At 43.1% G+C, this 144,179-nt stretch overlaps 1 protein-coding gene across 1 annotated transcript; it reads left to right on the top strand.

The window, feature by feature from the left end:
• The first annotated feature begins 73,066 nt into the window (after window positions 1-73,066).
• On the top strand, window positions 73,067-140,574 carry LOC144691517 (solute carrier family 22 member 15-like). Its single transcript, XM_078559669.1, has 12 exons — window positions 73,067-73,309; window positions 76,959-77,171; window positions 77,845-77,977; window positions 82,758-82,922; window positions 84,032-84,161; window positions 97,176-97,391; window positions 98,116-98,256; window positions 99,488-99,573; window positions 120,323-120,443; window positions 121,380-121,452; window positions 131,240-131,428; window positions 138,616-140,574. Exons 1-12 carry the CDS (start codon window positions 73,226-73,228, stop codon window positions 138,700-138,702), a joined length of 1,638 nt encoding a protein of 545 aa, XP_078415795.1. The 5' UTR covers window positions 73,067-73,225; the 3' UTR covers window positions 138,703-140,574.
• The last annotated feature ends 3,605 nt before the right edge of the window (window positions 140,575-144,179 follow it).

The following is a 144,179-nucleotide window of genomic DNA, read 5'->3' as shown; positions in this document are numbered from 1 at the left end:
GGAGATTGTGGCTTGATGGTAGCCATTGATCCCTGTGAACTAAGATTGCACACTAAATCTCGGAATCCTTTATTAGAGTTTTGAAACTGGCTTTAGGCTGTCTTGAACTCTAGACCTTAATGCCTCAGAATCATCAATGGGAGCATTCCTGAAAAATGCTTTAATTCAGACATGTAAAGTAATACATGCTCCCGAGGTGGCACTTGCTAATAAAGGTGTGTGCTGTTAAGTGGCAGTCCGTGGAGCAGACAGCTATTTTTGTTCAACCGCATTGTGGAATCCACAGCAATGGCAAACTCAGTGTTTTAGCAGAGATTGCATGGAGGCAAGTGACTGGAGTATCTGCTCATGGTCATGAATTATATACTCTGCCAAAGATAGCCTCATAGGCAGAATTATGACAGCATTTATGCTATGCACCCCCTCAGAAGTGGCTACATCTCCTCCTTCCACCAATGAAAAGTGACATGCACTGCTTTTACTATTCTAAGTCATTAATACCATTCTGGTACGGTGCCTGCTTCAAGTTGTGATGGCAGCACTGAGTACTGTAGTGAAGCTTAATGTTCAGAGAGATCATCTTGCTGCTTCTGGATTTTTTTAAATTTGTTCATGAGATGTGGGCGTCGCTGGCTGGGCCAGCATTTATTGCCCATCCCTAACTGCCCTTGAGAAGGTGGGGTTGAGCTGCCTTCTTGAACCGCTGCAGTCCATGTGGTGTAGGTACATCCACAGTGCTGTTAGGAAGGGAGTTCCAGGATTTTGACCCAGTGACAGTGAAGGAACGGCGATATATTTCCAAGTCAGGATGGTGAGTGGCTTGGAGGGGAACTTCCAGGTGGTGGCAGTCCCACCTATCTGCTGCCCTTGCCCTTCTAGATGGTAGTGGTTGTGGGTTTGGAAGGTGCTGTGAAAGAAGCCTTGGTGAGTTCCTGCAGTGCATCTTGTAGATGGTACATACTGCTGCTATTGTGCGTTGGTGATGGAGGGAGTGAATGTTTATGGATGTGGTGCCAATCAAGCGAGCTGCTTTGTCCTGGACAGTGTCAAGCTTCTTGAGTGTTGTGGGAGCTGCGCTCATCCAGGCAAGTGGGGAGTATTCCATCATACTCCTGACTTGTGCCTTGTAGATGGTGGACAGGCTTTGGGGAGTCAGGAGGTGAGTTACTCGTCGCACAATTCCTAGCCTCTGACCTGCTCTTGTAGCCACAGTATTTATATGTCTATTCCAGTATTTTAGGCATATCTATCAAAAGAAGAAAACAATACATAATGAGGCATGTTTTTTCTGCACTGCCAATTCGTAGGCCTGGATTTTCATCCTCAAGGCAGGAGTTGGGAAAAATCCCAGCTCGGCTCGCCCGCCTGGGGAGAAAGTGGCCACAAAGGTGGGATTCTTTTTTGCCGGGCGATGGCTGTGGGGTGGAGTTGGGTCAGCTGATCTGGGAAGAGTTTTGGAGGCTTGAATTTTGGGGTTGCCAGGTGTGGAGGTGGGCTGTTTAAAAGGCCTGCCTTGGAGCTGTGGGACTTTGTCCTAGTTAAAATAAAACAAAAGGGCCTTACAGCCCTCACAACTTACACCACATCACCCTCCAACCACTCCCCATGCCCCATCCATGCCACCTCATGATCCCACCCAACCCCTATGGTCCCTTATGACCCCTATGCCAAGCTCAACCCTTCCACCCACCCCCACCATAGCCCCTCATGCTTCCCATGCCAAGCTCTTCCCTTCACCCATGGCTCTGCCCTTCCACCCACCCGCTATGTGTTTTTTGTTATTGATAACTTTAAACAGTCCGGATGATTGACACTTTTATTAGCTTGTAGTGAAATTACTTTTTTTTCCCAACGTAGGAGAAAGTTATGAATGAATTACTTTTTTTTTAAGCCATTTTTTCAGATATCCTACTGTCACTACAGGGTCATTGGTTCTAGACAGTGTATAGTTGGTCAATGGGCATGGAAGTGCCATAGCTTGGCATGGGGGGGGCATGAGGGGTCATGGGGGCGGGTGAAAGGCCAGAACTTGACATAGGGGGCATGAGGAGGACCTTTTGAACTTAATTATCATAAGGTCCCCTCACACAGACTCAGGTTCACGACTCCTCTTTGGGGCTGTGAACCACGACTCTTTAAAAACCTGACCTATCTCCGCAATGGAGGTGGCCAGGTCAGGAGTGCCGGATGCAGGCCTTTGACAGTAACCAGCCTGCACCCTTTAAAGGCACTTCCAAAAATCCACAATAGGGTCAGGAATCCTGGAATTGGGACCCACCCACTTTTTTTAAAGGGCTCCCGAGTCATTCTGACTCGGTGAAAATCCAGGCCATAGTACCTTTTGCAGCACACCACAATCACTGCCTTACACCTGGATATAGTTACAGAATAAGGGGACACTCATTGAAAACTGAGATGTGAAGGAATTTCTTCTCTCAAAGGGTAGTGAATGTCTGGAATTCTTTACCCCAGAGAGTTGTGGAGATTAGATCACTGAAAGTATTTAAAGAGGAGTTAAATAAATTTTTGAAATATCGGGGAGTTGAGGACTATGAGGAACTGGCACGAAAGAGGAGTTGAGGCCTGGGGCAGATCAGCCATGATCTTATTGAATGGTGGAGCAGGCTTGAGGGGCCGAATGGCCTACTCTTGCTCCTATTTCTAACGTTCTTATGTTCACCTGCTGAAATATATTTGCATGGTTAAGTTATACATTTATACTTGTAGAACCAAGAGTTTGGTCTTCTACTCCAGCTTGCATGCCACCCACACAAGAGTTGCTGTTTCATGACCTAATTACCTTTCCACAGCTGGTAAAACATTTTATATCCTGTATCCCACTGTCAGTTTGGATTAAGTACCTTCTGTTTATTGTAGTCTTCTTCTACAACAAGAAGAACAATATGCACTGAATTAAGAGATATTTTCTACTGTCTGGTTTAGGCTGTTGTGCCATTACGCACAGCTTACCTGAATTTAAAAAAGAATTAGCTACAGAATTTGAAGGAAATGCCTGAGTGTATTGGAACTGACAGGTGTGTAACTGAATAATGGCAGTCAATCATTAATCCCGCTCACTTACATCTTTCTAGCTTTCTACTGGCCTTCTCTAATAGTTATCAATAATCCTCATTAGTTCTTCAAAGTGTATCAATTGCAGTATCAATTTATGTCAAGCATCCCAAGCTATTTAAATAAGTGCACTTTACCATCTGAAACTTATTTTGATTGTCATAAATGTTTCCAAGTCTTCAACCAGCCCTTGAGGAGCTTCTTACGGGAACCATTCCCCACACCGGCTCAGGGCAGTAACTTACATTTATGTTTCATCCCGAATGAAGGAAAACATCCCAAGACAATTCACAGAAGCCTAGGGGGAAAGAAACAGTTGCCAAACTAAAGGTGGAAGTGAGAGGGATGAGCAAAAGCTCCTTTAAAATTAACAAGTGAACTTAAAGTTTGGTCCATGGTGCAGTTTATATCTGTTAAGTGGCTAATTATGAGGTAAAGTATCATTACTGCAGGTGCATAACACTGACCATTCAGAGAGTTATAACACACTGGATACTGTTGCGATTACAAAGATCGAATCTGTGCACTCTGAAGTGTTTAAAAAAGGAACAATGAGTCATTTCATGCAATTTCTTGACAGTAAAGTTTACCCTGCATTATGCAAATTGACTTGAACTTAATTTATGACCACGTGGATTAGTGATTTGCCCCTAAGAATCAGGCTTGCACGGGATGATTTTTTTTTTTTGTAAAAATATACTTTATTCATAAAAATCTTCAATCACATTCAAAACCATTTCAAAAACAACATTACAAGGGTACAATCCAGGTTAAACTTTTACAAAATGTATCACCAGGTGCATCAGTACAAACAATATTACAGTCATTTACAGCCTTTCATTTTGATCTGTACAGCCCGAGGGGCTCTAAACAGTTCCCAGTCTCTCGGTGCGCTGTGGTAGAAAGGTCTTAGACAGCGACCCTTCCCCATTGCGCCTTTGCGGCAGCTGCCCCAAGCTTTAGTGCGTCCCTCAGCACGTAGTCCTGGACTTTGGATTGTGCCAGTCCGCAACAATCGGTCGGGGACAACTCTTTGTGCTGGAAGACCAACAAGTTTCGGGCAGACCAAAGCGCGTCTTTCACCGAGTTGATGATCCTCCAGCTGCAGTTGATGTTTGTCTCGGTGTGTGTCCCTGGGAACAGCCCGTAGAGCACAGAGTCCTGTGTCACAGAACTGCTCGGGATGAACCTCGACAGCAACCACTGCATCTCTCTCCAGACTTTCTTTGCAAAGGCACAATCCACCAGGAGGTGAACAACGGTCTCTTCCCCACCACAGCCACCTCGAGGGCATCGTGCAGAGGGGGTGAGACTCCTGGCGTGTAGGAAGGATCTGACGGGGAGGGCCTTTCTCACCACCAGCCAAGCTACGTCTTGGTGCTTGTTGGAAAGTTCTGGCGATGAGGCATTCTGCCAAATGACTTTGACAGTCTGCTCGGGGAACCATCCCACAGGGTCCACCCTCTCCTTATCCCTCAGGGCCTCTAGGACGTTACGTGCTGACCACTGCCTGATGGACTTGTGGTCAAAGGTGTTTTTCTGCATAAATTTTTCCACCAGGGACAGGTGGTACGGTACGGTCCAACTACTTGGAGCGTTCCGCGGCAGCGTGGCCAGACCCATCCTTCGCAACACCGGGGACAGGTAGAACCTCAGCACGTAGTGACACTTGGTGTTTGCGTACTGAGGGTCTACGCACCGCTTGATGCAGCCGCACACAAAGGTGGCCATCAGTATGAGGGCGATGTTGGGCACGTTTTTTCCCCCTTTATCTAGAGGCTTGTACATCGCGTCCCTGCAGACACGATCCATTTTCGACCTCCAGATAAAGCGGAAGATGGCTCGAGTGATCGCCATCGCGCAGGAGTGTGGAATGGGCCAGACCTGCGCCACGTACAGCAACAGCGAGAGTACCTCACACCTGATGACCAGGTTCTTACCCGCAATGGAGAGGGAGCGTCGCTCCCACATGCCCAGTTTCCTTTTCACCATAGCCACTCGCTCCTTCCAGTTTCTAACGCATGCCCCGGTCCCTCCGAACCATATCCCCAGCACCTTCAGGCCGTCAGCCCTGACAGTGAAGGGGACAAAGGATCGGTCAGCCCAGTTCCCAAAGAACATGGCCTCGCTCTTCCCACGATTTACCTTGGCTCCCGAGGCCAGTTCGAACTGGTCGCAGACGTGCATCAGTCTGCGCACCGACAGCGGATCCGAGCAGAAGACGACGACGTCGTCCATGTACAGGGAGGCTTTTACCTGAGTGCCTCCACTGCCTGGGATCGTCACTCCTCTTATGCCCGGATCCTTCCTGATGGACTCGGCAAAGGGTTCTATGCAGCACACAAAAAGGACAGGCGAGAGAGGGCAGCCCTGCCTGACTCCAGATTTAATCGGAAAGCTATCTGTTTCCCACCCATTGATTGAGACTGCGCTACTGATGTTAGTGTAGAGCAGTTGGATCCAATTTCGAATTCCCTCCCCAAAGCCCATTTTGGAGAGCACATCCCCCATGTAGGTGTGCGATATTCTGTCAAAGGCCTTCTCCTGATCCAAGCTGATGAGGCAGGTATCCACACCCCTGTCCTGTACATAGGCAATCGTATCCCTGAGCAGCGCCAGGCTGTCAGAGATCTTCCTGCCTGGCACAGAGCAGGTCTGGTCAGGGTGAATCACCAATTCCAGAGCGGATTTGACCCGGTTGGCGATGACCTTGGACAGAATCTTATAGTCCATATTCAACAGTGAAATGGGTCGCCAATTTCTAATTTCCTCCCTTTCCCCCTTGTGCTTGTAGATGAGGGTGATGATGCCTTTCCTCATGGATTCTGACATGCTGCCGGCCAGGAGCATACTCTCGTACACTTCTAGCAGGTCTGGGCCGATCAAGTCCCACAGAGCCGAATACAACTCCGCCGGCAGGCCGTCGCTTCCGGGGGTTTTACTCTTCTCGAAGGACTCGAGGGCCTTAGTCAGTTCGTCAGGAGTTAGCGGTTTGTCTAGGCTCTCCCGCGTACTGTGGTCTAGGACCTCCGTGATAGAGGACAGGAAGGACTGGGAGGCCGTGCTGTCCGTGGGCTTCACGTCATACAGTCCGGCATAAAAGGATTTGCTGATCCTCAGAATGTCGGACCGTGATGACTTTACTGAGCCGTCTTCTTCCTTCAGGCTGCTGATCACAGAGCGCTCTCTGTGTACCTTTTGGAAGAAGAAACGTGAGCACGTCTCATCCTGCTCCACGGAGCGGACTCTGGAACGGAAGATGATCTTGGAGGCCTCCGAGGCAAAGTGCGAGGCTTGCTGGCCCTTCACCTCTTGGAGCTCCTCCTTGACATCGACCCCCATCGACTGCAGCCGGAGCAGATTCTGCATCTTTTCCTGGAGTCGGGACATTTCCCTCTGTTCCTTTCTAGCTTTCTGGGTGCCTTTGAGGATGAAAAACCTCTTGATGCTTCCCTTGATCACTTCCCACCAGTGTGTCAGGGACTCAAAGAGGGGTTTCACGGTTCTCCAACCTTTGTAATCCCTCTTGAGCTCCTCAATGTTCTCTGGGGTCAGCAGTTGCACATTTAGCTTCCATGCCCCCCTGCCCACCCTCAGGTCTTCCTCCAAGTGGCAGTCCGCCAGTAGGAGGCAGTGGTCAGAGAAGAACACCGGCTTGACCTCGGTGGATCTGACTGTGAATGCACGGGACACAAACAGGAAGTCTATCCTGGAACGAATGGACCCGTCTGGCCGCGACCAGGTGTATCTACGCTGCGCTCCGTCTGCAGGGTTGCTGAAGACGTCGTGCAGCTTGGCATCCTTAACTGTTTCCATCAGGGATCTGGACGTAGCGTCCAATCTGCTTCCGGCCCTGCCGGATCGTCCAGCCGCATCGATGATGCAGTTGAAGTCCCCGCCCAGAATGACCGGCCTGGAGGTCGCCAGCAGCAGTGGGAGCTGCTGAAAAACCTCCAGCCGCTCAGCCCCTTGTGCCGGGCCGTACACGTTAATTAACCGGAGTGGAGCGTTCTTGTACATTACGTCTGCTACCAGGAGTCGCCCGCCCACCACCTCCTTGACCTCGGAGACGGTGAAGTTGCCTCCCCGCAGCAGAATACCCAGGCCGGAGGAACGAGAGTCGTTTCCGCCCGACCAGATCGATGGCCCGTGGGACCACCATCGTGACCATTGCCTGTAGGAGCTGAGGTGCGGTATCGCACACTCCTGCAGAAACAACAGGTCAGCTTTGACCTTGGCTAGGTAGTCCAAGGTCGCAACACATCGCGTAGTAGATTTAATGCTACGCACATTTATGGATACAATCTTTAAACCCATATTAAAGCATTTATTCTCCTACCAAACCCACTGTCTCTGAGAGTCCCAGACCTTTAGTCTGCTCCTTCATACCCGTAGTGAGCTCAAATTCCTTCACTTTGGATGGGCTGAGGTAGATCTCCTTGGCCGTGTTCTGCTCCAGTGGCATCTGGAGGTTCACGTAGTGAGCGGATTTTGAGATGACCTTTGCTGGAGAAGCTTCTCCAAAACTCACCCCCTCTGGGGGGTTGCTGTTCCCGGCTTCCTGGAGCTGGGGTGCGATGATTGCCTCACTGCTCCCAGATTCCAGGGGCTGTGGTGCACTGGCCTCCTCAGGTTGCAGGCAAAGTTGGGGTGCGTTGGTCTCCTTGTTGTCTCCAATTTTCTGGAGCTCGGGTGTCTCGTCCTCCAACGCCCTGGAGCTTTGCCGCCTCTTCTGTCGGTGCCGCTCTGGCACTTCCTCATCCGAAGAGCTGCTGCCCTTGTCATCCGTGTCGGATGGGAGACGCCTCTTGCCGCTTCTCTGGGAAACGCCTTTGCTTCTTCTTCGCTCCCTCTTACTTTTCTTGTTCTTCACCGTCCGCCACTCCCCCTGCTGCTTTTCCACTGCTGCCTCCTCCTCCATTGATTCGCTGTCCTGAGGACTGGAAGGTTCATGATACCGAGCTCCACTTGTAAGCCCTGATTTTCCTCACTGGTATGATTGCCAATAGGTGTGTAATGGGGCAGGCTTTCCATCCACCTAACACAGTCATGCTAACTTTGGCAAAGTCGTATTTTAGCACCATTCCAGTATTACCGCCTGTGCTTGAGTTTTGGATCCTTGCAGTAGCTTCAAGGATCAGGATGTCTCCCAAGAAGACCTTCTAAAATGTTCAAACCAAATTTCCAGTTTTTTTTTTCATTTTTTTGTGACCCATTAATGAAATTCCAGGTGAAGATGTCATTCCTGAGAGTGCAATTTGATTAGCAGGAATGGAAAAAAAATCAACCAATCACAAGGTTAGAAATTCTCAAATTGTATGGAAGCCAGGTACTTATGATAGTAAAGAAGAAACTCCCAAAATGAACGGGCTTGAACCCACCCTTTCTAATTTCAGTAGAGGATGGGTGATGAGGATGCCTCCCTGGAGGCATTTATGTATTTTAATGAGACTGCATGCTTTAGATTTTACCTCTCTTGCAGTTTTAACACTGGCCAGCCATGTTTCCCATGCCTCAGGAAACCCGGCAGCTAAAGGAAAGTGAGTACCGCTGCATGGAAGAGGTAAGAGCTTTTCCAGCACTGCTGGTGGGCCAGTAGGAGCAAGGTGTTGTCCCCAGGTCCCGTGAGCTAACCAGCTTCCTTTCCTGTGATCAGACATCCCCTGTAATCCGAGCCCCTCTGCAATCTCTGACCTCCATGTGATCAGGCTCTTACCCTCCCCACCTCTCCCTGGATCCCCACAGTCACCAAACACTCCTCTGATCACTAATTCCCTGACCTCCTATCTCCACCCTGATCACTCTCCGACGTCCATGATCACCCCTAACCCTCCAAACATGTGGTTAAAACTCCACAGCATTTGGGATCCTGACATATATATAATTCCAATATCCCACATGACTGATTCTTAATACACTCAAACAACTATGAATGAACAATAAATACTGCTTCACCCATGTTGCCCATTCCCTGAGGCCAAAAAAAAATTGTTAGAAAGTTTGTTAATCCAGTTTTGAAAAGTACATTTTTGTGCCAAATTGTTCAATAAAGTTGATAAAGTTCTAATTTGCTTGCAGGAACCTGCATATTAAAAGCATTGAAAAAGAAATAATAAGCACTTACAGTTACATTCACACCACATCAGGATTTGAACATATAATCTGGGCTGATACTTCACTGAGTGTTGTGTACTGCACTGAGTAAGACTAGTACATGTTCAGCTGTAGGCAGCCATTATTGAACTAACTTTATTGACACCTTCCCAACAGAGAGGGCAGTATAACAAAATGCTTCGATCTTGCAATATGCTACTGTACATGGAGTATTTATTGTTGGTGGTGTTGCCCTCCAAATGAGATGTTAAACTGAGGTGATCCCTTTTGGTTCAAGTGGCCAGCAAAGATCCCATGACTAGTTGCAAAAGAGCTTGATGTTCTAGGTGGTATTCCTCCTTCAGTTAGTATTAATTTATGATTGACTGTGGACATTTATTTTGTTGTCAATTGTGGGAGTTTTGTATAAAAAGTTTGCAGAACAACAGTCACTGAGTTCAAGAAAAAGTAAATCATTTTATGGGAAGCACTTTGAGACGCTCCTAAGGAATGTAATAAGGCAATAAAATCTTTCTTTCAACTCTAACACTGAACAAATTAAAATTAATTTACTTTTATTATGCTTTGTTAATTAGCCATTCTTTCATTGTTGCAGAAAATGTAAGTGTTAGCTGCCAAAACAAACAAGCGGCAACAGCAAGGATGGCAATTGCCAGTTCCGTGATTGTAACCTTGTCCAAAGAAAATAATATTGGTACAGAGAGTTCTCCAGTGTCCGTACCAATGTTCTTCCCTCAACTCATCCCATGAAAAAGAAACTGATTAGCTATTTAATTTTCTCATGGTTAATTAATGTAACAATTGGCTGGCCAACAACGATGACTAAATATAAAAACAAAAAACTGCGGATGCTGGAAATCCAAAACAAAAACAGAATTACCTGGAAAAACTCAGCAGGTCTGGCAGCATCAGCGGAGAAGAAAAGAGTTGACGTTTCGAGTCATCATGACCCTTCAACAGAACTGAGTAATATTAGGAGAGGGGTGAAATATAAGCTAGTTTAAGGTGGGGTGGGGAGGGGGGGGGCGCGGTGGGGGGAGAGAAGTTGGGGGGTGGGGGAGTGGTTGTAGGGACAAGCAAGCAATGATAGGAGCAGATAATCAAAAGATGTCACAGACAAAGGAACAAAGAGGCGTTGAAGGTGGTGATATTATCTAAACGTATGTGCTAATTAAGAATGGATGGCAGGACACTCAAGGTACAGCTCTAGTGGGGGTGGGGTGGAAAGACTAACAGGGCATTAAAGGTATAGATTTAAAAATAATGGAAATAGGTGGGAGAAGAAAAATCTATATAAATTATTGGAAAAAACAAAAGGGAGGGGGAAGAAACGGAAAGGGGGTGGGGATGGAGGAGGGGGGTGGGGTTCAAGATCTAAAGTTGTTGAATTCAATATTCAGTCCGGAAGGCTGTAAAGTGCCTAGTCGGAAGATGAGGTGCTGTTCCTCCAGTTTGCGTTGAGCTTCACTGGAACAGTTCTTCCTTGAACAGAGGCCCGAACAATCCCCATCCACCACTACTCTCCTCAGTCTGGCTGAACTTGTTCTCACACTGAACAATTTCTCCTTTAACTCCTCTCACTTCCTCCAAATAAAAGGTGTGGCTATGGGTACCCGCATGGGCCCCAGCTATGCCTGTCTCTTTATGGGGTATGTGGAACATTCCTTGTTCCAGTCCTACTCCGGCCCCCTTACACAACTCTTTCCCCGGTACATCGATGATTACTTCAGTGCTGCTTCATGCTCTCGTCGGGACCTGGAAAAATTTATTAATTTTGCTTCCAATCTCCACCCCTCCATCATTTTCACATGGTCCATCTCTGACACTTCCCTTCCCTTTCTTGACCTCTCTGTCTCAATTTCTGGTGATAGACTGTCCACCAATATCCATTACAAGCCTACCGACTCCCACAGCTACCTCGACTACTGCTCCTCACACCCCACTTCCTGTAAGGACTCCATCCCATTCTCTCAGTTCCTTCGCCTCCGTCGCATCTATTCTGATGATGCTACCTTCAAAAACTGTTCCTCTGACATGTCCTCCTTCTTCCTTAACCAAGGTTTTCCATCCACGGTCGTTGACAGGGCCCTCAACCGTGTCCGGCCCATATCCCACGCATCCGCCCTCACGCCTTCTCCTCCCTCCCAGAAACATGATAGGGTCCCCCTTGTCCTCACTTATCACCCCACCAGCCTCCGCATTCAAATGATCGTCCTCTGCCATTTCCGCCAACTCCAGCATGATGCCACCACCAAACACATCTTCCCTTCACCCCCCCTGGCGGCATTCCGTAGGGATCGTTCCCTCCGGGACACCCTGGTCCACTCCTCCATCACCCCCTACTCCTCAACCCCCACCTATGGCACCTCCCCATGCCCACGCAAAAGATGCAACACCTGCCCCTTCACTTCCTCTCTCCTCACCGTCCAAGGGCCCAAACGCTCCTTTCAAGTGAAGCAGCATTTCACTTGCACTTCCCTCAATTTAGTCTACTGCATTCGTTGCTCCCAATGCGGTCTCCTCTACATTGGAGAGACCAAACGCAAACTGGGCGACCGCTTTGCAGAACACCTGCGGTCTGTCCGCAAGAAAGACCCAAACCTCCCTGTCGCTTGCCATTTTAACACTCCACCCTGCTCTCTTGCCCACATGTCTGTCCTTGGCTTGCTGCATCGTTCCAGTGAAGCCCAACGCAAACTGGAGGAACAGCACCTCATCTTCCGACTAGGCACTTTACAGCCTTCCGGACTGAATATTGAATTCAACAACTTTAGATCTTGAACCCCACCCCCCTCCTCCATCCCCACCCCCTTTCCGTTTCTTCCCCCTCCCTTTTGTTTTTTCCAATAATTTATATAGATTTTTCTTTTCCCACCTATTTCCATTATTTTTAAATCTATACCTTTAATGCCCTGTTAGTCTTTCCACCCCACCCCCACTAGAGCTGTACCTTGAGTGTCCTGCCATCCATTCTTAATTAGCACATACGTTTAGATAATATCACCACCTTCAACGCCTCTTTGTTCCTTTGTCTGTGACATCTTTTGATTATCTGCTCCTATCACTGCTTGCTTGTCCCTACAATCACTCCCCCCGCCCAACTTCTCTCCCCCCACCCCCCCACCTTAAACCAGCTTATATTTCACCCCTCCCCTAATATTACTCAGTTCTGTTGAAGGGTCATGATGACTCGAAACGTCAACTCTTTTCTTCTCCGCCGATGCTGCCAGACCTGCTGAGTTTTTCCAGGTAATTCTGTTTTTGTTTTAACTATGACTAAATAATTGGGATCGCCCATTTGCAATTCTGGAGAGACGCTTGTCTAAATATCTGCTGAAATGACACTGTATTCTAAACTTCCAGGTTCGACTACTTGTTTTTTTGGTAACAGGCATCAGCTTTGATCAGGAATTCTCAAGAATTTCTATGTGCTTAAGATGAATGATTGGTCAGAAGAAACAGTTCAATGGTTGATGGTCTAAAGTAACTTGTCAATAGTTGTGATGAGAAAAGCAAGTTTTCCTGTTTAGTAGTTAGAAGCAATGGAATAAACCTGATACTTCCTGAGATCAGTAAGTTATTTTGCCTACAGTTTAAATTGGTTACACTGGAGTTGTGATGACTATAATGCACTTACTAGGTAAAATGATTAAGTTTCAAAAATGTTGAATTCCTGATGATTTAGTGCAGCGAGGCTGTAAGACTTGGTCATATAGACAAGAAGGTTCCAGCTTTAATTCCCAGTTTATATGGAGTTAGCTGATCTCACCTGAAGTAACATTAGAGGTACTATAATTAGTTTTAGTGTCAATGGGCCAGAGAAGAGAAAGTTCAGCCAGTATTCCAGTAACCTCTACTAGAATATATGCATGTCAGGTTAGGACAGGGTGAGGCCATCTTGGCTGCAAAGGCAGCTGAAACTATGGTATTGGGAACAAAATAATATTGATAGGGCAGTTTTTCCTAAGACTGGACTTTGACAGATCTATTTTCCTACCATTCATATAGCTTCAATAGCTGTTTGATAAGTTTCAGATAGCAATGCGTACAACTCTTTAAACCCTTTGTAAAGCTCAGATTCACTGGGGTTGATTTCTACCTCCTCATTAAATTATCTGGTGGTTACTGTCCAGTGCTTTAAGTACACTGATGTCACAATTGCTAGTGACACTAAAACAGACCTGTACTCAGGGGTGCACAAGAAATGAAATATCTGATAGAAAATAACTTATAATTTGGTTACTGATTTATACTGAATGTTAATTATATCTGACATTGGTTCGAGTATTGTTATCGGCACAACAGTGATATAATGCACCCTGAGGGAGACAAATAGTCACTGACAACTAGGAAGTGGGCTGTTGTAAATATCAACTGCAACACAAGAAGTCAAAGGCTTGAATTTTGGCAATTGGCGGGCAGCCCAACATCAGGAAATGCGTCACACTGGCACCCATGTGGGGCCTGCGGGACTTTCCTCTGAATTTTATTGGCAGCAGCTGATTAAGTGCCAGCCCAATCAGAAGGCCGGCAATCTAGCGGCCTCAGCAGTGCCAACAGGACCGGTGGCCACTGCTGAGGCAGGCAGGCGCCCTACTACAGAAGGTAGGCAAAGAAAATCTTTTTAAAAATCCAGGTCAGGTGCTGGAGGAGAAACCCTTCCAGGGAAATCTCTGGGTTTGTGAGGAATACCTTCCCTGCCTGCGACCCCCGCTTTGCTTTAAAAAACCATCACCCCCATCCCTTTCGCTACTGGGAGGCTGCCTCCATTTCGCTGTCTCCTTACATGGCGGGGTGTCAATCAGGAAAATGCCAACAGCTCCATTAAATAGCCTCGAATTGGGCCTTTATTTATGGAAATTGTTTGCCCACCTTCTTGGGCAGAAAGCCTGTCTGATTTCGGCCTCACCATCGGTGAAATTAACCGACAAGGGAACAAGGTCATCCAGCCAATCCAACAAAGCTCCCTGCAATTCTACTGACCTCCCCACCTTCCTCCACACCTCCTGGGGTCCAGTGAAATTCAGTCCAATGTTTCTTCCTGATTACTTAAGCAGGCTAAAATAACCTGGAAGATGAGTTTTAAAGAACAGCACTCATTCTTGTCGAAGTTGATGTAACAATACTTGAAGCCCTTTTATCATCCAAAATGCAGTAAACGTTACAAAGAATTATATAGATTATACAATCAAATATAACAGTATCTGCTTATTGGTAGAGTGGTCACAGAAAGGTCGGGATTTTCTATGCCCACCAGCGTCGGGCGTGTTCGGTAACGTGCGCAGACAATATGACGTGATCGGTTTCACGACAGCGTGAAACCAGTTTCCAATCATCCATTTAGCCCTCTGGTGGCGGGCCGCGTTTCCCAACATCGGACGTTGGGAACTCCATTGTAATACATCTAAATATCATTTTAAGGCTAGCCTGCTGGATTCATTCCCCTCGCACATAAGCGACGTGCACCTGGCGAGCTGCACTTCACTCGGGGCTTCAAGGTTTGGTTGCCTACCTTGCTTTGGTCAGCACTTGCAGTCATCAGCGCCATGCTTCACAGACAGCACCACATCGCTTTTAGGGGGGGGCTCACGGGCAGGTCTCTACCTACCAGATCAGCCAGATGTGGGTGGCTTTTCAATGGCTGCTGGGCTAGGGCTTGTTTGGGGAGGAGGGAGGAGTGGCCTCAGGCAAGGGAAGAGGCTGCAGGATGAGAGCTATACTGGGAAAGGAGGGTATCCCAGGGTGTGTGTGGGGGCACATGTTAATCTGTGCTACTGGCCTCAAGATGGTGAGGGCTGAGGAGGCAGTCTCCAGAGGAGATGAGGCTAAATGGACATGTGAGGATATGTGTGTGAGAATGCATGGTGATGTCCCTTGAGCTGGTAGTGAGTGAGATGCCAGTGAATGTGTGATGGGCTTGAGTGTGTGAGTTTAGAGTGATGAGATGGTTGCCTTACCCTTGCTGCCTGGATGAGATTATTCATCTTCTATCTGCATTGGATGGCCAACCTCTTCTATGCAGCATTGGCACTGACCATTGTTGCCACTGCCTGCCATGCTGGATTGGTGATGCTGCTGCCCATCCTGTGGCCAGAGCGGGGGTAGAGGACATCACGGTGGGCCTCCACGGCGTCCAAATGACATTCCACTGACATGTCATTTAAAGAACATGTCTTTATATCTCTGTTGGACTGTTGTAAAGAACATATCTTTTTATTTTCTGTTGGACTGTGGATTAAAATTATGATGGCTGCAGGTTGAAAGACATGTCCACTGGAACAAGATGAGAGATATATACAATATTGCAGTTCTGGAACAGAGTATGCCATGAAAGACAAGATGGTGCCAGAAAGGAGTCCTGGACCAAGGGAGCTGCCTGGCAACAACGTTTTAATTGGCTCCTGACCAGGTTTTGTGTGAGGGCAGTGTAGAGAATAGCTCCTAGCCTAAAAGGAACAAGACCAAAACACTCTTTCTCCTGTGTGTGGAATATTCCAGTAATTCCACAATAATAGCTAGCTGTTTTTTTCTCCTCATATCTCTATAACCTGTTCTCTCTCTGGAAACCCCTGTCAAGAGGCAAAGGGGAAAATCACTGTTATAGACATCGAAAAGCAAGTGCTCAACCAGTGAACTAAATGCTGAAAGTGCTGGAAGACCACCTCGTGTCATCAACAAGAGCTGAAAGGAATTTGGAAGACATCGATCAAAATCAACCCATTGAATCCTGTACTCCGGGTTGGTGCTATTGAACTTTTTTATCCCACCCTTAAAAATCCATGTTTTTGTGTGTCTAATGTGTCTTGTATGTGTGCGTATAGGGATTTAATAAGAAATAGAGTTAGAAGTTAGCAGTTCATATTTCTTTTTTTTGCCACTGGTTAATGACATTTTGTTCAATAAACAGTTATTTACTTATTAAGTTTACAAATCTGGTGCTCGTATTCTGTAACCTAAATTAAACAGTTCGGTAGAATTGGGGCAATCTGATGGTTTGATCAGACTTGTTCACATTTGTCGCGGCTCGGGGAGCAGTGGAGCTTGATATTACAGCGCACTATCCTCAGTGAGTTGTGGCAGTCATTAAACCTGGGGGCTGCAGTTTTTTTGCCTTTCGTGGACATCTTCCCTGCAGTAGTCGTGGGCTGGAAGCATTGAGAGGTGTGCACGCAGCTGGACTTCAAATATGGCGCCGGCGTGATGAAGCGGCAAGGTGATGGCAGGCGGGTGAATGACAGCTCATCTGCTATAGAAATGGCGTGTTTCCTGGGAATGCATAAGTAATGCGACGGGTTTGGGATGATACGGGATGAAAACCCGCCATTGCGGCCGACGAATTAAAACATCGTTTTACCTGCCTGCACCCGCACTTAGTGCAAATCTGGGACGATTCCACCCAGGGTCTTGGTGAAAACATAAATGAAGTGTAAAAATAGGGAGCAGAGGGGGACGGAAGTGCTGCTTTTTTTGCCCCCAATATTTGTAATGGTTCACTGACACAATAATTATTTACATTTTTTGCCCAGTGCTTTGTGCAAATTAGTATGTAAAAAGGAGAAAAAACGTGAACAAACTAAAAGGTAGTTATAAATAACGTAGCATAAAATGTGGAAAAGCAGGTTGTGGGCTGCAGTATGTGGGAGTTTGTGGACAATGTAACTGTTGGGAGTGAACTCATCTGCAATAGGTACCTCTGTCACACGGCTGAGACCTATTGAGTTAGAGGGCAAGTTGGAGATATTCCGGCAGGTAAAGGTGGGGAGCAGTATCCAGACAGTTTGTTCCGGACTACGGCCACACTTTATAGTGAGCTGCAGGTTCAGAACAGGGGTAGTGATTGCTATCTGAAAAGAAAGAATGTGCAAGGTTACGGGGATAAGGCAGGGGAGTGGGACTAGGTAGAATGCTCTTTCAGAGAGCCAGTGCAGACTTGATGGGCCAAATGGCCTCCTTCTACACTGTAAAGATTCGATGATTCTGTGTAACTGATGGTGTAAAGAACTACAATCGTAAGAAACTGTCCATCAATGACGTGTGAGGTTAAGAATAATGACTGTCAGAAGGACAGCCAGAATGCAGACTGTGGCAAACATATTGGAGAAGGTAACTGTCCAAAGTGGGGAGAAGGAAGGGAACAGTAATGTAGCTGTATCCCACCCTCAGTTGTAGCAGGGGAGAGATAGCATCCTCTGCAGGATCGAGAATTCCACATGGTAAGTTGACTATATGCTGCCAGGTTGAGGGATATCCCAAACTGGTTTGAAAGCATAAGGAGAGGGAGGAAAAGGATGTGATCCATTTTGGAACTAACAAGATTGGGAAGAGTAGGCAAGAGGTCCTGTTTTTAGATTACCAGGAACTAGGAGTTAAATTAAAGAAAAGAACCTCAAAAGTCTTCACTTAATTATCCGAACTACGTGCAAATTGCTGAAGGGTTGAGCAGATTTGAGGTGAACACATGGCTGGAGGAGTGGTGTGAGAAAGAGAGATAGTATTTCATAGGATACTGGCACCAGGATTGGAACAGAAGGAATTGTACTTTTGGCATGACTCCACCTGAACTCGGCTAGAACTGGGTCCTAGCGGAAAGGATAAATAGGACAATCACAAGGACTTTAATCTAGTAAGCGGGAAGGTGGCAGGGTCAGATGGAAAAGGAAGTATAGATAAGAGCTTGAAAAGAGATGAAAAGGAAGAGATAAGGATGAGAAATTGTGCTTTAGGCATTACAATTGAAAGAAAAATTAAAAGACATAGGGGAAGATTTTTACTGTGTTGGCGGCATGGCTGGTGGGCCTGGGAGCGGCCGTGAAACCAACCACCGCCTGCGATCAGGCTCCGACCGCGATTTCAGGCTGGCTGGCCAATTAACAGCCAGCCAGCGTGAATCGTGCGCTGAAACGCTCAGTGCTGTCTGGGTGGGGAGGTGGGGTAGGAGGGCGAGCATGGAAGTCAGCTCAGGTGCTGGGGAACGCACAATGAAAGCCTCTGAAGGCAGAGCGCTGCCTCAGGGAGCTGAAGATTTCTAAGATCCAAAATAAAGATTTTAACATTAAGGTAAACGTGTCCCACCATGTGACTCTGTTACAAGAGCAGGGGCATGTTAAAAATGAGACATAAAAATGTTTATTTTACTTTTAATTAACTTTGGAAACCTTATCCTGCCCGTGGATGAGGTTTCCTCAAAAATCCAAAGGCCACTTGGCCTTTTCGCCCACCCACCAAGCGTAAGGTTGGACTGGCAGGGAAAAATTCAGTTTATTTAATTTATTAATGGGCTTAACAGCCCTCTTAATTGTCGGCAGGCGGGCTGCTGACTCCCACGTGCGCCTGCTGACCAGAATATTGTGTGAGTGCGCAATGACGTCGGGATGCTCACCCAATGTCATCGCGGGCTATTTCACGCTCATGCGTGTCGGGCCCGCGCCCGCACACTGAACTGAAAATCCAGCCCATAAAGTGATTAAACCAGGAGAGAACAGTAAGAAATTTATGAGTAAATTATTACATCAGAAGGACAGGTTAGGTGGTGTGGCCCAAATAAACATTCTTTATGCAAACACTTGAGTACAAGGAAAAATTTGAATGAATTGCAGCCACAAATTCAACATGGAGATTACGACATGTTAGTCGTTACTGAGATCCAGCTGCAGGATGGTCAGGACTAGGAAATAAATATATCTGTTGAAGAGTCATACGGACTCGAAACGTTAACTGTGTTCCTCTCCGCAGATGCTGTCAGACCTGCTGAGTTTTTCCAGGTATTTTTATTTTTGTTTTGTAATAAATATATCATGTTATAAGCTCTACAGGAAAGAGTGGGAGAAGTAGTTTTCGTGATTAAGGGTGAAATCACTTCATTAATAAGAGAGGATATAACAAGGTGCAAACATGCAGTGGAAACTTTTTAGCTAGAATTAAGAATAGAATAGAAAAGGATTGAAGACTGTAGTGGGAATTTTGAATAGGCCCCTTGGTAGTAGCTGTGAAATAATAGATTGTACAGATGCAGAGATTAGACAAGCATGCAGCAAAAGCAGAGTGGTTTTAATGGGAAATTTTAACTTTCCTTTGTTGGATAAGCAGACTAGCGCATCTCAAAAAGATAGTGAATTTATTGAGTGTGTCTTTCATACTTTACTGCAACAATATGTCCCAGGGCCAATAAGGGGGCATGTCATATTAAATTTAGTAATGAGTAATGAACCAGGTTTCGTTAAGCTTCTTCTATCAAAACCTTTCATAATTTTAAAGGTTTCTATTAGGCCACCCGTCAGCCATCTCTTTTCAAGAAAAAAGAGACCCAGTCTGATCATCCTTTTCTGATAGGTATAACCTCACACTTCTAGTGTCATCTTTGTAAATCTTTTTAGAGATATAGATAGAAAGTAAGATAAAGCAGAAAAGTGATGTGTATGAGCTGTCAAGTTGATAATACAAGTGAGAACTAGGCTGAGTGTAGAAAGTTCAGAGGTGAAGTGAAAAAAGAAATAAGAACAGAAGGAAGACAGTATGAGAAGAGACTAACAACCAGCATAAAAGAGAATCCAAAAGTCTTCTATAGACATACAAATAGTGAAAGATGTAAATGGAAGAGTGGGACGGATTAGGGACCAAAATGGTGATTTCTGCATGGAAGCAGATGGCATGGCTGAGGTACTAAATGAGCACTTTATGTCTGTCTTTACCAAAGCAGAAGTTGCTGGCAAAGTAATAGGGCAGGGTTTTAAAGTCAGCGTGGGGGGAGTGGGCCCAACACGCCGATGCGTAAAATGACGCGTGATGACATTGGACATGCGTCCCGATGTCATCGTGCAGTCCTGCGATATTTCATTCCGCGGGCGTGCGCCGGAGTCGGCTACATGCCCGCCGAAATGTAAAGGGCCTATTAAGACCATTAAAAGAGTAACTTTTGTGATTGTGAACGTTGCCCATCCAAACTTAAGGTTGGCGAGCAGGCGAAAAGGCTAAGCGGCCTTCACGTTTTTTAGGAAACCTCATCCACGAGCAGGATGAGGTTTCCTAAAGCTTTTATTAAATAAATAAATAAATGTTCATAAATATAAAAACATGACCCAACTCATGTGACATGAGGGGACATGTTTACATGAATTTTTAAACCTTTTATTTAATAATTTTAGTATTGATTCAATCTCCCTGAGGCAGCTCCGTGCCTCAAGGAGATTGAATGGCTCTTTTGCGCATGTGCGTGAAAGAGCGCTGGCCCTGACTCTCCCTCCTCCTCCTCCCGCCTGCTCAGCGCTACCAGTCGCGTCTTATGCTGGGCGGGTCTTAATTGGCCTGCTCGCGTAAAATGGCGGTGCGGAGCCAATTGCGGGCAGCGATCAGTTCTGTGCCCGCCCCTGCCCGCTCCTGCCGAGCCCTCCCGCTATATGAAAAATTCTGCCCATAGTGAAGGAGGAGGTAGCTGAGACATTGGGTGGGTTAAAATTGATAAAGAGGATGTATTAGAAAGGCTGACTGTACTTAAAGTTGATTAATCACCAGCACTGGATCAGATGCATCCAAGGATATTGAGGGAAATAATGGTAGACATTGTGAAGCACGGCCTCCAATCTTCCTTGGATAAAGGAGAGGTGCCAGCAGAATGGGAAATTGCAAGTGTTCCCCTTGTTCAGAAAACAGTAAAGGGATAAACTCAGCAACTACAGGCTATTCAGCTTAACCTTGGTGGTGGGAAAGCTTTTAAAAAAGATAATCCAGGACAAAATTAAGATCAATTATCGACAAATATAGATCAATTAAGGAAAATCAGTATTGATTTGTTAAAGGACAAACCATGTTTAACCAATTGATTGAGTTTTTCAATGAAGTCAGAAAGAGGGTTGATGAGGATAATACAGTTTATGTGGTATACATAGACTTCCAAAAGGTGACTGAGAAAGTGCCACATCAAAGGTTTGACAGCAAAGTTGAAACTCATGGAATAAAAGGGACAGTAGCAGCCTGGATAGGAAGTTTGGTGAGTGACATGAAACAGAATAATGGTGGAAGGTATGTTTTTGGACTGGAGGAAGGTATATAGTGTGGTTCTCCAGGGGCTGGTATGAGGGCCATTGCTTTTCTTGATCTAGACTTTGGTGTGCTGGGAATAATTAAAAAAATTCCAGGTGACACAAAACTTGGAAATATTGTTAACTTTCAGGAGGATAGTGGCAGAATTCAAGGGGACATAGAGAGGCTAGTGGAATGGGCAGACATGTGGCAGATGAAATTTAATACAGAGAAGTGTGACATGACACATTTTGGTAGGAAAAATGAGAAAATAAAATAAAGGATATAATTCCAAAAGGGGGATGCAGGAGCAGGGAGACCTTGGGGGTATATATACTCAAATCATTGAAGATGGCAGGGCTGGTTGAGAAAGTGGTTAATAAGGCATAGGGATCCCGGGCTCTTTAAATAGAGGCAAGGAAGGTTTGGTAAACCTTTGGTAAAGTACCACACTTTAGGAAGAATATGAAGATAGTGAAGAGGAAGCAGAAAAGATTTATGAGGTACCAAGGACGAGAAACTTCAGTGGTGCCTCCCAGGCCACTGGTAGAATATCAGTGCCAGTGGGATTAGCCCTTAAATGGCCCTTAATTCCCCATTTAAGGATTGCAATTGGCATAAGGGTGGGAAGGTCGACCTCAAGCTTACCCCACCCCTGACTTAATCGGGGCAAAGTTAGGAAGGCAACAGTCACTCCACCCCATGCCTTCCCATCCAATTTAACAGCCCCCAGCCTTCCAGCCTGCTCCTGGGTGGGGAGTCATTAAATTCCATCCACTGCTTTCACTCCCAACATGTAGTGTTCTCTAGGGAAAAAAGTATTTTTATTTTCTCTATACTTTGTGGTGAACTAAACTTCTATGTCAACTGATGAATTGTTCTTAGTAAACTTTTGGATTCAGGGTACAAAAATAGCAACTTATTATCCTGCATTCAGTTTATGATTATGGTGGAAGGGGTAATTTGTCCAGTGAGATCTCCGTGTCTATCATTATGTGGTGTAATTGTTAATTTGAATCTTATTGCTAGATGAAGCACAAATGAGGTAATGACATAACAAATGATGAATGGGTTGTGGATGATCTCATAAATCTGGGACTAGCAAATGGTTGGTCATTAATGTACTTTCAGTCTCATGTCCATCATCTTATAATTGGAAAGAAAAATACTTCATGTCAATTAATGAAAATTAATAACGAGCACAAAAACCATGATATTGAAAACTAACAAAACTCAAATGGACTAAAATATTTGAAAGAGTGACTCATATTAATTTCTACAGAAAAATCATTAATTTAAGCACAAAAACATGGTACCATAAAAGTGCCGATAATTCATCACACAAAAATTTCTATTAGTGAGGTCTAAATTTATCTACATCATTAGCCCTTTAACTCTTATTGAACATTTATCTTTCACAGCATTATACTGCCAATTTTTTTCACAAATGTGTACATTCCCCTGCTTTCTAACCTTGTCTTGATCTCTCCATCTCAAAAAGACACTCGGGTATGATGAATTCGGCCCATGTGGATATAATACATATGACATCACCTTGCAGCATGCCCTTGCTTGATCCTGTTCATTTCACCATAAATCCACCTCATCCTTACACTGGTTTCCATTCCACTTCAGTCATTTATTCAGACTTGCTTTGATTGCTACTTTTCCATATTTTTTGGTGGGTATGCACTTATCAAGGTCACGTATGCTACGGTTGTTGACCAAAGCACCTTTACAACTTTGCCGCCTAATGATAGAATCAAACAATGAAGTATACTTTTTTCTACTTTTTGTTAAAATTCACAAAAACAGGATTTTTGTCCCATGAATTCCCTACTCAGTAAGGCCCTACCACTTCTCACAGTATCAATTGCTTATGAGCCTGACTGAGTGAAATTGCTGATTCCTTTGATGCACAAATAGTATGTGGCACCATCGCCTTAACCAGTCATAAATGTGTATTTGCCAGAATGTTAATGCTGGAACCCTGTTACAAACTAATGCAAGCATTTCATTGTAAGTGGGCACAGCAGTCGCTAATTGGGGAAAGATTGGGGAATTATTCATAAGTATATAAGAACTGGTTTACACAGGTGTAGTAGGGGAAAGGGAGTTTGTGCCAGTGTTCTTGTGAATAAACCTGTCTGACAGAATAGACTGGTTTCAGATTTGTTCTTTCCTCCATATATGATTAGTGAGTTTAACAGGAAGGTGCCATGATACCTTCAACGTGCATTGAAGTAAAGACCCTTATCCTCACAGCATGAAGGTGTTGTACAGCAAAGAAGGCAGTGGATTAATATAACTAGATTCAGGAGGACATAACTTATAGCAAATGCTTTCAATAAAGCTGTGCAGGTTGACACACCAAATAAAGTCACTTCATATCTGTCTAATTTACCCCCAACACCCTCACAATAACCCTGATTGTCAAAGACTTCTGCTAAGTCCCTTCATAAGAAAGAAGTCCAAAGGTCCCCTACCATTATCCTACTCTCAAAAGTTTTAAGTATACACAAGACAAACTCAGAATTCTTTGTATAAAAGGAAAATATTGCAGATGCTGGAAATCTAAAATACAAACAAAAAATGCTGGAAAGACTCAGCAGGTCTGGCAGGACCTGTGAAGAGAGAAACAGAGTTAATGTTTTGAGCCCAAAATGACTCTTCTTCAGAACTGGAGAGAGGTAGAAATGTAATGGGGTTTATACTGTTGAAAAAGGGGGATGGGTAGGTGGAGCAAAATAGAAGGTTAGATAGATTGGAGGGCTGGGGAGATTACATGAAAAAGATGTCATGGAACACAAGACAAAGGGAATGATAATGATAATGTAAAGACTCACCATTGAGTTCAACAACTTCAGACCATGAACTCCATCCTCCATTTTGATTTTTTTCCCCCAAGTGCCAGTCTGTATCTTGTTCTCGTGGTTTGCTTTCAAACAGTGCTATCTTTTATTCTGCATTAACCCCTAATCTGGACCAAATCTTTCATCTTTTTGCCAGTCAATATGATCATGGCTGATCTTGGACTTCAACTCCAATTTCCTGCCCGCTTCCCATATCCCTTGATTTCCTGAGACACCAAAAATCTGACTCAATGTATTCAACAATGGAGCAATCACAACTCTGGGAAGGAGAATTCCAAAGATTGATAGCCTTTTGAGTGAAGTAATTTCTCCCCATCTTAATTCTAAATGATTAACGTCTTATTCTGAGACTGTGGCTCCATGTTTTAAATACCCCAGCCAGGGGAAACAATCCCTGTGTCTTATATTTCACCTCATTTCTCTATTTCCTTAGTTCTGATGAAGAGTCATACGGACTCAAAACGTCAACTGTATTCCTCTCCGCAGATGTTGTCAGACCTGCTGAGTTTTTCCAGGTATTTTTGTTTTTGTTTCAGATTTCCAGCATCCGCAGTATTTTGCTTCTAATCTCCGTGTCTACCTCATCAAGCCCCTTCAAAATCTTGTTTGTTTCAATGAGATCACCTCTCATTCTTCTAAACTCCAGAGAATGTAGGTCCAATTTACTCAGCCTCTCATCCTAGGACAATACACTCATCCCAGGGAGCAATCTAGTGAACCTTCACTGTACTACCTCCAATGCAAGTATATCCTTCCTTAAATATGAAGACCAAAACTGCACACAGTATTCCAGATGTGGCCTCATCAATGCTCTGTACAATTGTAGCAAGATACCTTTATTCCTGTACTCCAATTCCCTTGTAATAAAGACAAACATGCCATTTGCCAAGCTGGTCCTTTCAGCTATGGAAGTGCCTAAGTGCACTCCTGCTTCTTTTGTCTGAAAAGGAACTTTAGAAATGTACAAACCACATCTCCCCTCACCTACTTACCCCATCTTTCAGTAGCTGCCCAATTTTGCTGATTGTGAGAGATTGTGTGGGATTTAGTCAAGCCCATGATTAAGGTGGTATCTGTGTCCCAGTAACATCATCAGGATGCAATTAAACCCATGAAATGCTTTTCACAATTTAAAAAATCATATATTTTTAAACTTAAAATTAAAGCCAGTTTAAACTTTAGATTTACATTTCCATTGACTCAAAATGAAAAGTAGCACTTGGTATATTCGTACCACGTATATGGAATGAATTTCAATGGTTTGTTTGTTGTGGACTATTTTTCAAACTGATATTACTTTCCACTCTTGTAAATCGTCACAGACCACACATACATACAACATGAATTTGCATTTATATAGCACTTTTGATGTAATAAAACATTCCAAGGTGCTTCACAGGAGCATTATCAAACAAAACTTGAGACTGTGCCGCATAAAGAGACATTAAGCCAGGTGACCGTAAGCTTAGTGTTGTGAATATCTAAGTTCATAAGGTGTGTGTTTTAGAGGTATAACCTTTAGTTTTAGGAATTGAATTTTAAATGTAGGTAAATGGAAATATCTAATTGAGAAACTGGTAAACAACTCTATTGTAAATCAATTCAAACAGGCCTGGATAATTACAGTTCAAAGGAGAAGTTTTATTGTGCTGCTGGTGGTAAAGGTTTCACACCTAAGATTGTAATGGCTCCTTTGGATCTATCCGGAGGAACCAGTTTATCTCATGACATGGCAGCTCTACCGAGGCAGACAATGGTGGAGAGACTATGGTGTAGAAATGCATAGTGACTTCTGCCAAAGGCTGCAGACAGGTCAAGAGGGATGAGGAGGTATAGTTTACCTTTATCACTGTCACATAAGATGTCACTTATGATTTTGGTAAGAGCCGTTTTGGTATGGGGGCTGAATTCTGATTGGAAGAATTGAAAACATGAAGTTCCCAGAAAGGTGGGCATGGTTTTGGAAGATGTCAACATGTTCAAGGACCTTGGGGGAAAAAAGGTTAGCGATGGGTCAGTAGTTTACAAGGACAAAGGGGTCAAGGCTTGTGTTTTTTGAGAAAAGGGGTGATGACACCAACTTTGAAGGAAAAGGAGTATAGTACCTGAGGGGAGAGCATTGTTCAAATCAGCTAAAATGGGAGTCAGGAAGGGAATGTGTGTGCTCAGCAGTTTAGCGGGAATAGGGTTGAGAAAGCAAGAGGCGGGTCTCATTGACATGATAAGCTCAGGGAAGGAATGAGGCATGATAGAGGAGAAACTGAAGAAATATGCAAATTTAGGGTTAAGCATATCAAAATGACAGTTGTATTTTAAAATGTCCTTCATTGTGCCAGTTATAAACAATGGAATACACCAATCCTCTGCTTTCCAATACCAAAGCAACAAATAGAAATTCCTCAATGTTTCACACAATGTACACTTTAAATCTTCGCATAACAAATGGAAAACCCCACACACATCACTGGGTGCTCGAAGCCAAAAGTAGTACAAATTTACAAAGGACAAGGAGAGGTATTGCCTCTGTGTCTAATGTTTAAATTGATGATGGTCTGACATAACAAATGTAAAAGCAGTTGCATTCCAGTGTAATTGGGATAACCCTTTAATCACAGAATTGGAAACTTTTCCACAGCAAAAACCACTGGCAAAAGTTGAATTTCAAATTCTAGAACAGGAAGTCCATAAACAACAATGATCATAACTTGGAACACATATATAATGCTACATAACACACTATACCAATAAATAAATACTCCACCAACTATCTTATGGATATAAACTTATAATTTAAGCCATTTATTTTCATTTCCTAGTTTTACAGAGTGTTTTGTTAACTATTTGGCCCTTTGATTGCAAAAACTTTCTTATTATGTTTTGCATCATTGTGTCAGTATAGTGTATGAAATCTAAAATAGCAAAATATTTGCTAACTCAATGATATTCTGTTACACTCCGAAATCAAAGAAAATCATGTGAGGTCATGTGATAAAATTAGTAAGCCAAAATTAAGTGAAGAGAGTTTTACGATCACTTCTGCATATCTGCAACATAGGAACCAAAGGCATTAACATCATTCGCACATTGTAATGAGGTGGTTTTCGATTGAATCAAATAAGCATTTGAATTTAACACCTCCAGCAGGGGCTTGCTGGAGCTTGGGGAACTGGCCAGTGAAAAGGAGGTGAGATTGAACATTAATTCTTGGGGGTATTTAAATTCAGATTGCCCAAACTAAATAAAGGTTTAGTGCTTACAGCTGCTTTACTGGTTCCCTCTGAAAAATGTTTTGCAAAGGGTTTGTGTCAGCATAGAGGTAATTGAGTAGTTTGGAGGCTTTCAGATGGTCACCAGCAGGATAGGGGATGGTGATGCTGTGCATGGATATTTTTCATAGTACATCGGATGAGGAACACAATCACCACCCATGATAGCAATGCCATAGAGCTATACAGCACAGGAACAGGCCCTTTAGCCCATTGTGTCCATGCTGGCCATCAAGCACCTATCTATTCTTATCCCATTTTCCAGCACTTAGCCCATAGCTCTGAATGCAATGACATTTCAAGTGCTCATCTAAATACCTCTTAAATGTTGTGAGGGATGCCATACTGTGGTGGGATCAGCAGATGTACAGAAAAGAGCAGCACAAGAGAGAGCAGCACAAGAGGGAGCTGCTCAGGAAGGGGTGCACCACAGAAAGATGCACAGGATAGAGGTGGAGAACAGCAGAAAGAGGATTCAAGGTAACTAGAGGCACTACCCATGAGCCATTACTCACTGTCAAAGTCACCACTGCCCTCAGTTTCTTTGCCTTTGGGTTCTTCCACCACCAGAGGCAACTCGAGGTTCTTTCAGTTGACTGCTCATAAATGTATATGGCAGGTCATGGATAGGTTGTTTGCCAGGGCATATGTGAATTTCTGCACAATAGCCAGAATAAGTGGGCAATTGCATTTTCCTCCCTGCTGTATCCTCTTTGAAACAGATGCCATTGATTTGGCAATTTGAGCACCACCAATCAGGAGTTTTAATCCGCTGCAAGTGATTTTATCCCTTTAATGTGTAGCTGATGCAACCACAAGAAGAGGTTGATACGGATGTGTCAGATTTCCTGAGAGCTATCATGGGCCTTTTGTAGGCTGTCCGATATTCCAGGCTTGTTCACTTCAGACATACGGACTGGCATGCAGGAGTCATCACCCCCTTCAAACTTAGTTCAAAGCACCTGAGAGGAGCCTCATCAGTGAGGTGCACAAGTGTTACAATGAAAGCTACATGATCATCAGCTGTGTCTGTGTCATAGAGCAAGCCATCAGTATGTTGAAGATGTCCTTCATGTTCCTGGATAGATCTGGAGGCATCCTTCTGTATTGTCCCATTAAGATGTCCAGAGTGATAGTGGTGTGCTGCATCCTGCAGAGCATTGCACAGCAGGCAGGATTAGATGTGATGAACGATCAAAGTATTCACGAGGAATCTTCTGATGAGCAGAAGACGAGGAGGAATAAGAGAATAAGAGATGGGTGACCCAACCCATCACCACACCAGCATGGTTGCCTGGGTTGCCATGGATACCCTTGCAGTTTAAAAGTTCAGCTATTATTCTGACTTGAAGAAATAACAAATGAAAGTCAACACCACCCCCTCAGCTTTCACAGAGCACCGTTAGCCGCAGAAACACCTGCTGCATATCCAGCCAATGAATCCTGTCATGTTTGGACATTTATCATGTAACAATTGAAAGGATGAGTTGCTGGAGACAAACTAGTAGGTAAGATGTAGAAATGGCGTTGATCAATATTTTCAATATCAATATAGAGAATGATAGATAACAGAAACTTAACAGCATAGCATTGCACTACCTATGTGCATATCCTTGGTGAATTATAGTTGCTTTAGTTTGCACTTCCTTCCAACCCTACACAGTGCATCCTGTGTAGCTTCAGCAGTGGTAGAAATGGGCTGCTCAGATCCCTGTCCTGGCTGCTGAGATGCTTTTCACACAACTTCGGGGTTTTGGAGCCCCTGAAGGTTCTATCAAAGACTTTTCCTGTAGAAGCAGACTTGGCTATTGGACAATGAGGCAGCATGCCAGATACTAGCTAAGAAGGAATCAATAGGTGAGAAGGGGGAGTGCTCTGGGACTTGGAAGCGGGAGTGGAGATTCAATTTCATGTTCCCTTTCACAATTATCCTTTTCCTGGGCTATAGTTTCACTATTGTGGAAAGCTTGTGTGATATGTTTTTCCGCAGCTCACAAAGTTGCTCCTGTAGCTCTATCATTCTCCAATGATGGCCATGGATTTCAGAATCTGTATCAAGCTGTACAAAGCTTGGAGAGGATTCTGTCCTTTGATGGGGACATCCTACAGTTTTTCCTGCCACCTGTGTGTACTTATGTTCACTTGTGAATTGTGATATATGAAATGAAAACCCAACTAACTCCTTAATTCAAGTGTGAACATTTGCATTGGTGCCTGACTGTATGCCATTTAATGGTGCACCCTCAGAAGTAACGAAGTCCTCTAAAGACCTGACCTCGTGCATCTCCAGCCATTTTTGCTCTACACATGAAGACCCTGGAAGACAAAAGAAAGGGATATGTTTTTGTCTTGACCAAGTTACAATCTTGACAATCAGCATACTCAGTCTTCGCATAGTTTAATCATTAATGAAATAAAAACAGCACGTATGTGACAGAGATATTTACAATTCTGTTACCAGCTATTGCAAGCTCCCTATCCCTCCACCCCTGACTGAAAGGGACATAAATGTGCCACTTATCTTAATGGCATATTCCACTACACCCGAAAACTGCACAACATGTGGTGGGCCAGCTCCAGTTTTCTACCTCTCCCTTGAATTTGCACATTCTCCTAGAAGAGAGAAAGAATAGACCTATGAGTGAATGAAGGTCATGTATTCACCAATAGATACAGTGCATTTGGTAAGGGTGATAATCAGACGGACATCTAACATTTCATAAGGATTCAGGATGAATCAATGGATGGAGGCATGGGATGAAGAAATGCATAGAAACTGAAGTTTGGGTAGTGGTCACAGGTGATTGTACTCTGTGGGATTTGGGTCAGTCAGCAAATGTAGCCACTTTTCCTGACGTGGTTAGGTTATTAAAAATGCTTTCTGCAGAGCATCCAAGACCTGGGGACAACGCTCATCCCCTCAGCTACCTCCAACCACTGGTTTCATGATGTCATTGCTGAGGGAAAGTAATGTCCCTAATGTCCCTCCTGCTCCTGACTGCCACCAGCAGTAATTCAAGGGAAGCATCATTAAATCTGGGTGCTGGCCTTGATCTCTTTGAATCAGTCCTAAGCGCCTTCTGGCTCATCCAAATTTCACTTCTGCATTGGCCATCTAAATAGATTTCTTATCCCATCATGGGGATGTGCATCAGGCCCCCTGCTCAACTTGGAGAAGCGACACCCAGAAGGAAAATTATAGTTATTCAATGAGGTTGAAACTGTAGAATCCCAACCTCTAATTGCATTTCTGGTTTTCATACAGACAATTTCACCCCCATCCCCATACTCCCACCCCTGCTCAGAAACTGCCTTTACATTAATATCCTAGGGCCCATGTGTCTGGAGTGTAAAGTGAGGAAGGAGCCATGAAAGAAGTTAACTGTGCAAAGGCTGGCAACAACAGTTGGCATTTATATAGCACCTTTAATGTAACAAAATGTTCCATGGCACTTTACAGCTATGAGTGAGGTGAAAATATTGCCATTGGCTGCTGTGAAAGGAACAGGGGCAGGTGGATGTCCTCATTTGCTGGGAAGTGTGAAGGATGAGTTGTTGGAAAAAGAATTGTTCAGAGTTCCAAAGGATTGCCGGAAGTTGCCGAGGGCGGGGGCGGTTGGGAGGAAGGGTGTTGGTGGTGGGGAGGTTAAGGAATGTTGCATGTATTATTGATAAAAATGGAGAAATGGAGAACCGTACTGACTCTTGCTACCCTTGAGAGCTAATTGAATTGCTTCCAGCACTACATCCAGCTCCTAGGGCTGATGCTTATGGAGCTGACAATCTTGGTAATGCTCCCACACCTGGTGGACTTTATGCTTTGGGATCATCCTCACACTACTTGAAAAGAAAGTTTCCCTCCCTCTCCTCTAGCAGGAACTCCAGGAAGGTTTCTGAGAAGCTAGGTACTTGTCTGTGACTCATCTTGAAGTTCTTTGTTCTGCAGCACACCATAGCAAAACGAGGCAAAAGGCAATGCTATCGGTATGAAGACATCTATTGCCAATTTAAATAAACCATTGGTTGACCCTGGACCTTAAACTCTGGACATGGGTGGGTTTTCCAGTGTATCAGGCACTTAAAATACCCCAGGACTGTTTTCTAGGCCAGTGGGTTCATACTCATCCCTCTACCTATCCATCCTGAACCTGTCCAGGGTTAAAATTGAACTCAGAGGAGTGAGAAGAGTTAAATGTGAGAGTAGCTGCCCTAGAATTTTCAAAAATATGCTTTTTTGTCTGCAAAAAGAGGATCAATTGAGTCTGAAAAAGGTACAGAACTGATGAAAAATCACATAGAAAAAATATGCAAGATTGGCTAATGCAACCCTCTGCACCCCAAGCATTAATAAATTCATTGTGGTTCACTGCTGGCCCACACTTCAGTGTGTGGCTCCACAGAGCAGCATAATTTGAAATGAGGAGATAGCCAACTGAAAACAGATGTGATCACAAAGCAACATTTGGAATAATTGACCTAGCATCAAACAAAAACAAGATCACGGCTGAACACAAGTGGCATGAGAAAAATAAAATCATATTAAACAATAAAATGGCCACAGGAGACTCTATGGCATTATATAACATACCAGTGTATAGAAACACAAATAACAGGGGTCCCAGTTGTACCATACCACTTGATAATAAACAAAAAAAAAGGGAGTAGATTTCCTCAGTGCAATGAGGGTGCATTGTTAAAGGTTTTTTCTTCCCTTTTTAGTACATTTGTAAAAATACATTAAGTTTGCTCCATGTGCTTTCTGTGGGTTCAGATGCATTAAATTAACAGATAAATGATGGGGTGATCAGAATTCATCTACAGTAATGCTGCTGAATCACAAGTTAAACATCCAGATAGACATGTACCTGTCATACCTCTCGTATGGTGCTCATTGTAGCTGCAGAGTTATGACAATTTGGGAGATTATAGAGTAAATGTGGAGATTGTGACAAATCTACTTCAGTGACAAAACACAGCAGATAATTATAGATGGTGTGAGAAAAGGATGAAATGCCCTGTTCAGGTTGGGAGGGTGCAGCAGTCATGAGTCTCAATCAAGTGGAGGATGACGGCAGTGTCTCATCTGCTGCACTTCGAATGATGGGCCCAAGAAAGTATCCACTTTGAAAAAAAACCTATGATAAGCAAAGAGGATTTTTTTAACTTGCTCTTTGGATACAGAATCCTAGGGCGGAATCGTCCCAGATTTGCACTAAGTGCGGTAGCGGGTGGGTAAAACAATGTTTTACCCACTGGCCACAATGGCAGGTTTTCACACCATATCGTCCCAAACCCACCACATTATTTATGCATTCCCAGGAAACACGCCATTTCCATGGCGGGCAGGGTCTCATTCGCCCGCCATGCCATCACCACGCCACTTCATCGCTCCAAGCACCACATTTAAAGTACAGCCACATTCAGTGCTTCTAGCCCAGGACTGCAACAAAGAAGATCCGAAAGGCAAGAAGATTGCAGCCATTGAGCGCCTTTTGGACTCCATGGAGGTCCTCTTCCCAGCTCTGGCTGCAGGAGGGGGCAGCTACATTACCACTCTGACTTGGTAGACGATGGCAGTGGTGGTCAATGCCAATGCTGCACAGAAGAAGTTGGCCATCCGATACAGAAAGAGGATGAATGATCTCATCCGTGCAGCCAGGGTATTGCTACCATCTCATCACTCTAAACTCATATACTCAAGCCCATCACACATTCACTGGCATCTCACTCACTGCCATCTCAAGGGACATCACCACCCATTCTCACACACACAGTCTCACACCTCCATCTGGCCTGATCTCCTCTGGAGACTGCCTCCTTAGCCCTCACCATCTTGAGGCCACTTGCACAGATCAACATGTGCCCCCAAACAAACACCTTGGGATACCCTCCTTCCCCAGTACAGCTCTCATCCTGCAGCCTCTTCTCATGCCTGAGGCCCAAGCAAGGCCTTACCCTGCAAGCATTGAAAAGCCACCCATGTATGGCTGGTCTGGTAGGTAGAGACCTACCCATGAGCCCCCACTAAGAACATAAGAACATAAGAAATAGGAGCAGGAGTAGGCCATTTGGCTCCTCAAGCCTGCCCTGCCATTCAATAAGATCATGGCTGATCTGACCCAGGCCTCAACTCCTGTTTCATGGCAGCTCTTCACAGCCCTTAACACCCCAATATTTCAAAAATCTATCTACCTCCCCTTAGATACTTTCAGCGATCTAGCCTCCACAACTCTCTAAAGTAGAGAATTCCAGACATTCACTACCCTCTGTGAGAAGGAATTCCTTTGCATCTCAGTTTTAAATGAGTGTCCCCTTATTCTGTAACTATGTCTCCTAGTTTGAGATCCCTCCACTAGTGGAAACATCTCAACATCTACTCTGTCAAGCCCCCTCAGAATCTTGTACGTTTCAAGAAGCCCACCCTGATTCTTCTAAACTCCAAAGAATAAAGGCCTAATCTGTTTAGCCGTTCTTGATAAGTCAACCCCTTCATCCCAGGAATCAGCCTAGTGAATCTCTTTTGAACTGCCTCCAATGTCAGTATATCCTTTCTTAAATACGGGGACCAAAACTATACACAGTACTCCAGGTGTGGCTTCACCAACACCCTATACAGTTGTAACAAGACTTCCCTATTTTTAAACTCCAACCCCCTAGCAATACAGTCCAAAATTACATTTGCCTTCTTAATTACTTGCTGCACCTGCATACAAACTTTTTGTGTTTCATGCACAAAAACACTCAGATCGCTCTGCGCTGCACTTTTTTGGAATCTCTCTCCATTTAAACAATAGTCTGCCTTTTGATTTTCCCTATCAAAATGCATGACCTCACACTTTCCCACATTAAACTCCATCTGCCAAGCTTTTGCCCACTCACTCAACCTGTCTATATCCCCTTGCAGATTCTTTATGTCCTCATCACAACATGCCCTCCCACATATTTTTGTATCATCAGCAAATTTCGATACATTACACTCTGCCCCCTCCTCCAAGTTATTAATATAGATAGTAAATAATTGAGGCCCTAGGACTGACCCTTGTGGCACTCCATTAGTTATGTCTTTACAACCTGAAAAAGACCCATTAATCCGGACTCTCTCTCTCCCGTGTGTTAACCGATCCTCAATCCATGTTAATTCATTACCCCCAATATCGTTAGCTCTTATCTTATGCAATAACCTTTAATGTGGTACCTTATCGAATGCCTTCTGGAAATCCAAATGCACTACATCTACTGGTTCCCCTTTATCAACTCTGCTTGTTATATCCTCAAAGAACTCTAGCAAATTTGTCAAACATGATTTCCCTTTCACAAAACCATGTTGACTCTGTTTGATTGCGTTAAGCTTTTCTATATGTCCTGCTATTTCTTCCTTAATAATGGGCTCTAGCAATTTCCCAATGACAGATGTTAGGCTGACTGGCTTGTAGTTTCCTACTTTTTTGTCTCCCTCCCTTCTTGAACAGGGATATCACATTAACGGTTTACCACTCTGCTGGGACCCTCCCGGAATCCAATAAGTGCTGGAATATTTCGACCAATGCCTCCCCTACCTCTGCAGCCACTTTTTAAAATCCTTATTTGCAGGCCATCAGGTCCCGGTGACTTGTCTGCCTTTAGTTCCATTAGTTTCTCAGATACTTTGTCCCTCATGATAACGTCTGTTACAAGATCTTTCCACCCATTAGCTCCTTGCTTATCTGATATCTTTGGAATGTTTATAGTGTTGTCCATCATGAAGACCAATGCAAAATATTGATTTAAGTTATCTGCCATTTCCCTGTTCCCTGCTATCAATTCTCCAGTCGCATCCTCCAAAGGTTCCACACTAACTTTCTTTTTATATACCCGTAGAAGCTCTTGCTGTTTGTTTTTATATTTCTTGCCAATTTACTTTCATAATCAATTTTCTCCCTCTTTATTTGCTTTTTAGTCATTCGCTGCTGGTTCCTAAAAAAATTCCCAATCCTCTGGCCTACCACTAGTTTTTGCCGCTTTGTATGCCTTAGTTTTTGATTGGATACTCTCCTTGACCACCTTTGTTAACCATGGGTTCATCCTTCTCATCAAGTCCTTTTTGACCAGGATAAATTTTTGCTGAGTGTTATGAAATATCTACTTAAATGTCTGCCACTGCTCATCCACTGACCTTCCCCTTAGTTTATTTTCCCAGCCCACTTTAGACAACTCTTTCTTCATACCTCTGTAATTGCCTTTATTTAAGTTGAGGACACTGGTTTGAGATCCGAGTTGCTTGCCCTCAAGTTGAATTTGAAATTCTACCATGTTGTGATTGCTACCCCATAGAGGATCCTTAACTACGAGATCTCTTATTAATCCTACCTCATTTCACATTACTACATCTAAAATAGCCTGTCCTGGGTAGGTTCTGCAACGTATTACTCTAAAAAACAATCCCTGATGCGCTCTACAAATTCGTCTTCCATGTTACCTCTGCCAACCTGATTTGTCCAGTCAATATGCAGATTAAAATCACCCATGACAATTGTCGCGCCCTTCTTACATGCCTCCATTATTTCCCAATTTATACTTTGTCTTACAGTGAGGTAACTCTTCGGGGACCTATAGATGACTCCCATCTGTGACTTCTTCCCCTTGCTGTTCCTTAATTTCACCCAAACTGATTCCTCATCACAATCTATTGCACCTATATCACTACTCACCACCGCACTGATACCTTCTTTTACTAACAAAGCTACCCCACCTCCTTTTCCTTGTTGCCTATTTTTCTGGAACGTCGAATATCCTTGAATATTGAGCTCCCAGTCTTGGTCACCCTGCAACCATGTCTCTGTAATAGCTAGCAAGTCATATCAATTTATTTCTGTTGTGTCGTCAACTCATCTATCTTGTTACAACTGCTGCATGTATTCAGATAAAGAGCCTTAAGCTTTGACTTTTTACCATTATTACTCATTTTTGTTCTAATTTCTGCTGCACTCTTCTGCTTATATTTTCTGCCCCTTCCTGTCACACTTTGATTATCGTTCGCCTCTTTATTACCCTGCACCTCTTCTCCCTTGATTATTTTTGATTTTCTAAACTTCCCTTCAATTGAACCCTCACCTCTACTAATTAGTTTAAAGCCCTATCTACAACCCTAGTTATATGATTCACCAGGACACTGGTCCTGACATGGTTCAAATGAAGCCTGTCCCAATGGAACAGCTCTCTCCTTCCCCAATACTGGTGCCAGCGGCCCATGAATTGGAATCCATTTCTCCCACACCAATCTTTCAGCCACGCATTTACCTCCCTAATCTTATTTACCCTACGCCAATTTGCATTTGGCTCAGGTAGTAGTCCGGAGATTATTACCTTTATGGTTCTACTTTTTAATTTAGCCCCGAGCTGCTCATAGTCCCTCAACAGAAACTCCTTCCTAGTCCTACCTATGTCGTTGGTATTATGTGGACCACGACAAGTGGATCCTTCCCCTCCCGCTCTAAGTTCCTCTCCAGCCCAGAAGAGATGTCCTTAACCTTGGCACCAGGTAGGCAACACAGCCTTCGGGACTCTCTGTCTTTGCTGCAGAGAACAGTATCTATGCCCCTAACTGTGCTATCCCCTATCACTGCTGCATTTCTCTTTTCTCCCTCCACTTGAATGGTGCTCTGCACCACGGTGCTCTGGTCAATTCGCTCATTCTCCCTGTAGTCTGTGCCCTCGTCCACACCGGGAGCAAGAACCTCGTACCTATTGGACAAGGCCAATGGCTGAAGCTCCTCCAAAGCTAAATCTTGGATCCCCATACCTGCTTCACTTGCAGTCACACCCTCCTGTCCCTGACCATGGACCAAATTTGATGCAATTAATCTAAGGGGTGTAACTGCCTCCTGAAACACAGTGTCCAGGTAACTCTCACCCTCCCTGATGTGTTGCAGTGTCTGCAGCTCAGACTTCAGTTCATCAACTCTGAGCCGAAGTTCCTTGAGCAGCCAGCACTTGCTGCAGGTGTGGTCACCATGGATCACACAGCTCCCACATACTACAGCTGCAATACATCGCCTGCCCAGCCATCTCTATTCTATTTAACTAATTAATTTGGATGTTAAATATTTTAAAAGTGAATTTCTTAATCGTACTCTTCAGCTGTATTGACATCTCCTGATTTAAACCACTTGGCTAATCAAAAGAGACAGGGAAGAGATGCCTACCAATCATCTGTGATGTCACACTTCGGTCTAAACAGGTTGAAGGGGCTCTCTGCCACCAGTTTTTATCTCCTGCCATTGCTGCTCTTTTCATGCAGGTCCGCTCTCAGTGTGCTCCTGGCTCTCCTGTCACTTTTAAACTGTGAAAATCCTGGATCTCCCTTCGCTGCTTTAAACTGTAAAAATCCCGGCCCTCCTCAGCTCTTTTAAACTGTAAAACTCCCGGCCCTCCTCTCGCTGTTTTAAACTGCTGGTGGGCTGAGCAGACGATCATAAACTGGTTTCACGCCATCGTGAAAACAATTACCCCATATTGGCTGCTCACGCCACCGAACACGCCCGACGCTGGCCGGCACGGAAAATCCCGGCACCAGAATCCCAGAAATGTTTTGGTGCATGTTGTAGGGTGGATGAGTTGTACTATTTGTGAGAGTAGATCTGCAGACACTTCTTGGGTAGAAATATTGGGCAGAATTTTTTGATGGGCGGGCCCGTGTGGGCGCGCTTCCGATTGGCGCCCCCGATCAGAGATGCGGTGCCATTTTAAGTGGGCGGGCCAATTAAGGCCTGCCCAGCGTGACGTCTGCAGGGAAGCGCTATGCGCTCCTTGTGCTGATGGGGGGGAATGCCTAAAATTGAGAGTGCGCTCTTTCGCGCATGCGCACAGAAGAGCGCACTCATCTCCCTGAGGCTAAGTGCTGCCTCAGGGAGATCACCTCTAGTTTCAAAAATATTAAAAATAGAAAAAAAAATTCCCTTACGTGTTCCCTCATGTGACAATGTCACATGAGTTGGGACATGTTCATAATTTCCAAAAAAACTTTATTAAAATTTTTAAAACCCTACATGAAACCTCATCCCAACTGTGGATGAGGTTTCATGTTTTTTCTAGTTGCCGCTGGGGCTCCTGGCCTGCCCGCCAGCATTATGGTTGGACGGGCAGGTCCACTAATTACTTTAATTGATCTGTCAATGGCCTCAATTGGCCATTGACAGGTTGGCGGGCGCGCAGCTGATTTTGCTGCGCCCCCACCTTCCTGAAAATTAAATGGGGCATGGTGACGTCGGGAGTTCCGCCCGATGTCACCGCGCATCATTTTATACGTCGGCGAGCAGGCCCTGCCCCCGCCCGCTGACGGTAAAATCCTGCCCATTAAGTTTATTTACAATATACTCAGCAGCAACTACACATGTGCTTCAACTCCAACTCTATCTCTACACTGACTGCAGATGTAGCCCACACTACTCTCCTATTGGTTACCACAGGTCATGCGATCTGCCCTAGCAAGTATTATTCTTAAAGGTACACTACACACTGAATAAAACCATAATTACTACATTCCTCCCCCTTTAACTTGGCTATACATATTATACTTACAAGTACAAATTTTTCAAGCCAACATAATATTTACACTAGGTAAGGAATTTAAAAGTTCAGTCTTTCAGGTGGCTTCTTGGTACGTGTGGAACGTTGCAGCTCCCCAACTTCAGATTCTTTGTCAGGAACCTCCTTTTCTGGAGTTGCCTGAACATGAGGTGCTTCGGTGGGCACTTGCAGTTCTGTATCCTCAACTCTTACAGGAACATCAGACATGTCAGTACTGGGTTGAGCATCCTCAACAGGAAACGCAGACCTAGTCATGATCATTGGTGGAACCAAGGCTTGGCGATTTGTCTCTCTCTTCCTTAAATGGTCCACATGTTTACAGATGCTCTGGCCTTCCACCTCCATGTGGTAAGCTAGAGTAAGTTATTTTACCCGTAATCATTTTGGTTCTTCCCCGAAGTTTTTCATGTATGCCGGCTCTCCCTCGGTAAATTTCCTCTTGTGACTATGCCAGCAGTGTCTAGTTTTTGGCTCCCCTGATGCCTTTCCACCTTCCCCTCTAAATTTGGCATTATTAAGCTCAATCTCGTCCTGAGGCAGCGTTTCAACAATAACCCCAATAACCTGTTGTTGTGTGAGGGGTAGTCCTGTAATGAAAAATAAAGCATACTAGCTTGGTTGCCAAGGAATCACCAGTTAGCTTTTTCAAGCCTGTCTTGAAGGTTTGAATTGCCGTTTCAGCCAGTCCGTTTGAGGAAGGGTGGTACGGTGCAGTTTTTACATGAGTGAAACCATTAAGGCTGATAAACTGTTGAAACTCAGCACTCATAAATGCCGTGCCGTTATCGGAAATGATTACTTCTGGTAGTCTGTGAATGGCAAAACTTTGATGTAGTTTCTCAATTGTAGCAGCTGACATTGGTGACTTCACCTCATATGTGTCTAACCATTTTGAATGGGCATCGACAATGAACAGAAACATTGCTCCCAGGAAAGGTCCGACGTAGTCAATGTCTAACTGCACCCAGGGTCTACCTGGCCACTCCAATGGGTGTAACGAAGCTGTCACTGGCAACTTTTGCAGTTGCTGACATTACACACAGTACTTTACTATACTCTCTATTTTGCCTTCCATCCCAGGCCACCATAGATAGCTGCGTGCTATGGTCTTCATTCGGGAAATTCATGGATGTGCGCTTTGTAAGGCTCCCTTCCCTTTGGAGCAACTATCACTCGTGCATCCCACAATAGGATGCCATTTGGCTGGTTATTTCATGTCTTCTGTTCAAGTATGGTTTCATTTCATCAGATATGGGCAACAATGTAGCAGCTGTTCTCGTCTTGAGATAGGACTGGCTCCCGACTTGTCCAGTCTCTGATCTGTTGAGCACATACTGGTGAGGAATCTAAGAACTTTAAAAGTAAAACAAGTTCCTGTGGAACTGGGATGTGCTCATCATTTTCTTGTAAAGGCAAGCGACTAAGGGTGTTGGCGTTTGTGATTTGATTGCCAGGCCTATATATGAAAGTGTATTCGTATACTGCCAGAATTAAGGCTCATCATTGTATCCTTGCTGAGGCTATGGATAGTATAACCTTTTTCTCACTGAACAAAACTAACAGTGGTTTGTGGTCTGAACTGATTGTAAAATGGCAGCCGTGTACATACTGGTGAAATTTCTTGACACCAAAGATGATGGACTATCTGCAAGTCACCCTTTTCCGCTGTGGTGAGCGTTCTTGATATGCAACCTTTTGGCTGTTCTGTGCTGTTGTCCATCCGATGAGAGAGCACTGCTCCCACTCCGTAGGGAGATGCGTCACATATCAGCACCAATACTTTCGTCTAGTCATAATGCACTAATAGATTGGACAAGTGCAACAATAGTTTCACCTTTATGAAAGCTTCTTTCTGGGGTGCCTCCCAAGACCAATGTTGGTTCTTTTTGACTAGAGAATGCAGGGGGGCCAGTACTGTAGACAAATTGGGTAAGAACCACCCATATTAGTTGATCATTCCTAGGAATGATTTGAGCTCTGAGGTGTTCTTTGGCGTAGATGCCTCTCTTATGGCTCTCACTTTCTCCTCAACCGGGTGGAGACCTTGTGAATCTACCCGGTGACCTAAATAGATTACCTCCCTCTCTTGGAATGTGCACGTTTCTTTTCTTAGATGCCTCCAGCTTGCAAGAAACATTTCAAGACTTCTTCTAAGTTTGCCAAATGCTCTTTTTCAGTGAATCCTGTCACCAATACATCATCTAAATAGACTACAACCTGGGGCAATAAGCTTTCCATTGTTCTCTGAAAGATGGCACATCTGAGGAGACACTGAAAGGCAATCGTATGTGTTGGTCCAACCCTTTGTGGGTAATAATTGTGACAAATTCCCAGGAAGCATTATCCAATTCTAGTTGTGAATAAGCTTGACTCACGTCAAGCTTTGTGTACCTTGTCCCTCCTGCCAGCTTGGCACCCAGCTCTTCAATTTTTGAAATAGTTGCTGGTCCAGCTTGTCTACCTTGTAGTCCCTACAAATTCGGATGCTTTGGTCAGGTTTAAAGATGGGGACTATGGGTGCTGCCCATTCTGAGAACTGAACAGGTTGTATAATGTCCAGTTTCTCTAGCCTGTACAGCTCAGTGTTGATTTTTTGTTGCAGGGCTTATGGCACCGGTCTCACCTTCATGAAGCAAAGGGTTGCTTCCAGATCCACATAATTTTTAGCCTGCAGGCCCTGGATTTTTCTCAGTTTGTCCTGGAAGACAGTGGCATACTTTTTAAGTAGTCCTGGTATCCCACTTGCTCTTAACTGAATCATTTTTGACATTCTAACTTAATCTCCTTTAACCAATTTTGCCCCAGGAGGCTTGGTCTTCACTTGCTACCACCATCGTGGGTAGCTGTGTCGATTGGCTTCCATACTGGACAGTTACTCTGCTTACGCCTTCTACTTGAATGTCTTCACCTGTATAAGTTTTTAGTTTGGCTGGTGTTTGTTCCAATCTTAATTGAAGTTCATTGTTCAAATATCTGTAACTCTGTTCCCCAATTACTCTAGTGGAAGCTCCCGTGTCTACTTCCATTTTAGCAGGTTTGCCATTTACTTTCACTGTGACAAATATTGGTTCTGTCTATCCAACTTTCAGATTAAACAGCAAGTAAGTGTCAGAATTTGTTGTTTCAGGCTCTTCTATATTGTAGATTTCATTGGGCTTCTTCTTTTGTTTACAAGCCTGCTTGAATCTTTCCTTACACTGCCTTATTATATGTCCATTTCTGTGACAATAGTAGCATTCAATTTTTTTAAACTGCCAATTGCTAGAAGACTAATTGTTTCCACCTCTACTAAAATTATTCTTTGATTTTGCTGCTAAGTTATTTTCCTTTATTCTTCGGCTAGCGGGAGCTGTTTCCCGCTTCTCAGCAGAGTCTGGCTTTTTCGCCCCACTTTCAGCTGAGGTTTCCTGCCCAATGTGGAGGACGGCGCCATTTTGCGCACCTTGTATTGCTTGTGAGATTCTTACAGCACTTTCCATGGCCAATGCTATCTTTAGCACCTTCTTGAAATCCAGATTCATTTCAGACAATCATCTTTTCTGAATAGTGTCCTCTTTCTAATCTCTGAGTATGTTGTTCAGAGTCATATCAAATTCACAATGTTCCATTAGCTGCTTCAAATTTGCCATGTAGCATGCAATTGTCTCACCTGGGGCTCTATTTCGTGAGTTAAACCTGAACATCTGCATCGTGATTGAGAGCTTGGGTTGAAAGTGACCCTTCATGAGGTCCACGAAATCAGCGAAATTCTTCAAATCTAGGGCACTGGATGCCGTCAAACTTTGAATCAGACTGTAGGTTTTACTCCCAGAAGTAATCGAGGATTGCTTGCCTCTTCTCTGCCCCCATAATCTCTTTTGCTTGAAAAAGAACGTGAGGCATTCTATGTATTGAGACCAATCATCTGTGGCTGGTTCAAAAGGATCAATTCTACCAAACTGTGGCATTTTGAGAGAGGATAACTTCTTCAATTCTAACGGAGATTGCTCCAGTGCCGATATCTTTCTAACTTGATTTCTTCTTTTCAATCCTGTTTTATCCTCATCGCCAGTTTGTTGTAGTGTGGCAAAATTGTACTATTTGTGATAGAGTTGATCTGCAGATAATACTTGGCTGGAAACATTAAATTTATTTATAATATACTCAGCAGCAACTTGTTATGACACAGCAGATGGCAAATGCCGATTTGTTCAAACCCCAGAGGGAAACTTGAAACAACTATCATAACTAATTTTCAATTTGTATAAATTTCAAAATGTGTGCCTTGAATTCAGTAGTAATAAGACCACCAAGTCTTACAGGTTTTTATAAAATTAGGTTAAACATTTATTAATAAGAGAAATGGTTTTAAACACATACACAGATCTACAAATTACTACTATAATAGTTTCTTAATCCCCTACTCAATCTAATTCCCAGTTACACTTTCATTAAGGCAAAAGTAAGACACATAGATTTTAAAAGATCCAGGCAAAGAAACATGACCCCTTGAACAAGTCAACCTCCAAGGGAGCTTTTTTAACTTCAGTCCTTTGAAGGCAGCAGCTTGAGGCATAGATGCTGAAGGCTTTTTCCCACTTGTAAGATCTTAAAAATTCCTTCTGTTACATACATATTTTCCTCTTTGAATGCAAATACCCGTTGTTTCACTATGTGTTTGGACTTTATCTCCCTGATAATTAAACCCCCTCAGAGCACTAAGTTTTACCAGTACTCGTTGGGAAAAATAAACACACTGTTTCTATACTTCACCTCGCTGGTGACACATTTCACCCTTCCTTTTGAAACAGTCTAGTCTGGTTTATTTCAAAATGCAAATGTTCCCTTGACACCTATGTTTCTAAACTTTCCCATGTTCATCTAATTAACATTTCAAACCTATCCTCTCGTCTTAGGTCAAAGCACTCAGACTAGCTGCCTCTAATTCAATTAAATCTCACACACGCTCACACACACGCGCGCGCGCACACACACACACACACACACATATAGATACATCCTACTATTACTCTATTTTACAATAAAATCCAATAACATTATGAGAATTATTATATCTTCTTGACAAACTACACGAGAGCTTTCAACTCCAACTCTATCTCTACACTTACTGCGGAGGTAGCCCACGCTACTCTCCTATTCGTTACTACAGGTCATGTGATCTTCCTCAACAGGTATTATTCTTAAAGGCACATGATACACTAAATAAAACCATAATTACTACAGCACAAAAGGAGGCCATTCGGCCCATCGTGTCTGCATCAGCTCTCCGAATGAGCAACTCACCTAGTGCCATTCACCCACTTTCTCCCCGTAACCCTGAACATTCTTCCTTTTCAGACAACAGTCTATATCCTTTTTGAATGCCTCAGTTGAATTTGCCTCCACTACACTCTCAGGCAGTGCTTTCCAGACCCTAACCACCTGCTGTGTGAAAAAGGTTTCCGCGTATCACTTCTGCTTCTTTTACTAAATCTGTGCCCTCTCATTCTTTATCCTTTCATGGGTGACAACAGTTTCTCCCTATCTACTCTGTTCAAACCCCTCATGATTTGGAATACCTCTATCAAATCTCCTCTTACCCTTTTTTCTTTAAGTGAAACAGTCCTAACTTCTCCTGTCTATCCTCATAACTGTCGTTCCTCATCCCTTGAACCATTCTCATCAATCTTTTCTGCACCCTTTCCAGTGCATTCACATCCTTCCTAAAGTGCAGTGCCCAGAATGGGACACAACACTCTAGCAGAGGCTGACTAGTGACTTATGCAAGTTCAACATAATTTCCTTGCTTTTGCACTTTATACTCCTAAAGCCCAAATACTGTATGATTTATTAACCGCTCTCTCAACCTGTCCTGGCACCTTCAATGATTTATGCACATATACATCAAGCTCCCTCTGCTTCTGCATCCCCTTAGAGTTGTATCCTTTATTTCATATTGTCTTTCCATGTTCTTCCAACCAAAATGCATCACTTCACATTTCTCTGCATTGAACTTCATCTGTCCCCTGTCCGCCCATTCCACCAACTTGTTCCACCAACTTGTTTATGTACCTTTGGAGTTCTACACTGTTCTCCTCACAGTTCACAATGCTTCCATGTTTTGTATCATCCGCAAACTTTGAAAATGTGCCCTGTACACCAAGATCTAGGCCATTAATATATACCAGGAAAAGCAAAGGTCCCAAAACCGACCGCTGGAGAACTCCACTACAAATCTTCCTCCAGCACATCCATTAACCAATACTCTTTGTTTCTTTGTTTTTAACTCTTTGTTTCCTGTTGCTCAGCCAACTCCTTACCCATGATACATGACTCCATTTATTACCCATTCCTATTTGCTACAATGGTGCGCTTTCTCCTTGAACAGCTGCAGTCCTTGTGGTGACAGTATTCCCATGATGATGAAGAAAATGTAAGAAGGGCTGCTGATTTGCTATCACTCATTTTACACTATCGCACAAAGTTCAAATCTATCCTAACGTGTTTAAAGTGGGGACTGACTTCCACTTGGAATTCTAACCCCTGCTATCTAGGATTGTTTCATCTGGAGGCTGCACTTGGGGGTCAATTTTAACCCTCCCGCCCAGTGGAAAAGTTCAGAATGTGCAGATTATTTATCAGTTTGGAGCTTGACCCTTTCCCAATGTTTCCGATATTAAATGACAAGGGATGAGGTACTTGTCTAAAGTAGGTAGGGGCATTGGGAATTTATGTAAATCAAGATTGTATTACATCAAAAGGTCTCAAATGACATTTTAACTGGAGCTGGGAAGCCAGGCTGAAACAGAATCGCAGTGGACAGGAAGGACAATAAGGACTTGCAACTAAATCAAAATATTTCCATTGTGCACCATAATAAGCATGAGTGTTCTTCAAGGCCCAACAAGGATAGCTACATTGGAGAGACCAAACGCAGACTGGGCAACCGCTTTGCAGAACACCTTCGGTCTGTCTGCAAGAATGACCCAGACCACCCTGTCGCTTGCCATTTCAACACTCCACCCTGCTCTCATGCCCACATGTCCGTCCTTGGTCTGCTGCATTGTTCCAGTGAAGCTCAACACAAACTGGAGGAACAACACCTCATCTTCCGACTAGGCACTTTACAGCCTTCTGGACTGAATATTGAGTTCAACAATTTTAGATCATGAACTCTCTCCTCCATCCCCACCTGCTTTCCGATCCCCCTTTTTTTCCCAATAATTTATATAGATTTTTCTTTTCCCACCTATTTCCTACATTTTTAAATGTAGTTCCATCCATTGTTTTATCTCTACCTTTTAGCCTATTTTGATCCCTTCCCTTCACCCCACCCCACTCTGACTAGGGCTATCTGTACCTTACTTGTCCTGTTCTCTACCCTTAATTAGCACATTCCTTAGATAATATCACCAGCTTCAACACCTCTTTGACCTTTTGTCTATGACATCTTTTGGCTATCTCCATCTATCACTGGCCCTCTATCCAGCTCTACCTGCCCCACCCCCCCTTAAATCAGCTTATATTTCACCTCTTTTCTATTTTTACTTAGTTCTGTTGAAGAGTCATACGGACTCGAAACGTTAACTGTGTTCCTCTCCGCAGATGCTGCCAGACCTGCTGAGCTTTTCCAGATATTTTTATTTTTGTTTTGGATTTCCAGCATCCACAGTTTTTTGCTTTTATCTTAGTGTTTAATTGACTGCCACTGCTCTTCAAGGAATGCCTACCTTGAAGAAGTATTGCTCTTCTCTCCGACAGGATTTCTGTTTCTCTATTTTGACTTGTTCACTTTCATTGCTTTCTATTTCTCTCCTGGTGTTTGACAAGGTGTTTACTAAAACCCGCTTTCACAGCCATACTTCCTTCCTCAGTGACTGTCTCCGTCTCCGACTTACCCCACGTGGATTTCAACTGAAGTTCCATCCCTCATGTTTCGAACCCACCCAGGATTACAGGTATCTCCAGGACATACAACGGTCCTTGGACTGCTGTTCTCGTCGCATTCTGAGATCCACACTCAGTGCCATGCGCCGCCATATGAACACACTCGACCTCTCCCTCCAGCAGCACCGCCGCACCCTATTTCTAAGCTGCCCGTGCCCCCAGTTTCATTTTATTCTTCGTCTCATCCGACACCTCAACAAGAAACTTTGTCTCTTTCAGGTGCAAAGGAACGCAAGCTCCAACAACTCATCGACACCAACACCCATCCAGGACCCTCCACCCCTGCCTGTCCCTCTGTCCCCATCCCGTCTTCCAATCCCAGCCCCGGCCGTGTATTCACCATACCCCCTGACCTTCCCCTCTCCAATGCAGAACGTTCAGTGCTCAGCAAAGGACTTAGTTTCATACCCTTGCGCCCTCATCTCAATGAATTTCGGGCCCGGCACGATGCTGAACTCTTCTTCCACAGCCTTCGTCTGCGTACTCACTTCTTTGGGCAGGAGTCCTCTCCTCGTTCAACGGATCCTTTTACCCACCTCCAATATTCTCCCTCCACCTGGACCCCTCCCTCTGGATTCTTACCTTCTCTTGATATTTTCATTGAGAACTGTTGGCATGACATTAGTCGTCTCAATTTCTCTGCTCCTCTCACCCACTCTAACCTGTCTCTCTCTGAACTTGCTGCACTCCGTTCTCTCAGGTCCAACTCTGACATTGTCATCAAAACTGCTGACAAGGGTGGTGCTGTTGTTGTCTGGCACACTGACCTCTACCTCGCAGAGGCTGAGCGTCAACTCGCACACACTTCCTCCTACCTCCCCCTGGACCATGACCCCACCACTGAACATCAAGCCATTGTTTCCAGGACTGTTACTGACCTCATCTCCTCTGGAGATCTTCCTTCCACAGCTTCCAACCTGATAGTCTCCTAACCTCAGACGGCCCGCTTCTACCTCCCACCCAAAATCCACAAACAGGACTGTCCTGGCAGACCGATCATGTCAGCCTGTTCCTGCCCCACGGAACTAATTTCTTGCTATCTTGACTCCATTCTCTCTCCCTTTGTCCAGCCCCTTCCCACCTACATCCGTGATTCCTCTGACACCCTACATCATGTCAACAATTTCCAGTTCCACTGGCCCCAACCGCCTCTTCTTCACCATGGACGTCCAATCCCTCTACACCTCCATCCCTCACCGGGATGGTCTGATGGCTCTCCGCTTCTTCCTCGAACAGAGGCCCAAACGATCCCCATCCACCGCTACTCTCCTCCGTCTGGCTGAACTTGTTCTCACACTGAACAATTTCTCCTTTAACTCCTCTCACTTCCTCCAAATAAAAGGTGTGGCTATGGGTACCCGCATGGGCCCCAGCTATGCCTGTCTCTTTATGGGGTATGTGGAACATTCCTTGTTCCAGTTCTACTCCGGCCTCCTCCCTCAACCCTTTCTCCGGTACATCGATGATTGCTTCAGTGCTGCTTCATGCTCTCGTCTGGAAATGGAAAAATTTATTAATTTTGCTTCCAATTTCCATGCCTCCATCATTTTCACATGGTCCATCTCTGACTCTTCCCTTCCCCTCCTTGACCTCTCAGTCTCAATTTCTGGTGATAGACTGTCCACCAAGATTCATTACAAGCCTACCGACTCCCACAGCTACCTCGACTACAGCTCCTCAGACCCCGCTTCCTGTAAGGACTCCATCCCATTCTCTCAGTTCCTTCGCTTCCGTCGCATCTGTTCTGATGATGCCACTTTCCAATACAGTTCCTTTGACATGTCTTCCTTCTTCCTTAACTGAGGTTTTCCACCCACGGTGGTTGACAGGGCCCTCAACCGTGTCCGGCCCATCTCCCGCGCATCTGCCCTCACACCTTCCTCTCCCTCCCAGAACCATGATAGGGTCCCCCTCGTCCTCACATCACCCCACCAGCCTCCGCATTCAAATGAACATCCACCGCCATTTCTGCCAACTCTAGAATGATGCCACCACCAAACACATCTTCCCTTCACCCCCCTGGCGGCATTCCGCAGGGATTGTTCTCTCCAGGACACCCTGGTCCACTCCTCCATCACCCCTTACTCCTCAACCCCCTCCCACGGCACCTTCCCATGCAACTGCAGAAAGTGCAACACCTGCCCCTTTACTTCCCCTCTCTTCACCGTCCAAGGGCCCAAACACTCCTTTCAAGTGAAGCAGCATTTCACTTGCACTTCCCTCAATTTAGTCTACTGCATTCACTGCTCCCAATGCGGTCTCCTCTACATTGGAGAGACCAAACGCAGACTGGGTGACCGCTTTGCAGAACACCTTCGGTCTGTACACAAGCATGACCTAGACCTCCTTGTCGCTTGCCATTTCAAGATTCCACCCTGCCTCATGCCCACATGTCCGTCCTTGGCCTGCTGCATTGTTCCAGTGAAGCTTAACGCAAACCTGAGGAACAGCACCTCATCTTCCGACTGGGCACTTTACAGCCTTCCAGACTGAATATTGAGTTCAACAATTTTAGATCATGAACTCTCTCCTCCATCCCCACCCGCTTTCCGATCCCCCTTTTTTTCCCAATAATTTATATAGATTTTTCTTTTCCCACCTATTTCCTACATTTTTAAATGTATTTCTATCCATTGTTTTATCTCTACCTTTTAGCCTATTTTGATCCCTTCCCTTCACCCCACCCCACCCCCACTAGGACTATCTGTACCTTGCTCGTCCTGCTTTCTACCCTTAATTAGCACTTTCCTTAGATAACATCACGAGCTTCAACACCTCTTTGACCTTTTGTCTATTACATCTTTTGGTTATCTCCGCCTATCACTAGCCCTCTATCTAGCTCTACTTGTCCCAACCCCCCACCTCCCCCACCTCCCTAAACCAGCTTATATTTCACCTCTTTTCTATTTTTACTTAGTTCTGCTGAAGAGTCATATGGACTCGAAATGTTAACTATGTCCCTCTCCGCAGATGCTGCCAGACCTGCTGAGCTTTTCCAGGTATGTTTATTTTTGTTAAGGACAGTTACAGTCTTCTTTGCCCGGGACACTACCTCTTTCCCCCGTTTGAGAATAACCACAATATCAGAAAGCAGGTGGATGGACTAGAGCAACCTGATCTTCCCCCATGACAGCAACTCTCTGGGGACAATTTTCTCTCCATCAGGCAGGCCGTTCGGGAGCGGGCACAGGCGGGCACGGAGCCGATTGCTGCCTGCGATCGGCTCCTTGCCGCAATTTTATGTGGGTGGGCCAATTAAGACCCCCCAGCATAAGCGCAGCTCCCAAGAATAGCAGGAGTGGACGGGTGGCGGCGGGAGTGCAATGACCGCTGGGTCCAGTGGCGACCCGGCGGCCTGTTCAAATAGAGCGCAGGCAGCCTTGCAAAGGCTGTTCATCATGGCAAACAGAAGAGTTTGGGTACCAAGTATCCCAGCTCAGTGCACATCCATCAACGGTGAGCAGGGAGGTCCGAAGTGACCTCACGTTGGCACAGCAGCTGCCTGTTGTCTCTGCAGGTTTCTCTCAGGTTGCTCCGGATGAGGGCAGTTGCTCCTCTGCCCCTCTGCCAGTGACCATGGGATTCGATGAGCCTGCAGCGACTGGGGAGCTAACAGCTGTGGAGCTGGCCACTCCCTCCCAGGTGGGGCCATCAAAGGCTCCATGGGCCAGAGGATGCCTGCCAAGGTCACCGAGGCCAACAGGACAGCACATTGAGCAGGCTGTCTCAGATGCCAGTGCCAGCGAGGGGGGAACGCACAGATGTAGCACCCGGAAACATAAACTTAAGGCACCTTAGGCACATCATGATTTCTCATTGGTGCTTTTATGTTGCCCCGCTATTAGCTGATGACCACTGGATGTAACGCGTAACACATTTTCATTCATTTTATTTTCTGCTTCATTTTGTTAAATCATTAAATTTTGACATGTTGCCATGCCTCAAGGTGATTCCTTACTTCTGCAGGTGGACAGGAACCCAGGGTATTATAAATGAGTTGTTTGACATTGAGCTTTATTGACAAGGCCCTTAGTTAATGTTCCTACCCAGGCAGATTTTGCACTCAGGTATCGAGTATGGAGCCTGCAGCCCTGGCGTGTGTTGAAGGTCCATCTGTAGTGGGCTAGCTGAAGGCTCATAGGATTAAAGCCTCCCGGGTGTCCTTGCCTCCCTGGAGAATGCCCGGGTCAGCGTCTACCCCCTCAGCGTCCTCCTGTGCATGCTCATCCTCGGACTTACTGCTGGAGTCATCGTGTGCATCCGGAGCAACTGCGTCTACATCTTCCTCATCCACTGGTTCGCCCCTTTCCAGCGCCAGATTGTGGAGAGTGCAGCATGCAACCACTATCAGCGACACACGATCTGGAGGGTATCGGAGTGCACCCCCTGTACGGTCCAGGCATCAGGAGTGCATCCTGAGAAGACCGATGGTTCTGTCTACCACAGCCCTTGTGGAGGCATGGATCCTATTGTACCGCTGCTCAACCTCTGCTCTTGGATGGCAGAGGGGTGTTATGAGCCACCTTTTGAGGGGATAACCCTTGTCACCCAGCAGCCATCCATCCAGCTGAGCTGGAACACTGAAGAGCCCCGGCACCTGGGAGTGTCTGAGGATGTAGGTGTTGTGGGAGCTGCCTGGGTACCTTGCACAGACTTGTAAAATCTGCATCCTGTGATCACACACTATCTGCACGTTCATGGAGTGGAAGCCCTTCCTGTTGACAAAGGCACCGGGCTCACCTGCTGGCACCTTGATGGCCACATGTGTACAGTCTATAGCACCCTGGATGCGGGGGAAGCCAGCAATGGCCGCGAAGCCTCTGGCTCACTCTGACTGGCTGGCCTTGTCCCAGCGGTAGTGGATGAAAGTCAATGAATAGAGCGTCTGTCACCAGCTTGACACAAGTGTGGACAGCTGATTGGGAGACACCGTAAAGATCACCCACCACCCTCTGGAAAGAGCCAGAGGCATAGAAGTTGAGGGCAGCCGTGACCTTCAATGCCACTGGCATGGGGTGTCCACCCACACAGTTGGCGCAGATCTCAGGGCCTATCATCTGACAAATGGAGGTCACTGTTTCCCTTGAGAGAGGGAGCCTCCTTCGGCACTGCATCTCAGACATATTGAGGTAGCTGCTTCGCTGCCTGTATACCCTGGCAGCAGGATAGTGGCGTCTTCTGCAGCCCCTTCTGCCTTGGACATACTGTTGGCCCTGTGCCCCTTGTGCCTGTGCCTGTCCTCCCAAAGGTGGCTCCCCTGGAGGCTGAATGTGGACTTCTGGCCTCCTCCCCCTTCTGGCCCTCCCTTCCTCCTCAGAGGAGGTGCCTCCAGTGGAGAGCACAACTCCCATTCCCAGGCTAAGGGAAGGCTTCCTGAAACCAGCAAGGCCCCAGAAATGATATTGACTCAGAGTCCTGACCTGAAGGCTGTTACTCCTGTCCAAGCAGCTGTGAAGAGTTTTGAAGTATTTCTGCTCACACAGGCAAGTCCCAGTAACTTTAAGCATTAAATGTCTGATAAATAACACTTGGGACCCCACTCACCCCTCTTATCCTTGAATGAGGTTTATAAAAGTATGGGCTACCTGTCTGCCTGTTGCGCCCATGCGACGCTCTGAAGATCGCACAGACCCTGAAAAACCTGCATCAATTGCTGCCTCAAGGGCCTTAAGTGGCCCTTTAACTAATGGTGGGTGTGCATCGGAGATCATCACGCACCCGCCCACTGAAATATCGTGATGGCGCGTGGTGACATCAGGACGCTCGTCCGCTCATGCAGGGCCCGCCCCCGCCACCGACGAGAAAATTCTGGCCTATGCCTTTTTCCCACTTGGAATGACTGGGAAATGGTCTTGTGGCATCTAAATGAGGCCCAGCAGTTAAAATCCCTCCAGCTGAAATGGGAAGCGGGAAACTAACTCATTGGAGCGGAACCCACCTCAAGTTAAAATCCACCCCTTCGTGACTCCCCGTGTGTACTACCATGAATGATTTGACAGCAATAACAAATGACAAAGAGTCAGTATGTCAGGATTTTGTCTTGGAATAAATTGCGTTAGTTTTTGGTTTCATACTTCCGCATGGTAAAACTACAACTTATGTACACTGTTTCCATTATTGGTATAGTTAAGATAATGTTATTTAATTTATTTGTTGTTTGATCAGTTAGTAGTGAATGATGACGAAAAGCTAAATCGTTAGTTGTTGGTGATGTCCATAGTAAACCAGAGTGAAACATGCTTTTCGCTGGCAGGTTCAAAATGTCTGTTCCCTGGGATGTGGTTATGACACAAACAGCAGCTTTGAGATTGATAAGGCTGTAGGGGGCAGGACAGTAACATTGATAACAAGCAATTTCCTAAAACTTAACCCAGCTGCAGTTCATTTGTTCTTCAATCACTTCTATATATTTATAAAATATGAGACACAGGCAGAGCTCTAACTAAATGGAAACTACTATACAAAAGAATTGCATCAAACCAAAATTTATTGTTACATAACAAAAGGTTTACCCCGGAAATTCAACTGTGAATTTACATCCAATAGCCAGCTGTACTTTGAAGGCAATTGACTGGGATTGCTGAAATTACTAAAACTGATACAAGAAGTACCAGAGTGGATAGTGTGTCCAATAGAACTAAAAAATCCTAATTAAAGTTGACTGCAGCATTTTCCACTGCATTCTCTCCTGGCAACCTTAATGCAAGGCCACTAAATACTATTGAAATTTACTCCCATATAATACAAATAATCTTGCTTTGCTATGTTCTGAGTGACATAATATTCAACTTATTCAATTTTAAATGTTATTTCAATTATAAGATTATAATTATAAGATTATATCACATTATATCTCATTTTGCTCATTTATTGTTTTTACTGGTGCCTACAACTTCTCTCAATGGCATTGCTCACTCTCCATTCTTTCCTCCATATTGGCCTGACATTTAAAGTGTTGGGAAGAGAATACAAATAATACTAAACATTGACAGTAAACCTGGTGCCTTCTGGTAAAACCATTGTTCCTGCTTTAAAAATCCACTGTAAGGGCATAAGAGTCCCTTGCGGAGACTCACCTAGGTTCGGAGCCGTACTGTGGATGAACGGGAATGAGTGACTCAGTACCAAACAATGTATGAAAATAACCATCTTTATTAAACAAATATTAAAACAATTATTAATGATCAAAAGAAAATGGAAGAAAGATAACTTTATTAAAAAGAAAGAAAGGAAGAAAAAAACACTTTGCGTTTATATCATATACTAAAAGAAAGGAAGAAAGACAACTTTACATGCTTACTATACTACAAATACATACAGGTACACACTATATTACAAATGTTAACCCCAAATTGGTCTGTTCACGACAGCTCCTCAAAATGGTGAAATTCCTCTTCGTTCATACATCATCAAGTCTCTGAATAACCTTGCATCGGGGTGGATACTCCAGTCAGTTACTCCGTTGACGGCCTTCCTCCCATGTTCTTGAGTGGTTGGCTAATCCATTCTGGCTGCAGCCCTGAATGTTGGATGCTGTGCCCCTTTAAGTCCAATTTCTGGTTCCATTCCAGCCTTTCGAGGTTTTTATGCAGACTTTCTCAAAACAAGGGTCTGGTAAACATGAGTCCTTGTCAAATTCTCCTCACAGGAACTGCAAGGCTTTGCAGACTTCACAATATTCAAGTTGTTCACGCATCTTTTGATGGAGTCTCCCATCTGCCATCAATCAGATTATGTGTCCATCGATCAAACTCCAAATCCTGATTCCACAACATAGTTGACCACCCCAAGTGCAAGTTGGTCATAATGATTAATTCACTGCGAGCTATGAATATAACTCAACAATTCCATTAACTTTCCTGTTAGTAACAATATGTTTAACGAATATTGGTCCAGTAACAAGCAGCTTCACTTAACATAAGACTTAATTGCAACATCATTAAATAAACTGGCATGCTTCAATTTCACCTCTGGGATTTGAGGCCATGTCCAGTCCAAACTGATGGAATGATAAAGTATTTTTTGGTCTTAAAATTATGCTGTGCAAAGATTAATTGTATAAATGTTTAATGCAATCATAAACCATTCTCCCATCGTCTATTTTAACAGAAACTTTCCCACATTAATCTCCGGAAAGTGTAATTTCCAGCCTTTTCTATCTGTGAAATGAATTTGGGCAATTGCAAACCAACTTGGGGAGAGGGCAGGAAATTGGAGTTGAGGCCAAAATGAGATCATCCATGATCATAATGAATGGCGGGGTGGGCTCGAGGGGCTGAATTGCCTACTCCTGCTCCTAGTTATTATGTTCTTATGTAACTTCCTAGTGGTCATTGGCTTACAGAACTAAAATTACATTAATTGACAATCCCATCCAATGAAGATGCAAGGATGACTAATGTGGAAGTTAGAAAAAAATCAATGTTGCCATATGGGTGTTGTTCTGAAACGCGAATCAAAGCATTATGGAGAGAATTTCTCAGCCTGAACCTTGCCAGTACATTTAGATTTCTGACTAAGGAAGTCTCAATAAGTAACGATGATACACAGAAGAATAAAGTGAAACCAGTGTAATGTTAAATATTTACAAGTGGAATTTAACTTTGAAAAACGCCCATGCTTTGTGCTCTCAAGTCTTATGTCAATGGCAATGGAATGGGGCAGGAAAGTTGTGGCTGTGATGCAGAGCCTACCTGTTTGACCAGGGGGCTCTTTTATAGCCCAGCCATAGCTGCAGCATTGTCAGCTGACGGCGGGTTTCACCACTGAAAGCATCTCCCACAGAATTACGCATTTCCGTGCATGCTGTCAGCACTTTAAATTTGAATTTGAATTGCATGGGAAACGAGAAGAAGCAAGAGGGTAGAAATGGCGTACACTTGTGGTTCTGCCATTAGGACTGGTGTGCCACTGACAAAATTCTGCCCATTGACTGTAGAATTATACTCGTGGCCTTCAGTGCATTCAATGGTGAACTCTGAATTCCGTGAAAACAAGCATTTTAAATGATGCTCAGGCAGCACTTTGCATTATATCAATGTTCCTTCACTGTGTCAAAATTCTGGAACCCCCTCTCTAAGAGCACTGTGGGTGTACCTGCACCACATGGGCTGCAGCGGTCCAGGAAGATGGCTCACCACGACCTTCTTAAGGACAATTAGGGATGGGCAACAAATTCTGGCCTCGCCAGTGACACCAACATCCTGTGAAAGAATAATAAAAACATGTGCTGGCCACAATTAGACTCTTAAAAATGATGTAATGATACAATGTCGTCCAACTCCCTTTGGTAGTGCAGCTTCTTTGCTCACCACATGTATAAAATGGGCATCAAACTATTTCATGACAAACTCCACCAAGTTAACCTCGGTAAACAGATTGCATTTTTACTGCTGCCTTTGATGTGAGAGATTGAACATAGTGCCTTATTGTTGGTGTTTTTTCTCTTTCAGTTCAGCAGTCCTTTTAATGTATACATCACACCATAACATTCATGTTGTCACCCATTCATCCTTGCAGCTGTAGCCAACCTGGAAATGACTATTGTAGATTTAGAAGAATAGTACTTTACAACACCCCTGCCCTTAAAGCATAGTTCATCATCTGATTTACTAGATCACTGCAGTTGTATACACATAGATAAAATATTTCTACCTAGCATATGCCACAGTCCAAAATTGTGCTGCATACTTCACAGCTCAAATTGTCACACTTTGTTACAGTTGCAAAACAATCTTAAAAAGAGAAATATAGCAAGTCTTTTTCTGATGGGGTCTTCTAAGCTTGAGGGCCAAAAGAATTACAAGCAGTAGACTCAACTGTTAGCCATTCCTGGAACTCTTCCTCCCTTCCCTGACTAATGCGCACACATGCTATTGCTGTCACATAAAGAAAATTTGATGAGGGATTGAAAATGAGATCTGGTATGTCAGCTAATGGAGGAATGAGGGTAGAGCATGTAATGTAACTTTAGACTTTGGTGCAGACTAGATCCAAATATTTTACCTATATGTGTACAATAGAAGTGATCTGGTAAGTCAGATGCTGAACTATGTTATCAGGGCAGGGGTATTGTTTGGAGTCATACCCTCAGCACCACTCCAACAACAAAAAGTTCAGAGGCCAATTCAAGAGAATCTACTACACATACTACGCCTCATAAGAGCTCTACAAATTTCAGCCTTCTGAGTTAGACAATTAGAAAAGGGGCTGCTGCCATAAAGGTAGCCTCCAGAACATTTTTGTCATGTCTCACATTCAGCAATGTTGTATGGTTCTCTGAGAGACTTCAAGGATCGTGAATGGCTTCAATATTGCAGATGAGCTCAATGTATGCTGAGCCTAATCATAAGAATTGAAGTAAACCATTCAACCCCTTGAGTCCATCCCATAATTTAATTCGATCATGGCAAATTTGTGCCTCAATTTCATTTACCTGCCTTTGATAACCAACAAAAATCTATCTTGAAGCTTTCAATTGACCCGGCATCTACAGCTTTTGATGGGACTGAGTTCCACATAGTGCAGTTACAGTGCACCAGCAGTGGAGAAGGTGGATACTGAATCCAATGACAAGGATGCCATCGAGCAAACCATCTTTTACCTGGATTACATCAATCTTCTTGAGTGTTGTGGCTGTATCCATCTGGTGAAAATGTAACCAACGCTTGGCTTGAGCCTTGCAGGTAATGACGAGGTTTTGAAGGGTTAAGGGGGAACCACTTGTTACAGTGTATCTAGTTTCTGCTCTGCCCTTGTAGATACAGTAGCTGATGCAGTTAATCTTCGGACCATTAGTGACCTTCAATGTGCTGCTGGTGTTATTGAAGGTCAGGAGATGTTTTCTTATTAGAGATGGCCATTGCCTGCTATTTACATACTGTGAAATTTATCAGCCTGAGCCCAAATTTTGTCCAGCACCTGCTGTTGGCTCGCAAGGGCTGTTCCAATATTGGAGGAGTTTTGAATGGAACATTGTAGAAATATCAGTGATTAGTCCCATGCCTGCATGACAAAGGGAAGGTCATTGATGAAGCATTGATGAAAGGTATGGTAGGGCCAAGGACATTTTCCCGAGGAATTCTGCCAGTGATGGCCTGGATCTGTGATGATTGGCCTCTGACAACCACAATCATCTTTTTGTCTGTCAGGTACAGTAAAATCCCGATGAGTTGAATTCCAGGGAGTCTGCCCACAGGTTTGTGTTAAGTGGAGCTTTGTGATAGCCGACGAGGCCCTGTTTCCACATGAATGCATCTCTATGTAACCCAAAATGCCTACAAACATGGACCATGTCAAAAACAACAGGTTCAAATGTCAAATGAAAACACAGAAAAGCAGTAAATGTGTGAAAAAGTCTTTCTTCAAACCTTACAATGGCCTGACATTGTAAAAGGCTGGAGCTTTGCATTGAAAAATATTGGGAGTTAGCCCGGGAAAAGCTCCATAATCTTTTTCTGCTTAGCGTGCTGTCTTTGGACATGTGCGATACAGTCCACCATGTCTTCCAATGCAGTCAAACGTTTCTGTGCTGCAGTGCAAAATCCTGGAGCATCTCTACAGTCTTTGTAGCATTGGCTAGGGAAATAGGTGGGCGAGCGTTCGTTGGACTATTCAGAGTCATCGGCCTCAAAGATTTAGCCATACTTTCACAGGGAGATCTCAATGTCAAATGATGGCTTGCACAGTGCTCCATGATTGCACGCTCTTGCGTGGTCTAACTCCACTCTGACTGATCAGTGCAGTCGTTTGACAAGCTTAGACAAGTTCAGCTAATGAGGAGTTACCAGTGCAGAATTTTGGTTTATCACAGACATCGCTCTATGGGATTTACTATTCTGCCAGTGCGATTGGTTGACGACTTTGACATAACTGGCATCATGTCATCCGAATTTGATTCATTGCGATTTTACTGTAAGTCTTCAGCCACTGGAAAATCGACCCCTGTTGATCTCAGTTTTGCTAGGGGTCCTTGGTGTCATGTTCAGTCAAATTCAGTCTTAATTCTGAGGGCAACTACTCTCACCTTTCCCCTTATTCAACCCTTGTTTCAACTTTAGATCTATAGTGTGCCAAGGAATCAAGCTGTGTAGACCTGGTGGGACCCAAATTGAACATCAGCAAGAAAGTTGTTGGCAGATACCCTAAATGGTTGTATTAATGAGTTCTTCACATCATTTTTCTGATAATTTAGCTGATAATTCTGGATTTTATTTGTCCAGCATTGGTAGTTTACCTGAACAATTTTCAACCTTGTTGAGTAGGTGTTAATGTCAGTTACACTGAAATATTGTAAATACGGGACCAGTTGGTTCTGATGGACAGGCCTTTAGTGTTACAGTCTATAAAAATGCTTAGGCTATCCCTTTGGACATCTTCTTCTATTTGAGATGTAAAGAAAAAGAAGGAAGGTCATTGGAGGCATGCAAGATGGATGCACATACAAGCATCTAGTGCATCCTGACAATGCCTCTGTTGTTTATAAGGCAATCACTGCTGGTCATGTTCCTGGAAACCTGCATGTGGAGACTACTCCCCAAGGAATCTGTGACAGAACCTGCAGCCGGACCTAAAAACCACTCCCAGGACAAGAACTGTTCTGCCAGTGGTTGTCATGGTAACCTCTACCTTGCATTCTTCTGCTCCTGAATCTTTCCAAGCAACAGCAGTTGTATCAAGATGATTTGTATACTCAGGCCAGTGAATTCATCAATTCCCCCATAGAAAATAGACAGCAACATAAAAGAACCAGCACTGTCTGGCTGGATTCCCCAAAGCGCAGGCATTATTGATAATACGCATGTGGCCATATGGACCCCTACTCCTTTAGAAGCAGAAGAGGATGCACTTTGTGAATTTGCAGCTGGTCTGTGACTATAGGTACCAAGTCATGCATATTTTTAAAAATTCATTCATTCATTCATGGGATGTGGGTGGCGCTGGCTAGGCAAGCATTTATTGCCTACTTCTAATTGCTCTTGAGAAGGTGGTGGTGAGCTGCCTTCTTGAATCGCTGCAGTACCTGATTAGTACCTGATCTCTCAGAAAATAAACCACAGCTCACAGTCTTACCTCAGAACCGATGAGCACAATAGCATTTCTCCCCAATTACCTTGCTCCACCCTGATTCAGTATCTCAACACACTAGAGTACAGTTATGCAAAACGTTATTCACACTGTACATGGTGCAGGTTGTTCAGTGTGTTTTACTCCAATATTTTCCCTCTATGGCTGTGTGTCATCTCTTCCTAACTGTCTTTCCTCTAGCAGTTTCCCCAATGGGAGGGGAAAGTGAAGTGGATAGCTTCCAGGTTTCCTTGCCTGCTTTTATGGATGTGCTGGATAAGTATTTGGCCCGCTGCTAGAGATGCCATCGGCATTAATGTGATAGTTGCTTCAGCTTGCATTCTAGCTGACACATTGGAGGTTATTTTAATGGAGTAGCTAGATGTTACAGATGTGATGCTACTCCAAAAAGCAACTTCATCACCCATACCAGCTCCTGCCATTTTTCTGCAACTAGGCACTTCAGCATTGCCAAGGATCTGTATAGGAACAAACCACTGAAGCACAATGAGGTTTTTCCTACTTCAATTTCACCTGCCCTTGATCTTCCTCACTTGTACCTTATGCTTCACCAAATGCTACCCTTGTAAGTCAGTATTTGACCTCCATGGTCTGGAAATACATGTTGTGAGGCTTTTGGGAGTGCGTGACCAATATTGCTGTGAGGTACAAGGTCAAATTGTCCAATTGGGCTCATCACCTCCTTCTCTTGGGAAAACGAGGAGTGGAAAAAAAAATGTTTTAGAATACTAGCAGGAATATATTCCTCTACAGAAAGCTTATATGGCAAGACAATTCATTGTACTATGTTGCAATACTACTGTGTATGATGTGTTAAATGAGCGAATGACTAAGGAATAAAGAATGAAAAACAAAAGGTGATATTAATTATTAACTTTGGGATGATCTCTAACCATTCCCCCTCTCCCTCTCCTTCTTCTCTGCACACTTAAAATTTCCAGGCTGAAATTTGTTCTGTTTCTCTGGTGTACAAGTAAAGGGAAAGAAACCATGCAAATCTCATCCGTAATGACAAATCTCAAACTGACTTATGCTCAGATAATTTTTCATTTGCCAGTAAATTGAGAGAATTGGTATGTTGAATGAAGAACACAGCGCAGTTCAATTTACAGTACTCAGTGAGCAGCTGTTCACATCAGAGCATAGACCACAGCAAGAATGTCAGCTCTTCCAGCCTATAAATATTGATTAGTATTTCAGAAAGTATTGATAACATGTGACATCCCATTACCAGCTCCTCCAGTCACAAATTCTCTTCAGGGATCCAAGGACTCCTAGAAAATAATTTTTCACATCTGTATCTCACCAACTCATGGACAGTTTTGCCATCATATAGAGATGCCAGGGAACATTAAGCAATGTTATGAGAAATTGTAGAACTCAATTTCTTCACTTCCCTCAAGTTCAGCAGCTGTATCAAACTCACTCATTGTAATTTGCTCATCTACCCATATTCTATATATATGTCCCTTTCTTGGTTTATCATTATACTTTCTATTATCATCAAAATCAGTCTATTCAAAGCTCTTTAAAAGAGGATGGTTCAAACATTTGGAACTTCTAGTCATTAGCAGCTCTCCAGTTTTTAAAAGACATGGTGGGACAGGCTTTTCTGCTTCTGCATTTGGGTGTACTGGAATGCTCACTAAATGTGGGGTGGAGTACATACCCACAAGAGAACCACCACAACATTTCTCTGCTGTTGTGCCCAGGTGATCAAATATGCTCCAGTGCAAGAACAGAGTTTTGGATATCATTAACAATATAAAAGAATATCAGGACATATTTTAACAGCAATGCATGTTTGTTTTATTGCCTTACATGCATCCCATTTCAAAACATTTTTCTACTTCATTTGATTTAAAACATACAGAGGCTGAAGTTGAGCCTGGTGGACTTGCGCTGTAACTTAGATGAGAATCCAATGGAATCGTAGGAAATGTTGGCAGTGCCCAGATTCACTAGGTCTTGTCCTTGGTCTCAAGGTCCCATGGTGCCTAGTAACCTCTGTAAGCCCTTTACTTGGGCACCTGCATTATAAAAAGGAAAGACCTGAGGGTGGGTTTTTCTGCATTCTCAATTTAAAGAGAATGATATGGCAAGGGAGAAGAGGAGAACTGGCTTTCTTTCCAAAACAACTGTGCCTCATAATCCACTAGAGGAGGAATCTCAAACTAGAAGAGATAGTTACATAATAAGGGGACGCTCATTTAAAACTGAGATGCGAAGGAATTCCTTCTCTCAGATGGTAGTGAATGTCTGGAATTCTTTACCCCAGGGAGTTGTGGAGGCTAGATCACTAAAAGTGTTTAAAGAGGAGGTAGATAGATTTTTGAATATTGGGGAGTTGAGGGTTATGAGGAACTGGTACGAAAGAGAAGTTGAAGCCTGGGGCAGATCAGCCATGATCTTATTAAATGGCAGCCTAAATGAGGCAGGCTTGAGGGGCTGAATGGCCTACTCCTGCTCCTATTTTTTATGTTCTTATAATGAGTACATTGTATTGGTGTTTACTAAGGAAGAGGATGCTGACAAAATATCAGTAGAAGGGGAGTTGGTAGAGGTCATTGATGAAATGGAAATTGAAAGGCAGGTTGTACTGGAAAAGCTAGCAATGGTTAGAATGGATAAATTGCTTGGTCCTGATGACTTGCATCCCAGGTTGCTGAAGGAAATGGGAGTGGAGATTGTAGGAAGGCTTGCCATAATCTACCAATCTTCCCTTGATACGGGAGAAATTCCAGAGGATTGGAAACGTGAGAGCCATATCCAAGAAAGAGTGTAAGGGCATTCCATGTAACTACCACAGGCCAGTCATTGCATCACTGGTGGTAAGGTTTTAGAAACAATAATCAGGGGGGAAAAAAATCATCAGGCACGTGAGAGGTTTGAATTAATTAAGGAGAGCTAGCACGGACTTGTAAAAGGCAGGTCGTTTTGACTAACCTAATTGACTATTTTGATGAAGGAACAAAGAAGATTGATTAAGGGAATGCAATGGAGGTTGTCTGTATGGATTTTAAGAAAGTCTTTGACAAAGTACCACTTAAAAAACTGGTTAACAAAATCGATGCTCATGCAATAGTGCAATAGGAGGGTCAGTATCAGCTTGGATAAAAAATTGGCTTAAGTGTAGTAAACAGCGAGTGGTTGTTTTTTAAACTGAAGGATGGTAGAGAGTGGTGTTCCCAGGTCAGTGCTGGGCCTGCTGCTTTTTTGATATATTTGGCAATGATACCAAATTTGGAGGTGTAGCAAACAATGAGGATGACACCAATCAACTGCAACCGGACATGGATAGGCTAGCAGAAGGCAAGTGGCAGATGGAACTTAATGCATAGAAGCATGATGTGATGCATTTTGCCGGAAGGGATAAGGAGAGGCAATATATGCTTAATAGCATGATTCTAAAGAGAACTCAGGAACAGGGGGAGCTGTGGGTTCATGTGCATAGATCTTTGAAGGTGGCAGGACATATTGAAAGAGTAATTAGCAAAGCATATGGGATCCTGGATTTCATAAATAAAGGTACCGAGTCTCTCTTCTCCAGATTTGATATGCTAGAAGTAGATTGATAGTGTCCTAACAGAGGGCATCAATGACCTGCTTCCACACAGCTCACTGGACATGCTGAGAAAGTATTCGGTAGCAGGGAAACATAGGAGAAGGACAACTGAAGGCATTGCTTCTCAAGTATTAAAAAATGGGCTATTGAGGGCATTTTGAGGGATTAGGCATTGCAAGAGTTAAATGACCCTTAAACTTTGGTTAGAACTGCTGTCCTGCAAAATGCATGGCTTTTGGTCTTTCGGGTGATGTGTGATCACAAGTTTTCTTCTTACTGTACAAATTGAATATTATTGACAGAAGATAGAGGAAAACTACAGAGTGAAGTTTGAAGCTGTCGAAAAAGTTATCATTTCTCTCTCTCTGTATGCAGTGATGGGTTGAAAACCTTTTGATGTTTATTGAAATATAATCAAACATAACTTATCTTTTATTTTTCTTTTACTATTTTCAGTATTAAACTTTGCTCAATTGCAGTTTGGTAATCTAGAGGTTTATTACTTTAGTTTTCTTTTTCATCAGTTAGAATTAGGAAAAAGCATGTTAAATGTAGGTTTTACTTATAGATAGAACTCTTGTGTCCTCAAGGTCCTGGATTGCATCATTAACAACAGAAACAGAAAACAAAACAGTAAAAGCTTGCATTAAGTCAAAAACACAGGTAAGGGAGGGCCAATGCCTGTGCCCAACCATCGAATTTGTTGTACCTATAATTAGATAAACTTCTCCACAGTTCTGGTTTTTGGGGTATAGCTTTGGATCATTCTCAGTGTAGAAGGACCAAGAGGGACACCAGCCAAGTGTAGACATGTATGTGAGTAGAAGGAACAGGGAATGGACCATGCCTTCTACCTAAAGGGTGATAACGGAGTAAGATCATTCTCAATTGTTCTTTGTAGAACATTACTCGAATACTGTAATGTATTAAATCTCACTAATGCTTAAATAAAATGACAACCATCACCATCTTCAAACAGTTGAACATACAATATGGTCCACGGGGACTTCAGCTTTCTTATAAGGGTGATATCAGATTCAACCCATACATTTTCCCCATTCAAATGATGCAGTTGCAGAAATATTAGGTGTGACACCAAGAATCTTAGGTGTATCATCAATAGTTGAAGGACAACTCATGGTGCTGCATAATATCCTTGCTCTACCAAAGATGATGCAATCCAATCTTCTTAGCCAATCAATTAATGGTGACTTAATCTATCATGAAGGTAGCATGCCTGCAATCGCAGGGCCACAGATCAGTTGCATGCAATAGACTATAAGATTGGGGATAGGAGTTTGTATAGCCACATGCCATTTGGATACTGTGCAGTGCAGTCTCAGACTGCTGACTGCTTTCCAGCAGGAAAATGGTGAAGGAGCCTGGTAAACAAAGAATATGTCAACTGTTTTATGAAGTGGTGCACTGCTTTTTAAAATTAATTCATGGAATGTGGGCATCGCTGGCTAGGCCAGCATTTATTATCCATCCGTAATTGCCCTTGAGAAGGTGATGGTGTGCTGCCTTCTTGAATCACTGCAGTCCATGTGTTATACGAACACTAACAGTGTTTTTAGGGAGGGGGTTCCAGGGTTTTGACCCAGCAACAGTGAAGGAATGACGATATAGTTCTAAGTCAGGATGGTGTATGACTTTAAGGGGAACTTGAAGGTGGTGGTGTTCCCATGCATCTGCTGCTCTTGTCCTTCTAGGTTGTAGAGATCATGGGTTTAGAAGGTGCTGTTGAAGGAACTTTGGTGAGTTGCTGATTGTCATACTTGGCAAATATACATTGCTATTGCTTAGAAACATTGAGAAACATGAACATTCATGGTTATGTTCACTTTGCTAACTATCAGCAGGGCTGTACCTGTCATGGAATTTGTCTGAGGCTATGGCTCATTGGGATAGCATCATTTTTGACTGCTCATTAGTATAATAGGAATAAAAATAGGCCATTCAGACCCTTGAAACAGCTCTGCCATTCAACTAGATCGTGGTTGATCCACGATTCAACTCTTTCTACCTGCCTTGTTTCCATAACTCTTAATACCCTTGCCTATCAAAACCCCATCAATCTTGGTTTTGAAATTTTTATGTAGCTGGTGAAAGCAGATCTCATCAGACATGTAGGTTAGCCATGCAGACATGGATTGTAAGGTTGGTGAGGGTGGGTCGCTGTTTAAATAAAAAGGCAAAACAGCAAAATATTACTACTATTAATCCGATTTCTTTTTAAAGGTTAGATTTTCCAGAGGTCCTGATGATCCAGAATTAGTTTAGATAACTAGGTGTCAAGTTGTTATTTTGGAACACAAAATGTATGAATAATTTAGCCCCAGATTTTAGGGGCTCTGTGTGAAAGATACTGTTTGTAAAATGTGAACACTTTTTTTTGCTCTTAAATGTACAGATAATAATATAATATGAATAAATAAATTTTTAAAATTTATTTTGGAGGATCAAAATAAATAAGTCCGCATATGCCGATTTTTCTTTTTATGTGCAGACTCAAACTTTCAGTACACCTTGCTTATAGGTAACAGTGCTTTACTGTATAGAAGGCTATGTTGATCTTGGCTCCACGTATCTAGCAGTTCAAATGTCGTTCCGAAGTCCAAACATTTCCTTTCACATTCCCAGAACAGAGGCAAGTGATACCAGCTCCACCTACAGAGTAAGTTACTCAATAGCACCCTGGTGATGTTCAGCTCAGGAAGCATGTTTAACAATAAACATTGCAAAGGGTGAAGACTGTTTCATGGAAAGGGTAAAATGTTGAAAGTTATATACCTACCTTCATTATAATACAAGAAATTGGGGCACATTTCATAAATTCTTTCCACCCTTTTTAATATCTATTTCTGTGAAGATGTGGCTCTACATCCCTTTCCAACCTTTTCTCAATCATTTTTCTCAAAAACAGTATAATTCTAGTAAATGTCCAGGATCATGCTTAGCCAGGATGTTAAATTTCCTGATGCTGATACTTTGCTTCTGCATTCCTTTGTGAAAAACAAATTACAGGTGAATTTGCTGGAGCTTCTCCCATTCAGCTGCTGAAACTTGACAGAAACCCCACTTACAGCATTTTAGCTCTTTAATTTATTCATTCCTTGGGATATGAGCTATGCTGTCAATGTGAGCATTTATTGGCCATCACTAGTTAAGGTGGTGGTAGATCACCTTCTTGAACTGCTACAGTCCATATATTTATTAAAAAGCATTTAAGCAGCTGATAAAAAATAATTTAAAGCTCGGGTGCACATCTCACCCCCTCCAGATGTGCTGTTCAGTTGACTAAAAATATTGTGAATATTATAAATGCATCATTTTTATACATGCATGCTGACAATGTCTAGCCGTGCCTCATCATAATCAACCTTGACTCCAAGACTGACACTTTTCTGACATAAGTTGTGAATGAGTCAACCTAACACTGCTTTGACTGAAGCAATTAATTCAGCTGCTACCAAAATATCCATAACTATCTCCTGATTGTATCTCTCTTTCCCTCAGATATTTGCTCAAATTGTGTCTAAAAGTGCTCAATCTATAGCTTGATTTTGGGCTGAGGTGCTAACCTCATATCCCAAACATAACTTTAACTTCAGTAATTGTGCTCAACTCCACTCTTACATTGCCCTCACTGACTGAAATAGTAATCTACAACTTCACCACTTCAGTCACATTCACCATCAGTCAGGCTCCCCTGCTGGCATATCTGGTTGCACCATATATAAACTCCAAATTCTCCAAAATTCTACCACCTATACTCTAACTTTTCCATTAAGTGTCAACTCTGAGGTCATGAATTAAACCCCAAAGCTGGGAAGTGAGCACATAATTTAAACTGATATTGAAGTGCTGTACTGAGGAAATGCTGCATTGTCAGATGTGCCATCTTTTCGATGAAATATAAATCTTAGGCTCTATCTACTTAATCAGATGGATGTAAAAAAGATCCCATGGTACTATGTTTCTTGGTGTGCTGGTGAACATTTCTTCTTCAGACAATATCATTGGCTTCTGCATTTGCTTGGGTGCAAAAGTGACTACACTTCAAAAGGCGATCAATTGGTTGTGTGTCATTTTGAGAGTTCCTTAAGATATGATAAATGAAATCATATAAATACTAAATAAATGCAAGTTTTCTTTATTTTCCATCATGCACTAAATCCTGCTCAACTATCATATCTATGCTTGCTGACCTTCATTGACTCTTCATTCCCCAACACACTAGGGTTAATTTTGATTTTGGGTTCTATCAATAAGCCACCCATTATCTAACTCTAAGGATTTAGATTTCCATCTTTCCCCAGCACTCAAGTAAATGTTTGGGAGGGGTTTTGGAAAGGGATCATTGTCATGCTCCAGTGGATGCCACATGGAAAGGCCTTTTCTGGATGCTGATTCGTTTCACACTATGTTGGCCTAGCAAGGAAGCCACAGCAACTTTCCAGCAGAGGCTTACAGTTAATATTGCAGTTGGGCCCTGATGATGATTAAGGAGCCCAATCTTCTTCTTTAAAGAAGGACCAAGCTGGCTTCCAGTTGGTGTCCCTCTCTTCTGCTCAGAAGAGAAGATTAAGATCAGAATCTGTGAGAAGGCAGCAAGATTGGTATAGGTAAGTTTACAATGGGTGGGCAGGGTTGAAATTGGCCCTTTGGCTTTGAAACCACATGATTTTATTTACATAAGTCCGACTTTATTTACATAAGTCCGATACATAAGTTCAACACAGTGATGCATATGTTTCCCTACCTTTCATGATACAGAACACAATAAAGACATCACATGCTTTCTCTATAAACAGATTTTAAAAATTTGCTTTAAACTTTCTGTAACCTACGCCGTTGGCTCAGCTGGCACAGAACTTGGAATCAATTGAGACTTGATGTTATGACAACAAAGCAATGAGAGTAGGGATGAAGGATAGGCATTGGAACTACAAGCTAAACTATGCTAGATCACAGGATAGAGGCCATGTTTGGAGGTATTTGTGGTTAGATTGTTGACCATAAGCACATAGTGAGGCAGTGGTAAATAAGGAAAATGGATCTCAGGTTGTGTAGTACATAGGATGGAACAAAAATTACAGGATCTGAGCATTTATAGGACTTATTCAACCTGAAATACTAGGCTGAATTTAATGTGGGTGGGGGTGGCCTTGATGGTGGGCCAGAAAGCAGGGGTCAGCCCTACCTGGGCCATTTCCAGGAGCCCCGACCTGATACTGTGTCCATCAGGCAATGAACTGCTTGGTATTGGGTCTCCCATCCCTTTAGGAGTGGTGATCCTACCTCCAAGAGGTGCTGGCCAATTGTAGGTCCGGCAGCTCTTCAGTCTCAGAAACGTCAATGGGAGAGGCGGCCATGGCTGAGAAGGCACCCAGCCCGGGGCAGCATTATGGATGCAGCCCTGAAACCAAGTCAGGCTCGCTGGGGCCAGTCAGACAGGATTTGTTGAGGGTGGGGGTGATGGGTCATTGAGGGCAGGGTTGGAGGGGTAGTTTCTGTGGGGGTGGCCCTTGCCACCAGTGAGGCTCTTCATGGGCCTTGGTGCTAATTTTTACTGGCTGGTCCCCACATGTGGCAGGGGACTGCCATGCCCCCCACCACTGGCAGAATGCCAGTAGTGGTGGGGTAAGGCATGGTCCTCAATTGGCCTCTGGGCATATGGGCATCCTTGACCTTCCCCGCCGCTGAATGAATTGCATGGAGTTGGGAAGGCGACAGGCACTCCACCCACCACCTTCCTTCCCAACCCCTTCATCCCAGCCTCATCTCCCTATTCCATCCGCACCTCGCAATCTCCGATGGGCCAGATTAAATACCACCCACTGTGTCCTGTTCTGCTCACCATACAATTTTCATGGCACTGGAAGAGATGCAAAAATGGCTGTTTGTCTGATACCTGTCAGATATAAGAAGAGACTAGAGAAGTAATTTTTGCTTATGTAAGCAAAGAGAAAATTAAGAAAGGATCTTCAAAGAAGATATTCAAAATCCTTAAGGATATTATATGTTGAACCATGGGAAGCTGTTTACCATTCCTGTGAAAACAAGGAGACATAAGATGAAGCTTTTAAGTGGGAAGATATTTTTGATTTGTTCTCAAGATGTGGTAAGTCTGCATTTATTGTCCTTCCCTAGTTCACCTGAGGAGGTGGTGATAGCTGTTCTTCTTAAACTGCTGCAGTCCTTGTGGTGATGTTGATGCCACATTGGTTATAAGCAGGGAAATCCAGGGATTTGATCTAATGACAAAGAAGAAATAGCAATATGCACAAATCAAAACTCTATGTGACTTACATGGAAATTTAGAAGTCATGTGCTTTTCACAATGTTGCTGTGTTTCTCCTTCTTGGTGGTAGAGTTCATGGGGAAGAAAGCTGCTGATGAAGAAACCTTGATGAGGTCTGCAGTGCATCTTGTAGATAGTACTAACTGCAGCCACACAGCTGGTGATGAAGAGGGTGAACATTGAATTCACTGGTAGGCATGTTAATCATTGAACTGTTAACTTACCAAGGAACTTAAAATAAATATCAAAATATTTTACAGGCATATCAATAAAAAGAAAGGGTGGGTTGGGAATAGGACCATTAAGGTATAGACAGGATAATATCACTGGTAACAATAGAGAGATGGGAGAAATATTAAATCATAATTTTGCTTTATTATTTACTTGAGAGATAGAACAAGTGGGCATGACATTGGACAATAAGATGAGTAACAAGGTAAGTGCATTTAAAATAAATAAACTAAACAAAGTGAAAGATTTTAAAACCCCTGATTTGGATGGATTGCATCTACACATTTTAAAATAATTTAGGAAAGGGATAGCAGAGGCATATTTGATAATTTGTTAGAAAAAGACATGGTGCCAGAGGACTGGCAGATAGCTAACATCATACTTATATTTCAGAAGGGGAATAGACATGGCCAGGGAATCCTAGACTAGTCTGCTTAATATTGGTGGTAGGAATATTAATGGAGTCCCTACTAAAGAAGAAAATAGAAGAACGTCTAGAAATGAAACATATAATAATGAATCGTCAGCATGAATTTCCAAAGGGCAAATCCTGCTTGACTAACATTACTAAATCTTTTGAGAAAGTTTCAGAGGTAATAGACAATGTTAATGTAGCAGGTGTAATGTGTCTGGATTTTCAAAAGGTCTTTGTTAAAATGCCCCATAATAGATTAACGAGTAAGGTCAGAGAATGTAGAGTCAGGAGACAAGCAGCAAAATAGATCGCTAGCTAATTTTAAAGCAGAAAGCAGAGAATTTGGGTAAAGAGCAGCATTCACAGTGGTGGAGGGTGGGTAGTGGTGTCTCACAAGGATCAGCGCTGGGACCACTGTTGTTCATAATTTATATTAAGAATTTGCTTGTTGGAATCAAAAACACAATTCCTAAATTTGTGGATGACACCAAATTGGGAAGGATAGTCAATACTGAGGAGGACTGCAGAAATTACATGAGGACAATAATAAGCTTGCAGAATGGGCAAGTGATTGGCAAATAAAGTTTAACATGGATGAATATGAGGTCACACATTTTAGTAGGAAGAATAGGGAGGTCACCTATTAGGTGGGGTAAAGGAACATAGGGATATTTGAGAACAAATACACCAATAAGTAAAAGCTGTGCCATAGGTTAGCGAGGCCATAAAAAAGCAAACCAGCAAAGCTGTATTTCTAAAGGGATAGAAATGAAAAGTAGGGAAGGCATGCTAAACCTATATCGAGCTTTGGTTAGACCACAATTAAGTGAGTACTAGCTGCAGTTCTGGTCACCATATTATAAAAAAGGTATAGAGGCACTTGAGTTGGCCTACCTCCATTCATGTCCCTGCAGCCACTAATTGGCCACCAAACCTGACTTCATATCAAAAATAGGATCGTCCCGACAAACTGGGATCCCGTTTCTCCCCGGGAGCAGGTCAGGACCCGGGAGCCGTCCTGACTCCAGTTTCTCACTCAACATGAAAATCCAGCCCATTCTTTTTGAATCCGCTCTATCAAAACTTTTTGTCATTTTAAAGATCTCTATTAGGTCACCCCTCAGCCTTCTTTTTTCAAGAGAAAAGAGACCTAGCCTCCTCTTCTTGTAAAGCTACAAGTTGTCATCGACAAGTCTAAATGGCCTAAGATGACCAGCAAGGAGCCGAAGAAGCACTGTCACACCTTACTAGCACAGCTACCCCTTGGGGGTCTGGGGGTCCTCATGCATATTTGGATAGGGTGGCACTGGGTGAGGAGCACGGCACTTATGTTCAAGAGGAGGTGCCAGAGGCAGCAGATGATTTTCCCTGCAGAAGTGGGGAGGATAGACGCAGTTCTGCTCAGCTGGTTACGGATTCAGGACTTCAGGAGTCACAGGGAAAGAGTATCTACTAGACCAGCTGCAACAGATATACTTCCAAAAGTCGGCATTCCCTGAGGCAGTGCGTGGTTAAGGCCAGTGAATGGAGAGTCTGTCCAGCTCTTGTGCGCAACCATGGCTGACGGCAATGAGTGTACGAGTTTCTCCATTAAGAGAAAGTGACTAACCTCATGGGGATCCATGTGTGGCAGCATTTGGATTACATGCAAGAACAATGCACTGATATCTGCAGAATGCCTGCCACACTGTGTGGCCTGAGTTGGTCAGTGGTGCTGGTGGCATAAAAATGGTTGGAGAGGATGCCAATTCTGCCCCAGCTGATGTATCCTCCAATGACCTGGAGCATCCACCATGGGCTAAGGATATTACTGAAGAGGATGTCAGTGACGCCCCTTATGTGATGCCTTCTTCATCCTCGACCTCCTTGGTTCTTCTGACCGTGCAGGAATTTATGCAGCAGGGCCAAATGACAGAGGCTGCCCCAGCAATGATTCAAGTGCAGCAGCCTCTGGAGATCCTCATAGGCACCTCCCTGACAAAGACAACTGCCATTTTCATCTCAACCACAAGTGTAGACATAAACAGGCTGCCTTCTTCCCCTCCAAGGACACAGAGGGAGCACTTGCGTAGAAGCGGTCGAGTGTGGAGGCCACTGTGTGGAGCACTGAGTGGGTCACTGGGGCATCTTTTTGCTGTAACTGTGCAGTTTTCCTTTCTGATAATGTAAAAAAAAATGACATTTGAAGGCACCCATGTGAGGCTCTTTTTATTGACGGTGGGACAATAAAAGAGGTATGAAGTGGTGAAGGAGAGCAAGGGTTTGTCAATAGTGATAGCAAAGGCTCTGGCCTGGTGTGCTTCCTTCATTGGCATAAAGAAACTGAAAAAGGCAAAGCTGCCAATCAAAACATTTCAATACATTAATATGTGGACGGATGGGGAATATCTAAAGAGTGATCTGAACACCTCATGCTGTTTTAATTGGATACGAGGTGAAAATTCATTTCAAGCAGTGAATCCAGTGTACAAATTGTGCAAGGTGAACAGGGCTCCACTCAAAACACCCACCCTTCACCAGCTGAACGCATGCGCATGAAAGGCGGCGGCCGGGATCCGGCAGGCACCTTTGCGCCTGCGCGCTGCTAGTTTAACCGAAGTTTCGGGGCGGCCGCGTGGAGGGGGTGACGTGTCGTGCACAGCGGTCAGGCAGGAGCCGGTTGCCATGGTGATGAGCGGAAAGTTTCCACCTCCCCCCCACCACCTCCCCTCCCCTGGTACCGGGGTTCGTGTTAGCGAAAGTCCGCCCGGCCAAGCGGAGTGGCTAACCTCAGTGTAGCCGGTCAGCCCGATGGGGGTGGACGAGGCTTACAGGTCGATGGGAGGGGTCAGTAGATACCAGGTATACCTCGTCGTCTTATTAACTCTGTTGCAGGTGAGTGAGTCGCCGAGTTTTATCCCCAACAGTTGAGTAAGGAACTTGGTCGCTGTCAGGCTGCAGTGACATGTTTCAGGAAAGGAGAAGCGAGTTTGTGCGAATTTTGAGCTTTACTTGAGTCGCCTTTTTAAAAAGATGAATGATCCACCTGCAGATGAGTTTGTAAGATGCTTTCAAGGGAGAAGAGTGGTTGATACAAGCTAAACTTGCTTTTATTTCTACTTTTTATTTACAAACTCCAACATTGGGCAAAATGTGGATTTATGGTTTTAGTCCTGTTGCTAGTGGAAGATAATAAATATGAGCGGGAAAGTTGGATCTTACTTTTGAAATTCAGAATTCTGGTGTCTGGGTTACGGTTTAGAAATGTTGAGGCTCCTCATTCCAATGTAGGCAAGCGCTATTAGCACATTTGCCTGTTGAAAAATTCAAATTGCCTGGAGGAAGTTCAAGGTCAAATGAGGTTTTTCTTCTCCAACTGTAATTCTTTCTGTATTTCATGTTGTACAACATGTAACACACTATAATGATGTGACAGACTTTGTGTAGGAGCTGGATGTGCGCTGCACACTGAAGGCACCATGACAGCAAAACTGGCACAGGTCTTCCTGATGATGGAAGCTGCTGATTCACCTTTTGGTGCCTTGTATTACATTTTAGGGGAAGAACTCCTTTGACTGCATACAGCAAAGCACTTCAGTGGGTAGAAGATTGCAGGCTGGCAAGGATTGGTTGGTATGGATATAGTGGGAGAAAGTTGTACAGGGCACTGGTGAGACTGCATCTGAAGTACTGTGCACAGTATTGGCCACCTTATTTAAGGAAAGATGTCGTTTCCTTACAGAGGTAAGGTCATAAGTACTTTTTGAGCTGGATAGTGATGAAGCAGTTCAGAGTTTACTAGATGAATACCAGGAATGAACAGGTTATCTTATGAGAAAAGGTTGGACAGGTTAGGCTTGTATCTGCTGGAGTTTAGAAGAGTAAGAGGTGACTTGATTGAAACCTTTAAGATCCTGAGGGGTCTTGACAGGGTGGATGTGGAGAGGATGTTTCCTCTTGTGGGAGAATCTAGAAGTAGGGGTCACAGTTTAAAAATAAGGAGTCACCCATTTAAGACAGATGAGAATTTTTTTCTGAGAATCATGAGTCTTTGGAACTCTTCTTCAAAAGGCAGTGGAATAGGGTCTTTGAATATTTTTAAGGCAGAGTTAGATAGATTCTTGATTAACAAGCGAGTGAAAAGTTATCAGGGTAGGTGGGAGGTTACAATCAGATCAGCCACAATCTTATTGAATGGCGGAGCAGGCTAGAAGGGCAGAGTGGCCTCCTCCTCATTCGTATGCTCATATGATGGCAAATTGTCAGTGATCAACACTCCTCCAAAATTGACAGAAACTTCTGGATTCCCCACATTTGCAGCTAAATGTGGAAATTCAGAAGATCCTGTCAGCGATTCTTCGTTTCTCCATGGTTTATGCTGTTAAGTACCCCCAGGCTCCAATCTTGGAATCCATCAAACAGGAATGGAAGCAAGTCATTCTTGGCCCCAAGGGACTGCTAAGATGAAGAAGACTCCAATCAATTAGAAATCAATGAACTGATAAGAACTTGCCCTTTTGTGCTATTGGTCTCAGTGTAAAAACCCATGAAAGGGTCACACCTTGTCGAATGAGGTGTAACTAGGATTTTAACCATGCTCTAAGTTCATAATTACTACTGAAATTTCTTTCTGACTCTGAAAAGTTAGCTTTATATTTGTGAAATGTCACATTTCTCCATTAGGATAAAAATCCACGTATTTTCAATGTTTTTAAGTTATTTATATTTTGGTTTCTGTCTTAATTGCCTGTGTACCCATCACTTACTTTCTGTAAAATGTAATTAAAAGTGAAAGATAATGAGTGCATTTTACTTATGCTGCAAATGAGAATTGTTCAGTGTGATTGGCTGCTTACCCTGTTGCTGAACTTACAGAGATTCCCATGACATGGTGTTAGAATGGAATGAATATTGGGAAAGGGGAAACCCATGCTATGGGGATTGCTAAATGTTTTGTGGCTAGCTTTCCTTGAGGTCAGCGGCAATCATTTTGTCGCTGACTGAAATCTGGGCCATTGAGTCTGGAGGTAAGAAAAGCATGTATAAGGGTTTCAGCAGCAGATGGGCTGAGGCAAGAGTGGAGACAGGCTGTGTTACCAAGGTGATCTTTGTGATGGGGCTGGAAGCTTAACTCAGGATTAAATAGGATGCTGAGGTAGTGAACAGAGTGGTTCAATCCTAGACTGTGACCAAGGAAAGGGATGGAATTGGTTGTTAATTATATGTAGGTGGTGGCCCCTTTAAATAGTCACAGACTAAAACTAGTTGGGTTAGGGAGGTGTCTGCTTGTTATGTATAGCTCTCTAAATAAATGGAAAAGTATGCAAATATTGGCTCCAGTTCTAACCTTTACCAACTGAAATAGAACATGGTAGCAGAGAATTGCTGCCTAAAAATGAAATTTGGAAACTTAAAAAAAAAAAGACAGAAAACTACAATTCTAGTAGCCATTGTGAAAATTGGCAGAAAAGCAAGTGTAAGTTGTCAGGGTATAATTATCCTCGGATGTTCTGAGTCTGAACCATATGAAGCTCTTCAGTTTGAAGAATGAATCAGCCACGTGGACATGAGTTACATCCCTACCAAAGAGGAAACAAGGTATGGCCTTGGTGTTGTCACTTCCTTACAGAAGTAAGGTCATAAGTATTTTTTGAGATGGATAGTGATGAAGGTTTAGACGTCTTTGGATGAAATTTACAAGAAAGATCATCTGTCTTTGAGCTATGGTCAGATTTTGATAAGTTTTGGGAAATAGATGGGCATTCCATATGATCATATATTGTGCACTCTAACAGATTGTATAAAAGATTGAGAAGATTTAATTTGGGGAAACCTGAATAAGTACTTATGTTTTAAGCTATAAAAACTAAAAGCTACTGCGGATGCTGGAAATCCAAAACAAAAACAGAATTACCTGGAAAAACTCAGCAGGTGTGGCAGCATCGGTGGAGAAGAAATCAGTTAACGTTTCGAGTCTTCACGACTCTTCGGCAGAACTGAAGCATAGTTAGGAGAAAGGAGAAATATAAGCTGGTTTAAGGTGGGGGGGCGGGGGGAGAGAGAAGTTGAGGGTGTGGTGATTGTGGAGATAAGCAAGCAGTGATAGGAGCAGATAATCAAAAGATGTCACAGACAAAAGGATCAAAGAGGTGTTGAAGGTGGTGATATTTGTCTAAGAAAAGTGCTAATTAAGAATGGAAGACAGGACACTCAAGGTACAGCTCTAGTGGGGGTGGGGTGGAAAGACTAACAAGGTTTTAGTTTTAGATTTAAAAATAATGGAAATAGGTGGGAAACGAAGAATCTATATAAATTATTGAAAAAAAAAGGGAGGGGGGAGAAACGGGGTGGGGATGGGGGGAGGGGGAGTTTAAGATCTAAAGTTGTTAACTCTAAAGTTGTTAAAGGTAAATCTTCAGAACATTGTGGTAATGTCTTGCTTAACTAACTGCTTGCCTATGTGATAGCGTCATATCAGTTAAGTGTGTATTCATTGGTGTAGAGTACTGACAAGCACTACACAATGACTCCTTTCTTTCTTTAGATTTATGTTGCTGCCCAGGCTGTCTTCATGACTATAGTTGGAGCAGGATTACCTTATCACTGGGACTTTGGAAACATTTCACCTGGTCAGAACAATGCTAACACTACAGTCGATCTGAATGTGATGTTTAAACACTGGCTTCATATGGTGAATAAAACTGAGATTCAACAACACGTTCATTTTGACGATGATTCCTCATCTGTTGTCGGAGAGGTAGGTGAGAATTCCAAAGATTGGCCACCTCATTTTAGATTTATTGACTTAACATAATTTATGATGAAACCTTCAGGGTGTGTAAAAATGTGTCTTGGCTATGTTCAGTTGTATTGAAATGAGGCATCACACAAAATCTGTGGAACAGAATTTCAGTTTTCTATTCTAGCCAAAAATGATCATGATCATGATCTTGAACTCTTCTGGCCATGAGATCATAGGAAATAGGAGCAAGAGTAGGCCATTTGGCCCTTCGAGTCTGCTCCGCCATTCAATAAAATATTGCCTGATCTGACTCTGACCTTAATTCCACTTTTCTGCCTGTTCCCCATAATCCTTGACTCCCTTTATAGATCAAAAATCTGTCTAACTCAGCCTTGAATTATTCACTGACCCAGTAAACACTGCTCTCTAGGGAAGAGAATTCCAAAGAGGAACGACCTTCTGAGAGAAGAAATTTCTCCTCATCTCAGTAATAAATCATAGACCCCTTATTTTTAAACTGTGCCCCCAAGTTCTAGGTTCTCCCAGGGGTGGAAGCATCCTCTCAGCATCTACCCTTTTGAGCCCCCTCAGAATCTTATACGTTTCAATAAGAGTATTTACTCATTTGGAATGAATTAAACTACAGCTTGAACTCTTCCTCATTGACATATTTGCTATAATTTGACAGTGGTTCCTCATTGGAGATGCTTCATACAAAGTTGTTGTGGCCAGTTCAGTATATTTCTTTGGTGTCTTGGTTGGTGTAATCACTTTTGGGCAACTTTCTGATCGATTTGGAAGGAAGAAAGTTTACTTAACAGGTATGGTGATTAAAGGAAAAGTATCTTTGGTGATGTTTATCAATTTATCAACATGAAAGCAATTCAAAATTAATTGAGAACACTGTCTGATAGAGAGGACCACCTATTTTGGTATGCTGGCAGCAATTAAGAGATTGCCTACCTGCCCCCTCCACCCCAATTTTTTTTTGAGTTCATAAGAATTGGGAGCAGAATTATGCTCTGCAGTCCCTTAATAACTTCATGGCTGATTCTCAACCTTGATTCAATGTTGCTGCCCAAGCCCTATATCTTTTGATTCCCTTGAAGTCCAAAAATCTATTAATCAAAGCCCTGAATTTAGTCAAGGTCTAAGCATCTACAGTAGGGAATTCTAAGGAATTGTATCCCGCTAAGTGAAGAAATTTCTCCTAATCTTAATCTGAAATGACCATCACTTATCCTGAGACTATCCCTCCTAGCTCTAGAATCTTAGCCAGGAAAACCAGCCTCTCGCTACCCGGTCAAACCCTCTTGGAATTTTATGTTCAATGAGATCACCTTTTATTTTTCTAAACTCCAGAGAGTATAGTCTAATTGTACTCTATCTCCCTAATAGAACTACTCTCTCTCGTCTCAGGAATCCATCTAGTAAACTTTCACTTCATTCTTTCTGAGGCAAGTATACCCTTCCTGAGGCATGAAGATCAAAACTGTACCTATTGCTCCAGGTTTGGCCTCACCAAAACCCTGTACAATTGCGATAAGACTTCCTTACTCTTGTATTCTAAACCCCTTGCAATAAACACTTGCATACCATTTTCCTTCATCATTGTTTGCTGTATATGCATGTTAGCTTTCTGTGTTTCTTTTATACGGGCATCCAAATCCCTCTAATAGTTTCCTCTCCATTTAAAAAAAATATCAGTTTTCCTATTCTCCCTACCAAAGTGAATAACCTCATATTTCTGCACATCATACTCTGTCTGCAATCTTGCCCTCTCACTAAACTAAACTTGCCCTCTCACTAAACACTCATTAAATTACCTATAGCCCTTTGCAGACTCTGTGTCCTCCTCACAGCTTACTTTCCCATCTACTTTTGTACGCTTGGATGCATTATACACGATCCCTTTATCTAAGTCATTGAAATGGATTGTAAATAGTTGAGACCTCAATACTGATGTTTGCTGCACCCCATTAGTAAAAACCTGCCAAACTGAGAATGACCCGTTTATTCCTACTCACTGTTTTCTACCCTTTATCCAGTCCTCTATCCATGCTAATATATTATCCTCAACCCTATGAGGCCTAAACTTGTGCAACAGCCTTTCGTGTGATATCTTATTGAATGCCTTTTTGAAAATCCAAACATATTACATCCACTGGTGGTTCTTTATCTACCCTGCTAGTTACATTGTCAAAGTAACTCTTTGACAAACATGATTTCCTTTTCATAAAATAAAATGTTGATTCAGTCTAATCATATTATGGTTTTCTAAGTGCCCTGTTACTACTTCCTTAATGATAGATTGTAGCATTTTCCTACTATAGACATCAAGTTAACTGTTCTGCAGATCCATGTTCTTTCTCTCTCTATCTCTTCTCTCTCTCTCTCTCTCTCTCTCTCTCTCTCTCTCTCTCTCCATTCTTGAATTGCGATGTTGCATGTTCCATTCTAGTCTACTGGGATTGTTCCATAATCTAGAGGATTTTGGAAGATCACGACCATTGTTTCCACTATCCCTCTAGCCCCCTCTTTTAAAACCCACAATGTAGGTCAGCAAATCCAGGAAGTTAGTTGTCTTTCAGTCCCATAGTTTCTCTAGTATTTTTTCTTTACTTATATTAGCTACTTTGAGTTCCTCATTCTCATTAGATCCTTGAATCCTCACTATTTCTGGTATTGTTCAGTGTCTTATACTGTGAAGGCAGACACATAATGGTATTTAATGGAAGCGATGGGGGTCACTCCCACTGGCTGTTATAGGGAAGGCTGAATTAAGTGCCACTCTGGCATTTAACTGGACAGAGGCGAGCCTTCCCTGGGATCAAGGACCCGGGGCAGTGGAAGTCCCATCCACCAAGAACTGCTGGCAGCCCTATTGAATGGTTGCACCGCCTGGGAGGCAGTAGCTGCTGCTGGTATGACACTCGCCTGAGGCCTAGTGATGTCACTGGATCCCAGGCCACAGGTGTGTGATGGCAGGAGGGTGGGGTCATGGGGAAGGACTTGGCAGCAAAGACCAGGTGCTCTGGCGCTCAGTGGGCCTCCCCCTTCACTCGTGCTGGCTCCCTCGATCAGATACTGAATGCCTTTGAATGAGAGAGCTCCCTGGAAACCCATAAGCAAACCCACACGGTTTTGCTCGCTGTGGCCCCCAACCGCTGTTGGGTTAATACCAGTGGCGGTGGGATGAAGCCCTTAAGTGGGCGTTAATTGGCCACTTAAAGGCCTCAATTGGTGGCAGGGCAGGAAGGTGCCCATGGGCCTTAACTAGGGTGGAGGTGGGAAGTTGGAGGCGCCCCCACCTGCCACCCTCCAGCCTGATTAAATACAAACCCCCACTACCAAACTTGCCCTCCCCTATGGTATTAAATTCTGCCAAAAATATTTGTTTAAACTCTCTGCTATTTTCTTATTCCCCATTACAATTTCTTCTGTCTCAGCCTCTCGGCGACCAACTTTTACTTTAGCTAATCTCTTCGTTTTTACATACTCGTAGTAGCTCTTGATCTTTTTATGTTTCAGGCTAGTTTAGACTTCCCTTTTATTTTCTCCCTCTTTATCAATTTTTTGGCCATCCTTTGCTGGTATCTAAAACTCTCCCAATACTCGGCTTAGCACTCTTCATGGCAATATTATAAGCCTCTTCTTTTACTCTAATGCTCTCCTCCACCTCTTCTGTTACCCACCGATGAATCCCTTTCATGGAGCTCTGTGGAGCTTTTGTTCCTCAATGGAATGTAGATTTGTTGAGAATTATGAAATATTCCTTTAACTATCTGGCATTGCTCTATTACAGTCATGCCTTTGAATCTAACTTCCCAATCTACCTTAGCTTTATTTAATTTTAAAGCGTAGTTTTGGACTTGTATATGTCACTCTCAAACTCGTTGTGAAATTCATCACATTATGATCATTCTTTCATTTATCACTGAAAATTAAAAGAACCAAAAGTAGTTCAGTGACTGGAATGTAACTGCCAGAATAAAATAATTGACCTTGCTACATTTTATAAGTGAACTAAGTATATGGTCCCAATTAAAGCACTCTGTCCAACCTGCAACTGGTTTCTAGTATAATGGTAACCTAAAGTTACGAACAGTTGAAAGCTCCCAAATTATCAGCTTGGGGGATTGCATAGTGAGGATACTGAAATAAAGAATTGCAATGGATGATTCAGAAGTAGAAATTCTATTTAAAAAATCATGTGACATAGAAACCTGTGGGGGTGGGCTGGGGGTCGTGGTGGCTTCAGACAGACAGCTTGCATAATCATTATTGTGGAGAGAGCACTTGAGGCAGCTAAATACTGGCAAAAATCTCAACTTAAATTTGATATGCTGTAAATTCTACATTGTAAATTGGACTTGTGTGCAAATAACTCTTTATAATTATCTTTGTAACCTTATAATTCTTGAAATTCTTAAAATCTTGAAGTTCAGGACATATAAAAATATTATGTCTCATAAAACTTTTAGTAAGCCTGAATAGATAGTTTTTAAAACTCTATATCTCTCAAATTTACACTGTTTTACATAGCTTTGGCTGTTGCAATGACATAAGTGTAACAAGCTTGTTGTATCTAGTTTAATACCCAGGATATGGGTTTGTGTTAGTTTGGCATTGACTAATGAGTTGGGGGAGTTGATGAAAAGGCAAGGTTTCTACACAAAATTAACACCCTTTTCACTGGCTTTTTAATAGCAGTAATTGGGCCTTGGAGAGCAATCCATTAGAACCCACCAATAGAGAAAAAACAAGAGAATTTAAAGGGGCCTCTTAGGTGTCAGAAATCAGTCCTAGCTCCACGACAGTCATTGCTGCCAGTGAACTCCGGACCCCAAAAATCCATCTCTCAACCCCAGTGGGGGTCACAAGCCCTGCTATACATCAAGATTAGGAAATATCTTAAATAAGTAATCTTTTTTTAGAAGAATAAATAGAATAAAACCAAGCTAATTTGGAGTTTAATTAGAACAATTACAGTAAGTGTTGCATATTATTATGTACAACATAGCCAATAGCAGTATAGATAATAAATAGCTTTTTCTTTAATGTCCTGAAAATATTTATATACAGTTTTTACCTTGGAAAAACAATGAGCATTGATGGTATGGTATTTGTACAGAAACTGCTCAAATTTGGACAGCTAGCCACTAGATCACTACGAAGTAGCACAATATGTTATTATTGATCAGGTATGTACACTTCTCATGTCCTTAAGGCAGACCATTGTTGCTTTTGCAAAGCTGGAGTAATAGAGAGAGATATCTGCATTCCTTATCCATGTGCGAAGCACTCCTCTTCACCATCACTGCCTCAAAACAACTTCCCAAAAAATGCATGTGTACTTTTGTAGCTCTTCAATTCCCAATTTGTTGGCAATTCTATATAATGCCATCACAAATGAAGTGTAAACGAGATTCATTTGGTAATTCCAGAAGTCAACAGAATCATTACCACTCAACTTCCAGAATTTTTTGAAAATGTTAAAGGCCAAAACTAGCTTCCTTTATTCTAAATCTGTAAATTGTTATACCTTTAAGTGCAAATACATAGTTGTACTCTAATTGAAATGATTTATTATTTGCCTAGGTCTTTCTCTTGAAATAATTTTTGGTGTTGTAACTGGAATCACTCCTACGTATGAGATCTTTGTGATATCCCGTTTTGCTGTTGGCATGATGAATGGAGGAATGTCATTGGTGTGCTTTGTTCTACTCCAGGAGTATGTGGCTGTTTCTTATTGGGCTTTAACTGGTAAGATGTCAATATTGCCCCTTTCAGCACTCTGATGAGAAAGGCATATGTGTGCACGTGTTCTGTGTTCTTTCTGGGGACACATTTCATTGATAGGAAAGCAGGAGCAAGGTAACAAGTGGTCCATGGTTCACAGTGTCTGTATTGTTGATTTAAACTGGTTGTTACAAGGTGTAGTTTAATAAGGGCAATCATCCTGCTTGGATATTTTTGCCCCTTCTGGAGGCCTTCTTCAAATCACAAGGTAACATAGTAATGTACAGCATAGAAAGGGATCATTCAGCCAAACTGGTCATATCAGTGTTTATGCTGCACACAAGACTCCTCCAACCCCTCTTCCTCTAACTCTGTCAAAATAAACTTTTATTCCGTTCTTCCATCCTGTGCTTATCTAGCTTCCCTTAAATGCATCTATGCTGTTCATCTCAGCTACTCCTTGTGGTGGATAGTACCACTCTCTGGATAAAGAAGGTTCTCCTGAATTCTTTGTTGAATTTATTAGTGACTATCTTTTACTTAATGATCCCTAGTTTTGGTCTCCCCCAGAGATAGAAGCATCTTCTCCATGCCTATCCTATTAAACCATTTCATAATCTTAAAGACCACTCCTCAGCCTTCTCTTTTTAAGAGAAAAGAGCCCCATGCCCCATATGACCCAATGGGGGAAGCAATGCAGTGAAGTATGGTACTATCATTAAACAATATTTACCTAGAATCACTTTGTAGCAGACCCAGTGAACTATGGCTGTTTTATTTTCACTTTTTTTCTTTTTTCCCCTTTGCTAACCCACTCACTTGACCCTGGTCAGATTGTCTCTGCTGTGCATTTTTATATTTGATACATAAAAGTAACATGCTTAGATCTAAAACCCAACTCTACCATCTCAGCTCAAGTTTAAAAAAGTTATTGTGAATGATAATGATGCACTACACTTGAGGCTTTGCTCAAGGGGCCCAGTAGACAGAACTTGAATGCTGGGCCTGAAGAAGTTGCTCTTAATTGAGGCAAACATTGAGGTAATTCAATAGCTATCAGACAAAACAGTGATTTTAATTAAAAACTTGTTAAATTGATTTGAAAATTAAAATAATACTCTTTGTCTTCCTAGGGTCAATACAGAGCCTTTCATTTGCTGTTGGAATTTCTGTGTATGCACTGCTTGGACACTTTATTCGATCATGGCGGATTTTGGCCGTTGTGATCAATATTGAAGGCATGTTCATCCTGTTCCCATCTTTGTAAGTTGGATATTCAGCATGTACTAGAGGAAAATGTGAATTAGCAAACAGTAATTTTCTGGTTCAGGAGGAAGATTTTGTTTCTGGATCCTGGCTGTAGCACACAGGAGTATGTTAGACTAAGTCCCATAAAGTGTTAACTGTAATAGCCTGTGATGTCATAGAAGGAAGTGACTATACTCAGGTGACCTGAGAGTTTAAGAGAAAGCAGCAATTAATGGCGGCAGCCCAGACTCGCTGTTGCAGAAGAGAAAGGCACGGGTGAGGGAATTGTCTCACCAAAGACACGCAATGCCATTAGCGCAACAGGGTGGGGCATTTTCAGGCAGTATGTCGCAGTGGAAAAAATGGGCAGAACACTCAAAGAATAAGTTTTAAAAAGAAACCGAGTCTATGAAGTTGAAGAATCCATCAAGATGACCTTTTTTTGGAGGGATTAAAAAAGTAAGTGAAAACTATTGGAGTGCAGAGATCCTGGTAGAAGATCACAAGGCACATTTCAAACTAGATACTGGAGTAGTAGTTTCAGCTCTTCCGGATGCTGAACCATGGTTAAACAAGAGAATTCTTCAACTATCCTACAAAAGCTACACGGGTCAGGAGGAGCAGAGTTGAAGGTTCTGGGAGAATTAACAGCTACTTTAAAACACAGAGAATGTAATTCCTGAAGTACTGCACGTAATCCAAGATCAGAGTTGTTTGCTCTTAAGTAGAAAGGCAGAATAGAAGTAAAGAATGGTGAAGGTCAATCAGGAGACTTCAGAGCTGAGTTTCCAAAGTTATTTACAGGATTGGGAGCCCTAAAAACTGTGTATCATGTAACACTAAGCCCAGAAGCAAAACCAATATGCTTGTATGCACTCAAAGGTTCTGCACCCTTTACTTCTAAAGGTAAGGAAAAAGGCTGAGTCAATGGTAAGACGAGTCATTTCACCCATAAAAGAACTGATTAATGGTGCTCAGGGATGACTCTGGTTACGAAGCTAAACTGTTCCATAAAAATGTTGATGTGTCTCAACTCAGTAAATCTGTGAAAAGAGGAGTCCATCCAATGGTATCAGTAGATGAGAGTTTAGCAAAATTAGGGAAGAGCTAAATATTCTCTGAATTAGACACTAAAAGCAGATTCTGGCAAATACCACTAGAAGAGGAGTCCAAACTTCTCAACTTTCATAACACCATTTGGAAGATTGTTTTAACAGGTTACTCTTTAGAATAACATCAGCACCAGAGGTCTTTCAAAGAACAATGGCAAATCTTTTGGAGGGCTTACATGGAGTTGTTTGCCACATGCATGACATGTTGGTACGTGGGTTCACTCAACTGAGCATGACATGAGAGTGAGTGTAGCGCTGAGAAGACTACAAGAGCCAGATTGACACTCAACGGTAAATGTAAGTTTTCACAGCCATAAATCAAGTTTCTTGGTCACATAATGAGTGCATCAGGAATAAAGGTTGACCAATGAAGACCAGTGTTATAAAAGAATATCCAGATCCAAGGAACGTCACAGAGTTACAAAGGGTCATGGGAACGATGATTCAAGTGACAAAATTTCTTAAGAGCTCAACGAGCCACTACGTCAGTTGTTACGCCGTGACAATGAATGGTGTTTGGAAAAAACGCATCAGCAATCATTAAAAAAAATCAAGGAGAGGGTGATGTCATCGGAGATATTATTAACACGTTACAATCTGGAATTATCTACAATAATCGCAATGGAAGCTTCTACAGGATTGGGCGCAGTACTTTTTCAGATACAAAGAGATGGAAAATGCAGACCAGTCTATTACACATCACGTTCATTAACAGATACAGTGAAGATACATGCAGCAATTGAAAAGGGAGCATCAGCAGCCATGTGAGCACAGCTGACTACTTCTTGGGCCTTCACATTATGATAGAAACAGACCATAAACCTTTAGTCCCACTATTGATTTCGAAAGGGCTTGCAGCGATGCCATCAATACTAAATCATACTGTATATGTTCAAGGAAACAAAGCACAGCAGATGCATTATCAATGATTGGAACAGAGAATCTGGAAAAATGTGACATTGAATTTGTGGAAGAGGTCAGAGTTTGCTTTAATGACAGCCCATACATTATCAGCAACCACACAGATTGAGTGAAATCAGAGGCTCAATAATCAGACAAGAAATGTAAACAGATCAGAGAATTTTGCATTAGAAGATGGCCAACATATACACCACAGTCCTGCATTGAGACTATATTTCGAGGCGAGAGCACACCTGACAATGAGGATTTACTGGTGCACAATGATAAAGTAGTAATCCCAAAGGCATTGAGACTTGATCTTACAATGCCTGCATCAAAGTCGTTTCGGTATTACCAAGTGCAGAGTCAGAGCATGGTATTCGGTTTGGTGGCTGGGTGTCTTGAACTCGTTGGAAGAAATGATATGCAGATGTATCGCATGTACAATTCATAAACAGGAATCAGAAGAACCATTACTGTCGTCATCTTTTCCTACAAGGCCATGGGAACGCCAAGGAATGGATTTATTTGAATATAAAGGGAAAATGGTCATAATAGTAATAGATTACTACTTGGGGTGGATGAGGTGAAGCAGTTACATAGTTACACATCAGAAGCAGTGATAATGTTATTGAAAGAATGTTTGTAGTCTATGGGATTCCTGATATTGTGATATCAGGTAACGGTCCACAATTCGTGAACATAGCGTGTCAATAGTTTACAGAATCATTTGGATTTGCTCACACAACAAGCTCACTGAGGTTTCTTCAGGCTAATGAAAAAAGCTGAGTGAGTTGTCAGAACTGTAAAGATATGACTGGAAAAGAATGAGTATTTTCAACTTGCGCCTTGAGTATTGAATTTGCATCCTTGCAGAAAAGATTGGCTCGGGGCGAGTTACTCCATGGGAAGAAGGTTGCAGGCACAGATTCCTACCCTTCCACGTGCATTGTTGTCACAGGTGAAAGATACCAACTTCGAGAGATTGCGAAAAAGAGAGGAAACTTAAAGTAAACAGATGAAACACTGATAATTGTCACGAGCAAAAACATTATCTGATCTTTGACAGGGAGAACAGGGTGAAAGTCAGAGACTTTGAGGTTGCAATCTTTAGAAATTAAAGACACTGAAGCAGGTGATCCCAAACCATCTATAAGTTCAAATTGTTTTCAACAGCATCCAGAGCAGTAGACTAGCGAAGACACCCCAACACTTAGCAGTGTAAGAGAAGGTGAAAATCTCAAAAAAAGAGAGAACATGGAGAGGGAAAAAAAAAGAGAGCATTTCCAATGAGACTTCAAAACACTCAAATGTTCAGAATGACTAGGAGGCTGAAACATTGGATTTTCAGAAACATCAGAGAATGTTGAAGTCTGAACAGAGACTTGTGGTGAGATGTTGTATAATGGAGTACGTTAGACTAAGTCCTATAAAGGGTTTATTGTGATGCCAGAGAAAGAAGTGACATTGTCATGTGATTCGAGAGTCTGGGAGAAAGCAGCATGGAAAGAAGCTAGTTTAAGGGAGTGTTCTCATAACTGTAAATATGCTACAATAAAGTTAGTGTTTGCAGCCGACATCCTTCGGGAGTTATTAAAACTACTCGAACCCAACAACACAATAATATACTGGCCTGTGAACTCTTGACTGTCACAGAGCTAGTAGAGCATTAGAAACATTAGAATCTATTTATTTTTCTTCACACTAATTGAAGAAAATTTCTGCTTGTTTTTAAATCTTAGTATTTTGCAAAGTATTTAAAGTAGCAAGCCTGTCTAAGATTTCCTTGGTGCATTTCCTAAACTCCTGAACCCCATTTGTTGACAAGAACTTGTCATCATCCTTCCTGAGTCTGTCTTGTTTCACCCCACAGCTTTTCCACAAATTACCATCCATTTAGTTTATGAAAAATATAAAGTTCTTCCTGTATTTCCTATTTTGTTGCACTTAATTAATCCCATGAAAGAATTTTTTAAAAAGTTAAACATATTCCCTAGTACCTTGGTTCTGTACACGCCAGAGAAACCTATTTGGATCTAATATGTCTGAACTTGTCGTAATTTTAAACTAGAGCATTTGCTTCCCTCCACCCTGCAACCAACCAACACCGGTGTCATGAGACAAGATTTTGGAGTCGCAATCTTCAATGCAGCAATGGTAGCCGTGGAGCTGGACAGGATGCTAACAACTGCAAGGCCCGTTTAAATCCTTGGGTTTTTTCCTAATGGGTGGGCATAGATAAATGGACAGATCTTTGAGGCCTGATTTTTTTTTTATTCATTCATGGAATGTGGCTAGGCTAGCCACATTTTTAATTCAATCATGAAACTGGCTAGGCTAGCATTTATTGCCCATCACTAACTGCCCTTGAGAAGGTGGTGGTGAGCTGCCGCCTTGAACTGCTGCAATCCAGCGACAGTAAAGGAACGGTGATAGATTTCCAATTCAGGATGGTGAGTGGCTTGAAGGGGAACTTCCAGGTGGTGATGTTTCCATGCGTCTGCTGCCCTTGCCCTTCCAGATGGTAGTGGTCATGGGTTTGGAAGGTGCGGTCTAAGGAGCCTTGGTGAGTTCCTGCAGTATGTCTTGTAGATGGTACACACTGATGCCACTGTGCATAAGTGGTGGAGGGAATGAATATTTGTTTGTGGGAGTGGTTCCAATCAAGCAGGCTGCTTTGACCTGGATGGCGTCAAGCTTCTTGTGTTGTTGGAGCTGCACTCATTCAGGCAAGTGGAGGGAATTCCATCAGACTCCTGACCTGTGCCTTGTAGATGGTGGACAGGCTTTGGGGAGTCAGGAGGTGAGTTACTCACTGCAGGATTCTAGCCTTGTAGCCTTCTAGCTCTTGTAACCACAGCATTTATGTGGCTCGTCCAGTTCAGTTTCTGGTCAATGGTAACCTCCCAGGATGTTGTTAGTGGGGGGTTCAGCGATGGTAATGCCAAGGGGCGATGGCTCGATTCTCTCTTGTTGGAGATGGTCATTGCCTGGCACTTGTGTGGCGTGAATGTTACTTGCCACTTGTTAGCCCAAGCTTGGATGTTGTCCAGATCTTGCTGCATTTGGACATGGATTGCTTCAGTATGCAAAAAAGGTAAGGCTGTGGAAAGGTAGTGCTTTTTTTTGAAAAACCCATCCAGTTTTAAGCAGTTCCCACCATACTCAAGCTCACCCCCCCCCCTCCAGCCAGCTCAGCAGCTGAAACTCACCCCTCCAAAAAGCCTGCCCCTGAAGGCCCCTACCCTGCTCAGCAACTCTTATCTCTCCCCCCACCCCCCAACCACCATCCAGCCCACCCAGATTTTCACTCTGAGATCATGCAAAATTTGGGGCATTAAAATGGGGTCACATTGGGGGGAAAACGTTTGGGAAACACTGTTTGAAACATTTTACCAGGTCCCTTCTTGGTTTACACTTTTCAAAGAGGGAGGACCCAGGTAGTCAATCTTTCATCATACAACTGTGCACCTACTTTCCATTCTTCCACTTATAACTGAATATTCTTTTTGAAACACAGACCAAAACTGCTGCAGTATTCCAATGTGGTCTCACCAGCGCTGAATACAGTTTTGAAATGACATGTGGATTTATAGGTCATATCCTTTGCTATGTATTCCAACATTCTGTTTGCATTTTTAACAGATAAGAACATTGTGCTGATGATTTTAATGACCTGTCCACTAAAAGCACAAAATTTCTCTTCTGCTCTAATTCCTCAAGCACAATCTTAATTAATTTTCCAAATGCCAAATCTCATAAATCATGTCTTGGTGTTTGTGGGATCTTACTCTGCACTCTAGCTTACCACAATTGCCTTTTAATGACTGCACCTTAAAAGTAAATTATTGGATGCAGAACTTTCTTAACTGAGCTATGGTGTATCGATAACATACAGTACCAGCTTTAGGTCTACTGCATGATACAGCTGCAGCCATACTATTTCACCTGCTTACTGGTGACATTTCTATATCCACTTCCACCACCACCTTTTTGTGATCCATTCTATTCTTTTAGAATCCCTTGTATCCATTTAGTTTCAATATAGATCCATCACTATTATCCACCCATGCTATAACAGATTATCCAGGGGATGAGGGGCTGAATGACCCCCTGATGAAACGTTCTAACCAAAGTTCAGAGATGAACCCATATGGCTAAAATTCCAATACTATAAATCGTGGTGAGCAACTCGACCTTTTGAAGCCTCTCCAAATCCTTCTTAAAACAGGCTTGGGTGAATATGCCAAGTATAAAATGTGTACGGCTGGTGTAGGTGGTCGCCATTTTAAAATGTGAAAAAAAAACCACCGATAATTGGATTTAATTTGAATGTGACACTTCTTATTGAATTAATTAATTCTACAAGCATACAATTAACTACAGTGAAAACATTTTGACGACAGCTTTTAAGATCCGACGCAAAGAGTTCTTTAAATTCACTTTGAGTTTCTTTGACTATGGCATCATTGAATCAGATTTAGCGCTTTCAGTTTCAGAAAGATCCCTGCACAACAAATTATCACCCTCTCTATACATTCAGTTGGATACCCCACATTTTTTTGAATGATCTAATGGCAGTTTATGCATTAATAGCATCCCACGATTTAATGACAAAACTACACACAACATCAAGTGGGGCAGTGTGCACATTTCCACTGTGAAGGATTTTCTCTGTCAACCCTCCACCTATTCCATTCGGCGTGAACTTAATCCTTGACTGGATAGTTGAGGCACATATCCAAAGGTTGAAACTATGGACTTTAGACCCCCTGATATAACTGCAATTTGGGTGTTATTTCTTTGCACACACCTCTTGATCTCACCGCTTATATGGAATCTGAACATATCCCACACTAATCTGCTTTGTTCAGGCCACTGGGATGCCTATTCCACACTATTGATCCACAACTTCACTCCATCATCATCCTTCCAACTGTTGTCATGGACATGCACAAAAACTCCTGCAAGGAACGTGATTTACGGCATGGTTTTACATTTGAAAATTATCATAAGCTTTAATTTCGTCTATCGGCTACGCAGGCTAGTACCACCATGAATGTTGTCTTCTCATGTCTTGTGGCTTTCACTAGAACTGTTTTCAAACCTTTCCACTTCTCAGTATGCTGGCATATTGAAATTCATGGGTGTTTCATCCATTTTGCTGATGTGGCATAATGGGTACTAATGTTTCTGCTGCTGCTCTGATGATGACTTGTTGGAAACTGGTAATTTTGGCATTGAGACCTTCCGGCAATCTTGGCCTTCCACTGCAACACCTAGACCTTTTTGTTCCATAAAGTGGCTATACCAATTAGCTATTGCTCTGAAATGTTTTTCTTTTTTCTTTGCTGGACTCGAGGTTCAATTTGGTCCATTTAAGTACTATATGCAGTGACGAGTTCGAGGACCCATTGTGATTCATGCTTCTCAAGATCAGGCCAGTGGCTGGTTTCTGTTCTCTCAGCACGTTTGGTTTTTCTTGCGGATTTGTCCTTCCATTCTCACACCAGTTTTTCACTAAACCAAATTCCCTTACTGCAGCACAATTACTTGATGAGTTAGCAAATGTTTTGACTTTTAGCTTGAACCCAGCTTCGTACTTCACTTTTTTGCTGGAGAATCCATTTCTGTTTGTCTTTTGCCATGCGTGGCCTGCTATTATGGGCGTATCTTAGACTCCTGCGCACCTTCTTGGCAACACAGCCCGTATCATCAGCTTGATCCTATGCGCTGACTTATAAGGTGAGTAAAACACGCATTTCTGAGGTGAAAAATTGGGGCCAGCTCCTAATGCAAGTAGAACATTTCTCAGCAGAAAAGAGGGGTGGGGGTCAACTTACATGCAATTATTGGCCTAAACATGATTTTTGGCATGGAAAAAAAAGGGTCATCTTATACGCTGTGTTGTGAGACCCAGACTTACCTTGTTGTCGGGAGGCTGGGAAATACAACTCCCAGCATGCCCCAGAAATTTCCATGCATGCGTGGACCGGGAGGGGACTGCGAATGCGCAGCAAAGCATTTTGAAGTTCTCGGTGCCTATGTGAAGAAGAAAAAAAGAAACCATGCAAAAACTCCAGTCATGTGACCATGAGCGGGGCACCATATTCAAGAAGAGTCCCAGGCAGGGGACAGGGAGAGGTCCCAATTCAGAAGAAAGAGGAGCAGGGAAAGAGGCTCCAAGCAGAAAAAGGGGTGTGGATGGGTGACTGTGGTGAGGGCTCAGGAAAGCCCTGGTGATTGAAGAAGGCAGTAAAAGGTTAGTGACTCCATACCATGGGCCACTGGGGCGAAGGTAACCCTTTGGAGCAGTAGTGTTCTGCTTAGCGCGGCCAGAAGAGCTGAAGTTGTGCTCGAGTTGGTGCTGGAGTGCAGACTCTGGAATCCAGGAGAATGAAATCTCGGGAGAAGAGATTTAAACCTTACGAGGTGGGCCATCATTGATGCCGTCCAAGTCGGAGCAACATTTGGAGAGGATTCCAAGGTGCGATCTTCGAAGGTGAAGACTGGAACCCCCACGAGAGAGACAATGTTCCAACGAGATTAGCTAACTCAATGTTTACTGACGTTTGGCTAGTTTGTTGAGAGACCCATGGAACCTGTCTTGGTCGCATCTGCCATTTATTGTGCTGTGTGCGGTGTTCAACCATAGTTTATCTGTTAATTCACATATTAATCCTAACATTGAAGTATAAGATAGATATTGTAAATTGTTTAATCTTCCTGATCTTGTATAGTAAAGTTGATTTTGGAACCTTGTGGTTTTATTCTCTTAGGAAGTGTCTTGAATATCAAAACAAAAACAAAAATACCTGGAAAAACTCAGCAGGTCTGACAGCATCTGCGGAGAGGAACACAGTTAACGTTTCGAGTCCGTATGACTTTTCAGCAGAACTAAGGAAAAATAGAAAAGAGGTGAAATATAAGCTGGTTTAAGGGTGGAGGTGGGACAGGTAGAGCTGGATAGAGGGCCAGTGATAGGTGGAGATAACCAAAAGATGTCATAGACAAAAGGACAAAGAGGTGTTGAAGATGGTGATATTATCTAAGGAATGTGATAATAAAGGTATAGATAGCCCTAGTGGGGGTGGGGTGGGGGGAAGGGATCGAAATAGGCTAAAAGGCAGAGCTAAAACAATGGATGGAAATACATTTAAAAATAACGGAAATAGGTGGGAAAAGAAAAATCTATATAAATTATTGGAAAAAAGGGGGATCGGAAAGGGGTTGGGGATGGAGGAGAGAGTTCACGATCTAAAATTGTTGAACTCAATATTCAGTCCGGAAGGCTGTAAAGTGCCTAGTCGGAAGATGAGGTGCTGTTCCTCCAGATTGCGTTGAGCTTCACTGGAACAATGCAGCAGGCCAAGGACGGACATGTGAGCATGAGAGCAGGGTGGAGTGTTGAAATGGCAAGCGACAGGGAGGTCTGGGTCATGCTTGCGGACAGACCGAAGGTCAGTGTGCCAGACAACAACAGCACCAACCTTGTCAGCAGGTTTGATGACAATGTCAGGGTTGGACCTGAGAGAACGGAGTGCAGCAAGTTCAGAGAGAGACAGGTTAGACTGTGTGAGAGGAGCAGAGAAATTGAGATGACTGATGTCACACCGACAGTTCTCAATGAAAAGATCAAGAGAAGGTAAGAATCCAGAGGGAGGGGCCCAGGTGGAGGGAGAATATTGGAGGCGGGTAAAAGGATCCGTTGAATGGGGAGAGGACTCCTGCCCAAAGATGTGAGCACAGGGACTGAGCGTCAACTCGCAGACACTTCCTCCTACCTCCCCCTGGACCATGACCCCACCACTGAACATCAAGCCATTGTTTCCAGGACTGTTACTGACCTCATCTCCCCTGGAGATCTTCTTTCCACAGCTTCCAACCTCATAGTCTCCCAACCTCGGACGGCCCGCTTCTACCTCCTACCCAAAATCCACAAACAGGACTGTCCTGGCAGACCGATGGTGTCAGCCTGTTCCTGCCCTATGGAACTCATTTCTTGCTATCTTGACTCCATTCTCTCTCCCCTTGTCCAATCCCTTCCCACCTACATCCGTGATTCCTCTGACACCCTACATCATATCACCAATTTCCAGTTCCCTGGCCCCAACCGCCGCCTCTTCACCATGGACGTCCAATCCCTCTACACCTCCATCCCCCACCGGGATGGTCTGATTGCTCTCCATTTCTTCCTCGAACAGAGGTCCGAACAATCCCCGTCCACCACTACTCTCCTCCGTCTGGCTGAACTTGTTCTCACACTGAGCAATTTCTCCTTAAACTCCTCTCACTTCCTCCAAATAAAAGGTGTGGCTATGGGTACCTGCATGGGCCCCAGTTATGCCTGTCTCTTTATGGGGTATGTGGAATATTCCTTGTTCCAGTCATACTCCGGCCCCCTCCCACAACTCTTTCTCCGGTACATTGATTGCTTCAGTGCTGCTTCATGCTCTCGTCTGGAAATGGAAAAATTTATTAATTTTGCTTCCAATTTCCACCCCTCCATCATTTTCACATGGTCCATCACTGACACTTCCATTCCCTTCCTTGACCTCTCAGTCTCAATTTCTGGTGATAGACTGTCCACCAATATTCATTACAAGCCTACCGACTCCCACAGCTGCCTCGACTACAGCTCCTCAGACCCCGCTTCCTGTAAGGACTCCATCCCATTCTCTCAGTTTCTTCGCCTCCGTCGCATCTGTTCTGATGATGCCACTTTCCAAAACAGTTCCTCTGACATGTCTTCCTTCTTCCTTGACCGAGGTTTTCCACCCATGGTGGTTGACAGGGCCCTCAACCGTGTCTGGCCCATCTTCCGCGCCTCTGCCCTCACAGCTCCCTCTCCCTCCCAGAACCATGATAGGGTCCCCCTTGTCCTCACTTATCACCCCACCAGCCTCCGCATTCAAAGGATCATCCTCCGCCAACTCCAGCATGATGCCACCACCAAACACATCTTCCCTTCACCCCTCCGGCGGCATTCCGCAGGGATCGTTCCCTCCGGGACACCCTGGTCCACTCCTCCATCACCCCCTACACCTCAACCCCCTCCCATGGCACCTTCCCATGCAACCGCATAAGGTGCAACACCTGCCCCTTTACTTCCCCTCTCCTCACCGTCCAAGGACCCAAACACTCCTTTCAATTGAAGCAGCATTTCACTTGCACTTCCCTCAATTTAGTCTACTGCATTCGCTGCTCCCAATGCGGTTTTCTCTACATTGGAGAAACCAAACGCAGACTGGGTGACCGCAAGCATGGCCCAGACCTCCCTGCCGCTTGCCATTTCAACACTCCACCCTGCTCTCATGCCCACATGTCCGTCCTTGGCCTGCTGCATTGTTCCAGTGAAGCTCAACACAATCTGGAGGAACAGCACCTCATCTTCCGACTAGGCACTTTACAGCCTTCCGGACTGAATATTGAGTTCAACAATTTTAGATCGTGAACTCTCTCCTCCATCCCCACCCCCTTTCCGATCCCCCTTTTTTCCAATAATTTATATAGATTTTTCTTTTCCCACCTATTTCTATTATTTTTAAATGTATTTCCATCCATTGTTTTATCTCTGCCTTTTAGCCTATTTCGATCCCTTCCCCCCACCCCACCCCCAGTAGGGCTATCTGTACCTTTATTATCACATATTAGATAATATCACCATCTTCAACACCTCTTTGTTTATGACATCTTTTGGTTATCTCCACCTATCACTGGCCCTCTATCCAGCTCTACCTGTCCCACCACCACCCCACCCCCCCCCCCCCCCCCCCCCCCCCCCCCCACTTAAACCAGCTTATATTTCACCTCTTTTCTATTTTTCCTTAGTTCTGTTGAAGAGTCATACGGACTCGAAATGTTAACTGTGTTCCTCTCCGCAGATGCTGTCAGACCTGCTGAGTTTTTCCAGGTATTTTTGTTTTCGTTTTGGATTTCCATCACTCGCAGTCTTTTGCTTTTATCTTGAATATCAAACTTTGTCTACTTTTATACAAAAAGTTACTGATCACTAACTGGATCATACCAAATATATTTGGGGATCTGGCCAAGGATCATAACAGCTGTGATATATGGGTACTTTATTTCTACTACTAATACCATGATCATAAAAACAACTCCCAGAAATTCTGTACTTGTCACCCTAAGTAGACTCTTTAATCACGGTCATTAAAATACCATGCGTTGTACTATGACCAAGAGTTGCTTTGTAATTTCCAATTATAGTGCGTCCTTAATGCATATTTTTAACCAGTGGCCAGGTAATTGTTAAAATTAGTGTTCTGGCTCTTCTTTGTGATGAATATCCTCTGCCATGAGCTGTAACATTCCAGAAACCAAAATTTACTACTTTATACTTAAATAACCTTCAACCCCTGGACTTACTTTATTAACGGATATTATAGAATCTCAGAATTGTTATATATTGGACATAAAGTACAATTTGACTCTACAAAGATAAAATTTGTCCAAAGGAAAGGCTTTCAGCATTGAGCTTAAAAAAATGTAAGTAAAAACCCAAAACTGTAACAAGTCCATAGAGGCTGAAAAAGTGTTGATAAAACATGCAGTCAGTGCAGAATTAATGGGAAACCTATCTTTTAATTGTAGCCATAAAGTTTGGTGATGTTCTTGACAAAATTGTCATAGTGTCCTGTAAGCAAGGTTGTTTGTAAATTACTTTTCAGTTCTTTATGCTGTAATATATGCATCCAAGAAGCATTTTAACTTTTTTTGATACTTTTATTGTCACCAAGGATTAATTGGGCACCAAATTGCGGGAAAATTCTATTTACATGTATACTATTGGTTTTTACTGGACGGTTTTCCTTCATCAACAGAAGCATTTATTTCAGTTGGATTTTATTTGTATTTCTGGTGAGGGTAATTTGTATTTTGCTTAATTTTTAGTTACCTACCTGGTTAAAATGGGTACATAAATAGAGACCTGTGCATGTATTTCAGCTGTTATTAAATTTTAATTTTACAATAATATATTGTGACTGCCTTTTTGTAGATGTATCCCAGAATCTCCACATTGGCTGTATGCTCAAGGACGATGGACTGAAGCAAGGAATATACTTGAGAACTTTGCTCAGAAGTGTGGTCAGCCGAAGTGTACCGTGACTCTGAAGCCACCAATTGTTCAAGATGGTGATGAATCCGCTAGTATCTTTGACCTTTTCCGGGATCGTATTCTCTTGGGCAGGACATTGATAATGATGTTTGTGTGGTATGTGTCAGATTATTTTGGTACACCGTTTTACACTTTATAGTTGTGCTACCACAATGAGGGGTTGAGGCAAAAAATAAATAAGCATATGAGGGAGAAGGGAATAGAGGATTATGTTGGTAGTTAGATGAGGAAAGATGGGAGGAGGCCTGTGTGGACCTTTTACGGCAGCATGGATTGGCTGGGCCAAATGGTTTGTTTCTGTGCTGTATATCCTGTGCGATGTGTGTTTGTAATGTGTTTGGGACTAAACAGACTGCATACATTTGGACATCTGCAATCTGCTACAAAGAGACTTGAGAATGGCCTGGTATATTCTATTTTCTTATCCCACGACTCTTTTTCCCCTGATCCTGGAATCTGTTCAACACAACTGAGATCTGAAATTCAGCACATATGTAGAATTACAGGCATGATTCTTTGCATCACTGGCATTTTGAGTCTACAGGTTTTTTTTCAAGTTTCTAATCATGTAACAGGATTTTTCCGTAATGCTATGTTTGGGCTCTAACTCTTGTCAATCTTTTATTCTGTTATTGGATTGTTAAAATTCTAAGAGATTTTTTAAGCTACCCAACAAAACATTGCACTCTATAATTTATTCAAGTCATTTTTGATGAATACAAAGAAAATGATTTTGGCTTCAGAAATAAAACCAGGAACATTTGACTTGAACTTCAAAATAATCATCTTGTATTTTTTGTGCTCTTTCCTTCCCCATCAGGTTAATATGCAGTCTTGTATATTATGGTCTGACTCTAAATGCTGGTGACATGGGTGGCGATCGATATCTAAACATAGCACTTTCTGGATTAACTGAGTTGCCTTCATATCCTCTCTGTTTCTTTCTGATGAACCGCACTTGGTGAGTTGACAAAACCTTTGTCCAGTGTGCATGCAAATATCCTTATAAAATTCTTATTCCTTAATTATTTGCAGCTCATCTCACTTTCTAAAATGGTTCCCTGTTTTGTATTGACACCCATTGATGTATTTTGGAAGTCTTTCAACAATTGAACTGACTGTAATGTTGATGGTGGTGCTTCACTCATAACTTTTAACTGACCCTGAGGTCCATGCTGACAACCATTTACGGTGCTTAGCCGCTCCTTCAATTGTTTCATACTAATGTCCAGAAAGCAGGCTCTTTCAATTGCTGATGGTATAATTTAGTGAATATTTGCTGCCATGGACTGATGATTACTTTCTTCAGGAGTTTAACTCCTAAAGTGGGTTTAGCTCCATTGACAACACCATCTCTCCTTTTGAATCAGAAAGCTGTGGATTCAACCCTTACTCCTGAATTTAACATATAAAGACATTTCATTGTAGTGCTGAGGGATGCTGTATTGACATATGTCCTGTCTTTTGGATAAACTGCTAATTTGAGGCCCCATCTGGATCTAGTAGTTCAGTTGATGCTAAAAAATCTCGTACTGTAATTTAAGCTAGTTCATGGTGTTTTTCTTGCTGTCAGTCCTCCCCTCAGCCAATGCAGTCAAAAGTGGTTTATCTGGTTCTGCTGGTTGTGAAATCCTGAAAGTGCAAAATGGGTGTTCTCTAATTACATAACAATTCAAACTGATTCATTCGTTTTGAAATACTTATGATTAAATTTCTGCTCTGTGATCTGATGACATAACATTATATATCTTTTCACTCAAGTAGCTTTGTGCCCTAATTTTGTAAATTATGGTAAACAATCTGTTAGCATATGCGGTTAATGACAATCTGGTTTTGTGGCATATTCATATGAAACCACTAGTCTTGTAAATTGAAAATAAAAATCCCCATTTTGTGCTTTTGCAGCATTCTGGACTTCTGAAATGTTAACAGTCCAATATTAATGAGAATAACAATATATTATTTTTTTCTTTATTCAGTGTGAGTAGTATTGTGAATAGTATTTAGTGACTAGAAGAGTTTCTTTATTTGTGTATCTCTAAGTAAAGAAGAAGTAGTTAATAGAATCAGCTACCAGTGTTTTCATGGAAAAATCAAAATTGGTACTCAGAAAATATGTTGTGGTATGGCACAAATATGTCTGAACTGCTTTTTTTGTCGTCACCCGTTAATTGTTCCTGCTCTTCCATTAGGTCAGGTCGCAGACGGACACTAGCGGGATTCCTTCTTGTGGGAGGTGCAGCCTGTCTTGTTATCATTTTGCTGCCAGAGAAGAAAGGCAAGATAACAGTATTGTTAAAATATATTGCATGTTTATTACTTAGTCAAAGGTCACAGCAATTTTTCATCCCTATACCTGCGCAATCAACATTTTCTGTCACTTTATAGCTCTTCAAAGTGATGGATACGAGTGCTGGAAAATTAGTCACTGATGTTAGTGTCTGGCTCTAACATTTCAAGCATGCAAACCATCTGTGTTTGTACATTGATGGTCAGTATTTCAAACTCACAGGTCAATTGAATGTGCTGCATGTTAAAAATTGGCAGAGCAGTGATCAAACTTAAAGAGCCCAAATTTGGTGGAATTGTCTGTCGTTTGTCAGTTAATGAATATGTGTACACTGGGTGGAATGGGAAGTTAAAGGGGCTACTGGTTGGGAACTTTGACCTAGCACTGTGAAGTGGCATCACCCTTACTGGGGTTATATGTAAATCATTGACTTCAAGGCTACTAAGGCTCTACATGATTTCCCACTTTAACGAAATCGGGTATAGAAACTTGTGGATGTAGCACTGTGTGGAATTACTACACAGGGAGGCCTTCAACAGTTGACCAGGTAGAGATATTGAATTATAACTAATTTTAAAGATAGCAGTTGAGTAAGAACATATATGCATTTGTCTGCAGAGATTGTTGTGTGCAAATGGTATATTATCCACTATTGATTGCATCATGTTCTTTTAGCTTTTTCATAAGTTTTCATATGACTATAAATTAAGCCAATGCAATTTTTTGTTTGTTCTTTGTTTTCGATTTTATACCATATAAGATGTGAGCTTGTATCACTCACTAATAAACTAACAGGGTATGCAAAGTAACTCAATGGCATTGCATTTGATATTCTGAGTTTAACACACTACACATATGTTAACAGTGGTATACACGGAATTAAAAATATCACAGAATATCATTTGGGATGAAAGCTTAGTTAGGAAATGAGTTCTCTTCCAGACCATATTCTAGACTGAGTAATGGAGGAATTAACATAGATCAGGCAGATAGGCAGTGTGCAGAGCTTAGTGTTAGATTGCAGATAGGCAGCAAAGTTTTTGATGAACTGAATTTTATGGAGGGTGAAAGCCAAGCTTAATTGATTCTGGAGATGACAAAAGCATGGATGAAGATTTCAGTAGTAGATGGGCTGAGAAAGAGGAGGCGGCAGTTAATACTATGGACGTAAAAGTGGGTCTTTGTGTGGGAGACAGTGTTGGACTTAAAATCTCTGGGATCAAACGGGATGCCGAGGTTGTAACTAGAGGGTTCAGCCTAAGACATTGGCTGAGGAGAGGCATCGAGTCAGTGGTAAGGATGTGAATTTTGCTGTGGGGGTCAAGGATGATGGCTTTGATCTTCCCAATATTAGTTGCAGGAAGTTAGGGCTCACCCATGACTGGATGTTGGTCAAACGGTCTGACAGAATAGAGTCAAAAGAGGCCTGGGCTTGATTAGCATCCATTTGTGCATGCTCACTCCATCAGATAATATCACCATGTCGATATGGAAAAGGAGGTGAAAAGCCACTGCTAGTAATGAGCTGGCTGTGAATTGATAGGAACTCTTTATTGAAAAATGATCCTTAAATGTATTCAGTACAGGCCCTCAGACCTCCACAGACACCAGCACTGAACCATAGCAATCATCATCCCCTTGATTTTTAACAGACTTAGATAGAGAATATAGGCCAGAATCTTGCACTGTTGCCTGAATCGAGCAACGAGGTGGGTGGGTGAACTTAATTGTGTGAGAGGCGAAAAGTCAGCTTCCCAATTGTGGAATGAAAGTTGGGAATTAAGTTGATGGTGGATAAGGCGGATCATGCTTCCTGACGGCAGGCAGTAGGACTATTTTTAATGCATTTAACATGTCATGCATTCTCATTAAAACATAAGCTCACCGGATTAATTTGTCCCTTTGCAATTAAGTCTCCAGCAAATGAGAATCCCGTGCCTTCAGATTCATGACTGGTTAAAAGTGGCACGCAGCTGAGGTATTCTTGCTGGTTGATTTGGACTGAGTAGGAGTTGCTTTTCTTGTATGGGTAGCTTTGATGAACCGGAGAGAGGAGGCATTGATGGACGGGGCATGGCTGACCAAGAGAGGGAGGGTGGTGGCAACCTTATGAAGGCTTGTAGGGGACAGAGAGAGGAGGCTGGATTACACAGGGAAGGTTAATCTCTACAGCCGGGAAGTCAAGCATGTTTGCGGGGAAGATCAAGGAATTTACAGAGTGGGCCAGTGGTGAGGTCCTAAGATTCGATGGTAACAGTGGGCAAGTCAAGGGTGATAGGAGGGTCGAAGATGATGGATAGCAGGCTGAGTATAACCAGGCACAATTCTAATGTGCCGGGGGGCTGGCGGTGGTGATGGGGGCAGCTCTAGGATGAATGATAGTTGGTCGAGGGTGATGGTGATTGGGTTGAGGGTCACCCAAGGTAGGGTAAAGGTGATGAAGTGAGGATCGAGGGTTTTGGAGGAAAGGTCAAAAGTGATGGCTCCCAGTTCCAGGGTAACTGTGGGCGTGCCAAGGACATAGCTGCAACAACGTATCGGTCAAAGTTGGAGTTGTCAACAGTGGGGTGGATGGAGACCAGGCTGAAGCTGGTGCAAAGTACATGGCTTTCCATCGGTAAACAATGTTCAGTTCAGGAGGGAGGACCGTAAAGACTGTGCTGACCAGATCTTTGCCTGCCTTGTGTTCGCATTTCACCTCAGGCAGCCAAAATGGGTCAAGTGCACCCAGTGATGATGCTAGCTCTGGTGCTCTCCTCTGGAGAGGATCTGGCAGAGAGTGTCCCAGGGCCAGGTGCAACAATGGCCAGGATGGCAACAAGGGGCACTAGCAGCAGGGGAGGCAGCTCAGGATGATGGCAACCAGGAACCAGTGAAACACAGAGCAATGGTGCATAATCGATTATATTGCAGGCAGTGTAACTACCTGCAAGTATCAGAGAGGCAATGCCAGAGATGACTGAGGATTTCATGGGCTTCCATCATCCACCTATGTTAGCTCCTTCAGGAAGTCCTACGTCCTCGTGGATTTGGAGACAATCCAATGCAGGTAGTTTTAAAAGTCATTGCAGCATTGAATTTCTACACCTCTGGATCATTCCAGGACTCTACAGGGGACCTCTGTGTCACTTCGCAGTCAGGCCCCCTCAAATACATTGATGCCATTTTCAGACAAGCCAATGAATTTGTGCAATTCAGCACAGACCCTGAGGGCCAGGCAGCTGGAGCTGTGGGATTCAGTGCTATCACTGGATTTCCCCAGGTACAAGGGGTAATTTATTGCACACATGTGGCATTAAGAACTCCTTGGGATTATCCAGTATCCTTCATAATATTGTGACACAGCAGATGGTAAAGGCTGAGTTGTTCAAATCCCAGTGGAAAACTTGAAACAATTGTCCTAACCCATTTTGCAATTTGTATGCTTCGAGCTGCAGGCTTTGAATTAAGTAGTAGTAAGACCACCGAGTCTTGAGGTTTTTTATAAAACTAAATTAAACATTTATTAATACAAAGATTGCAAACTCATACATATGTCTACAAAATTACTACTAATAACTTAAAAAATCCCTTAATTAATCTGACTCTGTTACACCCCTGTTAAGGTAACAGAGAAAACAGATTTATACAGACCCCTGGCAAAGCACACCTTAGACAGTCGCATTCGAAATGAGTTTCTTTCAGCTCTGGGTCCTTGCAGATAAACTTGAGGCTTACAGGCTGGAGGCTTTAGACCTTTGAATCCCTCCTCCTTTTACCAACAGCCTTCTCTTCCTTTATACGTATTTTCCTCTTTGAATGCAAATTCTCATTGGCACTAGGTTTCTTTTAACTTTAAATCTTCTAACAGTGAAACTGTTTCATAACACCCACTTTATTAGTAAGCTTTGAAAAAAATAAACACATTGTTTCTGAGCTTCATCTGGTTAGGTGTAATATTTCACCCACTCTTTTGAATGGTCTATTTAAAAATGCAAATTGCCCCCTTTACACCTCACCTATTTCCCTATGTGTATCTAATTACCATTTCAAACTTCTCTGCATCAAAGCCTTTAGATCAGCTGGCTTTAATCCAATTAAAACACACACACATACACATACATAGATACAGACACCATTAAACTCTATTTTAAAATAATTTCCAATAACATTATTGACATTATATCATCTTGAAAATAAATCAAAAGAACTTCACTGTCTCAATGTGCAGCTGGCGTGTGACCACGGCAAATGAATCCTGCAGGTGTGTGCTCGGTTCCTAGGGAGTTCTCATGACTTGTATGTCTTCAGGCATTTTCGGGTGCTACAACTATCTTTTTCCCCTCAACAACTGCAGGGAAGGCACCTTGGTGACAGTGGATATTCTCTGAGGACCTGGCACAGGACACCTGTGTGGAACCCAAAAAGCCCAACAGAGGAGAGGTACAGTGCCATCCATGCCTCAACAAGGGCAACAATGGAACAGACCATTGGAATGCTGAAGATGAGGTTCTGCTGCCTGGACTGCTCAGGTGGAGCGCTGCAGTATGCGCCACAAGGAGTCTTCAGGATCATTGTGGTCTCCTGTGCCTTACACAACTTTGCGTAGCAAAGGAGTGAGGAATTGACAAAGGGAGGAGGAGGAGCTGGATGCCTCCTCAGATGAGCAAGAAGGCGAAGAGTATGATGATACTGTGGAAGTGCATGGTGTGGCTACAGCTGCAGATGCCAGGGCGATGGAGCAATGCAACAGCCAAGCCAGTGACCCCCTCATTGAATCCTAATTCCAGCCAGAGTGAGACCCCTGCAAGATCTCTTGATCTTCTGCTCATGAAATGTTGCGGTGGAAGTGCCAGCAGATTTGGCACACTTCTTCCAACCAACCTACAGGCCTGTTTCCTCTGGCACTTGGAGGGAAAAATGCTGCAGTCCCCAAGCACAAGTAAACCCATATGCATGGCCCTGTCAAAGCCACACCTATTGGAAGGAAGTCATACATGACTCAGTGACACATGCTCCAAATCCTGGCAAGGCCTTGCTAAAAGCTCTGTGTGCACCTGCAAAATATGGAATGCCTTAGTTACAAGTGCAGACTAGGCAACAGCTTGTAATGGATAATAAGGGGGTGAGCACCATATGCTGGCTTACCAGCTGGGTTGCAAACCACGAACCAACAAGGGGTGACAAATATATAAACCTGAACATGTCAAGAGACTCTGAGATGCCGTTTCTTCTGAGGCCCCACAATAAATGTTGTTTCCATAGCCTACTTTGCCCTTCATTGATAGTCAATGAAGAGCCACCCCCTTAAAGCCCCTGTCATTTTGTAAAACTTCAAAAATCATTAGCATTCAACATACATAAATAAAGTGATTCAAACTGAAAAAGGGGCACATGGACACAAGACTACACCTGAGTGAGACATAGATTGAGTGAGGAGTTAGGAATTTGGTTTAGGTGGGAATTTGGTGCAGAGGGGCAAAGAGATGCTCATTTTTCGACTTTTTTCAGCCCCCAGTGGTTGGTGAGTATCTTTCCTTGTCTCCAAGCTAGGTGAGTGCAACTTTCTATCACTATCTGTGTAAACTATTAACGAATTGACTAAATAAATAAGGCTGGACAGAAATGGCAGGGCTGGTGGTGTACTGTTGTTGCAGCATGTGGGAATCTGTGGAATGCACTATAATCCCGGACAACCACATCTGCAGTAAGTGTCTGCAGCTTAGGCAACTTTGGCTCCAAGTTGCTGAGCTAGAGTCTGAGTTGTGGACATTGCGGCACATCAGGGAGGGGAGAGTTACCTGGACACTTGATTCCAGGAGCCAGTCACTCTGCTTGGGTTAGACAGAACTTTAAGTTAGTCAGTGGTCAGGGAGTCAGGCGAGTAAAGGGCACCAGCATATAATGATGGAGGAGTTTTAGCTCCTAAGTTTGTCCAGCAGGTACGAGGTGTTTGCTACCTGTGTGGATGAGGTGAAGGACTGTAAGGGTGGATGAGCGGACTAACCAGGGCACCATGGTGAAGGATGCCATTCAAGTTGGGGCAATGAAGAAGAATGTGGCAGTGATGGGAGACAGCATAGTCAGGGGCATAGATACTGTTCTCTACAGTCAAAAACACAAGTCCAGATGGCTGTGTTCCCTGCCTGGTGCCAGGGTTCGGGATATCTGTTCGAGGCTGGAGAGGAACTTGCAGTGAGAGGGGGAGGATCCAGTGGTCGTGGGCCATGTTGGTGCCAATGATATAGTAAGACTAGGAATGAGATTCTGCATAGAAAGTATGAGGAGCTAGGCATTAAATTAAAAAGTAGAACCTCAAAGGTAATAATCTCTGGATTATTACCTGAGCCACATGCAAATTGGCATAGGGTAAATAAAATTAGAGAGATGAATGTGTGGCTGAAAGACTGGCATGGGAGACGTGGGTTCCAGCTCAAGGGGCGCTGCCACCAGTACTGGGAAAAGTGGGGCTGTACCGTTGGGGTGTTCTGTACCTGAACCGTGCTGGGACCAGTGTTCTAGCAAGCCACATAACTAGGGAAGTAGAGAGGACTTTAAACTAAATAGTGGGGGCAAGGGATCAAATTTGGGAAGATGTGGTAAATCAAAGAGTAGAGACAAGGCAAGAGAATGGTATTAATATGGGAAAGAATAAACAGATTGTGACAGGAAGGGACAAAGAGTACAAATCTGAGGGTAAATCAGCATATAAGGCTAGAGTTTACAAAGATAACAATAGGACAATACTGAAGCTCTGTATCTGAATGCACATAGCATTCAAAACAAAACAGATGAACTGATAGCTCAAATAGAAATAAATAAGTACAATCTGTTAGCCATTACAGGGGTAACACAGGGCTGCAGGATAACATAGATTGGGTGTGTGACATTTAGGAAGAGCAGGAAGCTTGGAGAAGGTGGAGAGGTGACTTTGTTAATTAATGATGGTATTTGCGCAATAGAGAAGGATGACCTAAGTTCAGGAAACCAGGATGTAGAAGTGGTTTGGGTAGAGGTGAGAAATGATAAAGGCAAGAAGTCACTTGTGGGACTGGTGTACAGGCCCTCTAACAGTAATCACATGGTAGGATTGGGTATAAAGGAAGAAATAACGTGAGTTGTCAGAGAGGTACGGTGATGATCATGGGGGAATTCTATCTGCATATAGACTGGAAAAATCAGATGGGCAGTGGTAGCCTAGATGAGGAATTCACAGAATGTTTTTGGGATAGTTTCTTAGACCAGCATGTTCTAGCACCAACCAGAGCAGGCTATACTTGACCTAGAATTGTGCAACGAGATAGGATTAATTAGTGACCTCATAATGATGACGCCCCTAGGTAGTAGCGATCTTAGTATGCTTGAATTTTACATTCATTAAGGGAGAGAAGAGTGGGTCTAAGATTAGTATTTTAAACTTAAATAACAGCAATTATGAAGGTGTGAAAGTAGAGCTAGCTAAAGTAAACTGGCAAATTAGGTTAAAGGATATGTTAATAGAGATGCAGTGGCAGACATTTAAGGGGATATTTCAGAATATACACAATAGATACATTCCAACAAAGAAAAAATTCCAAGGGGAGGAGCCACCACCCATGGTTAACTGAAAAAGTTAAAGGTAGTATCAAACTTAAAGCATATGATGGCACAAAGATGGGTGGCAGGTCAGAAGATTAGACAGAATATAAAAAACAGCAAAGAATGACTAAAAAATTAATAAGGAGGAAAAATTAGAGTACGAGAGAAAGCTAGCTCGAAATATAAGGACAGTAAGAGTTTCTATAGATCTTTAAAAAAGAGAAGAGTTAACAAAGTGTGCAGTGGTCCTATTGAAAGTAAGCCTGGGAAATTAATAATGGAAAATTAGGAGATGGCAGATTAATTAAACAGGTATTTTGCATCAGCCTACACTATAGAGGATACAAGTAACATCCCAGAAATAGCTGTAAATCAGGAAATGAAAGGGAGGGAGGAACTCAAGAAAATTACAATCACCAGGGAAGTGGTACTGAGCAAATAGTTGGAGCTATGGGCTAACAAGTCCCTGGGTCCTGATGAACTTCATGCTAGGGTTTTAAAAGAAGTGGCCAGTGAGATAGTTGATACTTTGGTTTTAATTTTCCAAAATTCCCTGGATTCGGGGAAGGCTCCATTAGATTGTAAAATAGCAAATGTTACTCCTTTATTCAAAAAGGGAGGGAGACAGAATGCGGGAAACTACAGGCCAGTTAACTTAACACCTGTCCTAGGGAAAACGTTAGAAACTATTATTAAAAATGTTATAGCAGGGCACTTAGAAAAATTTAAGGTAATTAGGCAGAGCCAACATGGTTTTTTAAAGGGGAAATCATGTTTAACCAATTTATTGGAGTTCTTTGAAGAAATAACATGTACTGTGGATAAAGAAGAACTGGTGAATGTACTATACTTAGATTTCCAGAAGGCATTTGATAAGGTGCCACATCAAAGGTTATTGTGGAAAATAAAAGCTCATGGTGTAGGGGGTAACATATTGGCATGGATAGAAGATTGGCTAGCTAATAGGAAGCAGAGAGTAGGCATAAATGGGTCATTTTCTGTTTGGCAGGATGTAATGAGTGGTGTGCCAGAAGGATCAGTGCTGGGGCCTCAACTTTTTACAATTTATATAAATGACTTGGATGAAGGAACCAAAGGTATGGTTGCTAAATTTGCTGATGACAAACTTAGGTAGGAAAGTAAATTGTGAAGAGAACATAAGCAGGCCACAGAGAGAGAGAGGTAGGTTAAGGTTATAGATAGGTTAAGCGAGTGGGTAAAGATTTGGCAAATGGCGTATAGTGTGGGAAAATGGTGAAATCATCCATTTTGGCAGGAAGAATAAAAAAGAATCATATCTAAATGGTGAGCAATTGCAGAACTCTGAAGTGCAGAGAGATATGGGTGCCCTAGTGCATGAATCACAAAAGGTTAGTATGCAAGTACAGCAAGTAATTCGGAAAGCTGGTGAATGTTATCATTTATTGTGAGGGGAATTGAATACAAAAGTAGGGATGTTATGCTTCAGTTATTCAGGGCATTGGTGAGACCACATCTGGAGTACTGTGTACAGCATTAGACTCCTTATTTAAGGAAGGTGTAAATGGACTGGAAGCAGTTCAGAGAAGGTTTACTAGATTAATACCTGGAATGGGCAGGTTGTCTTGTGAAGAAAAATAGAACGAGCTAGGCTTGTATCAGCTGGAATTTAGAAGAGTAAGAGGCGACTTGATTAAAACATATAAGATCCTGAGGGGTCTTGACCAGGTGGATGTGGGGAGGATGTTTCCTCTTGTGGAAGAATCTAGAGCTAGGTGGGGGGTTACTGTTTTTGAAAATAAGGGGCCACCCATTTGAGACAGAGATGAAGAGAATTTTTTTCTCTGAGGATCATGAGTCTTTGGAACTCTTCCTCAAAAAGTGGTGGAAACAGAATCTTTGGATATTTTTAAGATAGAGTTAAATAGATTCTTGATGAGCAAGGCGGTGAAAGGTTATTGGGGGTAGGTGGTATGTGGAGTTGAGGTTTACAATCAAAGCAGCCATGATCTTTTTAAATGGTAGAGCAGGCTCGAAGGGTCAAGTGGCCTACTCCTCCTAATTTGTATGTTTGAATGTAACTATATATTTAATCATAACTGAACACATCCATGAAATGATTGGACACCCATGTTCCACCTTTGTGCTATTATAATTTTTTTAAGTTTACGCTTTCTTCCACTGCACCTTGATGCAACCAGGATATCCGCATCCGGGGTAGAGCCTGCTAAGTGTTATGCCCCATTGTCTGAGATGACCTTGGCGGCCGTTCTCTGGTGGTCAGGAAGTAGAGGGGGCTTCGACCTGCTGAGGGTCTCCTGCACAGGTGCGGGTGCAACCGCTTCGCCCTCACCTATGCGGCTCACTGGCAGAGGGAAGAGGAGTGGCAGTGTACCTTTAGAGCGTCCTGAGATGATACTCCCAGGATGGCTTGCTGGCGTTGCTTCTCTCTCTGTCAGTGCGTGATGACACCTCCCTGACTCCAGGAGAAGTGGCACCTGGAGGGAGATCAAGGTGCCTTGTTCCCCTCTCGCCTGGCCACCACTGTATACAGCCCATAACCAGAGTAACAGAATGCAGATACGAATGCATAACTGCCATCTACTGAGTGTTCTGCTGAACCTGCCTTTCCATGGCAGTCACCATCCTCTACATGGAAGAAGCCATGCACTCAAATGCCGGAGCCATGACAGCAGTCAGGCCTTGGATGGACTCCTCTACTTTTGCTCAAGGTTGTGCATATCCTCTGGCATCTCCACCAAATGTTCCCCTGCCTGTCTCTGCATCTCAATCAGACTTCTCATGGACAGTTCCAGAGGCACATCATTAATATGGGGCTCAGAAAGGACCTGGTCTCCAACAGTCCTCTGACTGTTAGGGACTTTGGCTATCACATCCTCCTTCAGCTGCAGGGATGTTTTCTGGTGATGTGCTCACCAGATTGTAACCTTATGCCTATTTGCAAAGCATACCCACCAAGGTGGCTATCTGCGCTGGTGGAGGGTATGGAGGAATGATGTGACGATGTATCCTTTGAGTGGTCTGACATCATCCTCAGAAGTGGAGGTTGGCCTTGCTACAGGTTGGGTTAGCTCACGGTTACGTACCATTCCCTTTCCCACCAATGTATCACGTCGTCTGTATGCCCAGTTCTCAACACGAGGCTGGAGACATCCTCACCCTGATCCTTTGAGACTCTGGTCTCTCCAACCACATAGGATCGTCCAGCTTCTCCGCCTGCTAATTCCGCAGCATCCTCTTCTGCAGGGATCAATACTCTAATGCCTGCGACACCTCCACCTGTCTTTGCCCACTCCCTGTTGTTATGCATTCTTCTGTCCTGCAGTCAGACAGAGGGATTGGGTATCATCTCAATGGGTGCCTAACTCCTCTGAGTATGTAGATCTATGACTGCTCCTGTGCCCACATACGCACTCTCCTGCAACAGGTACAACTTTCAAAGTTTGAACTGGCTTCCACATGCTCAGTTCATATGTTCAATCAGATGCTGAAACCTAGAACCCAAATTCCTACCACTCGCACATTTGCACTTCTTGATATCCTTATGAATGCCACTTACTCTCCCGGAACAAGGGGTCATTGAAGCTTTGGTGGCACTGGACTTGGCCTCGCTTTGTGGACTTCATGGCTAATCTCCGCTGCCATCTCCATCCAGTCCTTGGTCAGGCAGACAGGCCTCCTGCTGCCATCACTGGGAAACAGGACCTCCCGCTATTCCTGGATGGCCTGAAGGAGAACCTGCATGGAGGCATCGCTGATCTGTGGGGCCACTTGAAATAAAAACGCTGGAAAAACTCAGCAGGCCTGGCAGGATCTGTAGAGAGAGCAACAGAGTTAACATTTCGAGCCCAATATGACTCCTTTTCGGAACTGAGGGGCCACTTGGCTGCACTGGGGCATTCTTCAATAATTGAGTGGGGTGACAGCAAGCGATCAGGATCAACAGGTGGAGGAATTAGGTAGCAACAGTTCCAGAGGGAGGACAATTCAAAAGGGAAAGTAAGCAGTTCCAGTGAAAAAAACCTCCTTAAAACAGCCAGACTGATGTTGCTGGATTGGGAAGTGGATGCCTTTCTGGGTGCCGTTTTAAATATGGCGCTCGGCCCTTCGACCCTGTGAGGTGAAGGCGGGGCTGATGACTGCCTGCCACTCTGCCCCAGGATTGGCTGGGCCCCTTGCCTCGGCACATCTAATAGGCTGACCATTGTGATTGCGTGTGGCTAGCTGTTCCGACTCCAAGCGAAAGTCCCAAGCACTTCTGCACTTGTGGTCCTGCAGTCGGAGCATTCGCTGCTAGAAGATGATTCTGACCATAATTAACACAGCATCAATTGCTTTTACGGCCAGATTTCTCCCCATATGCTTGGAATGCATTTGTGTGAACAGGGGTGCAGAAAGGGTGGTAGAACATTTTTAATGCCTTAGACATTTTAACTTTCAGCCTGTGTCTCTAGTCCTGTTCGCACTGGTTAAGTCAAATAATGTGGTTACATCTGCATTTATTTTTGTCACTAATGTTGGAGACTCAGATCATGCCTTTCTCAATAGCTTTTGCAATAACAAGTTCACTCCTTGTAATTTTGTGCTCTGTATTTCCATGGTAACCAATATCCCATGTACCTGTCATGCGAAAGACTGAAAACAAACCAAGATTTGTATTTATATAATTTAAAAAAAATTTATTTGAATTTTGTGCAAATCAAAATGAGGCGAATTGGATACCTGTAGTTTTGACACCCAGTTTCAGTTACAACCCCTTGGGTCTGAATAGATGAAGAGTAACACCTGTCCTTCCCTTTTTGTAACTCCCTGCTCGATTTCCTGTGACTTGCCACTTACTCTTCCTCATACTCGTAAGCTTAAAACCATTGACCATGCCTTTGGTACTCACCACTCTAACCCTCTCTTACTTTCCTCTCCCTTTTTCACTTCCCTCCTCTGCTCATTTGTGCTAGGTTGAGGTATTCTCCCTGCATGTGAGCAGTATGATGAAAATATACGTTATTCTTGATTAGATTTAAATCTAGGCCTCAAAAAGAACAATGTTTGTAGCCTTCTGTTGGTAGACCTAGTTAAGTGAGATATTTATACACCTTATGATCCTGGCATCTTAATAATTGTCATTTTACTGCCACTATTATTTAGATGAATTGGCGAAGCGGTGGCATATTGTTGATGAACTGGTAATCCAGAGACCCAGAATAATGCTCTGGGGACCTGGGTCTAATGATGCCCATAGAACCATTGTCGTAAAAACCCATTTGGTTCACTAATGTCCATTAGGGAAGGAAATCTGACCTTCTCACCTGGTCTGGCCTACAGGTGACTCCAGATTCGCAGTAATGTGGTTGACTCTTAAATGCCCTCTGAAATGGCCTAGCAAGCCACTCGGTTGTATCAAAACGCTAAAAAGTCAATAAAAAGGAATGAAACCAGACAGACCACCCAGCATTGACCTAGGCACTGAAAACAACAACTGCAAACCCAGCCTTGTAGACCCTGCAAAGTACCCCTTACTAACATCTGGAGGCTTACGCTGAAATTGGAAGAGCTGTCTCACAGACTAATGAAGCAACAGCCTGACATAGTTATCCTCATAGAATCACACCTTACAGATAATGTCCCAGACACCACCACCACCATCTGAGGTGGTGGCACAGTGGTATACAGTCGGGAGGCAGTTGCCCTGGGAGTCCACAGCATCGACTCCGGCCCCCCATGAAGTCTCAAGGCATCAGGTCAAACATGGGCAAGGAAACCTGCTGATCTCCAAGTACCACGCCACCCCCTGCCCCCCTGCACCCCCCCCCACCCCCCCCCACCCCCCCCCACCCCCCCCCAATCAGCTGATCAATCACTACTCCTCCATGTTGAACTGCTCTTGCCTCCATGTTGAACAGCTCTTGGAGGAAGCACTGAGGGTGGCAAGGGCACAGAATGTACTCAGGGCGGGGGACTTCAATGTCCATCACCAAGAGTAGCTCAGTAACACCATCACAGACCAAGCTGGCCGAGCCCTAAAGGACATAACTGCTAGACTGGGTCTGCGGCAGGTCATGAGGGAACCAACAAGAGGGAAAAACATCATTGACCTCACCCTCACCAACCTGCCTACCGCAGATGTATCTGACCACCGCACAGTCCTTGTGGAGACGAAGCCCCATCTTCACTTTGAAGATACCCTCCATCGTGTTGTGTGGCACTACCACCATGCTAAATGGGATAGATTTAGAACAGATCTAGCAACTCAAGACTGGGCAAGCATGAGGTGCTGTAGGCCATCAGCAGCAAAATTGTACTCAACTGCAACCTATAACCTCATGGCCCGGCATATCCCCAACTCTACCATTACTACCAAGCCAGGGGACCAACCCTGATTCAATGAGTGAGTGCAGGAGCGCATGCCAGGAGCAGCAACAGGCATACCTAAAAATGAGGTGTCAACCTGTGAAGCTATAACACAGGATTACTTGTATGCCAACCAGCAGAAGCAGCAAGTGATAGACAAAGCAAGGTGATTCCACAACCAATGGATCAGATCTAAGCTCTGCAGTCTTGCCACATCCAGCCATGAATGGTGGTGGACAATTAAACAGCTCACTGGAGGAGGAGGCTCCACATATATCCCCATCCTCAATGATGGAGGAGCCCAGCATAGCAGTGCAAAGGATAAGGCTGTAGCGTTCACAACAATCTTCAGTCAGAAGTGCAGAGAGGATGATCCATCTCTGCTTCCACCGGAGGTCCCCAGCATCACAGATGCCAGTCTTCAGCCAATTCGATTCACTCCATGTGACGTCAATAAACGGCTGAAGGCACTGGATACTGCAAAGGCTACGGGCCCTGAAAATATTCCGGCAATAGCACTGAAGATGTGCTCCAGAGCTTGCCGTGCACTTGCCAAGCTGTTCCAGTACAGCTACAACACTAGCATCTACCTGGCTATGTGGAAAATTGCCCAGGTATGTCTTGTACACAAAAAGCAGGACAAATCCAATTGCCCCATCAGCCTACTGCTGATCATCAGTAAAGCAACGGAAGGGGTCTTCAACAGTGCTATCAAGTGGTGTTTGCTTAGCAATAACCTGCCCACTGACGCTCAGTTTGGGTTCTGCCAGGGTCACTCAGCTCCTAACATGACATCAAGGCAGTATTTGACTGAGTGTGGCATCAAGGAGTCCTAGCAAAACTGGATTCGGTAGGAATCAGGGAGAAAGCTCTTCGCTGGTTGGAGTCATACCTAGCACAAAGGAAGATGGTTGTGGTTGTTGGAGGTCAATCATCTTAGTTCTAGGACAGCACTGCAGATATCCTTGGGGTAGTGTCCTCGGCCCAACCATCTTCAGCTGCTACATCAATGACCTTCCTTCCATCATAAGGTCAGAAGTGGGGATGTTCACTGATGATTGCACAATGTTCAGCACCTTTGTGACTCCTCAGATACTGAAGCAGTCCATGTCCAAATGCAGCAAGATCTGGATAATATCCAGGCTTGGGCTGACAAGAAGCAAGTAACATATGCGACACACAAGTGCCAGGCAATGACCATCTCCAACAAGAGAGAATCTAACCATCGGCCCTTGACATTCAATGGCATTAACATCGCTGAATCCCCTACTATCAACCTAGGGATTACCATTGACCAGAAATTGAACTGGACTAGTCATATAAATACTGCGGCTACAAGAGCCGGGCAGAGGCTAGGAATCCTGTGGCAAGTAACTCACTTCCTGACTCCCCAAAGCCTGTCCACCATCTACAAGGCACAAGTCAGGAGTGTGATGGAATACTGTCCACTTGCCTGGATGAGTGCAGTTCCCACAACACAAGAAGCTTGACACCATCCAGGGCAAAGCAGCCCGCTTGATTGGCATCCCATCCACAAACATTCACTCCCTCCACCACCGATGAATAGTGACAGCAGTGTGTACCATCTACAAGATGCACTGGAGAAACTCACCAAGGTTCCTTAGGCAGCATCTTCCAAACCCAGGACCATTACCATCTAGAAGGACAAGGGCAGCAGACATATGGGAACACCACCACCAGGAAGTTGCTCTCCAAGCCACTCACCATCCTGACTTGGAAATAATCACCATTCTTTCACTGTCGCTGGACTAAAATCCTGGAACTCCCTCCTGTACAGTACTGAGGGTGTACCTACACCACATGGACTGCAGTGGTTCAAGAAGGCAGCTCACCAGCACCTTAAGTGCAATTAGAGATGGACTATAAATGCTGGCCTAGCCAGCGAAGCCCAGATCCTGTAAAATGTATTTTACAAAATTAACCCACTTAGCTATTCTTCTAATCAATCAGTGCAAAACAAAGCAATAAAGGTTTAAATCAAGTAATATATGCCATTAACCTTTACTTCACAAACCTGAATAAATTACTTTTGTGTTGCTGTTTTTGAACTTATTTGCAAAACTGATGCAAATAAATTTCAACCCTGTTTGTATTAAAATTGTCTATTGTTTTGAGTTATAAATGATGATACTTACGTTTCAGACAACAAGAACCTGTTTTGGATTGTTTAACATTGTAACCCATTGGAACCCAGAGGAGGTGCCTTTTTTGTAATGCCCATTTTATCCCTATTATCTCCCACAGGAGCCGCTTGCTGCCATGCATTCTCCTTGAGGCAAGAGGGCAGGATGGTCTTGGATGCAGACTACTCTACAACCACCATCAAAGCCACTCTGATCAGCAGATGGGAGGTATGCTTGTAATGGGGCAAGCCAGCTGTACCTGTTTCTGTCTTCCTTCTGAGCTATAAACCACCCACTGGAGAGAGTTGGTTCAATCTAGTTGCATATCCAAGAACTGTGGAAACTCACCTCACACTATGATGGATGAATTCCACTGGCAGTTATGCCTCAGAATCAAACCTGTAAAAATCTGATCAAAGAGCTCTTGCTCTGGCACGAGTGTTGCTGGGCTACAATGAATGGATAAATTAGCTATTGTATTGAGTTATACATTATTGCTCCTTTGATTTGGTAACTTCTGTTGCATTGGAACCTCTGGGAGGTTTATTTTTGTAATCCCCATTTTATCCCTATTTTCCACAGGAGCTGATTGCCATCAATAATTGTTTTTTTTCCCTTGCCTGTTTTTGGACAAAACTATTTTGATTCATGACAGTTGTTTTGCTAGTATCCCTTCAAATTTGAAGTGGCGTTTCCTTGTGAAGGATTAACATGAGTTACACGTATTCTGTGATTAAACACTACCAGTTTCCCTTTCTAAAACTGTGTACCGTCTTGAAACTGACTTAATTGTAACTTTTACCTTTTTTTTTGTATGTTACAAATAATAACTGCTCATTTAAGGAAGAATAGCAAGTTGATTGCCATTCAATTTGAATGTCATTCAATTTTAGGCCTTAATTGTGAATGGAAAATTCAAGGCCAGTCTTTGTTGCCCATCCCTAATTGCCCTTGAACTGAGTGGCTTGCTACCCCATTTAAGAGGACAGTTAAGAGTCGACCATTGCTGTGGTTCTGGAGTCACATGTAGGCCAGGCTAGGTAAGGATGGCAGATTTCCCTCCCTAAAATTAGGACATAAATGAACCAGGTGGGTTATTGCAACAATCAACAATGGTTTTGTGGTCACCATCACTGAGACCAGCTTTTCACTTCTAGATTATTAATTGAGTTGAAATTCCACCCGCTGCTGTGGTGCGATTCAAACCCTTGTCCCCAAAGCATTAGCCTAGGCTTCTGAATTACTAGTCCAGTGACATCACCACTGAGCCATGATCTCCCATATATCTATCAATAGAGCTATCTGACTTTTAATATTTTATGACTTCAGTTTACTAGCTGTAAAGTGTTTTAAAACTTTTTGGGCACACAATTTGTATCTGTAGCAAGCCGATCACCCTCTTGGGAGAGTGTGCTGTGCTGACAACTGCTCACGCAACCTGCACGGCGCATCATCTCGAGAATGGCAAGCGAGCAGGCATCCTCTCCGAGTGCTGGAAGCACCTGAGCCAGTGCTATCCTGATGTCACATGGCCAATGCTCTTGATTTATGTCCATTTTCCAACTTTGGACCACACTGATCCATTCAACAAATGCACACATTGCTCATCAGTGATGTGGTGGCATAGTGGTATTTGTTACTGTGTTAGTATTCCGGAGACCCAGGGTAATGTTCTGGGGACCCGAGTTTGAATCCCACCATGGCAGATGGTGAAATTTGAATTCAATAAAAATTTGCTGACCGTGAAACCATTGTTGATTGTTGTAAAAACCCATCAGCTGTCCTTGCCTGGTCTGGCCTACGTGTGACTCCAGACCCACAGTAATGTGGTTGACTCTTAAAAACGCCCTCTGAACAAGGACAATTAGGGATGGACAATAAATGCTGGCCTAGCCAGCAAATAAAAAAAAAAGTTGCTAGAGGGCCTAACACTCGTGTTGTTTTAAAGGGTGAGGTACTCAACTTGCAGGTAGTGTAATTTTGAAGAACTTCTGCTGTTGCCAATTGTTTGAAGGTATTCTGGAGAGTTTGGAGGTGTGATCTTGCAAGGAGTGTTGCTGTATCATGGGAGGGAACTGAAGTTGCAGTCCCTCAGGGAGAATAGTGCAGAGGCGGCAAAGAGGGTAAGCTCTGCATGCTGCTTTCTGATAACTTGGAGCCAGACTCCTCCATGCTCCTTGACAGTGGTAGGAGACTGTTATTTTGGTGTACATTCCCATCAGCATTCTCTTGAATGCTGTACCAAGGATCTCTTCTGGTTTCCCTGTAGCAAAACTATTTTATGACCTCTCCTGGTGAGCTGATACGCAAACCATCCATTACCTCTGACCTGGTTGGAGCCCACTTTTGTCCCGTGATTCACCACATGTTAATCCCAACACTATCCTTGCCATTATATATGTGCAGTGCCGATTATCAAAACTGGTGGTTGCGAATGTCAGACCAGGTGACAGAGCCCTTTCATCAGTGATGTGCCATTGCCTTCTTTCATCCTCCTGAGGCTGCTGTGGCTTGGCAAGTGGCAGTTTTTTGGTATCTTAAAGCAGAGAATCAGAAGGGCAAAGTTGGGGTGAGGTAAGTGGGGTGGAGTGGCAAGTACAGGTCCATGGTAACACCATCTACAGTTTGCTCATCATGACAGATAGCAGGACGAGGATAAACTGGGAGCTGAGATGGAGCATATGGAAAGAACATCCTCAATGTTCTCACTGATGCTGGATACCATGGGCTCTGTTCTAGCTGTCCTCATCATGCAGAGAACTATTTATTTTGAAATGCTTAGGAGATAGAGCTGTCCTTGTCTCCTGCTAATTTTGCTCTTCTCCCTTCTCTTGTCTGCCACCTTGTCCTGCAAGAGGAAAGATAGAATGTCAGTTATTGTTTTGCACTGTGTCTGGGCAATATGCCAGCCATAGCTGAACAGCTGAAGGTGGAAGCAGCAAGAGGCTGGCAGCATGGTAGGTGCATGAGGTGAGGTGGAGTATCTGGATCTAATGGATGAGTTCTGCGATTTTGACTTTATTCATACTTGAGATGTTGGTGTCGCTAGCTAGGCTGGCATTTATTACCCATCCCTAATTGGATCATTTTTCAGAAACAGAGGTCGCAATTCATGACTTGCCTTCATTGGTTCCGGGGGCAGTAGGCAGCAAGGTGATGGAGAAGGTGATGGTGAGTTGCCTTCTTGAGCTGCTGCAGTCCATCTGGTGTAGGTACACTCTCTAAGTGCTGTTAAGGAGAGACTTACAGGATTTTGACTGAGCAACAGTGAAGGAAGGGTGATATATTTCCAAGTCAGGATGGTGAGTAGCTTGGAGGGGAACTTCCAGTTAGTGGTATTCCCATGTGTCTGCTGCCCCTGCCCCTCTAGATGGTAGCAGTCATGCGTTTGAGTGCCAGAGACTGGTACTGGGTCAGTGATTAGGGTGTGTTGCAAAGAGCAGCATGAGAGGCAGTTGGAGCAATAGATAGGAGATGTCATGTGAAAATGCATTCACTGACTTCACGACTCACATGGGGTCAGTAAACTTATTGTGAGGCACTGGTGCCAGGCCTTTGGGTCCAGACGGCGGCAATGGATCTCCTGGCCACCAGCTTTCAATCCCTTCTGAGTGTTTTCCTTGAGAGTCTCCAGGCCTACCAAGGAACCTTGGCATCTCTCATGCTGCCTATGCCCACTAGTAAGACCTCCAGCACTGCATTTGAAATCCCTTGCTTAGAATTGCAGCAATTGTTTTCAGCAACAGCCTCCTGTAATTCTGTGGAGTGTTCCTTTTAAGAGGGAATGTCTGTCTTTAAGAACAGAAGACTAACTGTGCCATGTGCTGTAGCACACACTGCTGAATTCCCTGTTGAGCACAGAGCAGAGGCAGCTGGCTATGTGGCAGACACTCAGCCCATCTCCACAATCAATTAAATGAGGTGATAGTACCAGACCTGCATGCAGCCGACTGCCCCCGGAACCAATGAAGGCAGATCATGAATTGCAACCACTGTTTCTGAAAAATGATGCAAGCCAATTTTTAGCTCTATGTTTTCAACATACATCTAGATTTTCTGAAAATTAGGTAAACAATATGGCTTACTGAAATTGTGAATTATATAAATATTTAGACTGATATTTCCAAATCAGTAGTATTCCTATAGTGCAACTGTATTTACAGTTCTCAGCACCTAAGCAATTGATATTTATTTCACTCTGGGAACATTCTACTGTTTTCCCCAATTTTGTGTTTCCACTGAAAGATGGCACCTGGTTCTAGAGCTTTTACTTTGTGCTATTTAACATTTTGTTTTTTCACTGTACATTCTTTTCCTTCTCTTGAAGTTGTTGATTTGTGCTGGAGTACAATTTCATCAGTGCCACTACCCATATGGCATGCTGTCTCATTTCAATCCAGACAATGATGCCAAGACATCCACCTTTTGGAGAGTATCACAGCCTGATCCTGGCTTTAATATTGTTCACATGTACAAGCTAACACCCTTCAGCATGAGTCACAATGTCCTTAAAGGTTTCCTTTTTAGGAGTATCTTCCCTTTCCTTTTTATAAATCTAATTTCTTGTGTCTAAGTTGTTAATGCATGCAATTAAATTATATGCCCCTATATTGGTTGGATTTTTACTGAGAATTTTATACAAAACATTTTCTCTTAGTTCAGACTGGATATGCTTTTCTCTTTTTCAGGCATTGGACTATATTCTGTTGTCAACAGCCAATCTTTTTCCATTCTGGGTAAACTATCAATAAGTGCTGCATTTAACGTAGTCTATGTCTACACCTCTGAGCTCTATCCCACATCTGTCAGGTAAGTCTGAGATATGCGTGAAATCTTAAGACTGACTGCAGGCATGTGCTTCTGATATCCCAGTTATGTTCAGATTTTCTCAGTTGTGCTTTTCTCTAGTGCATTTTTTAAAAAATTGTTCTTGTGATGGGCATGACATCAGCAATCTCCAATTTGTTTCCCAGAACATTAAGTCAGTCATGTAATGTGAAATTGGAGTAATATGTAGGCTAGACTAGGTAAGAGTGGCTGATTCCCTTCCTTGAAGGATATTAGTGAAATGATTAGCTTTTATGATGATCTGGTAGATCTCAAGGACATCCTCTGGTGCTAGATCACGAACTACTAGATTTGTTAAATTCAATTTTATATTCAGGCATTTTGGAGTGTTGACTGTTAAATATGCTATGTAAATGCGTGTTAATATTGCCATACAGGCTTGGTGAAATAATTTAAAATAAAAGGTGCTTTGCTGTTGCCCCCCATGTATCATGATCTTTGGTCCTCATTTGTGCACAGCTTTGGGTAGGTCCATATTGTTTTAGTTTTTCCGCTAGGAATTCTTTCAAACATCAAACTGTTAGAAGCCTTAATTTAAACCTTGTTATATGATAGTTGAATATTTTTTTAAAATGGTGACAAACCATTGAGCATTGCTTTGAGCCATTGCTTCATTGCTGTTACATTTGAGCTTAATGTCTTAAGGGAAAAGTCTAGATTTCTGTTCATTTCAGCAATTGTCAAAGGATTCAGAATATGAAAGCAGAATTCCGCCCTGTTCAAACAATTTTTAAGTTGCCAGAAATTCTGTGGTATTTGTTTATTAATGATGTGCTAGTCTGTTTTGAGGTTGCCTTGAGAATAGGGAGTGTATAGGCAGCCATTCTGCATGTTGGATTGTGATTTTATATTTCAGAATTTTGAGTAATTGGCTCTTCCTTCCTTGTTTTCCTACAGGAATGTTGGGTTGGGCATTTGTTCCATGTCTTCTAGATTGGGAGGAATCCTTGCACCCTTTCTTCCATCACTGGTTAGTGTGCAATCCCCTTGTCTCTCGTTAACTTTTTCCCACCCCCTCCCATGTTTCTTTTACCTCCACCCTTGGAGGGTATGGTTATCTGGTACTTGACTTTGTTTACAATATATTGGGTTACAGTATATGCCTTCATCTCTTTGCTTTACAGTAAAATAATTTAATCAGTAATGAAGATATATTAATGAAATCTGATAAGTGTGCTGGGATATTTGTTCACGTTAAATATATAAGCACAAGTTGTTGTGGAATTTCTTTGGGCAGGATATTGAGTTCGGCAAGCGGGGGGGTGGGGCCTGCTCACCTACATGTAAAATGACGCGGCATGACGTTGGGCGGAACTCCTGACATCACCCCGCGTCATTTCAATTTTCAAGTTGGCGGGGACGCAGCCGAATCAGCTGTGCACCCACCGACCTGTCAATGGCCAATTGAGGCCATTTAAAAACTAATTCAAATAGTTAAAGGACCTGTCCTTCCAACCTTAAGATTGGTGGGCAGGCCGGGAGCCCTGGTGGGCTTCAGAAAAAGCATGAAACCTCATCCACGGGCGGGATGAGGTTTCATGTAGGTTTTAAAAAATGTAATAGAAGTTTAATTAAAAGTGATGGACATGTCCCAACTCATGTGACAGTGTCACATGAGGAGACATATCAGGGAAATTTTATTTGTCTATATTTCACATTTTTGAATTTGGCACCGATCTCCCTGAGGCAGCATTTAGCCTCAGGGAGATGAGTGCGCTCTTTCGCGCATGTGCGCGAAAGAGCGCACTCTTGGCTTAGGGAATCCCCCCTGCCCGCACAAGGAGAACATAGCACTTCCTGGCGGACATCACGCTGGGTTGGCCTTAATTGGCCCACCCACGTAAAATGGCGGCACGCCCCCAATCGGGGGCACCGATTGGAGGTGCACCCGCTCCTGATCTTCCCTCCCGATGGGGGGAAAATTCTTCCCTTAAGTGACAGCACTCTCCTATGTTTGTATTTATAGTTTTGACATGCATTTTGGGCAACACAGTAGTGAGTAAGGTGATATTCGCTGGTGACAGACTAAACCACACCAAGTGACCACTTTCAACAGTGAGAGCCATTATTTTTCAAATTTGATTTTCTGTCTAAACTAAGTTACTACTGGGAACTAGAAATTGAAATAGTTTCCTTTGCATCAAGTATAAATGACATTGGAGTCTGCAGTTTCCTTTTTAAGCTGGTAACTATTAGACACCAATAAGTTAGCTACTTACAACACAATCCACAAACTTTGTGCATTGGAAATCACTTTGGCTGCACTAAATTGTTAAGTGAAACTGGAAACTGTTGGGGATATGTTTCTCCATCAAAATATTTTCTAGTTACTATTATTTTACATTTATAATCTGTGGTCCTAAAAACTTTCTAAAAATGAACAGAAATCTAGAGTTCCTTTTTAAGCTCAATATTTAAACCAAGTCATTGAAGCAGGAGGCAGCATGTATAGCTCTGTTTGATTGGGTGTGCAAGGGATGAGAAGTGAAAGCGCCTTGAAAAGAGTCCTTACTGCCATGCCCCCTTTCTCCCTCTCATGTGGAGGTACCTGGAGGGAGAGGATCTGCAGAACTGCAAGGTGTGCCAGTTGGAGGAGTGATGTGCAGAAGAATGCTGTGAAGTCAGAGAGTGATGGATGCCACCTGAAAATAGTTTGTCACTCCCCTTTCCCTTAGCCCAACTAGGTTATTACACCTTTTCCAAAACTATATCAAGCCTTTGTAACATTCAACCACACCTGTTTAGTTTGGGCAGCTGGCCACTTCCTCCCATTCACAGGAAAGAGCATCCTTTCTGGTCCTCACCACTTCCAGCCCCCTCGTGGAGATAACCTCCAGGGTAGAGCCAAAGAACTTGTTTTTTGGGGGGTGTTGGAGGGAGGGTGGGGTCACCCTTCCCATGTTTTCTTTCCATGTCCTTGCCTCTACTAGCCTTCAAGCAAAATTTCCTACATCTATTATGACTCCTGCCGAGTCTCTAAGTAGAGTGCCTTCATTCATGTGTAATGTAGGTTGTCATCATACCTACACTCGGTGATTGGTCAGGAAACCTGGAAGCAAGATGCTACTGCTGTGGCTGAGTTCAGGAGCATGACAAAGCCTGTTGATAGAATAAGCAGGTTCCTGACCCACTACTGGCTTTCTCGCTGTGTATGGGTCCATTAAGATAAAATTCCACCCATAAACTTGTTTTTCTCTCCACGGGTGCTACCAGTTCTGTTGAGTATTTCCAATTACATTTGCTGCTTTTATTTGATTTCTAGCATGCAATGATTTCCTTTTGTATCCTAAGCAGTCATAAATAGTAGCATTTACAACATTCTCAGTAAAATGAAAAAGTATGGTCAGAATTGACTTCAAAAACTTGGAAACCTTTTGCAGGTAGTCGAGTGTATGTAGTACACTTCATGCTGCCATCTGAAGAACAAGGGTGATATTGTCCTTTCTGTTATGAACAAAGTCTACATGAAAGTACTGGCCCAGATTTTGTAGTCAGCGGATGAGCAACAGTACTTGCAGAAATCAATGTTGGCTTCATAAACTCCATTGGCACCATATAGAACAGGAGTGTCAGCCTTCCCACAGCTGGAATAAAATACCAGCATGCGGATCCAATACCATCTCTGCAAGCATTTCCATTGATGATGCAGGAAATCATCTCGTGAAGTTGCTATGCCCCATGAGTTACATGTGCCTCCTTCTTTGTAATGCAGTGCTTTTGCCAGTGTTGGAGGGCTACCTCTCATTGCAGCGCTATAATAATACAATAGCATAGGAAAATTGGATAACTTGCATGGGTTTAATTGTCAATTGCATTAGGTTATTTAGTTGTGTTGGTCAGAATTGCAGTGTGTTTTCTATAAATGAAGTTTATCTGATTTGTAGGGTTTAAAAAAATATACTTAATGTACATTTTTAAATTTAATGACAATTTTTATGGATTTTTTTAGCACGGTTATGTGCAACATGAGTAACCCTTCACCTTTTCAGTGTGAACATTCAGCTTTAAAAAGGCTTTTGTTTGTACAACTTAACAGTCTGGAATTTGTGGTAATATTAACAGCAAGGCTGTCAATGTCACCCTTATTACGGTATAAAATTGAAAACAACTTTTGGCATCTCCAAATGCACAGTTAAACAATCTGGAAGTTGCTATTAGTGATACCTTGCTCCTTCATAGGCTGCACTGTTGCCATTTGAACAGATGGAATCATTTAGAAATCACTCATTTGTCATGAACTTCAGCTACTTACATATTAATCCTGCTGAAAGAAGCAGGATAAAGTTAAGCTTTGCTCAATCAGAGTAGTTAACGGCATACTAAATCATAATTACTGCTGAAACAACTTTTCGACCCTAAAAAGCAAATTTTACAGGGGTGGAGTCTCATTCCCTCAGAAGAACATTTAAAAAATAGAGTTTTAATAATTTACATTTAGTTTTGATATTTATATTTCTACCTTAATCCCACGTGTATGTCCCATTCTTTATTTTGATTTCTGTGCAATGATTTAAATATGGTTTACATTTCCTGCATTTTACTGCCTACTTTGCTCTCTCTGAGAATTTTCTAATCTGACTGGCTAATCAGCTTGTTTGTTACATGCATTGTTGCTCTATTAAGTTCCCCTGTAGGAGAGACCAAATTGAGACTGATGTCAGAAAAGAAAATGTTTTTTCTCTCCACAGGTGCTCCCAGTCCTGTTGAGTGTTTCCAATTACATTCTCTGCTTTTATTTACCAGTGTTCTATGAAATCAGAAACCTATGTTCTCAAACCCACAAAATTTTTGTGGGCAGTTTTTATTTGAAGTCAGTGGCGAGTGCTGTTCCTATGCTGCTGACTGCGAAATCGGGCTGATATACTTTGTTGTTCTGAGTAATTAAGGTGTTGCAAATATTTTCAGTATTTGGTTTAGATTATTTTATACTCTTCATGTCCCTAAACAACAGCTGAGGAAAAACTTGTAGAGGCTGTTATTTATTTATCTTGTCAGTCATTTACGGCACAGTTTGAGGCCATTTGGCCCATTGAGTCCTTGCTGACATGTATAGCTGATTTACCTCCTTCAATTTAAGACACAATATAGTTTTACTAATGCATCATAATATATTGGTACGACTGCTAAATATAACAAGAAAAAATGACTTGTGGGGAGAAAATATTTGTTACATTCAACATATATTGATTTCACCCTTCCCATTGGGCATAAAAATAGTTTGTTCGAGGAACAACTATTTTGAGATGCTATATGGGCGTGAATATAAATTCTGTGAGCAGCACTTACATTAGGATAACTGGTTTCTGAAATTGTCACTGAAGATTTTCCCAGTATTGTCAACTCTTGGCGTATTCCTGAGATAACAGATTAGAAGTGCCAGTGCAGATTTGAATCAAAAATATTTCAAACTGTGGCCACCTTTGGTGGCCAATTACATTGCCAGCTAAGTTAATTTGCTAGGTGAAAACCAAAGATCCAGCCAGTGGTCCACTTGGATTCCCTGTTGTTCATGTGCTTACACGAGTTTGTTCAGTTGAGATGGAACAAGGGAAATGCTGACAGGTGATCCTGGCCGATAATGTGTTTGCCTTGTATTAGTAACTGGCATAAAACCAAGGAAGGCATTCAGATAACATTGTGATCCTGCACTGATGGAAAATGTTATGCATTAGAAGTACCTTTGCTTAACCAACTCCAAAAAAACACTAAAATGACAAGAGCATCATTCCCTTATAAAGCTATTAAACAAAAACAAAAGTTTAGGACAAGTGGGGGAGACTTCTTTCTTGTTATTGTTAGGCTTTAAATATTGCTTTATATTTGGGCAAAGAGTCAAACAATGGTCGCCTTGGATCAGAGGCTCGAATCTAGTATTGAGGAGGGGTGGTTAAGGAGAGAAGTGTCATGAAAGAATTTCACTGGGAATATTTCGAACACATGCTCTAATTTATTTTGAAACCTTGTGGGAAAATTTGAGTTGAAATTATGAATTATTCAAACATGCGATTATTTCCACACAAAGCTTATTGTGTTGGATCTTATTCTAAATCCTTTAATTATTAGTTTTATGATTATAACCACAGGATGTTGATTGAATTTACAATAGAAAAACATCTCCAAGGCTTTTAATAGTTAGTACCTTACGCAGCCAGTCACTGGAATATAAGTAAACACAGGTTCGTTTGTGTTCATTTTTGCTGTAATGGGGGTTCTTTGTGAATTCTAATTAATAAAAAAATAATTTTAGAATGGAGCAGTAATAGATGTAAACAATTACTTTGTACATCTGTAATTTTCAATAATACTTCTGAACACTTCATTAATACCTTTCAGAATTTTAATTTCCTGTGACAGAAGTCACACAACCTCTATATCAATAAGTCAGAACAAAAAGCTTCACCTGTCACTACATGTATCACCTTTGTCAATTTTGGCAGAGTCTTTATGTTGAGTTAAATTTGCAATCATAGAATGTGCAACATTCAAGCAGAGCATTCATTCCATCAAGTTTATACCATTGTTTTATTCCAATAGTTACCTACCTAATTCCACTCTCTTACTTGCTTCCTATATTCTTTTTATTGTTCCTCTTTTTAAAGCAGCTATCTCATTACTTTTTTAAAACAATGGTTTAAAACACAATTTCAAATTCTACCAAGCCTCTATGTAAAGGTAATTTTCTAAACTCCCTTTTAATTCAATGTTTGAACATATTAAAATTGTGCCGTCTTCACACTGTCATCCTGAAAAAAAATTGTTACTTTATTTTAATTGTATTTGATATAGTTGTCAGGAACATTTGCAGCTAATTGACATTGAGGGAAAATATTTCATATTTCCTATGACAGGATTAGGATCCGTCCTGTTTCAAATTCAACCAATTGCACTTTTTCCTGTGGCTTCTCTTGTTTGGCTTTAAATATGGTAAGAACAAACTGTGATAACTTTTATACTCAAGAGTTGAAATTATCTATCTTGATGAGACCATTAACCATGTACAGGGTCAAACTGTCTGAGGCAAAGCTAGGCCAGTTTATTTGAACTGTTAATTAAATAACCACAGCTATGAGGTAACCAATTTTTTTGTTTGAAAGAGCAGATGACGTTGTGTCAGCAGTAGGATTTCTTGAGTAGCTTTAGATGGTAGGTGACAGTAATCAGTTAACATCTTCTGCTTGTCAATTTTGATTGACCATTCTGCATCCAGAGGAAGATCAAAGTGGAAATAAATATGACTGCTGCTGAGGATTGCTTTATTTTATATGCTTCAGCTGTTTAGGTCCATGTTACAGTAGTGAGCATGAAGCCCATTGTGAGTTGAGCTCATATCTAGCAAATCACCTCAATTAAAGAATTTTGAGAATGGAGGAATGGAATAATTTGTTCGTATGATGCTATGCAGAGTACGTAGATTTCCTGAGAGACAGACAGTGTCATGGGCCACTAACTGCACGACCCACATGGGTCTCACCATGGATATCATTGAGGAAGACCAAGCCATAAAGATAACAGGTGGAGGTGCTGTCTTCCCCTGGGGAATCTATATTGTCTATGCAGTACTGCTTTGAAGCGCTACTACATGACTGAAATTTACACCCGAGGAATTTAAGAATTTTGAAGTGATTCATTATGTTAACAGATTTATGTACCTAAAAGTTAATTATTAAATTGTAATCTTAAATAGAATTTACAGCTCCATGTCTTAAAACCTACCTCGTGACCCATCGCCTCACAACTTGAACTGGCTCTCAGAAATTCTCTCTGTGCCCTTCGATTCTGCATAGAGGGGTTTTCTGTATGAGCTGCTTCTGTTCACACTCCACTTCCTTGCCCTTGCATGATATTAGGACACATGGTGGTGTACCATCTTGCCAACCAGAGGAGATGGAGGTCCCCAGTGGATGACTCTCTATTGGAGAGTCATCCCTTTTTCTATTGTGGATTTAGCAAGGAGAGTATTGTATAGAATAGTCTTGTGCGACAAGTATTTGAGTCAATTCGTAGACTCTCAGGTGGCCTGCAATTTCCGTGATGTTAAAGAAGTAGAAATAGACAGTCTAAGTGATGGCGAGAATGTGAGATCGGAAGCTCATCTCGAGATCAAATGTGACACCGAGGTTGCGAACAAACTGACTTAATCACAAATTATTGCCGGGGAGAGGGATGAAGTTGGTAGCTAGGGAACTAAGTTTAGAGCAGGGACTGTAAACAATAGCTTTGGCCTTCCCAATATTTAACTGGAGGACACTTCTGCTCATCCAGTACTGGATGTTGGGTAGGCATTCTGATAATTTAGTAACAGCGGTGGTGAGGTGGAGCTAGATGTCATCAGCATACATGTAATAACTAAAGCTGTGCCTTTGGATGAGTTGCTGTGCGGCAGTATGTAGATAAATAATAGGAAGAGGCCAAGGATAGATCCTTGATAGATGAGAAATAACGGTCCAGGAAGAGAAGCCATTGCATGTAATTCTCTGGCTATGGTTAGATGGATAAGAATGGAACCAGGTGAGAGCAGTCCCACCCAGCTGGCTGACAGTGGAGAGGTGTTGGAGGTGAATGCTGTGGTCGACTGTGTCATAGGTTGCGGACAACACAGCATTTTTAATTTGATGTCCTTGGTTTCCTCTCAATTTTGTTTGTCAATATACTTGTGGTACCTCCTAAGGGGCACTTATTATCTCTTTAATTGATAATAGGTTGAACATAACAGAGGTAGAATTTGCAGCACAGAAATGGGTCTTTTTGGCCCATCTGATCAATGCTAGTGTTTATGCTCCACTCAATTCTCATTCCACGCTACTTCATCTAATCGTACCAGCATATTCTTTTCTTTTCTCCCTCACAAACTTATCTAGTTTCCCATTAAATGCATCTATGCTGTTTACTTCAACTACTCCTTGTGCATTTCACATGCTTACCACTATCTGGGTTGGGAAATTTATCTAAGTAAGTTTACCTCTTACAATAGTTTACTCTCTACTACATAGCTGCCTGTGTAATTTTTTGTGATTCAGAGAGGCCAGAAATGGACAGTGGCATCCCATTGTACTTCCAATGCAAATCCCACAATATGAAGATTCATTGTTCATCTTAAGACCAGTTGTCTGAAAGATTTTGCACATAAAGCATGGAGATGTAAAATTTTGTTTTGTAGAATGTGCGCACTTGCCTTTGGAAGCTAAACTTTATGGAAGGTATTAATAAATAGTATTGGAAAATAGCCCAACTTGCAATTCTTTTATTTAAACATGGGCAATACTAACTGACTCCGTTCCTTAAACTATACCCATTCTTTGTCACTTAAAGGCTTGGTTTTAAATTCCTGAAAACACCATTAAATAAATAGTTACATAACTGCAGGTAATGGATAACTGTAGCCCAGGAAGGTCCTGGTCTTTACTAAGTCAGCTAATCTCATTTGGAATGATAATATAGTACTCTAATTGACCAAAGTGCCCCTTGTAAAAATCAGCAAGGAATCCGCTGTCAATTGCTATAAAGTTACTCCCATCTGCATCAAATGCTTGCAGGGAGATAAGATCAGGCTCCAATACTGTCATGTTCCTGTTTTCTTCTCCTTCCCCCTCCCTTGTCCCAGATATATATAGGCCAGGATTTAATATGGATGATGGGGGTCTCACCCATGGGATGGCAAATCAGTGGGACCCTCAGGTTGCTTTTTTGAGGGAGGCCTAACAAAATGAAGTGCCAGACGGCCAGCATTGGACCTTCCCTAGGATTTAGGACACCAAGAGCTGCCAGCCAATCAAAGATTGGCAGCTCTCCACCGCCGGCAGCACCATAGGGTGCAGTGGCTGCTGCTGGTAATGCTCTAAGGACTTCACCAGGGATTGTCGGTGGATCCCTGTTCACAGATGAGTGGGATGAAATATAGGTCGTGGAGAGGGAGTCGCTGGAGAGGGGAGAGGGTGTGTCAGAGGTGAGATCAGGGTGGTGACTTTCAATGCCCCTCCCCAACTTCCCAATGCCGGGTCCCTTGATCAGACACTGGTTGCCAATGAATGAGGGGCCCCCACAATGACATAGGCAAACCTGACGGGGTTTCCTGGGTAGCTTTCGGGAAGCACAGGAAAGCTGTATGACTCCTGTTTAATCTCTGAGCCACCACTAAATTCTAATGGGCATGGATAATTGGTGTCAAGTGGCTCATTAATGAGCCTAACTGAAATCCTGTTGCAAGCGGCAAGTTTCGGCCATCAGCCCCTTCCTTCCTCCAAATTAATTGTGGGTGGGTGTTCCCACTGCCGGTAGACTGACACATGGCCTCCTGTACAATTTAGTGAGTCCACTTGCCATTTTTCCCACTCCAACAGGCTTGATTAAATTCCACCAATAGTCTGCTGGCAATGGCTGGGATCAGAAATGGAGAATTTGGACAAGAGACCAGAAAGCTCCTGATGTCCATGGAACTGCATTCCAATGGTAAACAGAAGTTCCTCCTGAACCCATACTCCCCAGTAAAGCTTCAAAATGCGATCCACATTGATCAGTTCTTAGCCATGTAGAGAAATGTTGTATCACATGGTAAAAGTGAGACTTTGTATCCTTCAGACAGGCTGGCAGAGGAAAACTACAGCTATTAAAGCTATTTAGTACGGGGAATGTATTTATTTTTATACTTTATATAGTTACCATGTTTGGCTTCTATAAGTAACACCAGTGTCATTTATATCTTCAGTTCAGTGTCATTCGTATATTGTTGGTTAACTAATTTTCGTTACTGCCCTTGACAGAAATCCATTCATTGGTCAATGCATTTTGTGGTGTTTGGAGCTACTGGACTGCTAGCAGGAATCCTTAGTTTGTTGCTGCCAGAAACATTGAATGAAATTCTTCCAGACAATCTCTCTGACCTGCACAATGTCACATATCGCCAGCTTGGAGAAGACGTAGTCTCGTTGCAGTTGCAGGAGATTAAAATGGTACATAATCTACATGAAGAAAGATACATTACTTTGATAATTGTTATCTGTTTCAACTCATGCCAAACTAAATCTTTCAGAAACTCCAGTTTTGAGTGAACTAGGCAGTTTGATCTTACTTTACAAAAAGCCTGATCTATAGTTACTTTGCTGCTGTGATAATGACATCTATGTAACAAACATGAGAGAAAGTCTGCAGCAGTATTTTCTGCTAGATTTATTTACCCCTAGATATTTCTAAGTATTATTCTTTATGTCAAAATAATATTGATTTTATTTTTGGTGGGCCTTACGATTATATTTATCTTCAATCTATTTTTCACTGATGTCACTCTGGTAACATTAGTTATGGAGAGGGGCTACCTGACCCCAAAATGCCTCCATTCATTTCATCAGGATATGCATTTTGGACCAGCCTGAAAAGTATTGTTTTGGAATCACCTGTCCCAGAAATGCTTTGCTGGTTAAGTACGATTACATATTGAGTCGGTACAGGGATTATTAGTGTTTGAGAACTTCAATCATGGAAATATGTAATTCTCTGTTGAATTAAGCTACTCTGGAACAAATGGTTCTCCCAATTAACCACATCATGGAGTGACTGATGAGAAGAGGAGATGTATTGAAATAAACAACATTTTGTCACCTTTTTATTACTGAATAGAAATGCTATTATCCCCATAATGCCCATTTCTGCAGCAAAAATGTCCATTTCCCATTAAAAGGTAAGGGATCAATGTCAATTAAATCATGAAAACTCAACTTAGTCTCCCCTTTATAGGCTGGCCTATAATGGGTGGGAAAATGGAAGATTCAAGTCTTTCAAATACAAGTGTTCTAATCTTTGTGTATTTCATACTTTACTGGTAATTTAAATACTAATGCCAGGTGCAACACGTTTAATGTGGATGTAATGAAGTTCTTTCAATGTTGAGTTTCTGTGATGTAAACTTTATTATGCAGCTAGGTAACTGAGAATGCGGAAATGTTTGAAACTTTAAATCTCTACCTATCTTTGGATGACTGATGAAGCATTCTATTTGTATGTGTTCAATGATGTTGTCCAGTAATTAACTTTAGATGATTGTTCAATTATATTGTAACCCACTTTGGCATAACCTGTGAGCAGGCTGAATGCCAATTATCTGCTATGACATTCCTATAAAAGAATCTGACTACCTTTAGATATTGTAGCATAGTGACTACATTTTAGTGACTCCAAAACAGTAACTTCAGCAAGCTGTTCAGATTAAGTCATATCCAAATATACATTTGCCTTGTAAGTTTTCTTAAAATTGGCCACCTTGGTCAGACCATACTCTTAAATACCTACTGCTTGTGAATGCAGATAATTGGGATTACTTGACCAAAGACTGAACCCATCTTCTTGCATATTTGCAGTTTAAAAGTTTTTAAAGCACCATCTTCAGTGTTAAGTTGGTCCATTTGAAACAAAACCCAGAAGTAATAGACTTTTCCAAACATTCTAGAAATCCTTGTCCACAAACCACTAGTTAGATGCTTTTGAGGTAAAAGGTTTCAGTTTCTCTAAGTTTATTGCCAACAAAAATACGGACTCTGTATCACTGAGCGGAACATTACTAACATGGACCTAATAGTTGGTGATCAAATGCTAGCACATATAATTGTGATGAAAACACAATTGAGACCTGTTGTTGATGTTGCAATTTCTATTCTGAGGAAATAGTGACCGACTTAACCAAAATTTTGCAAGCCGAGGGAGGGAGAGGATATAAGCAAGCAAACAGAAAAAAAAATGGATACTGCAGATACTGGAAATCTGAAATGAAAACAAAGCGCTGAAAATACTCAGTATGTAAGACAGCACAGTGGTGAAAATCAGTTAATGGGTGGAATTTTCTGAGCCCGATGGCGGCGGGCATGATAGGTGGCGTGCGTGGAAAATGTGGCGCGGCCTGCTTCATGCTGACGTGAAGACAGGTCGCGATCGTCCACTCAGCCTGCCAACAGCAGGCCGCTTTTCCCGCCATTGGTCGATGGGGAGCTCATTGTAATACGTCAGTATATAATTAAAAGGCCATCCCGCCAGGCTCTTGGAACCCCGCCATATTGTCCGTCCACATCGGCGGGAAAGTATGCCGCTCTGCTTCACAACAGCACGTAGGCGACGTGCACTTGGCGGTCTCCACTTTGGGGGAACTGAGGTGAGTGAGCAGCAGCATTCTCCACTGCTCGCCCATTGTTTACAGGCCTCAGGCACTGGGGAGACAAGGGCAACTGATGTCTGGCCCTGGAGGCGACTGCTTTGTGGGGGTGGGCGGGAGTAGGGGGGCCAGTGTCCGGGGGCAAGAGCTGGCTAGCTTCAGAGGCGACCATTGTCTGTGGGGGGTGGGAAGGGTGTCAAGTGCTGCCCTGGCACTGCATCCCACGCACAGGCAATTGAGGTAAGTGAGGGGGAGTGGGTGGGCAGGGTGAGCGAGGGAAGTGGCCACACATTAGGGACACTTGTATAAACTGACCATGTCTCTGCAACTAAGACAGATCAGGCGCAGCCGCAATGATATGATATGGGGTCGGGCTCCTAGTCTGCCCGGCCATGCAGACAGCATGCAGACACCTGAGGGTTACCAAGTGCTCCATAACTTACCCCCTCCCCCGGCACAGACTGAGTCCACCATCACTTTACTGGACCGCAGAGCAGTTGGACTGCACACGTTGTACAATCTCCTCGCCAACGCTGGCCATGTAGCAGTCACTGCTGGAGGCGCTCACAGCCCCTTGCAGTCTCAGCATCCCGGTTTGGACCAGTGTCCCCCATGTTCCAGGTTGACGTGCAGCTCACTCATCTCTGGTCATCTGAGGGGTGATCAGCACTCTCTGGGAAGTGTTAAGGGGCAGTCTCACAGGGCCAGGAAATGTGCTAGGTACAGCCATAATAACCACATCGTTCTCTCTTTCATGCTGCAGGAGGACCACAGATCCTGGTGATCTAGCTGTATGCCTGATGGCCTACAGAGACCGTAGAAGACAAAGGAGAGAGTGACTGATGCACCTGGCCGCGCAAAGGCAGGAGTAGCAACCTCATGAAGGGGACAGCAGGGGCTCCTGCATACGGTGCCCTGGAGCGACAACGAGCCGTGGCTGGTTGGCGCCTAGCGACACCCAGGATCTATCGACACCGCCTGTCATTCCTGTAGATGACTGAGGACCAGTGTCGCAAACGACTGCGCATGGCTAAGGACCTGGTGGCTCACATCTACCACTTACTACAGGGCTTGGCACCAAGGGGACATGGAGGGCATCCACTGCCATTGGCTGTGAAAGTGACCGCGGCGCTCAATTTCTAAGCTAGTGGCTCCTTTCAGGACTCCACAGGTAACCACTGTGGGGTTTCACAATCCGCCATCCATATGAGGTCTTGGATGCCATCTTCTTCATGGCACACTACTTTGTGCATTTCACCTGGGACTGGGACAGCCAGGATGCAAGTACCAATGGATTTGCCCTGATCTCGGGATTCCCACAGGTGCAGGGTGCGATTGACTACACTCGTGGCGCTCAGGTCTCCATTGCTACACTCACTGGACTTCATAAACCGCAAGGGCTTCCACCCACTGAATGTGCAGCTGGTATGCGACCACCAGAAACGCATCCTGAAGGTATGCGCACGGTTTTCAGGGAGTGTGCAGGACACCTACATCCTGAGTCGCTCGCAGATCCCTGCAGTCTTCTGGGGCCAACGGAGGCTGCAGGGTTGGCTCCTTAGGAACAAGGGCTACCCGCAGTGGCCATGGCTAATGACACGCGTGTGGCGGCCTCAGACTGCAGCAGAGCGACGCTATAATGAGGCTCATGCAGCAGCTTGTAACTTGGTGGAGCAGACCATTGGGATGTTGAAAATGCGGTTCCAGTGCCTGGACCGGTCTGATGGAGCCCTGCAATACAGTCCACAGAGGGTGTCACGCATCATCATTGTCTGCTGCATCCTTTACAACCTGGCGCTGCAACGGGGAGAAGAGCTGGCTAAGGAGAAGATGGAGAAGCTGCATGTCTCCTTTGATGAGGAGGACGCTGATGGGATTGAGGGTGAGGGGGTCCTTGGTAGTGACAATGATGGGGATGAGGCTTGCGCACTGGCTAGACGAGGCAGGCGCACTCGGGAGGCCCTCATTGCTGCCAGGTTTGTGGAGGATGATGACAACATGCAGTGAGGTGTCCCCATAGATCCTCTCATCGCAGTTGTGAAAGTTTGACTCCAGTTTGGCTTATGGAGGTGCCAATACCCTCTGTGAGAATGCTTCTGTTATGGAGAAGTGGAGGCCCTAATAGTCGCTCGATCGCAGGAGGATGATGACAACATGCAGTGAGGACACTCCATAGATCTTCAAATTAGCCTCTGAGGATGTCTGACTCCTATCTGGCCGAGGGAAGCTTGCTTGCGCTCCGTGATCAGGACCATCTCAGAGACACAGCCATGAAACTTTAGACACATCTGATGCTGTGTCTGCCTTCAGCACCTCAGCCCTTCAGGAGCTGGTGCACAGCATCACTGGTCGCAGATGCTGGTGTGATGGGGGCCAGCCCCATCTTAAAGGTGCTGAGAGCACACAGAGTATGAGAGAACTCTGTGGCACCTGCCCACTACACTGGCAGCAATGACCAGCACCACCAAGGCGCAAGCATCAGTAATGTTTCCAGGGAGTGAGAGGCTGGACTATCACTGTGGTCTGAAGGCTGCACAGAGCATAGGGAAGAGGCCCTGGACTGAGACACCTGCCTTTATCTTATGCAGAAAGGTTTCACAGCAGAGCGACAAGAACACTGCTCATCAGAACAAGGAGCCATAGGCAGGGAGGTGTTCTTAGGAGTTTATTGACAATAGTGAACAGTGTGTACAAGTGATCAACAACCGTGGCCAGGCTGTGCGACTACTTTTACCTAACATTCCTAACGCTGCTGCTACGTCTTGGTGCTCGCCGGACATCCACAGCAGAGGTGGAGGCAGCCTGCTGACTGTGACGCCCTGTCTGTGATGACTTTGGCGGGCGTCCTCTGGAGGACCAAGACTTGGTGGGCCCCGGCCTGCTTTCGGGGTCCTGCTGTGTGACAGTGGCACCCTCCTCAGCCTGTGAAGCTGAAGCTGCTGAGGTCACAGGAAGAGGGGATTTGGATGGGCTGAACACTCAGAGTCACCTGGTTGGATGGCCCCGGAGCATGCACCTGCTGACCCCTCCTCCCTATGGGTGCCTGAGGGCCCCGGCTGACTCCGTGAGCAGAAGGGGTAGGTGGAGTGAGATCGAGCTGCCCAGCACCCCTCTCGCATACACACTGTTGGATGCTAACTATGGCATCAGCAATGGAGTTAAGCCTGTGCAGCAGTGCAGGAGTGACATCCTGGACCAAGGCCTCCATGGCGGCCGCCATCCTGCCAGTGTTGACCTCGGTGCATTGCAATGCCGGCGCTATCACCTCAGCCTGAAGATGGATGGACTCCTCCAGCGTACCTTGCAATCTGAGGAGTACAGCAGACATCCCTTCCTGTTGTTCCCTAGCTTGTCTTTGCAGCCCCAGTAGCTGTGATATGACCGAGTCCAGAGGCTCAGCATCTGACTCGGGCTCAGCAATGTTCTGGCCTCCAGCAGTCCTCCGAGTACCAGGGACCTGGGAAGTCCCTGCCTCCGCCTGCTGTGGATCAGAAAGTGCGATGTGCTCACCAGATTGTGATCCTGAGGCTACTCTAAAGCTAGGTCCCAACGAGGTATGTGTCTCTGCGCTGGTGGGGGGTGTGGGTGAGGTTTTTTCAGAGCTTGATTGGAGGCCCTGGGTCATGGACTCTGTTGGCTGTTTGGCAGATGTGCCTGCTAAAGCAAGGGTAGATAATTGGTGCATGGCAGTGGCCTGTGAAAGGGAACACATTACTCACAGCATGGCTGTCTGATGGATGCTGCACTGCTGGATCCTCATTTGGTAGAGCACCGTTGATCTCACTGCTAGCACAGGACGGGCCCAGATCCTCGCCGGTCAGCTGGATGGCTCTGTTTTCAAACTCTGTCAGAACTTTGATCACCGGCATCCCTTCACCTGTCTGCGACCTTTCCCTTTTGTTGTGAGCCAGTTTGTCCCCCATGGATAGAGATAGGGAGAGTGTATCAGGACGTCTGCAGGCCAGATGATAAGTATGCCTGGCCTCTGCGGGCCGTGAGTGGCCCCATGGATGGGATGAGGAATATGTGATGGGTTTTGAGTGTGAGAGAGTTGGGAGTGATGGAAAGAGTGACTTAGCCTGGCAGAACAGAGGAGATCATTCATCCTTTTGCAGCACTTGGTGGCTGTCCTCCTCTGCAGGGCGTTTGTGCTGACTACCGCTGCCACCATCCCCCAGGCCAGGTCGGTGACTTTGCTGCCCATCCTATGGCCAGAGCAAGGTAGAGCACATCCTGAGAGCCTCCACGGCATTCAGCAGTAGCTCGAGGGACCCGTCGTTTAAGTGGGGGGCTGCAGTCATTTTTCCTTTGGCCATGTCTCCCAGGCAGCGGTGGTGAGCTGGTGGTGATGAGCGCTTTGCTGGAGGCTGCCTTTTAAAGATGGCTGCCGGCGTGATGCAACAGTGGGGTGATGGCAGGTGGGTGAATGAGAGCTCGCTCGCCATGGAAACTGCATGTTTCACGGGAGTGAATAAATAATGATGCAGGCTCGGGACAATACGGCATGAAAACCCGCCATTTTCATCGGCAGGTAGGACTCCTATTTTACCCGCCCACTACTGCACGTAGTGCAATTCAGGGAAAATTCTGCCCAACGTTTCGGGTCAAGATGAACAAAGTGGGGAAAAAAGGATACCTCAGAAGTCGAACAAAAAGATGGATAAGGGGGAATGTTTAAAATAAAATGTCACTTCAGGAAAATAAATTATGTATAACTTTGCACCTTTATTACCTGGAAAAAAATAGATTATAGAATAACTATTGTGGGTGGGTGCAAGTGTGCATAAACATTTCACATTAGATTACGTAAAGCCTGTGGATTCAAGAGTGCTACACTCCCTTATATAATCTACCCTCCTATATGAACTAACCAGCTGTAGTGGTTGACCCCATTACTGTCTAAAACAAAGAAAAGTGGCATCTTGATTTTGATAGAAGCAAGGGCAGTGAAAGTCACCTTTGCTACACATGAGTGCAACTTATCTTTTTATTTATTTACAGGCAAGTGATGTGAATCATGCAGGGAACAATAATAGTGAGAATGAGGAGGATGGTGATGCTGATGAAGAAACCACATTGATTAAATAACACTCGAAGAATATTTTACAAGTCAGTCTACTATTCAATGAGATTGCAACTGCAGCACTTTATGTAATTTTTTTCCAATTTATCAGTATCCATATATATCCAACTTATTTCTTGAAATGTGCAGTAATAACTGGGATGTTATGGGCACTACTACACTCAGGATATTTGTAAGGTATGACCTGTCAGTGATATGCATGTTTCTGATGGTGCAATATTGTCTCATTTTGCAAGTGAATTTTAGAGCAGAAGTTAATTTAATGGTGCTGGTATTTTTAATTATTCTGAAACTTGTATTATTCGGCATTTTGGCAAAATCTCAATACATTTGTAGATATCCAGCATCTTTCCTCCACATGTCAGCTTAGTTTGATACTGTTCATCGCTGACTTAGATTGTTGGTTCCAGCCCCACTTCAGGACTTGAGCACGTAATCAAGAACTGTCACTGTGTCCGAGATGTGGTCTTCAGAGGAATCGTTAAAGTAAGATCCACTCTGGCTTTTCCGTTACAGGCAAATGTTAAAGCCACTATAGAACTAGTGGAAGACGAGTAGGGGGATCTTCCCATGTCCTGGTCAACACTTGTGTTGCTTCTCAATCGATACTGCTATTAACTGATCATTCATCTTATTTGTAAGGCTTTGGTCTACACAAAAGAGCTGTCATATTTGCCTAACGTCACAATTGTCACTGCTGTACTACACAGTACCATGTGAAAAGCTTTGAGATGCCTCTAAAATGCAACTTGCTACACATGTTTTTTCTTGTCTCAATTTCTTTAAAGTCCTCCAAGGTGATTGCTAGGCAAACCTCTACCTAATTTTTCTGGGGTTTTATATTCTAGAGATGTGGAAAGCTGGCATCCATTGTCCATCCATAGTTGTTTTGAGAAGATGGCGTTGGCTCTTCTCTTGGAAAAATAATTTTTATGCTGATTAAGTTGAGAGATTTGTGCTGGAAATGGAATATGTACACACTTGTCTTCCAAAATTAGCATCCAATGCTCAGATTAGGTACACCATGGTCCAATGCATAATAAAAGCCCTTCTGCTCTGCCCTACCCCAAATTAATACTTACACTATCACCAGAAAATTTTCACCATTCAGTGGCCAAACTTATGATTTACATAGTTGAATTGTCAGTCAAGTGCCAAATTGTGCTGATAGTTTTGTGCTCCAGGTCCAAGCCCATTATGGAACTAGCTTAAGATCACTCAGGCCAGTTTCATGAAGGGACTAACATCAAGGAGGGACATGCTTTTATTAACCTGTGTTGAATTCAGCCACATCAATGAAAAGATATTTTCTCTAAACCACCTTGTCTACCTAAGCACATTTGCTGTTTACAGACTTGAAAACAGAAAGGATAGGATTGATTTTAGAAAGCTGAACCCAAACAGCATTGTTTGCAGAGTTTAATTTTCCTAGTCCAGTGAATTATTAATTTAAGGCAGAAATTCCCACATATTTTTGCTACATTCCCCTTTGGAGATTTATGTCCCATTCTTTCTAGGAAGTGATATTTTTGCAATGAACAAGAGGATTTTACTTTTTGGTTAACATGGTTAAGACAGAGAGCAGCATTAGTAGCAAACGGTCTCATCCTACTCACTAAGATGAAGGTGAGTCGTCATGTTTTTTTATTGTCATGTTTATTCAGTGGCAGACTATGAATGCTACACTACAGAATAAATCTGGACATAAAATAAAGCTTGGTGACTATCCCTGGTCTCATTGAGTAGGATGAGCTTGTTTGTTGGCGCACAATTTGTGAAATCTCAATTTTGGAGTTTCAACTGCAAATCCGTCTCTACATTCAAATGATTTCTAAACTTGTTTACATGTAAATAAGCAAAGAAAAACCCAATTCACACACATATATTGGAACAAAGTGAACAAATATTTCAACAACTGTTTAGAATAACTCTGCGAACTCTTTTTGAATTGAGAGCTAAAACTGATCAAGAGGCTTGGCTTTAAATTATCTTTTAAAACAGAATGACCAGAAACATTAATTAAATTCTTTTTTAGAACTGCAAAGTCCTCTGAAAACAGATTTTGAACCCAAATGAAATCCTACGATTCGTTTACCTCTTTTAGGAAAATATTTGCTGAATTTTCAGCTAAACCCGACTGAAATGCTCCAAAATTACATCTTTAAACACTAAGACCAACATTTGATCATAATAGAAACTAAAGTCAAGGACATAGTTACATGGTTTTGTAGCACGTAACTACACCATTGCAAACATTTTTTACAAAGTTCTATACGTTTTTGTGTGTAATAAAAATCTTATCATTCTCATCTTGAAAAGAAAGTTTGACTTTGTTGAGCTTGTCAAATTTGTTGAAAATAGCCCTATAAAATGGTAACTGAGGTGACTCAAAGTTGCCTAGACATATGGCACTCCCGCCTGTGTTTGCAGATTCTTGCCAAAACCTTACCATGTGGCCATCTAAATCACAAGTTACTGGTGCACTGGGGTCAGTGTACTGGGCCGCCTTTTCAGATTTAATGCACCCTCCTGGTGTATGCGAATGTGTCTCATCCCCGTAATTTTGAATAGGGCCTAGACTTCTCTGTGCAGGTGCACTTAGCTCTGTCAGTCTTCTGCCACTGGAATAGGTGGAGCAAAATGTTTATAGTCTAGCCTGCTTTCAGTTTACAGTGTACTAGAACTGCTTAGTTATGAGTGAGTCCAAAAAGCATTTCTAGAATGTTCCTGGAGCTCATTCACATAACAAGTAAGAGCAAATTCTTAATGGAAATACCAAAGTGCCTACCCAATCCTCCTTTTCATTATGTATCATGTGTACTAATTTTAATTAGATGTAAATTTTCTGTAAGTTTTCTTATACAGCACTGTACCGTTAATTTATTTTGAAATTGAAGCTAATTTTTGAGGTTTTATAGGGTCTTGTACAATTTATCTGTATGTATATTCACTAATCCAGATCATACTGGAAATTAAAAAAAACACTTCATAATTTTTTGTTTGCCCTCTTTACTGTGAATATTTCTTTCATTAAAATTCATGGAATAAACCAGCTGAAAATTGCCATAAACATGCCTTACACATATTCTTTAGATACTACAGAATCAATTTATCTGGCAGTCCAGTCGACTAACTCCATACATACTGCAGATAATGATGGTGGAATACGTTAAATTCATTTAGTGATGGTTATGTTCAATTTTAGTGATACAACATAGCCAAGAACATTTGTAAAGGTTTTTGCATTTGGTAAAGATTTCCCTTAAAATCATGCACTCAGCTCAGATTATGACAGGCTATCATTCATTGATTATTTCCAAGTATTGTCAACTTGACTAGCAGCTGCCTTTACAATTCTTTCTGGATGCCAGTTATCCACAATTACAGGGTTCCATCTGTCAAAATTTAGAGTTGTCCAATTGCTTGGCACTAGGGCAACGAAAAATATCAGCAAACAAGAGTCCCTTAGGGCCTAACTGTTTATGTTCTTTACTGCCCTGGTTCAATGCATATGGTTATCTATAGGCTATTTTATTTTTGTCTTTTGAAACATTGCTTCAGACTGATCAACTAATAAAATGCCATTCATATAAGGGGCTGTAAATGCACGGGCCACAGGAAGTTATGTCAGAATTGCTTATGTCAGAGTATGTGGGTCAAGTGGAGGTCACTCAGTTTAAATATTCCTGACAGGCACCCATGCCAACATGGGTGCATCTCAGCCACCTAGCAACCACAGGATTCTGCAAAATATAACAATGGTGGACGGGCTGGAGTGGATGACTGGAAGTGCCCAGCCCTAGAAACTTCCTGATTGTGCCCCCAACATGTGCTAAAGGGCGATTATTTTAAAAATAACATTTAAATCCCTCCCTTTCTGGGGCCCAGATCATAAGTCAAACCTGCTCCACAGCTGCTCCTCCTCACTCTGGACCTACTGGTTTTAGTCCCTTACCAATTCTGCCCCAAACATAGGCCAAACAAAACACCCAGGCTAAGTTGGAACCTAGCCCTCCTCAAGTTTACAGTTCTTCTATTGCACTCCTGCTGGAGTTGCAGCAGGAGTGTGCTGGAAAGGATTAAGGATTTTCATCCCTAAAATTTAAAGCAATTCTACTCTAGGAAGCAGGTGTGTAATTGTGTCCTCCACCTGAGGTGGTACCATTCAATGTGTTAAAACCTAGTCAAGAAAGTACAGGTTTTTCAAGTTATGGTTGGACTTTGCTTAAACATACTATATCAATCCTCTCTTTGAAGAAGAGATTTCATTATATCTGCCTGATCTGAATAAATATTCAATCTCAGTAATGAAAGAAATGAGTCCTAACATGCTATACCACACCACCTTGTTTCCTCTTTCCTACTGCCCTACCCCTCACCAACAGAGTTCAGATTTGAATCTGTTCTGTTGTTGCTGTGATTTGTTGGAGGTTGAAAGGATAAAATTATGATTTGGTGCCCTCCTTATCTCAGCATTTTTTAATTTGAATATTAACCTGTTACAGCACAGTTCATTTTAGGATTATCATAGGTATTCTTAAATAGGTTAATTTAACTTTTGTTACCACCTTGTGTAGATCATGACATTCAATGGAGTTTTCTTTTGTGATTTAGAATTTGAATATGTGAGATTATATATGGGGTTTATAGTCCTGAAAAATCCAATGATGTAAACCCTCTACTTCCTGTTCAGATAAGGGCTTGGCCTGTTCAGTTGTTCCCATTCATGTTTCTTTTTAATTTTTGTCCACCATTTTCACTCTAGGCAGTTTCATTAGTATATCCAGCAGACTGCTTATTTTTATTTAACCATTGACCTATTTGCTGTAATAAGTATTTGTATCTGTAATGTATTCTATGCTTCTACTGACAAATTGATTGCTGAGTTTGTCACGTCTGCAGAGATGAAGGTTGTGTTTGAAAGAAACACTATATATTAATAGCTGTGTCCAAAATTACAGATGCTGAACCATTGAAAGGTTTAAGCAAGCTGTAAGATGTCAGTTTCTTTTCTACAGATTGTTCAATATGGTTCCACTTAATTCACTGCTTAACTGGCAGTTCTAGAGATTGCTCGATAAACTAGAAAACAAACGTGAAGCGGAACCCTATTTACACAAAATATGGTAGATGGACAAATTTCAGAAAAATTTCAATGCTAAGATTAAAACTACGGAATGACATTATTTTATGCCAAACGTCCTTGGGGGAGTTTAAACCCAAAAAGTGGGCAAGTTTAGGTTGGCTGGGAGGCTAAAGTGTTCAAAATCTGAATCCCAGTCTGCCCATGCACTGAGTTTTAACAAGGTGGGAGATGGAGGTGGATAATCAACCCACTGCCAGGAAGGGTTTGGTAATTTGACTATAATAATGAGACACTGCCTTATATTTAATCAACCATTTCAAATTTAATTCTGGCTGCACAGTTTCCAAGGCCTAAGGCTAAAGGAAAGTGAGGACTACTGGATCCAGGTGGTAAGTG

Source organism: Cetorhinus maximus, chromosome 16 (assembly GCF_964194155.1).
Source record: "Cetorhinus maximus chromosome 16, sCetMax3.hap1.1, whole genome shotgun sequence".
Lineage (NCBI taxonomy): Eukaryota > Metazoa > Chordata > Chondrichthyes > Lamniformes > Cetorhinidae > Cetorhinus > Cetorhinus maximus.
This window is presented reverse-complemented; position numbering and strand designations above follow the sequence as displayed.

Coding starts and splice junctions, on each gene's coding strand:
- LOC144691517 (XM_078559669.1), top strand. CDS start 73,226: ATGGGGGTGGACGAGGCTTACAGGTCGATGGGAGGGGTCAGTAGATAC. Junction 77,172..77,844: donor CCTCATCTGTTGTCGGAGAG/GTAGGTGAGAAT, acceptor ATAATTTGACAG/TGGTTCCTCATTGGAGATGC. Junction 98,257..99,487: donor TTTCTGATGAACCGCACTTG/GTGAGTTGACAA, acceptor CTCTTCCATTAG/GTCAGGTCGCAGACGGACAC.